This window comes from Trachurus japonicus, unplaced genomic scaffold, assembly GCF_045865225.1.
Source record: "Trachurus japonicus isolate A0001 unplaced genomic scaffold, Traja_1.0 AP029852.1".
Classification (NCBI taxonomy): domain Eukaryota; kingdom Metazoa; phylum Chordata; class Actinopteri; order Carangiformes; family Carangidae; genus Trachurus; species Trachurus japonicus.
Window position 1 is genome coordinate 1 of NW_028219985.1, and position 124499 is coordinate 124499.

General features: G+C 43.1%; 3 protein-coding genes and 2 pseudogenes across 4 annotated transcripts; 4 read left to right on the plus strand and 1 right to left on the minus strand.

Annotated features, from left to right (window-relative positions):
• Positions 1-5633: 5633 nt before the first annotated feature.
• LOC146960895 (actin-binding Rho-activating protein-like) lies at positions 5634-10438 on the plus strand. Of its 2 annotated transcripts, XR_015035348.1 has the most exons (3): positions 5634-6665; positions 8848-9939; positions 10040-10438. XR_015035348.1 is itself a non-coding variant. In XM_085771958.1 (2 exons), exons 1-2 carry the CDS (start codon positions 6030-6032, stop codon positions 9313-9315), a joined length of 1104 nt encoding a protein of 367 aa, XP_085628084.1. In that variant the 5' UTR covers positions 5634-6029; the 3' UTR covers positions 9316-10438. The 2 variants fall into 2 exon arrangements, 1 of the variants encoding a protein (XP_085628084.1); XM_085771958.1 differs by having other exon boundaries at positions 8848-10438.
• Positions 10439-22114: 11676 nt separating this feature from the next.
• LOC146960896 (regulating synaptic membrane exocytosis protein 4-like) lies at positions 22115-60212 on the minus strand. The gene is made up of 6 exons (XM_085771957.1): positions 60158-60212; positions 59699-59843; positions 56381-56493; positions 44140-44241; positions 43218-43357; positions 22115-22918 (listed from the first exon to the last, which is right to left on the minus strand). The coding sequence occupies exons 1-6, from the start codon at positions 60210-60212 to the stop codon at positions 22700-22702; spliced, it is 774 nt and encodes a 257-aa protein (XP_085628083.1). The 3' UTR covers positions 22115-22699.
• Positions 35565-41572, plus strand: LOC146960897 (zinc finger protein 862-like; annotated as a pseudogene).
• Positions 49955-51254, plus strand: LOC146960898 (uncharacterized; annotated as a pseudogene).
• Positions 60213-69860: 9648 nt separating the features above from the next.
• LOC146960899 (uncharacterized) lies at positions 69861-72347 on the plus strand. The gene is made up of 2 exons (XM_085771959.1): positions 69861-70377; positions 70423-72347. The coding sequence occupies exons 1-2, from the start codon at positions 69985-69987 to the stop codon at positions 70912-70914; spliced, it is 885 nt and encodes a 294-aa protein (XP_085628085.1). The 5' UTR covers positions 69861-69984; the 3' UTR covers positions 70915-72347.
• The last annotated feature ends 52152 nt before the right edge of the window (positions 72348-124499 follow it).

Consider the following 124499-nt stretch of genomic DNA (forward strand, 5'->3'; position numbering starts at 1 on the left):
AATTGAGCCCCATGTTAAAATAGCCGATTTTACAGCTTAAAAAAACATATTTACAGCCTGGTACATTTTATTTTTTTGGTCTCAACCGATAGTTTCTACCCCCGCACACACTCTGAGGGGGGTGAATTTTTTTAAAACTCTACCGTTTTAGAGAGCCTAAGCGGAAGCAGGAAGTAACGGTCACCATGGGACCACCATAGATATATATTTATATATCTATGGGGACCACAACTCTGAAAAACTCGCCATTCAAATGAACGGGACTGAAAGTTTTATTTCGTGATCCGTTTGAATTGTGCCATGAGAAAAAAATATGTCCTCTACCTGTTTAAAACATCACGTTTCATCCCGAGAAATCAGCAGTTTGTTGTAAAACTATTGTAAAATAAAATTTGGAAGAATCCGTAACCAGAAAGACACCAAAAGCCGCCCTTTCCCGTGTCAGTTGGTGACGTATTTTTTGTGGGACACAGATCTGTAGTCCGTGGAGCGGTCTTTACACAAAATACATTCTTCTGTTGCCGTTTTATGATAAACGGCTGATTTCTCGGCATGAAACGTGATGCGACACACATGGACGAGACGGGAACTGCCCATTGGTCCGACCTCCCATTGGTTCGACCTCCCGTTACTCCGACAAAATCAACCACAAGTCGGACCAATAGGAGGTCGAACCAATGGGTGGTCCCGTTAGTTCGAACTGTCATCGCTACTTTGTGACAAGCTCTTCCATTGATAGGAGCATGCAGCTTTCTCTCTCTCTCTCTCTCTCTCTCTCTCTCTCTCTCTCTCTCTCTCTCTCTACGCACATCACACACATACACGCGCGGCCCAGAATATCACCATATTCAGTCAGAGAGCCAGATCATGTCAGATCGCGCACAACTATCATGCTGATCAAGATGTGTAAACTGATAATCAAAGCCCCCCCTCCCAGAGTACAGAGTAAAAGAAATACACTTTTTTTTCTCTCCCCCCCTCCACTCGAGCACAGCTGAACCTGGCCGGCTTGAGCTCACTTCACGGGCGCCGCGCGAGCCTGCTGCAGCCGCCGCTGCTGCTGACAGCAGACTGAGAGAGAGAAAAAAAAGTAAATTTCGCTTTGGTTAGGTTCAGGCAATGAAGAAAGGAGTTGGTTAAGTTTAGTAAAAACTAGGGCTGTCAGAGTTAACGTGATTAACGCGATGAGATTAATTTAAAAAATTAACGCGATTAAAAAAGGCCCATTTTGTCCTCTGTCTGCTGGACTGGAGGACTGGAGTGTGGGACCTCCAGTCCAGTAGGTGGCGGTAAGGCACCTTCAAGTTGGTTGCTACACAAATATACACAGTCTAACATATATCCACAGCTCCATCCATTGATTTTTTGACGGCTTCTGTTGTCAACAAATGCACATGGCCAGGCAGAGGCGTCGCAAAGTAAAGGGCAATTTCCAGTGGATGCAATTCGTTTCAATTCTGTGTGAGTTTCATGCATCATGTGTTATGATTAGGCAGGCCTACTAGGTCTGGTCTAAAAGTTGTTTGTCTAGAGATTATAACACTTTGGAGTGTTGAAAGTCCAAAGCGCCATATATAATATTTTTAATAGAGATTAATCGCGAGTTAACTATGGAAAAAATGCGATTAATCGCGATTAGAAAAATTAATCGTTTGACAGCCCTAGTAAAAACACCAGGTAGAGGCTAGACAGGCTGGAAGCATAATGAGCCTTATATGTTATTAATACGAAGTGCTTGTTTTGCAGTTAATTATGCACATGATCCGTTTGATCCCAGAAAGGAAAAAAGGATCAATGCGCAGCCTCCGTTTCCTTTCTGATTGCGTCCGTCTGTCTGTTTGGAGTGGGAGAGAGAGACGGAGAACCCAATCCACCTGTCTGTATACCTGTCTGTAATGTAAGTTTGATTTGATATGAGTGTCAAGGTTTAATTACGGACACTAATGAGCGCGCAGCAGTGCGTAAAAGTCGTGAGTAATGACAGCTCCTCGTTGGTGAAACACAATAAACTGTACCTCTTCTTCCACGTGTGTCTTATTGACAGATGGAGCCTATATGAATAATTATATAAATGCATAGTGAACGGTAAGAATGGAGAGTTTAACTGATAGTATTATTCGGTCAAGTTCTTGTTATAGGTTAATGGTTAAACGGTTAACTATGTGCATCCCTAAAATAAATCTTTTAGGGAAAAAAGGCAAACTTGACTCCTTTATTCCACACAAAAATATGCTAATAGCTATGATATGTGTTAAAAAATGTTTATGAGTGTATTACAACAGTTCAACACAATGAAAAATATAGCTACAAAACAGCTATAGGCCTACATAAGTTTTGGCCAGTAAAAAATCTTTCTGGCCAGTAGATTTTTAAAGGTCACTAGCCAGTTGGCCAATGAGCAAAAAAGTTAAGTTTGAACCCTGATTGTAAATTTAAAAAAAGTGTTACTCTCTAACAGTTGTCCTCATTGTTATGGGCCTTACCAAAGGGTTTAGTTAGTAGACACAGTCTACAGCTACTACATACAGGCAGGGGGAGGGGCGCTGCAGACACAGCCCCCACCACACAGGATAGACGCCCATAGGTGATGATTAAGACGGATTTCATTTGTATCAGGCTAACGTTTATTTTTGGGCACAAGACCCAACCTTTAATTGGATTTTTTGCTGTAATTCTATAGGCTATTTGAATTGTAATGCATTATAGCAACACTGGGCAAGACTTATCTTAAAAACCCTGCTTTTCATCTCAATAGTGTGATGAATATTTTTTAATTTGTCAAGAAACATAGTGTTACATTGTAAAAGTGAATTACATTTACAAAATGTCCTGTATAGTCAGGTTTTTTATGAAAGAATATTACGCCACTTGACATTGGGTTGCTTCACGTCATTGACCCTAAAGCAACACCCTTCCAGCTCTGCAGGTCAGCACAAGTTCCTACATCATTCAGATCATTCAGTGGCGCACTGTTGACATTGATGTTAAATCTAAACTCTGATAAACTCTGTGGTGTGCTAACCTCAGTTCTCTCAGCTTTCCAGTGCCAGGCCTGTCTATTTCTGTTTGTTGGCTGAGCACAGTAGGCAGGGAGAGTGTGCGTGTGAAGGCAGCTGCTGGCATGTGACAAGCAATCTGAGGTGTGCACACACACACACACACACTTGCCAGAAACCTGAGCAGGTTGGTTATTTTAGTCCACAGAAGAACTGGGTGACTTTGTATGAGTGTGAGACACAGACAGGACTGAGAAGTTTTCTCAGGCCTTGTCCACACGGAGACGGAGCATCTCCCGAAATAAACACAGCATCATTTCAAGAAATATCTGCAGATCCACATAAAACGACTCAAGATGCTGTACATATGCCTGTGTAGAGTGTGTGTGGCGCTGTAACACTGCCACGCATACACACCAAAAACAGAGAAGAAGACAGAAAGCTTTCTTGCTGTATTCAAACTCCAGTCCAAATATCAGCCACAGTGTCCAGAGTAGTCCCCAGTTATTGTTGCTGTTGTGTTACATCTTGCATTGCAGCTCACGTTACAGATTAGAGTTGGTATGACATCATTGTTTCACAAAAGATCTGTTTTAGGGATCTCAAAACACTGTTTCTATGTGGATGAAGTGCCGAAACGATTAAAAAAAATAAAACCTTTGCAGTCAGCCGAGGCACTTTACAATAAAGCTCTAAAAGTATTTGACAAAAAGCAAACGAGACACCACATTTGTAACGTCCTTGACAAACACGAACTGCTGAGCTTCAACAACTTTTTTAAATGAGCCTGCCTGGTACACAAAATCTTACACAATCTGGCTCCCCCACCCTTGAAAGATTTTATAAAACGTACTGATAGCCAACCATCTGCCAAGATCACAAGAGCAGTAGTTAGAGGAGACTGTGCTATGCCCTACAGACGTACCACCTTCGGTCAGGCTGCTCTGTCCGTCATGGGTTGCAGGACATGGAATAGCCTGCCGCTCACAGTCAGAGAGTGCACCACGCATATCACCTTCAAAAAGCATTTAAAAAACTGGTTGCTATCGACCCAGACCTGCACTCACTATTAGAAATGTATAATGTATAATGTATATGATTGTGTTGATGTTGTTATTACTGTCATTGTTGCTGTGTTGTTACTATTATTATTATTATTATTATTATAGCTAACCTAGACAAAATAGCAATATGAATAATGCCATCACTATTCACAGGTTGATTATATACATTCAATATTATTATTACTTATATTATTATATACCTTTTAGTCATTTATAGCAGTGCAAGTGATCAATCTATATCCTTAGGCCTATCATTGTAACACAGCTTCTACTAGATATTACTACCAGGACTTTCTAAGCACTTTGATGATTGTAAGCACTTTATCCCCTGCCCGAGACACGGTTGCACTTTTGTACTACTATCGTACTACGGTACTGAATCTGTATTATTATTCTACTGTACTGTAAACTGAATGCTACTATTTTATAACATGCTTTTGTTTTTATTTATTGTTAGGCTACTGTATTTGTACTAGGGAACATCTATGTATGGGACAACGGATGGAAATTGGCCTGTGGCTACAATCCGGCTTGTTAACATGCACTGTCCCACCTCAAATAAATTGAATCGAATACTCCTGAACCCATATCCTCGTGGATGGCCTCTCAGTCTCAGAGTAAACCAGAATCACATGGTAAAGCTGTTGCAACATCATTCAACCACATGTCTCTATTGTTACTATACACAACTGAAAATTCCCTACAATCTTTTTGATAGCAGATGCAGACAGACAAGAAAATGTCTGGGGTCATATCTGCTTTCTACAATGCACTAAGAGAAAGGAGGGAGGAATCAGCCAGAAAAGCATAATGAGAAGCTCACAGATTCAAATAACAGATGAGGAATGTGACAATGTGAGAGAGACAAAGTGCATCCATAAACTCTCTAGTAATGGAGGAAAATCTGTGGAGTATAGTTTAATCAATTAAACATCCAAATAAAAGGCAGGCATATAGCTGCTCAAAATAATTTAGGGATATGAAATTCTAAATGCCTCTCCAGTAATATATGTTGCGCATGCACACACATGCACACACACATGCATACATAATGTTTTGGGTTATGTTTTGTCATTTCATTTGGTATTTATTCAAATAAATACCTCTGAACATTGAATTTGGCTAGTCTGTTTAATGTTGTATTTAAGTGAATATTATATCTCTACACGTCTTTTATTATTTACTAACTATGTAGTAAGTAGTAATAAGTAATTTTGGTTGTAGATATGAATTAATAATAACTTATTAACTTAATTATTTACCTACTGTAATTATAAATCAAGATTCTAATACACGGCACATACCATGAGGACAAGTTGTGTACTTGAATGAGATCTCTCTATATATTTGGATTTGTGTGTCCAGAGAGACACCTCAGAGTCTCTAAAAACACTGGGCACCTGTTCCTGGATCCCACTGGGAGAAATTCCACTCCCTGTGTGTGTGTGTGTGTGTGTGTGTGTGTGCTTATGTGGCCGCAACAAGAATGTTGACACTTGACTTTCCTGTCTCACGTGGACCCGGTGCAACATTACTTCCTTTATGACCCTTCCCTATTTAAAATCCAGAGTGGAGCCAGAGCGGATTCATTTGAGGATTAGACACATCAACTGCTCACCCACTAACCAACTGATGCTCCGGAGGATTTTGTGACAATAAAGGCCAAGGCATGTGGATTTTTGCTACCATTTGGAACCTTTGACTTTGTGAGTAAGGAGTATGTAAGATTGAAAATCAAAAGAAGCCAAATATCTGTTCATCTCAGTTTTTTCTGTACTGCTAGAAGACAACCAGATCCTGTTTTGTAGACTCAAAGACTTTGAGCTAACTTCCAAACTTTATAGCTTTTTTTTTTCATTTATGAAACTTTGTTGCCAATGTTGGGAGAAGTGACTACATTGTCTGCAGGATCTTATTAGAAATTATCTCTGAAGCTGAAAACATAGACAAGTAAAAAACCACTGTCAGGATGAGCAGTGGTGGGACAACCGCAGTTTCACCTCAGGAGCCTCAGACTCAGACTTTTAAACGGGCTGTACGGAAGATAAAATGTGCTGCTATGGTGGCAAATTTGGCCAAAAGCTGGCAGGGCTGGGCCAATGACCACTCAGGGAAGCAGGAGGCCATACCGAGTGGCTGGATGCCTGCATCTGTCGAGGAAGACAACAAAAAAGAACATGATCATGTGGTCAAACTGACTGTCACCCCACGTGTAATTGCTGCAGATACCTCCGACAACAGTGGCAGTAAAATCAGGACCTGTTCCATCACAAAGACAGTGCAGCCGAAACGCAGCGAGTGCAGCAGCAATGATGTGGTCAACGCCATTCGAGGCAAGATGGAGTCGGGTCCCGAAGAGACCAAGCCGTACTTGGACAACATGTCACCAACACGGCGGCGTCAGATGAGAGCATTGCAGAGTGCAGGAGGAGGAGATACCATCAAAGACAGAAAGCTGATGCTCCAAGAGAAGAAACAGTTGTCAAGGAGCGGCAGCGTGGAGGCAGAGGACAGCAGTCTGGAAGACGATTCGGGGCTCAGCGACAGTGAACCCAAAACTGAACAGGGTGACACCCAGTCCAAGAGGGGAGTCAACAGACCCAAGGTAGAGTGGTAATCAAAAAGAGCAGAATCAGAGGAAAAAACAAGTTTTAAGTATGAACTTGAAAGTTTGGTTGAAAGGTCTCTGGTGTTACCAAAAACAGGCTATTACTTATTATACTAGTGGGGCAGAGAAGCACAATAATTGTGCATTTTAATGACTAAAGCATGAAACTTTCAGCATTTCATCTACATACCCCAAGGTTTAATTTCAGACGTGGAACCACTATGGTGGCTGACCTTTAGGGGTCTTAAGGGGTCTTTTCCCACATTATTCTCCATTGGAAACCTATGAAAATCTGGGAAGTAAATCATTGCTAATACATTTCTTCACCATTGTGTTTAGGAAGGTGTGTAATATCATGTAATAAAATGTTGAAATTCAACTCCAGTGGGAAACCCCCTAAAAAACTACTCAAAGTTGGGGTACCCGTAACCAGATTTTGCGAAAATTCCGAAATGTTAAATTTGACCTTAAGTATCTTGTGAGGACATTAGTTTTACACCCAAAACCCTCCTTGGTGGAAGAAAAACAGCCACACCCACTTTTCCTGTTCATCGGAACCCCCACCACCCCCAATAGAATGTATTACAGAGAAGCCATTCCTTAGCATGGCGGAGGTTGTGTCACATATTACTACTAAATACTCAATAATATAACTTATATTCTAGCCTTTTTTCTTGTAGGACATTATACGGACCCTCCAGGATTTTGTTTCATGCTTTAGTCATTAAAACGCACAATTCCTTCCATATATGAGTTTCTCTGCCCCACTATATCCCTGAGAATGATGTTGCTGTGACCAAACAAACCAAAACAAAATGGAGAGGTTATTGGATTCATACACATAAAGTCATGATACTCAAATTTTTCTGTAACCAGATAAATGTCAATTAGGTTTTGGAAGGTCTTTAGGAAAGTCTTGACTTTACATAGAACATTCCAGAGAGATCTAATGACGGAGAGGGGGAGGGTCTCTCCTTCTGCTTGCGTCTTCTTAGAAGAGAGGGTGAGAAAAGACATTAAACAAGGGGAGACGGGAGATATTGATGACACAAGGAGAACGATGAGAGGAGGAGGAGATGAAATCAATTAGATAGACAGGGTAAGATGAGAAGCAGGAAACTTTTTTTTAAATTAGTTTCACAAAAATAGACAGAAAATCTTTCCCTGACTCCTTACAGTTGTAAAATGGATCAAATTGCACTAAAACGTAGAGGGTTGTTACTGTACATTATTCTGCAACCAAAACAGCACACACGCCTCGCCAATGTCGGCCTCAGAATGGTGAGTCAGCCACTTATTTGTAACGTCTGACAAGCATCAGCCAGCATTTTTAACATGCTGATCCAAAGAGAGACTATTATCGAATGTAAGAGCTTGATTCTTGATTGTCAAACTATGAGAAATCACAGTTGTCAAGCAATAATAATGCTTCACAACTGCGATTTTTCATAGTTTGACACACGCCACATCATGACAGCTGTACTTTCACATAGACCAGATAGATAGATAGATAGATAGATAGATAGATAGATAGATAGATAGATAGATAGATAGATAGATAGATAGATAGATAGATAGATAGATAGATAGATAGATAGATAGATACTTTATTGTCCCCCTGGGGGGAAATTTGGCTTGGGCACAATGCCGCCAGACCCATCAACCACATACAAAAATACACATAAAAACATAAGAAACGCCATAGAGAGCGCACAATAAGATTTACAAAGAACACAATGGATCGTAAAAAATCCTAAAACAACAACAACAACAAAAAAAAAACATATAGGCTACTGTCTTTACCCTTGTCATGTCATGCACCCCCTAGCAGCATACTACACAGTTTGGGAATCCCTGATCTATGGTATGAAAAACCAAACTGAGGTCCAGTAAGAGGAATACAGATATGGAGTCCATAGAAAGCAGAGGATCACTTTCTACTTGACTACTGTCTGACTGGAACAGTTCAAAAAGATTGTTCCAAGATAGGTGAGGCAAGGGCTCATGACACACAACCGTTTACAGTATAGAGAAAAAAGGGAAGGCATGAGACCCTGGACTTTTCTTTCCTCGTATCTTTCTTTTAAACACCACAATGTGAGTTTGTAACACCGTTTTATATAAAATATGCACAATCCGATTGATTTTAACCTCTTTATATTGTATCATGTCTCCCCAGATTAAGATTGCCACTATGGGCGACATCAAAAGCCGCTGGCAGCAGTGGTCCAATCAGCACATGGAGGGCCAGAAGCTTAACCCCTTCAGTGAGGAGTTTGACCATGATTATGCCATGGCTCAGCGCCTCCGCAAGGGTGACTCTGGTTACGGTCGACCCAAAGATGGTTCCAAGACAGCTGAGAGGGGAGACCGTGCCCACAAACACATCCACAGGGAGATGGAAGAGATGGTATGGATTATTAAAGACATGGGTTTCAAGGACAAGGAGGGAAGGACTATCATTAGCTTTGGCCGCCTCTTTGACCGTTATGTCAAGATTTCAGATAAGGTGGTGGGTATCCTGCTGCGCTGCCGCAAACACAAGATGGTGGACTTTGAAGGGGAGATGCTGTGGAAAGGACAGGATGATGATGTAATCATTACAGTAAAAGAAGAAGAGGAAAATGGTGACACCTACAAATCATAAGCAGAACCACTTGAAATGCTAAACACAATGTTTACAAGGCCTGCACAATATAAGGACATTTTGCAATATGCAATGACTGTTGTGACAATGATATGAGTTGCACTTGTAATATAAATTGTAATATAGGTATGCATTTACAGTTTTGCTGGGTGAAGAACACAAAGGTCAGTATTAGTCACCTCCATCCTACTGTCTTAATAGCCTCCATTAAAAAAAACTATACAGTTGAATTTTTAATGATAATCACACACATACTACAAAACTTTAAGGAGAGACAGTGAAAGGGTTAGAGACAGTTGTTCTTGCAGTCTTCTGTTCATCTGCAAGTGATTGTTCATGTTGGTGTATCAAGCACAGATCAAAATTACTATAAGTAGCAGAACATCATTCTGTACTGACAGGGAAATTAGAGGTGTAGCACTGTTGCTGTACACCAGTGGAGCAAGGCAAGCAATGGTTGTAAAAAAAAAAAAAAGAAAGAAAGAAAGAAAAAAAGAAAAAATAATTCTCTCCTACATCTGATTTAAACAGTCATCTCATAAGGGATCTGATATTGTCTCTTGTAAGTGCTGCCCTCTGTTGGCCAAACTTTGCTACTGTCTTGGAAAGCTAGCTTGACGACCAGTCCCTACTCCACTTTTGTCATTTATGTAGGCGTGACCATGTCTCATTACTGTAACAAGGACTGCATGGGGCAAGTCAAGCGGAGGGGAGAACAGTTTAGTTTGGAGGTATGCACATGCACATTATGGACAGTTGTGGGATTTGTGACAGGTAACTGCCCATGGCTATAACCATAGCTGATATAAATCTTGATCAGTGAGCCTACCTGCCCATTTCTCTGTTTTGTGCCATTTTAATTGTCCTCTATCTGTTCTGTCAATTACAAATATTGTTACTGTTACTGCATAACAAATCTACCTGCGAGTATAAATAAAGTGAATCTGAACCTGGTAGCTACAGATGCGTATGCTTGGTCAAGAGATGTATGAAATGGTCCATTTTCCCCAGGTCAGACACATGCAAAATTGGGTGATTCTTCAGTTAGGGGAGTTTTTCTGTCTCCAGGGTGACTTCTCAAAAAAAAAAAAAAAAAAAAAAAAAACTCTCACAAAGACAAACACAGGGGAATGACAGACACTAGAGGGAGGGGGAAAACACCAGAGAACATTGGGAAACTGAGGCACAAAACCAAAACCCCAACAATCTGTGACTGTGAGAAAGAAAAAAAGTGCAGGCACTCAGCAATAAAATCAAGTTGAGCTGTGAATCCTTAGCTCTGTGCAGTGCTCCTCCAGGCCTGCAGGAGGCCCCGACAGGAGCAGTCTAGAAGCACCATCAGGGTCTTGAAGAAATTCTACTTCTGAAATAATCAGAGCCAATAGACAGACTATTTGACCATTAACAAGATAAAAATATAACAATCTAACATAAACCATGGATTCCTAAATGGAGACCAAAGTAGTCCAACTCAATGTGCAGACAAAACCCCCCAAAATAATTCAACTGAATATAAAGATGTATAAGCATAATATTGAAAACCATATGAAGATGTCTAATCATTACACAACAAAAAATATATTTATCACAAAAAGGATAAGAGGTCAAAGTCTTCATTGAGGCCAGGAAAACTGGTGGCCTTCAGGGCATGAATCCAGTAGGCCTCTCTCTGTTTGAGGCGTTTGACTTTGTCCTCACCCCTTGCATCAACACTAATAACCTCAATACCTGACACTTGTAGAGATGAATCGTGTGTTGTGCTTCCATATAATGTTTGGCCATCAGATAATTCAAATTCCGTGTTCGAATGGCATATCTATGTTCTGCCACTCTGTCCCTCAGTCTTCTTTTAGTGAGGCCTATATAGAAACAGCCACAGATACATTCAAGTCGGTACACAACATGAGTAGTGTTACAATTTATGAAACCGGAAATAGAATACATTTTGTTGTAAACACATCTCTAAAAGTGTCGGTTTTAACCATATTTTCACAGCATTTACAGTTACCACAACGAAAGTTGCCCTTTGGTCGACACAGCCAGGTGTCTGGTTTGTGAGCAGGAAGATAACTCCTTACTAATTTATCCTTGATGGTGGGGGCCCTTCTAAAACTGATACCCGGACGTTCAGGGAATACGTTCTAATCTGTGCCTGTGGTTGGAGCATACACATGAATAACATTTATATTTATATTTATTAGAGAAACAAAACATTTTAATCCTTTCAAACTCTTCTTTGATTTTTAAACTGTGATCTGCCATTACATTCTCCACACCAAGAGAAACTGAATTAAAACTGTAAATAAAACTCCAACTCCAATAGTGCTGCTTTTATGGCTAAAATAACCCTGTTCATTCCATTTCTTCCTCCAGTCCCCTTCATTGTCCACAGGTCTGTGGGTCTCCTGGATAGAAGTGACATCAAGTCTTTTAACATTGATCCAACTAAAGTCAGGAACACATCGGCCCGACCATCGGGCGTCGGAGACAGTCGTGGAGAGTCGGACGACGTCGGGTACGCGGTGGTGTGTTTCACTGCTTCCTTTCTCCCGACTGTGTCCAACGAGAGGCGACGTAGTCATCGGATAAAGGCCGTCAGCCATCGGCTCGCGTCAGGTGGGCCTTAAAAATACAGGCTCTTTTGACAACATTGCTCCATTTACATTTGATGTGCCAATTAAAACAGAGAACAAAAACAGGCTGAGAGAAAACAAAAAGGCAAACCTAGTCAGCTTTAACAGTCTGTTTTTTTGCACACTAAAAATCTATTGGTCTGCCCAGGAGTTCACTCACCATACAGCCCCTCCATCTGAAGGACAAACTTACCACCATGCAGGTTGACCCACCCCTCATGACCCGGATCACCTTACTGGCAGTCCTCAATTTGTCAGGCTGGGGTCCATAACATCAGACATGGTGACCATTTTTAGAAAAAGGCTCCTATGTTCCCCGCTTTTCCCCAAAAGGACCCGGGGAACATGCAGTTTTTGTACCCAACTACCCATACCTTGAAGTGGAGTTGTGAGTGACTTGGCATATTTTTGCCTATTTTTGAGTGAGAAGTTGAGTTGTGACTTTGAGTGAGAAGTGGAATTGTCCCATGGTAAGTAGAGAGTGTCCATCGACTGGCAATAGCGGGGAACATATGACCCTTTTTCTGAAAAAGGGTCCTATGTTCCCCAGTATGTATTGCGACCGGGGAACATAGGACCCATTTGGGGAAAAACAGGGAACATAGGACCCTTTTATGTTCCCCGATCGGGGAACATAGGTACGCTCCCCAGAGAACTACCCAGTGTAAAAAAAAAACCCAAACACACCCCTTTTCCACTAAAAAAGATCACGATATTTAAACCCATGTGCCAGATCACAACATAAACAAATACCTTAACGGGAATGAAATCAGAAACAGCTGTGCGTAGAGGACGCCAAGCATCTCTCTTTTTCTTTTGCGTTGCGCCACAAAATTAGAGCCCACTGTCACATGCTCCAAGCATGCACTCAGAGAGAGAGAGAGAGAGAGAGAGAGAGAGAGAGAAATATATGTCACTCTCACAAAAGGCAGAAAAATTATGGTTTGAAAATAGAGCCAGACATCAGGCATCTCATGATGGAGGTAAACTATTTAATTGATTGCTGTAACAGAATAACAAAATTTTGCATTTACTTAACAATATTTCAAAGAATTTCCAAACTGATTTGAGTATTTTCTGGCGACATTGAGATCCTTTAAGCAGCAACATACAACAGTAGAAAGCAGATGGGCCTCCACAGCATAAAGCTCTATTGACAGTAGCTTATGCTAAGCCCCAAATCATGAAATGCATTGGGAATTTGATATAAAAAGAAAATACTTTAGCTAATTCTTAAAATGTAGATGCTCTCTCTGCTGCTGACAGCAGAAAACTGTGTGTAGCTGATCAAAAGAGGTGTAGCTACATTTTTAGTTCATGTTTTATAAATTTGCATTAGTGAAATAAAAACTGATTTTCCAATTGGGCCTGTAATCTCCTGACAGGAAAGGCCAAACCAAAAATTCCTGGTAACATCACAGGCCTCAGGAAAATTCCGAACAAACTATGGGGCACATTGGATTGGTTCAGAAATATGTTTTGCCATCTTAAGACAACAGGAAATACTGTTAACACATTATTATTATTATTATTATTATTATTGTTATTATTATTATTATGTGTGGATACATTTCAGGGACAATCATGGTACCTTTCTTTCACAGTTAAATCTTATTAGCTTAATACATAAAGCTGCCTAATACAACACATTTACCATCACTGTCACTGGGGGTTTTCTGAGTAGGATGAATCTATTTAATGTTGAATAAAACCCTAAAGCCAGTGGAGGTGGAAAAGGACCCCCTATAGATCTTTATTAAATTTCGAAGAGATGGCTTGACTGTGCTTGTTTTTTGCTATATGAAACCACACTGGACCACCATGTACATTTAAACATCAGAAAGAGCCAGACTCTGTTTTTTCAAAGTTTAGAAAAGAATACTTTTTAAGAAACAGAGTAGAGTGTCAGAATATCTATCTTTTTGTCTCACTCAGTTTACTCAATGACACCCACATCAGGGTATCAGAAATTCATTAAGAACATGGATAAGGATAATCATTTCCACAGATGACACTTGAATCACTGTCAGAATATTATGACATTTCTGAGTCTTTAGCCCTGACAGAATGTGTATCGTGTGTTTAAGGCCTCTACTTACATTAAGATTCAGAGTGACATCCATATGGCAGGCACAGGCAAAATAAGGGGTGGGTTATGAGGAGACTGCATTAAATCCAGCATGTTATCACACAATATCACTGTTGTTTAAGCTACCCTGAATGCACTGCTTTATGGGTCACTGAAAATAAAATTTAATGGCTTGTGTAAATGTTGTTATTTCATTGGTCCTCTTGTGAGAAATCAGCCCTAAAGTATGTTTGGGTTTTGGCACAAAAGAACACAAACAGACACATGCCTTAGGTTATAGCTACAGTATAGAAAACTAAAAATGACATAGGCTAAGTCAATAATGACATAATGATACAGAAAAAAAAAAAAAAAAAAAGAAGCTACATTTCTGCTTGTATTCATTTAACTATATCTGTGTCTGTATGCTCATTAGGTAGGCAGTCTTAACATCAATCTAAAGCTGGATTGGTTAGCTGCATGGGCAAACCAGACAGAGGGAAATTATTACAACATGCCACAAGCTAGCTGGCAAACTGGTAGACTCTATCCGGGTATTTAGTGTGACCTCCCTTGGTACCAAGCACATCTTGAACCTGTCTGTAGGCCTACTTTTCAGATGAAATGGTCCCATCAAATTTGGACAATATCACCAACGCTGCTGGCAGAAATGCAGCCTCAAAACAGGACAGACCCTCCACCATGTTTTACTAAGGGGCCACAAGCACTCATTCTTCCATCTCTTTCCAACTCTTCTTCTCACATATAATCAATGATTGGACCAAAAAATTCAAAACTTTAATTCATCACTTCATGAAGAGGGTTTCTAAGTCAGCTTGCAATGAGGTAAACTCATACAACATAATGCTTAAGTGTGTCTTGGGAAAACAAATACAGATGTTTACAGGTGTTAGCAATTCCACTGGTAAGGTTTCCATTCCATTTAGGTTTAAGAGAGCCAGGTTCCTGCTATTGCTCAAGTATATGGGGAGGATACACTAAATACTTGCCACTTTAGCCTGTAGACAATGGCGCAAAATAGTGGGTATGCACTATACATGGTGGGACGCTGCACTAGAGGGGGTGCCAAAGCGATGGGGGGGAAATTATTTCAAGTAGGCATTTTCTATATTTAGCAGCTTTTGTGCATATGTAAATGATATGATCAATAACAGAGGCACATTTCTGATTAGGATATATGAAGAATGATAAATGATAAATGAAGAAAGTTGTTTGTGGTTATTTTATTGTTCAGACAATTAGCAAATTTTTAACTAGATGGTGAATCAAAAAATAAAACAGGTCAGTTATAGAACTTGGGAGTAATATAATGTCTTCATTCCGATATAACCCTACAGTGGTGTTGTGATGTATCTGATAAGTCTGATCAGATGCAGCGTCCAGTCAATAACTTGACATCTAATAAGGATATCATTTAAAACTAAAATGTAATGTTTTTTACATGTGGTTTGAGTGCTATAGTTTTGAAACCTTATAAGTTTGCAGTTTGACAATGTATCCTTTTTTAATGATCAGTGAGATGATGTAAGTGTTCGTGGGTGGATAGATGGGAAATGAACAGTCCTTGTTGCTGCTCTATACAGAGTCCGGCCATGTCGTTGAACAGATGTTTTACCCTCCAGCTGCATGGCGGGTCACGTTACTAAAACTATCAATGGTCCCCCTGACTGCTTCTCTCTGATATCTCTGAACAGTTTTTCCAGAAATATGCTGATATTTACTTTGAAACCGATGCCAATATTGCTGAAAACTCCACATTTCTTATGCTAGGAGCATGGCTGGGAGTGATGCAGGCATGATGGACATAGCAATTTGGAACTGCCACTGGACCAGCCTGATGTCAATCTTGTATTCTGGTTGTTGATTGGTAAGGGAGGATGTCCATTTTATGTGTCTTGGCCAATCATAGATTAGTATGAAAAAAAAATGCATTGAGTCAATGGGAGGAGATCCCGCCCCCGGAGAACAGAAGCCCCCGTCCTCCTCTACCCCAACCTTCTCTGCTTCTATGGACCAGCCTCCACTGAAAACTACTCACACTAGCAAAGGCAATATTGCATGTAAAAATAAATAAATACAGATGAGAAGTGAGGCTCTCTGCCCTCAACCTAGCATCTCTTGGCTGAAAACCAACCGGGGGGGCAACCACCATTCTGACATCCCACCAGTCCGACATAGGCCTCTAATTGTCAAAACAATACAATTCTTGCCTCCTGTGGTTGGAATGACGATATATATATATATATTTTTAAAAACATTTAAACATCCTGCCTTTCTGACAATTCATTTAATAGCGTATTTTTTTCCCAAAAAATGTTTGCACTGGTTGGGCTTAGGCAATGAAGAAAGGAGTTGGTTAAGTTCAGTAAAAAGAGCAGGTAGAGGCTAGGCAGGCCAAATAGATAGAGTCCAGATAAGTAGGAGGTAGTCACCTGTTGAGTAACGCGCATTTCCTTAAATATATTAAAGCCTGGAATGTGATGGGATGTCGGAATGACAGTATGTAACCAAACAAACTTTGTACAGTAGGAGCCATGCAATATTTCCCATACCAGCCGGCTGCCAGCCGACTCCCATCCAGCTCCCAGTCAGGTCCCAGCTGGCTGGAGTGACCCCCTCCTTCTCCTGGACGTGTTTATTTTTTTTACTGTAACTCCACCCATTCATTGAATTACAGAGTATGACCAGGAGATGGCGCTTCTCTCACAAAATACACATTGCCCACAGCCATTCTGATGTTATATGAATTTCTCGAGACACCCCTTTCAATTCGTTTAATGTTATTTTTTGTGTTTATCAGCAGACTTGGCGTGCTCAACTCCACGTATGAACAGGTAAATCGGGTGCCAGTCCAAAAAATTCAAAGTAAAAAAAGGTTGTGACAGCGAGCAGTTTTTATGAATTAAAAAGTGTTTAACTTAAAGTGAGTGCTGTCACAACCTTTTTTTACTTTGAATTTTTTGTGTTTAGGCAGGCTTAATTTGCATAGAATCATTTTTGGCAACCAGAAAAACAATGTTTGACCTGGCGCTTATTTGGGATGGACATTTCATATAAAAAATATTTTGCTACACCCGGCGGCAAATTGAGACTCGGCCATTGTTTGAAGTTTTACGGTAGTTCCCCTTTAATAGTGTTATCATCAGGCTCTCTTTGGGTGTTGTCTGCTGCTTAATATCTTCAATACATGAGTGCAAAAATTCATGGGATAGGTTAGGCCTATCTTCAGACGCAGCTTCTGAGAGATGAGAGGCCTGAATCGAGACACAACTACAAAAAATTAGGTTGTTTGGATGTTCTGACATGGGGAAAATAAAATTAACAGTATATGATTATAAAATGTAAAATGATGTGTGTAGTAGTTGTCGCTTCATGTAATCATGAATAAAAAAAAAATTCAGGTATTTTAAATGAGAATTAACATATTGTTTTACTAATTGCCACAAAGTATTTAGAGGTCCACACAGTATGAAGGTAGTTGTCCATGTAGGCCTATTCTTTGATTATAAAGCAGGTCTAAGTTCTATATTAATATTGTGTAAGTATCAAAGCCTCAGTCCACAAAGAAATGCACACAGCCTGTAATCACAAACTGAGACTTAAAACTAGCCGTCAGGACTTACAGTGGATACTAGTTTCATTTGGACGGATTCACACGAGATTCTCACGTGAGTCACGGGAGAGTCATGCGTCTTTTTAGTGGAGGAGTAATTGTGTTTTCACCAGAAGCTGCAATGTGCCCAAACAACCACCAGGTGGCATCTGTGAGCAGGAGGACGCCTCCATAGAGTGCCGAAGCGGAAGCAGGAAGTAACGGCGCCATGGGTCCTCAACTCGGAAAAAGTCTCCATACAAGTGAACGGGAGTTTTATTTCGTGATCCGATTGAATTGTGTCATGAGAAAAAAATATGACCTCTACCTGTTTAAAACATCAAGTTTCATGCCGAGAAATCAGCAGTTTATCGTAAAATGGCAACGGAAGAATGTATTTTGTGTGACAACCGCTCTAGGACTACAGATCTGGTGCCCCACAAAAAATACGTCACCAACTGACACGGGAAAGGGCGGCATTTGGTATGTGACGTCACCTACTGGTTACGGATTCTTCGGAATTTTATTTTACAATAGTTTTACAACAAACTGCTGATTTCTTGGCATGAAACGTGATGTTTTAAACAGGTAGAGGTCATATTTTTTCTCATGGCACAATTCAATCGGATCACGAAATAAAACTTTGACTCCCGTTCATTTACATGGAGACTTTTTCCGACTTGAGGATCCATGGTGCCGTTACTTCCTGCTTCCGCTTAGGCTCTCTATAAGACAGCAACAGGGAGCAGTTAACAGTGAACTGTATGCTAGTTTGTGAGGTCCCAACAAAGTCAGTCACTAAGCCTCGCCCAGTAAACCCACCACGTAACCACGAGTGTTTACCTGAAATCTGCTATTTATCTGGTATTTTTATTTGATCACGCAGAATGCTACAGTTAGAAAAGGCTGAGTCTTCTCTTTTCTAATTCACCAACCTCTCACTATTTGCATTCCAGGGAGAGGCCTGAGAGAGAAGATTAAAAACTACAGTGAGGTTGTTTTTATTTCGTAAAACCGTCTTTTTATGGACATGGATATCCTGTCATGCATTAAATATGGGACATTTGATGACTCTCGACAGATCTCACGGCTTCTCTTGAAATTTTCTGAGAAATGATTGGATGTTTGTTGGATTATTGCTTTACAGAATGTGGATAATTTGCTTGAAAATAGACAATAGTATTAATATCCCTGCAACTCTGCTACTTAAAAAACAGAGGCAATTTTCTTTTAGAGTAAAATTACCCCAAATTCTTGGTTAAATTATTTTTCCTACACATTAAAAACAAGTTTGTATTTGTATTTGAAGAAATACAAAGAAGAATATTATTAATTTTTTTTTTTAATTAGTTTTAGCATTTTTTGTCTGGAAAGCAAATAAAAGCCCCAAATGAAACTGTAAGTAAAAGTTTGAACCAAACTGTAAAACTGTTTCTCCAGCTGTGTTTCATCTCTTCTCTCTGTGTAGCATTCAGCTCATGCTAAGTCTTATCAAGGTGTCTGCTAATCAGTCAGAGGGCTTACTCATGCAGATGCTACCAGCTAATGCTACATTCTCATGGGAACTAGCAAGGGTATCTCATCCCTTTTACACAAGTCAGCTACATCATTTGAGATGAACTATGGCTCACTCCAAAAGACACTAAGAGTTGTAATATTTACACATAAAAAGACATTATGAAACATAAAGTTCCCAAATGAAACACATAAACTGTTCTTCAATAAACTATAAACATCTCTACATTGTGTTCCCTATTAAAGTCATCCTATTTGTGTTTGTTTCCTTCTCTGAATCCTAAAGTCAGTCTGCCCACCGACTTGCTAAAGCATGGTTAATCACCAGGTGCTTCTTCTGTCAGTGGTTAGCGCTGCAATCTAGAATTAAAAGTGACACCACAGTGCACAGCTACTGTCAACATGGTGTGAGTGGTTGTTTCTGTTCCTCCTTCACATGCTGTGAGGTGACAAAGGCAAGAGAAGACACTAGTTGGCAGAAATTGGCACAATAGAATCTTGTCTCAGATAACCCTTAGCCAAAGTTTTGGGAAAGAAGGCCAGGAGGAATCTCAAATATCTCGAAGTCTGAGCTTGGTCAGTACTGTTGGTCAGTGCTACAGCACAGGTGTAGGCTACAATCTGGTCCTCCTGCTCCCCACAAGCTGCATAATCAGGTGAAGTATGGAAACTGAGCTGAACTCACATGTTCAGATCCCCTTTAGACCAGGAAGGTTCCTGCCTGCTGTACCTAAAATGGATCCCGAGCAGGTTGCTATATAAACAAATGTGGCATGCATAAAATCCAGTTTAGATCGGCAGTAACACCTGACAAGTTTCCTTGATGGATGTAACCTGGAACCACCTCCTGAGGAGATGAAGACTTCACACTGAGCTCAATGGGTCTCATTCATGAAACGTGAGCTAGGGTTGTGCCGATTGGCGATCCCATCGTCTATCGCCGATTGAGAGGACGATCGGCGATTTTACACACATGCTACTTTTTTATTGATCCAATGCGCTTGATCCAATCTGTTTTGTTTTAATGAAGCCGCTTCTCTGGCTGCTTCCAACAGATACTCTGTCAAATGACTGTTTCACCAATCAAATGCAGTCACTGGCGGAGCCAGGTAGTCATATGACCGCACACAAAATCTCTGCAATCTCAAATTCGAGGAAAGAACACACGTTTAGCTGGTGTTGTGGCTGTGACTAGGCTGCTGACGCCAGCCCTGTTATGTCACAGCCTCCCGTGGCTGCTGTAGCTCTGCAGTTATGCGTTTTTTTGTTTCTATGTTTCATATCGAACTATTCTGGCTTTACTAAGGGGCTGTCCACACGAACCCGGGTATTTTTGAAACCGTGTGTTTCTCTACACGGTTTGGCCTTTCGTCCACACGTAACCGCAGTTGTGGGCTCCTGAAACCGGAGTTTTTTGTAACCGGAGTCCAGGGTGAACTTTTTCGAAAACTCCGGTTTCAGCTTCATGTGTGGACAGGAAAACCGGACATTTTTCATAAATCCCCACCCCCCCAGTTACTGTTGCTAGCACGTCAAGCTTCTCGACACTGACCCATGGATCATCATGCGCTGACCGCTCAGACGCTGAGTGGACTATTATGGCTACTGTGAATATCAATAATCACTAAACATGCGGACACTAATACAAAATCGCATGGTCACCATATGTAAACATAATGTTGATATGGAGTAAATAGGCTTTTATAAAATTGTAAATTGCGGTCACTTCCCCACTGTTTTGCTTCCTCCCGTCCTGTAGCCTACATTTGTTTTCAATGAAGCCTTTCAGAATCAATCAGTGGATCGATGGATTATCGTTACGATGTGTGTATTTGTGTATTTTCGTATCTGTCATAAACAAGAGATTACGGGCGGGGTGTGTTAGTATAGCGCGGACTCTCGGTGCCAGTCAGTTTGAGCCTCCACTCTCTCTGTACAAGTTACAGCTGCTATCCTGTTAGGAGTGATATCGCCACCTACTGCTTTGGAATGCACATGACATTGTTTGAGACGGATTTGCGGTCTCATGTGGACGGAGTTATTGTTTATCACACCGGTGGTGTGGACGCAATTTTTTTTTTAACCGGGGTCCATAAAAGTTTGGTTTCAAAAATATCTGTGTTCGTGTGGACTAGGCCTAATAAGATACTTAATTCACTACATCTGTTATTTCCCTCCATGACTTTGATTTACCTGTCTCAGTCAAACAACTAGTAACAGAAGAGAATTAAATATTTTTTCTGGACTCCACTTCACCCAAAATGACTTCGATCCTCTCTCTCTCTCTCTCTCTCTTTCTCTACCTCTTTTCTTGTTTGCATCATGGCCGCAGGTGAACAGGATGCACCTATCTCCTTATATGGTGGTCAGGATCTCCTTATATGGCTATTCATGGGTGGAGATCTATGCTAATTGCTGATCACTGGGAGCGTGCTGTTAATCTACGATGGGTTTGGCATTCATGATCTTACACACGTGTTTACAATCAATCCGGAGTAGAGTTTTAGTAGCGTGAGCTTTTATGTGCAAATCTACACACAGATATACTAATGTTTCATGAATGAGACCCATTGTGTCTAACCACATTAGCTGTAAATACCAATCGAGAAACCACTGGCTAAAAAAGTTGTAGGTTGGCTGCAGGTTTTCATTGCAACCAATCACAGCACTAGCTGAATCAATGTATAAGCTCCTCCCACAAAAACATACAAAAATAGGCTGACACCCTGATTGATTGCAATAAAAAATGTTTTCAGCAATCAAGCCTAATGGTGTGTGATCTTAAGGAACACAGAACCTGCTTTTACAGCATCACCATAGGAACCAACCTAGACATGTTAGCAGACCTCTGCATCACCGTGAATGTAAAGATTGAGATCTTTCTAGGAAGATTTACATTCATGTCACATGGACTTACTGCTACTGAGGAGGCCAAAGATACTGAAGAGGTTCAACTCAGAGTGTCAGAGTTTGAAATGTTCTTTCGTCCTCATTCCTCTATAAATCCACCCACACCTGGAGGCCAGTGTCTTAGGCAACCTGTGAACAGTCTCATCTTCTCATCTGACACTGGACAGGACACGGTGTGATCCATTCAGTCCCCTCGAGACAACAACGTAATAGAGAATGTGAGGAAGTCACATAAGTATAGGTGAGCCTGCACTGTACTGTAGTCCCAGCAGGACGTGATCAATGATAACAGCTGAACCCTCCTTTTGAAGTGTTCTGATTAGGGAGGGTTTGTGTCTCATTGAGATATGAAGAAAGCATAATGTTCCTTTGAGTGTGAGGGAAAGTTGGCTTCAGCAACAAATGTGTCTCCCATGAGTGCTTGGGAAAAACAGTCTGATGGAATATTGAAAGACACTGTATATTTCCAATGAGTGCCAGAACTAACGACTGATTTGTAAAATTATGTCCCAATCAGGAAAGTGATTCATTTGCCAGTGTGGTTGGGCCTGTCAAAGTGCGGCACTGTGCTGTGCCGGGGTGTATTAAGACAGACGTCAACTAAAATCTTTGTCACGACAACAGATGTGAAATTTTGCTTGAGTCTTAGGACCGCTCACAGCAGGGCCCGATGGTACTCTCCAGGGACATCTGGGACGAGTGGCGGATCAGCGGCGCCATTGTTGGGTCCACCATGGAGGAGGGAGGGAAGAGCTTGTACCAACTAATCACCATCGTGCTGAGGTCTAACTCCTCCAGTAGGATTCGAGCCACACCCATGAAGCATTTGCGGTCCATCCGTCCATAGTTGCCCCAAACAATCACCTATGGGAGAGACAGATTTTTTTTATAACATGTGTAACACTTCACATTAGTTTTATGCATTAATGGGTAATCCGCCTACAGCTGAACACCGCCTCTCTCAAAGAGAGAGCAGTCCGACACCAAATTAAAACCATGATGCCTGTCTCTGCTTTTCCTGCGCTGCAGAAGACATGTTAGTAGTGTAAATTATCATCAAAATTCATATTTCCATTTTTTGCTGTCCTCCGGCACCAACACAAAGGGCAGTGGGAGTGTGTGTGTGAAGCACGTAAGTTAAAAAGAAGTGGTCATTTCATCTCAAATGAAAGCAGGCATTTACTACATAAAATGGATTTACGTAGTAACTGAATACAGAAGTGTGCGGGGGAGGCTGATAAAGACACATTTCCAACTAGCTAACAGGAGATTACGGTGTCTACGTGCAGGAGAAAGAACCACTCAGAGGAATATCTCACTTCAACTCACTTTACTGGAAGACGGCAGCAAACACAGGTGAGTTACATTCAAGGCGAGCGATAACAACACAGGGCTGTACTAACTGCAACTCCCTGACCACAACACAGGAAGTCTGTCACTAACACGCAGTTCCGGCAGAGGTCCAATGTCATAACTACATCACAAACAATAACCAATATCTGTTTAATAAGAGAATAATAATAACATTGTCAGCGTTACACTACTCAGAACACACAAATATACAATACTCAGAACACACAAATACATGCTAACAAATATATTTTATTTTCCCCACAAAAACAATGTACACAGTGTATATCCCAACCAACACAAAGTTGCACATACAGTGGTCTATATACAAAACAACAGAAGCATTTACTGTATACAGTTACACGAAGTATGCTGCATGTTTGGGTCTGGCCACAGCACCACATTCACATCAGCAATGTTTTCCCTGGCCAAGCAGCGGGGGAAATATCGCCTAGCATGGTGAATCCAGCCATGAAAAGCATCAACTGCTGTATCTCCACATGTGTCTTCCATAGCTTGGAGAAGGGTACATGCGTTTGTGGATTTCGGTCATACACTTCCCATCTCCAGGCAGAAAAAGATTCCACAATAGGATTGAGGAATGGAGAACATGGAGGGAGGTAAACAACTAAAAAGTGTGGGTGGGCAGTGAACCAGTTACAAACCGGAGCAGCCTGGTGGAAACTGACGTTGTCCCAAATGACAACGTACCTGAGCTGCTCTGGGCTGTCTATCTGATCTGGTGGAACGAGTGTGTAAAATATGACTGGGTGTGGGAATAGACTGGTTCCAGATTATGGTAGATCAACGCAATGAGTTGTTGTCTGAAACAATGCCACAAACACAGAGGGTCCAGTTCATCTTATTTATTGTTTCGCTGGTTAATTCTGATGAAAAGGAAAATGAAAGAACAGCAAGATTAGTCCACACAACTCAAATATTCAGATAAGTTAAAGCAGAAGTAAGTGATATATTTGTGTTAATATAAGTCTTAAATAGTTATATCTTCCGACAGCAATCACTTACATAGAGTGTTTGGACTGAAACACGGGTCTGTCAGTCACTCTGCTCTGCTCTGAGCCGAGGAGAAAACATTTATCGTATCCTACAGTTTTTATCCAATGAGGAGAGAGAACGGCATGCAGGGCTGTGTGTGCAGCCAAGGAACGCCGTGAATGTGGCGACGTAGGGACGAGGACTGCTATGGTGCGTTCAAGGAAACTCGTATTTTTCCGACCGTGAAGTGGTACCAGTTCGATCTGGTACGAGTTCACCGGTCGGAAGTTACGAGTGGCCGTTATAGTGACTTTCACAGGTAAAACAGGTCGGAAAAACACGAGTGGGTTGCCTGAAACGCTACAAAGTCGTAAGTTGTGACTTGAAGCTGTAATTTACGATTTCAAAAGCCTGCCTGGAACGCAGCATTAGCGGAAACGACCGGACCACTTACTTCTGCTTTAACAACTATTCAAAGTGTACTTAATCTTGGTAAACATAACTCAAACTTAATAAAGAGTAGAAGGTAGCAACAATATTCTTCAATTAACTATAGAGTGCCGAAGCGGAAGCAGGAAGTAACAGCCCCATGGGTCCTCGACTCGGAAAAAGTCTCCATGTAAATCAGGGGTGCTCACACTTTTTCAGCCTGAGAGCTACTTTTAAAGTGACCAAGTCAAAATGATCTACCAATTTTTGGTCGTCTAGTTGGTCGGACTATGCGGCGGGGGGGGTCTCCATGTAAATCAGGGGTGCTCACACTTTTTCAGCCTGAGAGATACTTTTAAAGTGACCAAGTCAAAATGATCTACCAATTTTTGGTCGTCCAGTTGGTCGGACTATGCGGCGGGGGGGGGGTTGGCGGCGGCAGCTGCATTTACCGTGCGCCCCTGTCTGTATGTGAACCTGTGTCTGTCTATGTGCGGGCAGAGATGAGAGATGGTGTTTTTTTTAATAATCATGCTAGCGTTTCACCATCTCTCATCTGTCAGCTGTCAGCCTCTCAACCTGCCGCCTCTCTCGCTTGCGGGCGCACCGCACGTAAACACACGTGAGGAGAAAAAAAACAAAACTTTTTTTTTTTTTCTGTTAGTGGGAAACACTGATCAAGCTGTGCGTACGCACAACTCTGCGCAATATTCCATTGATAAATCACACCGGACCCAAGAATGGTGCAGACATGAACACACCTCATATTCCACCCCCAGAATGCCTCAGCACAACCATATGGTCAGCACGTGCATAATTAAGTAGCCATGTGCGCTCTGTGGAGCGGCAACAAATTAACAACAAAGACAACGGGCGGAGAGCTTGATTCACCCGGAATGATGCTTCGGCGGACCTGCCCTCGCTTTTGAGGTCGGTTCTTTTACAGTCTATGGGTCGGTTGTGAGAAAAATGCCTGCTGTCCAGACAACTGTGTTTTTAATTTTTTTTTTTTTTTTTTTGTTCTTCATCACGCGATCGACCCAAATGACGTAATGAGCACCCCTGATGTAAATGAACGGGAGTCAAAGTTTTATTTGTGATCCGATTGAATTGTGCCATGAGAAAAAAATATGACCTCTACCTGTTTAAAACATCACGTTTCATGCAGAGAAATCAGCAGTTTGTTGTAAAACTATTGTAAAATAAAATTCAGAAGAATCCATAACCAGAAAGCCTACAAGTCGCGTAGGTGACGTCACACACCAAACGCCGCCCTTTCCCGTGTCAGTTGGTGACATATTTTTTGTGGGACACCAGATCTGTAGTCTGTAGAGCGTTGTCACACAAAATACATTCTTCTGTTGCCGTTTTACGATAAACTGCTGATTTCTTGGCAGAGGTAGAGGACATATTTTTTTCTCATGGCACAATTCAAACGGATCACTAAATAAAACTTGGACTCCCGTTCATTTGTATGGAGACCTTTTTCGAATTGAGGACCCATGGCGCCGTTACTTCCTGCTTGCGCTTCGGCACTCTATAACATAAACAAAGAGTGTGTGGAACTTAAATGAATAACTCACATCAACTCTGCAGCTCAACAGTCATGGGGTGAGGGAGGATGAGGACTCTGCAGCAGCTGCTTTGTTCTCCAGAGCAGAAAGGGCCACAGGTGAGCTACAGCTACCTGCCTACATCAACTTCTGAGCTCCGCCCTCAGTGATGTGAGGGGAAGGAGGAGGATGGAAGGAGCTGAGGTGGAAGGAGGGATGTGGAAGGAGGTGGGGATTTTCTACAGAGTGTGTTGTGTAGGGTGTCCAGGAATGTGCTCACATGAGCGGTGTTGTAGAGTCCAAGGGTAGCATGGTGATGTATGACGCCGTGGTGGGTAATCGCTGCACACATTGTGATGTTCCCTCCACGCTGGCCAGGGACTTGGCACGCTGGCTGATGATATTCCTTCCCCTCCTTCTTCTATTTGTGAGGTTGAATCCAACCTCATCAATAAATATGAACTGGTGCTCCACTGCAGCCACCTCCAGCTCAAGGACTCTGTGAAACAAACATGACAATATGAGAAATAGACATGGCGTGGTCACTATTGTGAAGCACAATCATTATGATTGTGAAATATGTATAATTTAGTGTTGAGAGTATAAATCAATTGTTGGATTGTATAGGACTTACTTGCACATAGTTATATCGCAGTTCTTTGACTCTTTCTGAATTGTGTTCAAATGGCATCCTGTAGACCTGCTTCATTCTCAGATTATTTCTGCGCAAGACACAGTCCAGTGTTGATAAGCTTTCCCTATCAATATTTTGAAATCTCATTGTTTTCTTTTCTTTTTTTTTTCTTTGTATTTGCCGTCATGTTATGGTGTTATTTTCTAGGACCATGTTCATGATTTCAGTTTCCTGTTCAGGAGACAGAAGACGTTCCTGACCACCTTGTGTAATCTTTCAGTTCTGCAATACAAATAGTAAAATACTGTAAATACTGTGTAGGAATACAAAGTAGGAATTCATTTACCAAATACTTGAAACATACTTTATTTTACAGTCCTACAGAACAGTCCAGGGGCTATACTGTACTCCTGTACTCATTGAGTACTGTATTGATATGCAGTACCGCAATTTTCTAGTGAGAGTAGATTTCTTACCTATTCTCATTTCCGAAAGTCCGGATGATGGATGCTACAGTGTACCTGCTCAACTTTGGCTGTAGGGGAGAGTGGGGTAATTTGTGCCATGGGGCAAGTAGTTCCACCCCTGTTATCTAGAAACCCATAGAAGAAGTTGGTCATGTGACCACATATTTTTGAAGGGGCATCCATTTCACTCATCCTATCAAGAAGGGAGACACATGGCTTGAGAGGAAAGCACATTTATGTTCAAAAAACAAGTTTTTGCCCTCCAAAGTAAAATTTCTATGATCAAGGTTTTTTGATTGCCATGTTTGAACAATTATAGATAACTTTGAAAACAGTTCACACATGTTTTAGTGCTTTATTAAGCTACACCATGAGTCAGTAGAGTTAGCATGATGCCAGCTCAAAACAGCTGGGGAATCCTTTTTTCTCAAAATGCTGGGCTTGGGGTAATTTGTGCCAAAGGGCCTGGGTTAAGTTGTGCCAGTGGCAGTGCTGTCTGTGTATAGGAGAAACATGGCAGTGGGCACGGATTTGCTTGAAACTTAACATGTGTGATGAGGGACCGCCCCTGAACACACCTGCCCAGTCTGGTTGTGCTCGTAGCCTGGTGGATGAACAAAACATTGCGTTTCTTTGCGTCACAGCCCCCAGCGTGGCTCAGGCCTCCGCAACTGCATGGGGACAAGCGAGGGCCCGATCATCGCCGCTTCTGGCTTTAATTTTGTATTGAATGTCTTGCTTTTATATAGCATTAACATTTGTGAGATTAAAATGATCTGTTTTACTTCAATTATCAATGGCACAATTTACCCCAGTGTATTCTCTCTAATGGCACAACTTACCCCGCACCGGGGGCAAGTTGTGCCAGAATTTATTTTTTTTTCTAAAGCTATATTTCTGAAACGGTTGATTTAAGATTCAAAGTGATTGTTCCCAGGGATGCACAACATCCTAAACTATATGTACATATATTAGTTGGGGGCATTATTATAATCCCCTTGCTTTAAAGGCAGTTTAAGTAAAAATTGGCACTACTTACCACGGCTCCCCTACTCCTTGCCCAGCCTCCCTCATTGTTAGACCATGGTTGACCACATGGTCAGCCAAAGTGGCTCGGATTTCATCAGAGATTACAGTCCTTGGCCTTCCTCGTCCTCATCCTCGTCCTTGTCCTCCCCATCCTCCTCCTCTCACTCTCACTCCACTGGCTCTGCCTCTGTTTCCAGAGTTGGCATCCATTGCTCCGAAACAGAAGAGCTCGCCTGTTGCCCTTTTATGCTGATTGCTAATTGTAAAACTGTGACAGGTGTTTTCCCATATAATGAGTCAGTATGCATAGAAGGACAATTAACTTCAGAAGTTTGTATGATACTGTGTTCCTTGTGAAAACAAGAGACTTCATTCATGAAAATTGTACCAAATGCAGAGAATTGTGTAGTGTTTTAGAACTGCAATTTGAATGTAAAGCAGGATTTGTGCTTGTAGTTTAGCAGAATTGGTTCAGGGGGTTGGTGCCTGAGTTACATGTTGTGGTAATTGCGTCTCAAGCACCAGTATTTGTGTGTAAACAATTGAGAAAAACTTAATATTGACTTGTTGGCCGTAGCTTAACTTTACTGAGAACGTCAGGTGAAGACATAATATTGTATACATGCCAGCCCAAGTCTCTCAATCAAAACAGTAGTATAATATATCACAGTATGTGATGTTGGATTTCATTTACATTGGAAGTCGGAACTTGGAGCTTGGAACAACATCACCTAAGCCCAGTTGAAAAACCAACTCCAACTCCAAACCAACTAATTGCTCTAATTGCAAACGGGATGCGTCGCACAAACGGGGTGTGTCCAGGCGCACTTTGCAAGTACAGTATTTCCCACCTCTGTCCCTCCTACCGGTGCAAGTGGAAAAGAGGGAGGAGAGAATGTGTGAGTGGGTTTTACAGATGTAGCCACCTAGAAGTTCCCCCTGGTCCCTGGTGGGACCACTGTGGGACCGTGGCGGGTCCGTGACGGGCTCCCGCTTGGCCCGTGGCGATAATTTAATCCCCCGCGATGACGTAGCGAACGCAGCCACGACTGTTACCGCCCCTCTGCAGCCCGTGTGAAAATCAGCTGCAGTACTCATTTGTCCACGGGGAGGAGCAGTGATTTTGACCCGAGTTAATCTGTCAATCACTTTTCCTCCTCCTTTCTTTTTTCCCTCAGATGAATTGCTATAATTGCCTCCAAAACAGGCGATCTATAAGTAGCTTAAAAGATAAATAAACACCGACAGAGCACAAATAAAAATGTATATCACTCGCAGTTTACCTGTCTACAGAATTTGCATTCTAGTAAATGTTTGACTTGTGGTGGTTTTAATGTTAACACTGAAGCATACGGTGCGCAAATTAACCCTAACCAATAAATAAACAACATGCCAACGTGTCTGTGAATATACACGCATGAGACTGTTTGTGTAAAATTAAAGCGTGGTCCTAAGTGACCGCCCTTATATTCAAACAAGAGGAAAGAGAAATAATTATGAGGTTCATAAATTAAAACACCATGATTGTGCGTCGTGCGCCCTCGCCATGGCACAGCTGAGACTTAACATACTTGATGTTTTTTGTTTGTTTGTGTGAAACCTGTAATATAAACAGTTATTTACAAGCCCCTCTTTCAGTTTTTGCCAGTCGGCAACCATGAAATCTGCTGTGCATCTCTGGCTTGCTCATTCACTCCCAATCCGCAAATAAATAAATAAATTTCTAGTGACCACAGCGCGTCACGTCTCAGAACCACGGGCTACATTTGTGTATTTATTAGGGCTGTGCAAGTTGCTTTATGGCAACTCATTAAACTATTAACGCCGACATTTATTTTATTGCGCATTAATGCATGTTGCTCACATGCTTTTATTTTGTAAAAGTCTGTTGCTGGCTGCTGCGGTGTAGGGATCAGAGTCGCCGGACACCGTAAACATGCGCTGTGCACCTCTGTAAAATTCTCAATAAAATTTCATGAATGAGTGTATTTTTCACCACATAATACTAATATCCCTCCCCCTGCGCTATGCTGACCTGACACGTCTAGAGTGGTTGACAGCTCTCTCTCTCTTTTTTTTTTTTCACTTTTAATGATAAAGTCACGTCAAACCAGCCATTCCCATTAGGAGAGCCAAATGCCTGACACGCGATCTACTGGCACTGACGCACCTGTCTTAATATGGAACTCAACATGACAGCGAAGGTGCGCTCTGCTCTTATTTCCATCTCACCCCACACACGTCGACCTGTGTCTTGTGAAGACGTACAGCGCGATGGGGAGAGAGAGAGAGAGAGAGAGAGAGAGAGAGAGACCATACAGTAGACCAGCTGATCCGCCGGTCCACTGAGTGGTATAAGCACGTTAGTCAGATAATCAGGGCCGTTGCTAGGAATTCTGGGGCCCCTGAAAGAATACTAAAGTGGGCCCCTGACTTTTCCACTTTTTTTCTTAGACTACATATGTATGATCATTTTTTATTTAGCCTACTTTGTTTTGATGCTAATGCAGCATTACTATGAGTATTAGTCAGGGTCTTATGCAGAATAATTCAGTCATACAAAGATTAGACTAGGTGCAGCAGGTGTCTTCAACTTTGTGAAGTTGTGATATCAAATCGGAATGGGGTTTATAGGGGGATTGACAGTATAGGCTAGTGCTATAACTAGTAAATTATAGTGAAAAATCAATATATTTAATTTATAAATTTAATCCAGAGGAAGTACAGAGTTAAATGAAATTCCAGCACTGACTCCATATGCAAAATTACAACATTTTTTGTAAGATAGATAATAATGTAAGATAATCATGAAAATAAAAATGTTTAAAGCAGGACCTTCTAAGGAAACACCTGCTCATTTTCTAATCAATTCATAGTCAAAGCGGTGGGGGATGCTTGGAGATGGTAATGCTCTGGAGCAGGTGTGAATGTTCTGGGGTTTGGAGTGTGCTGTTGCTCAGGAGAGAGTCTGGTCCAGCTAGCCTTCCAACATAACCTCCCCTCCCCCGGTCCTCCTTCAAAGTTGAACAGCCAGCTCCATTGCAGGCTCTGTGCGATTTGTGTGACAATGGGTGACCAATAGGTGGCCCATTAGGGCAAACAAAAGATTGAGCAATGATAATGCTAATTCGCTGGTCGAAGGCATGCACTGAATACCTGCAACTGCAAACATCTTAAAAAGGCTTTCATCACTCCCTTAGTTTTTTCCTATTTAAATGTAGAGTCACAGTAAATAAATTGTGATAAAAAAATTGACAGTAGGTATTATTAGCTACAACAATTTATTTCCAGATAAAACAGTGGCCAGCGCATCTCCAGTAGCTAGGTCTGTTATAATTTCACTTCTTAAATCAAACATGTACTCGTGGTTCTATGAATTATGTGAATTTCCACTCACCACCAGCGGCGACACTTTAAATGCCGCCTCTGGCGATATGTACTGTTCTGTGAGAGAAGCGCCATCTCCTGGTCATGTCATGTATTTCATTGAATGGGTGGAGTTCCAGTAAAAACTAGTCACACCCAGGAAAAGGAGGGGGTCACTCCAGCTGCTGGGACTCTCATGGGAACAGCATGGGAACAGCATGGCAGCCACATGGCAGGGGAACTTCTATGTGGCTCCCACTGTAACACAGCTGACTCAGATCAAATGAGCTCTTCTCCTTAACTTTAAATGTGCTGCAGGCGAGGCGCACTGCAATTTTTAGGGCCAGAGCGCTGATGAAGTCGGATGGAGGACCCTCTTGAAATCGTACTGTTTATTAGGGCACCGGGCACTATTGTTATTGTGTGGATTTTTTCCTAATACTTTTTATTATTTTTCATCTTCCGGATGAATTTCGATTCACTACTAGTCCTAGACAAATTATATATCAAAACGTAATTTGCGTAAGTCGCAAAAAACTGCGCAAAATTTTGCATTGAAGTCAATGGGATGGGCGGAAAAAAAATAGCTAAAAAGAACGATCATTGGACTTTTTCAAACGTCTACTGGTCAGGCATACTTTCACCTAGAGACTTAATTTAAACTTTAAACAGTAGACACAAGTCTTGTGTATTCCACGTTTTAATAGGTCATATAGTTTTTGATCAATCCCTGATCAATGACCATGATCATTTTTGGAGAAATTTTGAGATTATAATGGGTGTGTATTGCATGGAATGTTCGTGTCAGAGTGCGTGACATCATCAGTTAGAGTGGGAAAGAGCCCAGAAAGATTCCAGAATTTTTCTCCTGGACACAATTGACCCTTTGTTGGCCTTCTGATTGGTCTGCTGTTCCACCAATCAGAGCGCTTCTCCCCATGTCACGTGTTGCGCAACATTCTAAGGTTGGACAACTCTGGCATGAAACCCTATGAAACGAGATAGGTAGACAGCAAGTTTTTCGGCAAAAACTACTTTATAATTTTTCAATATGGTTAAAATGTGTGCCTGGGGTTCCTGCAATAGCAACTCACGATATCTGGAACGTATTCCCAGAGTTATTTTTATCCCATTCCCCAAACACAAGACATCAATACTTAGCCTATGTAGGCTACTGTATATTATTTAACCTTCTGTTATGTATTTAGTTGAGCTTAATAATAGGGTTTGGGGGTGGTCCACTAGGGGGAGCTATAGGCATAGGTCAGGGGTTAATTGCATAGGTTTGTTTGTTGTTGTTGTGCAGTCCTCATGAGAAGTGAGCCTGTTTTTCTGTACTGAAGTGCTATTGAAGCTCATTCATTCTCCAGTCCACTCTCTGGTCGTGTTCATAGACAGAGAAGATCTAATACCTTCAAAATTATCTAGCAAACGTAACATTACCGCTGCTAATGTCTTTTGAACTTTGTGAAGTTTTACGAGGAAAAACGGGAGATCGGCGGAGATTAAGCGTTAGCTTGTAGCTAACGTTAGCTAGCGTCGTTAGCTACTAGCTAGTGAGTGACCAAAACAATAGTTTTTCCCCATTTTTCGGAAAAGTCAGGTAATGCCCGTTCAATCGCTATTGAGCCACGTCTGTCCTCTATCATGGACACTATTTTTCTGATGTATAAGTTAATTCAAATTTTCCTTACAAGCAATTTAAATCTGCCTAATTTTCAATGGTTTCCAATGGGAGTTAACCCTTCCGTGACCATTGTTTGTCCAACCTATCAACAGTAACCGTGGGGGGCGGGGCCTTGACAAAGGGTCAATTTACACTCTACACACATGATTTTTTTCCAAATTTGTAGACAAACTTGTTCTGTCTCTCACATGCTTAAAATATCCGAGAGACTTACAGTATTTGAATTGGCAGCCTCTAAGTGTGGCCACATCTGTCTCTGTCTCAGTTTCTGCAAAATATTTACTGTAGAAACACCAAATTGTACAAAATTGTTCAGGAAGTCCTTGTGACACTCTCGGTCTTTTCTGATATGAGCTACCGTTTTGTCAGAATAAGCCTAAATGTGAGACCAGTGCAGAGGCAGAAAATCACTCTTTTTCTTGACGTTTCTGTCTGCCTCAGTCTGGGGGGCCTGTCGTCATTGGCAACCGCCTCAAGTTGCCGTGGTAACCTCTGAGCCTCAGGCCAGAGCTCGTTAAGGTTTATAAACAATCCACCTGGCGCTCGTTAAAATGTTTATAAACACAGACACAGCAGACTGACACAGGATGCAGCTCATAACATGTGTCAAGTCAGTCACACACACACACACACACACACACACACACACACACACACACACACACACACACACACACACACACACACACACACACACACACACACACACACACACACACACACACACACACAGAGACTCTAGAACCAGCTCTTGAAGCTGTTCTCAGATCAGATTGTGCCTCATTTACACAAACAGGTTTCATACAGTTCTCAGGTCAGACTTTATTCCTCCTGTTGCTCCCTGTTGTACTTAATTGACTTCTCTCTCAAAGCAATGTGCTTATTATGGGCTGCTTTTTAAAAAACTTTTATACCATTGCTTCAGGCACCTTCATCGGGTTTAGTTCAAGTCACTGTCAAACACAACTAATTATTTGTTGTTTGTTGTAGTGTTTGTGATTAACTGTGTTGTGCTTTGCAACTGTACAGCACTTTGGTCAACTGAGGTTGTTTTAAATGTGAACAAGGTGTGGAGAGAGAGGATGGGACGGCAGGTGGAGGGAAGACTGAAAAACACCGCACATCTGGATGGGACCCAGATTGGGGTGCAGACCCCAAGTACAAGGCTTGGCTGTACAAAACGGATTTAGGTGAGTTTCTAATAATAACCTTACAATTAGGGCTGTTACATTAGTTTGCAGCTAGATGAAAAAATTATCCCTATATGTCAGTGTGTGTGCTTTTGACATTGATGTGCGCGCTTGTCTGTTTCTCTGCACTCTGCCGGATGATTTTACACTTTTCATTCAAGTAAGATAACGTAGCTGCCACATGTGTTTATTTTCATCAGACCTACATTTATCTTCCGAAATGAAGCTATCCAGCCCGTGTTTAATCTCCAAAAAGCTGCAGGTAAATTAATCATCTCGTGTGCTTCTACCGGTATGACGGTGAAGTTTTGACCGCAGATCAGCTCAGCAGACCCGGGCTGGGCTGCTCCGCCGCTCCGCTACAGGTGCGGCTGGTCTGGACTTCTCCCACTACGTCGGAGCAAATGTGCAAACAAGCGTTATTTGGATAAACTGGCGGCATAACGGGGAACTAAACGGCTACTTTCTCATAAGTAAAAGCTTTAAGATCTGATGTTACCGGCGCTATAGCGGAATTTAAAACAGAGTTACGGCGGTTTCCAGTTAGCCATAGCGAGGGGAGGTTCGCTTCCTGTTTATAAAATACAAGCGCAAATTCTATCCTTATGGTTAAAAGACAATTTATTTTTGTGAAAATTACCAGAAGTGAGTTACTTACTACGGCTGGCTTGGATAACAGCTGTTATTATTATGTTATGTAAGCCAGTTTATATGACCCTTGCAAGATAGCAAATCAGCTGGCCTTGTATTGATGGCTAAATTTTTAAATAAATATAAATATTTTATATTTTATATTTTATATTTCAGGAATGTTCTGTAGGATCTGCCGGACTCACAAAAAATCTGCGAAGAGGGGTACCCAGACACGGCCATTCATTGAGGCCCCATGTGTGTCATACAGGAAGGACAAGCTGGACAGACACGCAGCATCCGAGACACACAGAGAGGCCTTGAAACGGCATGTTGAGCTAATGAAAGGTAGCCTATGATTTACATGTATAATTATTATATTATATTATATATTTATTATTGTTATTTTTGTAAAGCAGTTTTTAAATGTTTAAAAATTTTAACATATCCATTCCAGGCAACACTGTTGTTGCTGCCTTTGATCCATTGGTGTCCCTGGAACATGAGGCTGTAATAGGCGGTTTCAAATGCCTATATTGGCTGGTTAAACATGAAATCGCCCATCATACCAACTATTCGGCCCTGCTTGATCTGGCCCAGCTGCTTGGTTGCCAGTATTTTGAGAAGTTGAAGGCAAGTATTTTGAACAGCATACTACTTTGCTGGTTTGCATGTCCAGAATGGTAGATGGTTCATCTTAGGGGTAACTTTAACTATGATTTTAATCAACACCTCTCCTTTGAGTGTCTCCCTTTCCTTGAATTGTTGTGAATTGCTTTGTCATGTTTGCATGCTTTTCAGATTGGCCAGAACACCAATTATAGATCGCACAGGATCATAGATGACATGCTGGATATACTTGCAGCTGTCATTGAGAGGCCTATCCTGCAGGCGATTAGGACTTCCCAAGCAGTTGGACTGGAACTCGATGAAAGCACAGATGTCTCTGTACTTAGGCAGCTTGACATCCATGTCAGGTATGTAAATGTTTAAGCAGAATATTGTTGGAAATCTACTGGAATCTACATATTGAATGTTTATTTTCTTTATTAATGTATTGTGTGGTAGATATCTGGACCAAGAGGGCAAACTCTGCTGTCACTTCCTTGCCCTGGTGCTTATTCAGGATGGCAAGGCGGACAGCATTGTAGGCGCTGTTAGAGAGGTGGTGGAAAAGAAGGAGATCCCTCCACACCTCATCTGTGGTCTTGGGACTGACTGTGCTGCAGTGATGACAGGTAGCTAAGTGATTATCAATATCTAAGGAGGCTCACCTCTCCCTGCCATCATAATAATTTTTTTTACTCCTTATAGGCCGAATAAACGGAGTGGCCAAGCAGCTGTCTGAGATCTGGCCATCGGCTGGCACTGGCGTGCAAAGACGCTGCTGACAAGGTCCCATACATGAAGACCTTCAAGGAGCACCTGCAGCAGCTGCATTTGTACTTCCGCAATAGTGCAAACCGCTCTGCGGCTTTGTCAGCTGCTGCAGCTGTGCTTGGCATCACTGACTTGAAAGTCAAGGTGAGAAATGTGAATGATCTCCTATCTAGTCTGTTTGCATATTATTCACTGTATCAGTTAACTTAATCAGTTAAACTGTTCTCTATTTCATTGTCAAGGAGGTGAAGGACACCAGATGGCTCTCACAGCACCTAGCCATTCAGAACCTGCAGAAGAACATCAGTGCAGTACTGAATGTACTGGCAGAGGAAGTGGAAGTGAGGAAATGTGCTGCGGCCAAAGGCCTCTACTCCTTTCTCGCCACGTACCGGTTCATTGCTTACACCTATCACGCCTGTCCAAAATCTTTCAGAAGGAAGATTTGAACTTCCTGGCGATCAAGGAGCAGGTAAATTCTGTGCTATTTTCAATAGCAAATATATCTTTAATTGTAACACGTTCTGATTTTAAAATATGATTTGAAATGTTTCAGGTTCCAGTCACACTGGCCATCATCGGCAACATCAGAGATGCTGGTGATCAGCAAGCACCAGGGTCACATTTGTCCAGGCTCAACCAAAGCCTGGACGACCCAGCTGGCTTGGGTCAGTTCTCGATCTCTGTGGAACAGGAGAGGGGCAGAAGGGGCCAACCAGAGGATGGGGACAGGGAGCACTTCTGGAGGAGGTTCCGCTCAGAGGTAAAAATAATCTATATCACACACATGAGAAAATTATGTTATACTGCACGGCTGTGATTCTGTTGTAGGTATGAGTATGCAGGCCATACATTAAAAGCGCTGGTGATGTTTTTCTGTTTAAATTTTTTGATTCCTTCCTGCTTTATCAGGTGATAGACCCCTACCTGAATGGGCTCATTTGTGGGTTGGAGGGGCGGTTCCCTAACCTGGAGGTCTTTGGATCATTCAGTGCTCTCGGCCCACAGGCAGCAACATCACCTGACCAGGACCCTGGCAGAACACTTCCCCTCGGTGGATGCCAGCATTGCAGTGGAGGAGTGGATGTCCTTCAGAGAACATGTGGTCTCTGGTGCACTCAAGGTATCACATCAAGTTATTTTTTTATTAGGCTTGTTCTTTCAGCTTGGGTCCACAAACATGAAACCACATGTTGTAATCTTATGCCTTGCCTTATGATTTCAGGATAAGACACAGCTGGGCATCATGAATGACATGAATGAGGAGTTTGGAGTGTTGTACCCCAACCTGTGCAAGCTGGCTGCAATAGCACTGACTGTACCCCTCAGCAGTGTGAACTGCGAGAGGGATTTCTCCACCATGAACAGAGTAAGAATCCTTTACTTTCTGACTACTACTAAATTTAAAAACAAACAACTCATTATGTAAAATTAAGTTTAGTTTATTTAGGACAGTGTGCACTTACATTGATTGTTTGCCAAAATAAATTTGTAATGTCTTTTTCATCTGCTGCTTGCAGGTGAAGACAGACCTCTGCAACAGACTGCAGGGGGAGCATCTTGAGGTGTGCATGAGGATTTCAATCAGTGGCCCATCAGTGCAAGAGTTCCCCTACGAGGAGGCTCTCAAAATCTTTTTCAGAAAGCCAAGGAAAATCAAGTGCTCTGACCACAGCTGCACAATGTGCCATTAAGCCTGGCCCAGTCCAGCCCAAGCAGGCCCTTCCCGGGGCGCTCCGTGGCGTGCGACCCACTACAGCTGCACCGCAGATTTTTTGTTTTTACTATGTTTTAAGTGTTGTTATAGTGTGCTTCAGTGTTGTGCGTGAGAGGATTCAAGTGCGGGATCAAGATGTGGATTATGGGATCGTTAGTGCATCTTTTTGCACTCGCTTCTATTTTGACGCTTGTCTGTAGCGTCTGTCACGGGGGGAAACTCGCTGTCCAGCATGGTAGCCGGATTGCTATCAACAGGGAGCTTCTCCTGTCACTCCGAGCTGCAGGGAAGGGTGAGATCCCGACTACCATCCCGCCGGAGATTTTTGCCCCTCGTACGCACCAGCCAGTGCGGCCACAGCGGAGGAAAAGAGGGAGAAGAGGTGGAATTAAGCGCAGAGTAAAAAAGCTCTGCCTGGATGACAGACGCCGGCTGCCCCCCCTACCCTCTATCTTCTTATCGAACGCACAGTCCCTGAGGCGGAATATTGATGAGTTGGAAAGTCTGGTAAAATACAGACGGGAAATGAGGGAATGTTGCCTGCTTGGAGTCACGGAGACGTGGCTGAACGAGAGCGACCTGGACAGTGAGCTGGCGCTCACCGGCTTCGGCTGTCCCATCAGACTGGACCGCTCCAAGGACGTGACCGGGAAGAGCCGCGGAGGGGGCGTCTGCTTTTATGTTAATGAGAGGTTCTGTAAAACGATACATGTGCGGGAGAGAATATGCACCCCCGACATCGAGTTACTCTCTATTTCTCTACGCCCCTTCTATCTCCCACGTGAGTTCCCTCAACTGTTCTTCACACTGATCTATATTCATCCCCGTGCCAATGCCACTGCAGCCATCCAGGTGATTTCGGACCTGTCACACAAGCTGGATTCCATCTGCAGTGAGGCTCCCAAATTCTTTTTAGGGGATTTAAATCATGTCCGTCTAGATAGGCCCTTGAGGTCATATGAACAATACGTGACCTGTCCAACCACTCAGAAGAACACCACACTTGACCTGTGCTATGGGAATGTTAAAAATGGCTATAAATCCATTCTCATGCCTGGGTTGGGGGCCTCTTACCATAACAGTATTTTCTTAATTCCAGTTTATGAGCCATGCATCAGACGTCTGGAGAGAGTGACTAAGACTGTGAAAATGTGGTCAGAGGACAGCATCTCCTCCCTCCAAGCTTGTTTTGAATGTACTGACTGGCAATGCTTTACTGATGGATGTGGTGACAATATGGATGAACTCATTGATACAGTTTCTTCCTATGTCACTTTTTGTGAGGACACACATATTCCAAGGAAAACTGTTGTTGTTTTTCCAAATAACAAACCCTGGGTAACCAAAGACTTAAAAACAACAATTAATAGGAAGAAAAAGATCTTCTTTTCAGGTGACCCTCAGGACAGAAAGGCTGCATCCAGAGATGTAAGGACTGAAATAGCCAAGGCCAAAAGGAAATACAGGAATAAAATAGAGAACCAATATGTAAACGGTGATCTTAGGTCAGCCTGGCAGGGCATCAAATCCATGGCAGCAATTAATCATTGTAATGAGAGCAAGCAGTCTATAAGAATAAATGGAATTGATAATGACAGTCTGCCTGATACTTTCAATGCTTTCTTTTCACGTTTTGAAAGGTCTGACCTAACTCCCGATCTTTCCAGGTTAAGGAACTCCCTGATACCTCAAAATGATATAATGATATCTCAAGATGAAGTCATGGTTCTATTTAAGAAAACCAAAAAGAGTAAAGCTCCAGGTCCTGACAATATTTGCGGTCGCACACTGCACCACTGCGCAGAGCAACTTAGTGGTGTTTTTACTCATCTTTTTCAGAAGTGTGTTGACACATGCACTCTCCCTTCAATTTGGAAATGTTCCACAATTATTCCCATTCCCAAAGTTAAAAACCCCCGGGAATTACAAGCATTCAGACCTGTGGCCCTCACTTCTCTCGTGGTGAAAAATTTTGAGAAAATTTTGAAAAATGAGGTTCTTTCTCTTGTGGTAGACAGACTTGATCCTTTTCAGTTTGCCTACCAAAGAAATAAGGGAGTGGACGATGCTAAGCTTTTTATTCTCGATAACATATACAAACACCTGGAGAAACCCAAATCCCATGTCAGGCTTTTATTTGCCGACTTTTCTTCGGCTTTTAATAAGATGCTACCACATATTTTAATCGAGAGACTAGCGTCTTATTTTAATTTGCCTGATCATCTTTTAACCTTGCTTTTAAATTTTTTAACTAACAGGACACAGCGGGTTTTAGTCAACGGGGTCCTGTCCAAAACTCTGATCTCTAACACTGGCTCACCACAAGGATGTGTCCTTTCCCCATTACTTTTTATTCTATACACTGATAGCTGTAGGTGCCTTAAAGCAGACAGCTTCCTTGTTAAATTTTCAGATGATACGGCTCTGTTGTCACTTCTTCAAGGCACAGAGTCAGATCACGGTTGTGCTCTTCCTGATTTTGTTAAGTGGTGTGACGACAGCTTTCTTGACCTTAATGTTTCAAAAACTAAGGAATTAGTTATTGATTTCAGGAAACACAAGGCAAACACCACTGTAAGCACGATCCATGGGGAGGATGTAGAAATTGTTGATTCATACAAATATCTGGGTACTCTGTTTGACTCCCAGCTTAAATTTGACATCAACACCAATTCAGTGGTCAAAAGGGCTCAACAGAGGATTCATTTATTGAGGAGAATCAGTTCCTTCGGGGTCTCAAATTCTATTTTATGTACTGTGTACTCTTCATATATTGAGAGCCTCCTCACTTTCTCTTTCGTCTGCTGGTTTAACAGTCTGGCAGTGAAGGACAGGAACTGTTTAAATAACATTGTGAAAGTCTGCTCGAAAATTATTGGCACCCAACTTACTGACTTGAACTCCCTTTGGGAAAGACGGGTCTCACAAATGGCAGCATGCATCATTAATAATCAGAATCATGTTCTGGCCTGTGAGTTCATCTTGATGCCGTCAGGGCGACGCTACACGCAGCCTCTTAGGAAGACCAATCGCTATTCAAGGTCTTTTGTGCCCTCGGCCATTAGTTTGTTGAATGCTCAGCTGGCTTGAAGCTGTAGTTTTTAGTTTTTAGTACTGTTGTTGACAATGTGTTTTTTACGTATATTGCTCTTTCATGTATTTATTACATTTTTGTATTTTATCTTACTTGATCTCAAACTTGCAAATTTGCACTGTCCTTGCACTTCCTCCTCAATTGTATGTATGCCTGTGTATGTGATTATGGTGTGGCGGTCAGTTGTAGAAACAGAATTGCCCTATGGGATAAATAAAGTAATCTCAACTCAACTCTCAACTCAACTCAACCCTTCCCAGCCTCTACCTAACCTGTCCCGTCCAGCTCAGCCCCGCACAGCCCCGCACAGGCCAGACCTTCAATGAAGTGTTTGAGTGTTTCTGTTTTGTTAATGTTGTTCTGTTGTGTCTTAATTAAATTAAATTGTTCTATTCATTACCTTGGGGTTTGAGGAGTCACTGAATGTAAATTTTCAATGTAAAACATTTTCAGCCGGAGCGCCACGGTGACTTTTCACAGACGGCCCCTCGACCTGAGCCGACAGCTCTGGTGAGTTTCCGTGGTTTCCTACCGTCTGCCACTGAACGTAAAAACATGGCGACATGACATGGCAGCCACCACCGAGCTTGCCCGCTCGATGTGTATGAATGATATGAACGCCAAATTCAGAGCTTACCGGAACACCTACGTTTGTTGATGGGGGGGATTACTGATTAATGAAAAACATACTTTTGAACTAAATAATTGATTTTCTTGAATAGATAACAGGAGAAGTTACACAATGTCCCTTTAAGTTCTTGTGAATGAAGGCCTAACTCTCAAAGCCCATCTGAGCAGTTTCTGAGCTGCTACATACTTGCTACAGTTCTCAAAGACCCGACCCGGTCCGATCCGCAGGTGTTGAAGCCTGGATCCCATGCATTAATTCTCAGGTTACACCCTGCCTTTCCGAAAATAGACTTCCATTCTTCATAATAGCGGGGTTTCCTATTTTTTCTAAAGACCCTGCTATTCCGAAAAGGCTGTTGGGGAAAACCCTACATTCCGAAACCCCCCCACTCCGGATCAGTCAGAAAGGAAACAGAGCCTGCACATTGATCCTTTTTTCCTTTTTGGCGTCAAACGGATCATGTGCATAATTAACTGCAAAACAAGCAAATACTTCATATTAATAAAACGCTCATTATGCTTCTAGCCTGTCTAGCCTCTACCTGGTCTTTTTACTAAACTTAACTAACTCCTTTCTTCATTGCCTAAACCCAACCAAAGCGAAATAGCACGTCGAAGTAGCGACAAGCTACAACGCAGAGTGTAAACAACGTCAGCTGGTTCAGCACCACGGACGGGGGGGCGGGGGGGTTTGGAACAGTGGTGTTTTGGGCGGACGTTCGGAACAGTGGTGTTTCGGAGTGGGGGGGTTTTGGAACAGCGGTGTGTCGGAATGGAGGTGTTCCCCAGACCTGGCTCATTTTGTCAAATGGTTTTTTTCTCCATGTACTTGAATAAAACTGGACTTCTTTTTGCAACAACTGATGTTGACTGATTAGATAGTATGTCTGTCAGTTTCCAGACTCCTTTTTTAAGCAAGGCTATGGTCAGGACTCATGTCAGCAGGATCGCTCTCAAAAATTCTTGGTTATCTTGGTTGTGAATCAGGTGGACAGTGATCATGTATCTTACCTGTACCACTTTCCCCTGAGGACTTTCCGAGAAGATCAGGACCTGGTTGAAGAGAGGATCCAGACTCTTCCTCACTGACTTAGTCTTCTTTTTGGCCACACAGACGCCATGCTCCAGTAGGTAAACTTTGATGTAGGCAGCTAGAATGACAGCAGATAGAACAGTTAGACCTGGACCCAATGTGGACCCAGCATAGAACATAGATCAGGCATACCATTATGACCACTGAGAGGTGAAGGGAATAACACTGAATAACACTTCATCATGGCACCTGTAAGTGGGTGGGATATATTAGGCAGCAAGTGAACATGTTGTCCTCAAAGTTGATGTGTTAGAGCTAGACCTGTTTGATTAATTAATAGTATTAAATCGTAATCGGATTATTTAGTAAGGACAATGTTAAAAACGTGAAAATCATAGAAACGATTTTTTACTTTAACCCTGTTTATGTATCAGGGCTGCACTGTGTTGCCGTAGTGACTTTCGCCTCCCTCCTCCCATCATGCTTTTCCCACACGCTGTAAACAAGAATGTACGAGTTCGTTAAGGCCAGCGAGAATTTTGTTGCCAAAAAAACCAGTGGCCCTTCTCTACTACACAGTTATAGCTCTACTCAGCTCGACTCAACTCGACTCGGTTTAGGTCCTTGTCCATTACAGCTGAGTTCTTCAATGTGGGCAGGGTCTTCATATCACAGCAGCTACGGCCTCGTCATCTCTTTTTTCGATCCTCTCGTCAGCTCCAAACTCACTCATTTGCACCTCAATTACGGGCCACAGTGTGGTTTTCCACACAGCAGTCATTTTACTGTCTTTACTTCACTTTACAGAATAACAACAGTCCCAGTACAGATCAGTGTTCGCTACTGCGAACATAGTTTTTACTCTTTTAACACTTTAGCAGATGGTAGTTACAGACAGACCTGGGGGTCCCTTTGATCCTGGTTTCATGATGAGTCCTCTGGCTTGAATGACTTCCACCTCCAGACCTCCATTTCTCTCCAGTAGACCAATCTCTACATCACCTAAACAGAAGAGAGCAGTTGCACTTCAACCATGAGGATGAAAGGGGTGAATGTGTGTGCCATAGGCGTTTATATGGTCATTGGTTACTGTAAAAACATTGCTTGAAATAACATAAATCAAAGTTTTTTTTCACTTTGATGGAAAATGTCCAAAACAGGCTATGAGAGACCGGAGCGGCCTCCCCACATAAAGGGGATCAGGGCAAGCGAGATTTAGGTGATAGAGGTTGGAAAACAGAGCCAGCGAAGCTTCAGGTGCCAACACTTTTTATTTTACAAAAAATCAATAATCAAAACACCCTCTAAGGGGAAAAACAGGCACAAAAATGACCCTAGCCTCACACCAGGCTAGAACCGACGACCTCATAGGCTCCCACCAGGCTAGAGCACCTTAACTCAGAGCTCCCCGGAAGCCAAATACCACTCCCTTAAATACAGCTGTGAGTTAACTCAGTTGGGACAAACCATTACTGCCGGGGCAAACCAAAAACTACAATGGTCCATCAATCACATCATTAACATCAATATACACCAGAATAAACAATACATAATATCTTTTAACCTTGCACAATGTTTCACATACACACACAATACCTGTGCAACATGATCACATAAAACCATATAATATGAAAAGAAAAACACCCCTGAGCACCATGGGACGCGCCCCCCTTGTCCCCGCGCTCGATAAAGACCGCCCCTGCAGCGGCGCGCGCTTCCGCAGAGGAGCAGTGGAGCCCGACCGGGAGTGCAGGTGAATGTAGGTGCGTGTAAGTGAATGTATGCAGGATCAGAGTCTAAACCAGTGAACAGATGAAGAGCGGGACGAGTAGTGGGTACCTCACTACACGCCAGGATGATAAAAGGAGTGTAAACTGTCTCAGGTGACTTGTGGGTGTGGTGAGTGTGAGCCACGGCGCACCGCGTTCCCGACGCCGGTGCGCGGCTCACGCCACACACGTTAAAGCAGAACTATGCAGGATTTCGGCTGTAATTATTGTGGCTCATAGACACTGTGATGGTAAAGTGACCTATTATGAGGTGAATGGGGTCTAGGCCAATGCGCCAACCCCCCCCCACTGGCTGAAAACCGCAATTGCAAGATCAGTCGTCCGTCTCGGTGTCACAAACCTCGTCAATGGATAGAACTATCGCGAGTAACTGCCTTACGGCAGTACGAGATAAGAACGCAGATGACGTCATGCATGTCATGAATCGTGATTGGTTTGAGTTTGGAAAGTCGGAGGAAACCATGGAAACATGAAATGTTTGTACTGATGAAGTTCGGCTTGTGGCTAACACGGAGCTAATGCTAACACGGACACACACACACCATGGATCTTTTATAAGATAATGGCTGTTTTCGAAACCGCATACTACCGTACTGCCTACTACATACTGCGTTAGTATGTACTCAGTGGCGGCTGGTCAATAGAGGGCGCTCGGGCGCCGCCCCCCCGATGAAAAGTGAATTTTAATGATTATTATTTTTTCCGAAATAATAATTTAAAATTAATATTTTTTTCTTATTGTACCTGTGAATGTGATAGGAATTCTTAAAATCGAGCTGTATATAAAATAAAACCATTATTTAGAGGCTAATTTGCCTACAGGTTCATTTACTGTCTCTGTTATATCTATCGCTCTGTGTCTGGGGCGCTGGAGAAGTCGCCCGAGCAGTGTACCGGCTCAGCCAATCAGTGACTGTTGCTAAGTAAAAAATATACGGAGCAACAGGTAATTTAGCCAATCAGCGTCGTCGGATTTTATGCCTTTGGGGCGCAGAAAATATCGCCCCAAACCAAACATTTTGGTCTCCCGTGGCAACCAGAAATCGAGGGGGAAATTAACCGAGGAGCTGTCCTCGGTAGCAGGATGGCTGCGGAGTTTGCATCAGTTTCAAATTCTGTTTCCCGTATAATTTACTTTTTTTTTTTAAAAAACAGTGAGGACAGATACCACACGGACTGTTACTGGAGTTAGAGACCTATTTATCTGAACGGATTATAAAACATGAACTCTCAAGGGACACATGAACGGTGCTGTCAGCTAACGTTAGCCAAGCTAGGCAGGACTAGCAGCAGAGCTCCACAGCTGGATGAAAAACACAGTTTCACGGTGAGGAAATACAACCAACAGGTGGATAAAACTCTGTGGGCCGGTGGCGGGAGGCTGTTATGATGTGACAGGAGGCCGCGTAGTGTGTGAGAGGAGCACCGGAGGACCGGAGCACCGTTAACCGGCACGTCAGAGACTGCTCTCTCTTGATGCTCGGAGACAACTTTTGGACTACATGCTGTTGGTTCGTCCGCGGTGCGTTCACAGCTCGTCCAAGAGCGTTTTTATTAGTTCATCCAGCTTCTGGGACACTGGACTGGACACTGTTATTCCTGAGTGACACCAGGGGAAACTACTCACCCAGGCTGTGACAGGACGTCTGTGATGCGGAGCATCAGGCAGCAGCGCACTGTTCAATATGTTTACAGGTGTGACCAGTACGTTCACAGTTAGACTCGTCATCAAACCTGATAATGCAGCAGTTAAGTTAACATCTCACATCAGCAAGGTCAGACCAAACTTAATCACGTTATGCTCACTTTGTCTATAGTTAACATTAATCACTGCTGTAGGTTACATCATACACATGCCTTTTAATAACAATATTTTTGTATTAAGAGTATTTGCTAATTAAAATATTTCACGTCCACTGTGTGCCACCAGTGAAAGACTACTGTTTGTTCATTGTCATTATCTGTCAAACTGCTGATTTATGAAGGCAAATAAATAATTAATGTTTATCCCTAAAAATGGGTTTGGGGTTCTTTTATCAAGATGGTCACCAAAAACTTCAGGGACGAACAGCCCCACCTAGAATATTTTTCACCAGCCGCCACTGTATGTACTGTATACTGCATACTGAATGTGGGATTCAGTATGCTACTTCAGCAGACCGACGCCGTTATCATCGCAGTATGCAGTATTCTGGAGTTTCCCAGAATGCATTTCACGGCAACCGGTAGCGGTAGCTGTAAAACAGGCTAAAAGCTGTTTTATTTCCCGCTCTAGCGCTGTAATTATGTAACTTTATAAAGTTTTAATATTTTTTCATGCGAGAAAGTAACTGTTAAGATCCCAAATATACGGCCAGTTTATCCAAATGACGGCTGTTTAAAAGTTTGCTCCGATGTTTTTCGGAGAAGTGAAGCTCCGCAGCGACCGGGACATCACAGAGGCAGCAGCCCAGCTCCTGACGTGCTCGGCCAGCCAGCACCACGACGTCATTCTGGAGGAGAAAACGGTCGCTAACTAACTTACCCGCAGGTTTTTAGAGGTTTACCACCGGCTGGTTAAATTATTTTTAGGAGATAAATGTTGGTCTCATTGATGAAATCTCAATTGTGGCAGTAGCATTAGTTTGTTTGAATGTAAAGTGAAGCTTCTTGTGTGTAAGCAGCGCTGCCTCGGGGCTCTGGAACCTAACGTTACGTACAGAAATCACCACATTTACAAAAAATAAATAAATATTTTACAATGAACCGATCAGTCTGCATTAAGTTTTATTTTATTAAACTATAGTTACGGTCAGTGTTGTATAGTAACGAAGTAAAAATACTTCACTACTGTACTTAAGTATATTTTGGGATACTTTGTACTTTTCTGGAGTTGATTTTTTTTTTACAACTTTCACTTTTACTTCACTATATTTCCGAGCTTAATTGCATACTTTTACTCCGATATATTTTCAAAGTCCCATTTCGTTACTCGTTACAAAAAAAAAAAAAAAAAAAAAAAAATGAAACAAAACAAAGAAATAAAAGGAAACAGTGTTTTGGCTCCGCCCCACCCTCACTGTCTGACGCAGCGAAGTTAGTGCATGCCCGGGCTTGTTGGCAATTGCCTTTGCTTAGCCTACGACATTGACAACACCTGCGAGTCTCGCAGTCAACAATGGAAGAAGAGGAGACGCCAGACACAGCGACAGCGACAACGTCGACTACAAATGAAGGGGAACCACAACCCGACGAGCACCCGTGGCCTTATTGAGCCGTTTGTTTTCATTTTCCGATGTCAGGGATTCATCGTACCGGATGAAGTGCCTGCTATGCCTTCCAAGAAATGTGGAGATCCTATCATACAGGAACTCTCCGTCCAACCTGAAGAAACATATTGAGGTAAGTGGGTTTCATGAAGTTTATGCAGTCCAGTATGTATATGATGGACATTACATGGACTTATGTGGAATTCTGAGCATAACCTGAAGGAATTAACTTCGTGTGCGGCAGCGTTTCGTTTCCACATGGCTGTAGCAGGCTAGCCTTTTGGATCTAGGGAAGGAAGAAGCGTGCTATAGGCCAAGTGAAACGATAGCGATAGGCATGCATGTTAAAAACAAAACATTTAACGTGTACTACTTCTACATTTTGCGTATTAGCGTATTATTTATCCATTTGTCTTTGTCGTCCAGTGCGACCTGTCCCGCCAGCGTGTGTGTGTGTGTGTGTGTCTGTGTGTGTGTTTAATTGAACCGGCAAGTTCTAGTTTAAACTTTCGTTGTAAATCCCAGATGCGTCAAACAACTTATACCGTGTCAATTATCTTAATTGTACAGCCGCAGTAATTTTAAACAAAATAATACTATGATTTTATTTATTTTAAACTTTAAAGCCATTAGCCCCCCCCCCCCCTCTTTGTAACTGGGTGAGGCAATTTGTTTCCAGGTTGACATTTAATTTCATTTTCTTGTCTGTTTTAGAGAAAGCATCCGCACCATCTTCAAAAATATGTTGAGTTGACCACAGCAAAACGAAAAAGGGCCAGTGGACCACCCACCCCCAGCAGCAAGCAGACCACATTAACCCAGACCGTGTCCATGACCCCTCAGAAGACCGTTGACAAGGCCATTGTGAATTATGTTGTACATGGGCTTCGACCTTTCTCAATAGTTGAGCAGGAACCCTTCAGAGAATTTGTCAGTGACCTCGTCCCTAATGCCAAAATGATGTCCCGGGTGACTCTCACCTCCAAGATTGAAGATGTCTTCAACAAAATGAAAGCAGCTCTGATTGAGGCAATGAAGGGGGTCGAATACATCGCTACTACTACTGACTGTTGGTCAGTCAGAAGGCGAGGGTTCATTGGGGTTACGGCACACTGGATTGACCCGGAGAATCTCGAGCGATGTTCAGCAGCCTTGGCGTGCCGGCAGCTGAGAGGATCCCACACGTTCGACCGATTGGCCAATGCTTTGAATGACATTCATGCAGAATTTGATATTAGAGGCAAGATAGTGCGAACAACCACTGACAACGGTTCAAATTTTCTGAAGGCCTTTCGTGTGTTTGGGGAAGACGAAAACAACAATGAAGAAGTTGCTGAAGAGTCTGCACAGTCTGAAGAGGAAGGGGATGGAGCAGATGAGGAGGAAGATGTGGAGTACATTGACACAGCAGCTCTTCTGAATGAAGATGATGGGTTCGAATTTCAGCTACTGAGACACCAACGCTGTGCATGCCATCTCCTGAATCTTATCGCCAGTGAAGATTCCTCTACTGCAACCTCCAGCGACGCATACAAGAAGCTGCACCATGCAACATTTGGAAAGTGTTATGGCCTATGGAACAAATGTGGAAGATCCACACTTGCAGCTGAGCTGATTGAAGATGTCTGTTCCCTTCAGCTTCTAAGACCAAATAAAACGAGGTGGAATTCCTTGTTCATGGCCGTTGAACGCCTGCTCAGGAGAAGGGAGAAGCAGCGTTGAGAGCCATTGCCACTGACCTGAAGGTCCCAATGTAAGTAGGCCGAAGATTTAAAAATGATGAGATAAAAGTGGAATGACTGCTCCATATAATAGAGGTTTAATGCATCACAGACGCTGTTCACTTCCTATCATGCATAATTTTTTGTGTGTGTTTGTGTGTGCGCAGGTTCAACCCAGCCGAACTCGCATTTCTGACAGAATATGCTGCTGTAATGAGCCCTGTCGCCCAGGCAACCAACATATTGCAAGCAGAAACCAAGGCACAAATGGGGTGGCTGCTTCCTACAATTCAACTGCTGCAGGTCAAACTCGAGAAGGTGAAGTTGCAGCTGAAGTACTGCAAGCCTCTTGTTGATGCTTTACAGTCTGGAATTCAGAACCGCTTCGGGCACATGTTCATGGATGCCGAGCTGGTTGCAGCTGCAATTCTTCTTCCAAAATTCCGGACGACATGGACGAAGGATGATGCTACCATTAAAATGGGTAAGGCATACATATACTGTACTTAAGTTTGTCTATGCTTTGACAGTTAGTATCAACATATTGGGTTTGCATATTGGTTGGTGCATGAAAAGGAACATGGGGAGAGAATCAAATGCTTTAATGTTTCACTTGTTTAGGCAGAGATGACATGGTAGAGTTGCATTAATAAGTGCTATAACTAGGGCTCTAAATTAACACCCGCCGACCGGCCAAATTCTGGTAAATTCAGTTTGGCTGGTAGAAAATGAAGCTTAGTAGCCACTTTCACTGGTAGTGAGTGGATGTCTGACTAGTGCAATTAACATCAACGAGCCAAATTTAGCTAGTGATGAGAAGTTGACTTATATCCCTGGGTATAACCCTTCTTTGTTTTTACATTTCAGGAATCAATTACATCAAGCAGCATATCGAGGATCCCTCTATGCAGCCAGGTGATGTGATCAGGTCGAGTTCATCAGACGAGGATGACTTCTTCTCTTCTCTGCAAGCATCATCAAAGACCCAAGATGGCGTCAAGCAATTTGATGCCTACCTCTCCTGCTCCGCTGACTACATGGACCTGCTTAAGTCCTTTCCTTCTGTCTGCAAGTTGTCTGTCAAACTCAACACGCCCCTCCCAGCGTCGGCAGCATGCGAAAGGCTCTTCAGCATAGCAGGCCTTGTTTTCAGCCCACGAAGAGTACGGCTAAATTCTAGGCATTTTGAAAGCCAGCTGCTTTTGAAGATGAACAAAAAGTTTTACAGTTTCAAGTGATCATGGGGTTATGAGCAAGGACGCCCTCAAATAAGGTTTAAGTTGAAGAGGGAGAAAAGTAAAGGCCAAGGGCAAAGGTGTGTGGGGGTTGGGATGAGGGGCTTGACTTTGCAAAAGTTGGTTCTATGTAAAATGTTAAGATTTTGGCTCAAAAGTGCAAGAAGGGTAGCAATAGTGTTTTCTGTGACCTCATTTCCAGCACTTTTTTAAGAGTTTACAGGGGGTTTCAAACTGATCTCCTCTCTTCTGCCAATTTGTGTTTTGTTAAAATAATGCCAATTGGTTTTGTGTACCTCTAGTTTTAAAGTGCAGTAATGGCAGCTTTTCCTTGCTTGGTGATTCGCCTCACTTTCAATGCTGACTTTTTTTTATTTTTAAAAGGTTTACAAAAAGGGCTTTCAAACTGGACTCCTTCACAGGCCAGATAAGCTTCAGTTTTCTCCCTATTTGACTTGTATTGATGTGATGCCATTGGTCATGTTTGTAGAAGGAAAAAAAAAATCTGCACTTGCCACCTTTCTATTAATGGTGTGATTCGCACTGTTGTGCAATGTTCTGGGCTGACATGTGAGAAATGGTTTACACGGATCAACTGGTCCTAACTGGTAGCCTCATAGTGTACTTGACCAAGTAAATCATAATAAAAAAAAAAGGAACTTCAGACTGCCTTTGCTTGTTATTTACTTTTACTTGTACTTTTAATTACATTACTTGAGTACATTTATTTTTACAGTACTTGTAATACTTAAGTGCAAGAAATTTCAGATACTTTAAGACTTTAACTCAAGTAATATTTCAGTCAGTGACTTTGACTTTTACCAAAGTCATTTTTTGGAGAGCTACCGATACTTTTATTTGAGTGTGATTGTTAAGTACTTTATACAACACTGGTTACGGTACACGGCTACACTACCGTCTTTGGTTACGGTTAGACGTCAGGGGTGCATTGCATTGTGGGATACAGTACGCAATGTAGACTGGTCAGATGCATACTGGATATATTTTCCTAATCAGTACGACATCCGGGAACTTTTCGCATACTGCAGATTTTGCTTTTGTTCTGCATACTACATACTACAGAGTTTGTTTGTTTTTTTACAACAGTGACATGTGCCTCCCAGAACTGTGGGGGAGCTCCGGAGAGGAAAAAAAAAGAGAAACCAACGAAGGAGCGAGCTATTTCCGGCCGACTTGCATAGTTCTGCTTTAAAGGTTGGGTCTGGAGTTTTGTGCCCAAAAATAAACATTAGACTTGTACAAATGAAATCCGTCTTAGGGCGCACTCACACTAGGGCCAGTTGTTCCGTACCGTGCTGAAGCCCGAATGCCCCCCCTCCCCTGTCCCCCGCTGGCCCCCACTCACACTGCCTCAAACCCAAGCGTGCTCAAGCACGGTTGCCTCCGACACATACGTCATCACGTTGATATACCAACACGGCGGATGCGCTCTGACTGCAGAAAGAACGGCGCTTTGACCGGTTGTCATGGTTATCTTGAAGTTTAATCAAAGCGACGTTAACTAGCTATGTTTACTGCGCAACGTAATTGTTAAGTGACTGTTGTTTACATGCAGCTGCAGACACGTGGTGGAGAACGAGCCCGCAGCGCATTACGTGTGCGCATTCCTGGCCAAGCGTTCCTGTGTTCAAGCACACCTCTCCCAACCGTGCCGGGCCAGGGAAGTGTACCGTGCTTAGGCACGGAACACTTGCACTCACACCAGCAATAGAATCCGGACTTTAGGGGGCAAACGTGCTTGGGCACGGTACGATTGCCTAGTGTGAGTGCACCCTTAATCATCACCTATGGGATTCTAGTCCTGTGTGGTGGGGTGTGTGCCTGCAGCGCCTCCTCCCCCTGCCTGTATTTTGGTCTTTTGCTCTGTTTTGTTCAGGTTTTGTTATGCACGTGGACGTTTCTGGGTGGAGTGAGAGAGTCGCGAGAGAGCATAGATATCTATGGCGAGGGTGTCAGTGTTTTCTCTCCAGCCAATGACGGAGCTTAGGTGAAGCTACGTGCAGTAAAGTAGGAGGTCTCAGGCCTGCTAGCCGTATTAGCTGTCTGATGCTATTGAGTCTCTCTCTCTCAGCAGCAGCAGTCAGGACAACAAAGTAAAATAAATACAGTCTGAGTGAGGCAATGGAGCCACGGACCGATTCCCAACCGTCACCGACACTGGTAACAAGTATTAGGGCCTGTGATGGCCACAGCCGTGGCCACACAGCCATGACAACGGTAGCCCACTGCACCTACATTCACATTATACACTATACTATTTTGTTTCTATATTTATGTTAACCATATTTTGTTTATACATTCTATAAGTTGGTTTAACGCTTAAGTATTGAAATAACTCACACAGGTTTGGTTGCATACAATACTTTATTATTTGACAATACATTAGTTCCATTTGAGCACACATATTTAGTTAGCTTTTGTTCTTGTTTCTAATCTCTTGTGTTCTTTTGAGTTACCGGTGCTGTTGGTGCTGCTGGTGCTGCTGGGATCCTCCAGATAAAAGGATCCGCCCCCACACGCTCGGCCATTTTATAAGAGGCAGCACTAATTGGGCTAACCCAAGGGCTGGTGCACCATGGGGGGAAGTTTAGTGGTTTAGTTATGTTTATTATTTTCCTTAGACCATTAGTAATTTCAGTTTGTTTGGTTATGCATAGATTGTGTTTATTCTAATACGTTACCTTTCCTAAGTTGTTTTGTTTGTGAAGTAGCTGTGGTCTTTTGTGTTTAGGATTTAAGTTAACCAGTGTGCGAAATACCCATCAATATTCGGGGGGGTCCCTAACTCGCGATTGTTGCGCAATACCGTTTTTTTTCTTCTTTTTATAAAGTAGGACTATAACATTACAATAAGCCAAGAAAATTAGCCTACAGCCTAAAAAGGAGAGGCAAAGTTGTGCAATACAATGCAGAAAGTAATTGATAATAAATAGACGATAATTCAATAAATAAAAGACAATAATTGGCACCACACTGGCGCACTTGAACAATGAATAAATGCCAGGTATAGGAGACTGGCGCGATCAGGGCGATGCAGAAACGAATAGACAATAAATAAAATACAACAATTAAAATGAATGAAAGACACCAAACTCGAATAACAACCAACTGTATAAATCTGGAGATCAGAGACTGGCGTGCAATTATGTGCACGAGATCCTCAGCCTGCAACTATGACCAATCATGTAACCTTATCAGGTTACAAATACGTTTAAACACAGCATTGAACACATCCACAAATCACATTCGTATAACGGGCCATCATGAAAATTGAAAAAGCACAGACAAATAGCTCACAACAGGCGCCTGGCCAAACAACACCACTGGGGGTTCAGGCCATAGTATGCTGAAGCAGGCTAGCCTCTTACCTCAAGTTATTTTCCTGCCTTAATGTCAAGCCAAGGGTTGCGGTATTTCCATTACCCCACCTGCTTAGGTGTAAAAAAAAAAAAAAGCGGCCAATCACCAGTGCTAGCAGCAGGGGCTGCGGCTACGTCTTCAGAGCATTCGGCCTCAACTTCACTTTCTTCAGCAGAGGGTGGAGAGGAACGGGATCCTCTGTTCTGATAGCGAGTGGGCTCGACTCTTGCCTGGGCTGGCGCACATGGCTAATTTGCATAATGCGCAGGTTCAGCTTAATGTTAAACGAATAAATGTTTTGAATTATGAATACTGGACATGGTGATCTTAAACACATTTAATTGACCACAATAAAATTATTATATTATATTATATTATTTATTTTTTGACAAGATTGAGACCCCCCTCAGATTTTGCTTTTGAGTCTTTCAGGGGGTCTCAAGGGGTTAATCGGGGGGGTCCGACCCCCCCAAACCCCCCCATATTTCGCACTATGAAGTTAACCCCTCTTTTGTTAGTATGGGCTGACCACCCCAGTATATAAGTTCTCCCTTGTGTTCATTAGGGAGGTCTGTTTAATTCTGTTCTGTTTTGTCTTCTGTTAGTTTCAGTTGATTTTTGCACAGTTTTGTTAATTTGACCTCTTTTATGGGCCCAGACCTTATGTTCATTTGAGTAATTTTGTTTTCTGTACATGTTGGGTAAATAAAAAAACCCTTTTTTTAAAAAAAGTTACTATCTGTTGTCCTCATTGCAACCGACTCGGTCCCTCACAGGGCCTTTGTAGTGAGCTAGCTCGATGCTAACTTCGGCTAGCGCTAGCGGTTAGCATCCGCTGCTAACACCCGCTTCTTAGTTCACCACAACGGCATAAAAACATACACGGAGGCTCCCGGTGTTGGCGAATGGTCGGCTATCGGCCCATGGCTCCAGCGTTTTTTTCAGATTGTATTTCCTTTCCTTTGTGGTCCTGACAACGGCTGCTGTCAGGAGCAGGAGGCTATACAGCTTAGCCCGAGAGGAGGGGCTGAGTTTCAGTGTTTTGTTTACAAACTGCAACAAACAAAACTCCAGACCCTACCTTTAACAAAGCATGGCCACGCCACACAATGGCATTGACCGGAGGAGGCTGTGAGAAGGGGGGGGGTGCTCACCACAGGCCAAGCCAGGCCAGGCCCGGCCCAGGGATGACCAGGACCAAATGAAGTCCAGAACAAATAATTGCGTCATATTCTGTCAGAGTACTACCTAACGAGTCTAATCCCCTGACGGCCGACACTCCCCGTCCCGACTGTCCATGTCGAATCGGGCCCGATGAGGCGTGACAGCTTCCGCTCGTTCCCGAGGGAGCTGAACACACCAAACAGACGCCTATGTCGTCCGAGGGGAGCATACATCAGTCCGACTGCCCAAAAGTCCGACGGCTCATTTCTCCGACTACACATTCTACAGTGTTAAGGTTAGGTTAGGGTAAGGTTAAGGGTTAGGGCTACTTAAGTCGGAGAAATGGGAGGTCAGACTAATGGACGCAAAAATAAAGAAATGTTTGGTCGGAGAAATGGGTAGTCGGACAGACAGACGTCCGACTCTCCCAGTCGGGCTGGTGTGTTCCTGGCTTAACTCCAAACTTACCTTTTTTCTCAGGTTTCTTATTAAATCCATTGGTGCACATTGCAATATTTTGGACAGCACTTATGTTTTTATTTTTACATGTTCTGTAGGGTACACTCAACAGATTGTAAAAAGTCGTGTGTTAGATATCTCACCCATGGATGTGGTTGCCAGCGTCTGTCGGCCAACAAACTGGGCGGGTCCCATCCCATCCAGGAAGTCACTGAACTGGGCATCAGATGCCAGACACATGCCGCTGTAGTTCAAACTGTAGGAAGCAGACAGAGAGGGGGTTAATTTAAAGCAGATCAGACAGAGATAAAAAAAAAAAAAAAGGAGACTGGAGGAAGCAGGAGAAGAGACAATAGTAAATGGTTAATAGGATTTGACCTTGATGATGACCCCCATTGTGTGGGTGTGGTCACCAGAGATAACATGTACTGTACATGTATGCCATCAAAAAAACAAAAGACAAAACAGTGTCTGAAAGGATCATATTAACTGGGAGTCAAACACGTGTGTGTGTGTGTGTGTGTGTGTGTGTGTGTGCATGCATGCTGGCATGCACGTTCAGTGGTTGTGCTCTAGTAATACTGATATCATAGGAGCTAAAGCATGTGACTAGGAGTGCCTTCTTTCACCAGCGCAGTATAGCTAAAATTAGGAATATCCTCTCTCAGAGTGATGCTGAGAAACTGGTCCATGTATTTATCCCTTGTAGGCTGAACTACTGAAACTCTCTTGTCAGGATGTCTAAAAAAACTCTAAAGAGTCTCCAGCTGGTCCTGAACGTTGCAGCGAGGTATTGACAGGAGTTAGTAAGAGCACATCTCTCCCATCTCTCCCATTTTAGCCCTTCAGGATGTATGGAACCATACTTCCTGTTGGGGTTTATTTCTCCAAACTATACATTATCCCACTTATTACACGGTTTACGAGTAAAATAATTAATTTGAAACATAATGTTGATCAAAATACGACGTTCATCAATTTTTAATTGCATCATTTAACGAATCTGCAAGACTGGTCACGGCCACTGTTTTGCTGAGCCTCCTCCCGGTCGTGCATTTGACGCCTTTGATAATCAATCAGTGGATGGATTACCATACACGTGTTATTAAGATGTGTGTATTGTGTGTAGTCGTATCTGTCATAAACAAGAGATTAACTTTACTGTTTACGGGGTGCGTTTGTGTCACGGTGCCACCGAGACGAGAGGAGAGCTGTGACACCGGGTCAGACGCTCTGATCAGCAGGTTTGGTTTCCAGCCACGATGTGGAAGGAGCCTCCACTCTCCTTGTAACAAGTTCCAAGTCATTATCTAACATCACAATTAGTCCGAAGCTGTTTAATGACGGTAAAAAAGGAAACATAAGGTAAATATCCTACTTGGTTTCTCTTTTCTATGCTGCGCTGATCAGAGCGACGTCCCTAGAAACGGTCTGTTATACTTGACGACGGTCATTATACAGAAATAACAGGCCGCAGAACGCAGCGACGGACCAGTCAGAGAGCAGCATTCAATAGAGCCGGGTAATAATAAAAAATTATTACACGGATATTGTATTTTGGAAATGTGTGTCTGTGTTTAGTTACACTGTGTGATTTTGAGCATGAAATTAACTGTTTTGGGAATTGTGTGTTTTAGGTGTGATGTGTGTGAATAGTTTTGAAAAAGTGTTTTAAGTGAACTGAAAAACGGGTCATAGCGATCGTAAAAAACTGTAATACCCTCCCTACTGGGTACAGTATTTATTAGTGAACCGAGGGTGTTGTAATGATATTATGTATTGCCCTTTGAGACAAACTGTTTGTAAAAATGGGCTATAAAAATGAAATAGCCTTGCCTTCTACTACATACATGCATTGATTGACATGCTAATTAAACTATAGCCTACAGTAGTCCTTCCTGCCATCGCTGAACTCTTTCTCTACCTATTGTAGGTCACACACACACACACACCTATTCTCTCTCCACCATTTGCACCCCGTGCACATCACTGCCACCAACTCTGTAGGTGATGTCGACCAAGAGAGTCAGATAAACAATAATAATAATAAATAAATTAGTGTTATTTGCTTTGCTATGTATCTCTCTTTATCTCTGTCATAAACCAGAGCTACATGGAAATGTACCACACTAAATAAATACAGTTTACAATTATATATTAACTTTAATTGAACAGTGTTTATTTAAACTGACAGTGATGATGATGTTACTGTTCATCATCAGCTTAGAATAACTCAAGAAGACTCTGTGACGATAACTGGAAAAAAAAAAAAAAACTAAACCTATGATGATAACCATTGTTGTATAAGTTATCAGGACGGTCAGTGTTAGGTTTAGTCAAACCAGATAACTACTGTAAGATAGGGATGGGCGTATCGATGCTGTGGTATCGATATATTGATACTCACATGCTACTTATTTGGCATCGATTTCCTTAAGACACTAACAAAATAAGAACTGGGGGTGCATGCATAACTTTCAGCTGTTTTAGATAGCGTACTTCATTTACTATGTGCCGAGACACCCCTCTCCCTGGCGGCGTATTGTGCTGGCCCGTGTCATGTGACAAGAAACCTGAGACATGATTGGTTGAGCGTAACTGTGCAATTCAGCCGACAGTGTTGCCAACTTGGTGACTTTCTTGCAAAATCTGGCGACTTTCCAAACCCTCTTGGCGACTTTTGTTTTGTCAAAAACAACTAGTGACAAATCTAGCGACTTTTTCCGGTGTTGTTACAAATGTTTCTGGTTTGAAGAGTCCGACGTTAAAGCTGTCGTGAGCCCATATGGGATCAAATAAGGGTCACCCGCCCCCGTTCCAAAGCGCTCTGAGTCTGCAAAAGGGCCAAGTATATCCTTTGCCAGCATAGGCAGTGGGTGAGCCTGACATTTGGGGAGGCTATATGGGGGCTTATCATGTATTGATTTTCACCCTGTTTCATTGTAAACAAATGCACACATGGCCAGACGGACTGTTACAGCAGAAAAGTGACTTAATAGTTTAATTATTAACCACTGTCTTACCTTGAAGAGATTTTTTTCCCGTGGCTATGCTACATTTTTACCTTATCGGTATCGATGAAAAAGCAAGAAAAAGTATCATTATCGTATCGAATCCCAAAAGATACTGTAAGAGGTGTCCCTGGTTAAACAGGAACACAGGGACACCTTTTTTCTTAAGAACATTTACACTGTCGATATGAAATCATCATCAACTGAATCGGTGAGACTCAGACACAGCTCGGGGATGTGACTACTGATACTGGAGTGGGACTGGTCGACTCGGTCACATGCACATTTCCCCCCTGTGGCATCAAAAAGAAGATCTTTCAAAAAAAAAAAGAAAAAAAAAAAAAAAAACTTGCTAACTTGCTTAGTAGTACAGGTCTCAGGTCTTCAAGTTTCAGAACCAGACTTAGTTGTGTCTGTGTAAAAGGAGGCAGACCAATCCCTGATACTCACTTTCCCTCAGATCCATAGCTGTTCATGCTGTCCTCTATGGACTCATGGCTGGCCTGACGGACAGTCCGACTGGGCATCTCCACAGCCAGACCTGTTTCGGTACTCCTCTGGATGCCCCCCTTCAGCTTTTTGCCCTCAGTGTCCACTGCAGGGAGACATACACACAGGCATCCTATCAACAGTGCGTTCATGTCTGTAGAGGACTACTGTCTGGATCTATGGTGAGATCATAATGACACTAATATCCTACTACTGTCTTTTATAAATTAGTTCAGTTGAAACTGATTTCAGTAGAGAAGTAAAAACATGTAACAAATACGACGAGTCACATGCCTGTCCCACTGTCCTGGAGATATCTTGGCCAATCGCAGCTGTGTTTTGTTGACATGGAGAATAAACAAGAGAATATCATCAAAAAAAAAAAAAAAAAAACCTGTACAGTGGATGTGCTTCTTCTACACTCCCACACTTCCATCACAGACTGCAGCGTATCTTTCACTCTGCTATCTGCCATGGCTCCACAACATACACACCTTTAGGACCCTGAGGGACAACAGACTGAAACGAGATTGGGAGTCCCACTGTAGACAAAAATTCTTTAAGTCACTCCCCCATTACAGGAAAATGAAGTCCACCTGGACCAAAACATCACACAATCAGTTCACAAAAAATAAAAACAAACTTCATCTTTCATGTGATTGACTTATTTGAACTTTAAGGTTCACCAGTGATCAGAAGGGGGGATATTCACTGAAGCAGGTGGATACAACTGTCGTTTGTCGACCGTTTGGGTTTACATTAAAATTACAGCTCATCAAAAATGACATTTTATTGCAGGTAGAGGAATTACTGGATCGCCTGCAATTTGCATATAGGGCTGGTAGAGGTGTGGAGGACGCTACTGTCACACTGTCTTTATCGTCACCTTGAGGAATCAAACCTCAGGCTAGGCTGTTGTTTATAGATTTTTCTTCTGCTTTTCTCCTCAAGGATTCTGTCTCTCCCCTTTATTATACATAGTACTGTACACTAATGATTGTCGCAGCAACTACGCTAATAGTCACATTATTAAATTTGCTGACGACTCTGTCATCGTGAGTCTTCTTGAAGAGGATCAGCTACTTCATGGGCCCATCATAAATGATTTTGTATCATGGTGTGATGAATCCTTTCTCCAAATGAATGTGTCTAAGACAAAGGACATGATGATCAGTTTTAGGAAGTCTAAACATTGTCCTGTTTTAACTAGCATTAAAGGTGCAGAGATTGAGCTGGTGGACAGTTATAAATATTTGGGAGTGGTCGTTGACAATAAATTGTGTTTTGACGCTCACGTTGCCTCCACAACAAAGAAAGTACAGCAACGGCTCTATTTTCTTTCTGAGAAAAATGTATTCTTTTAACGTTTGTTCTGAGATGATGACCCTCTTTTATAGAAGCTTCATTGAATCTGTTCTTATGTTCTGTGTGGTTGCCTCGTATGGAAACCTGACTCTGGCCAACAAAAACAGGCTTGCCAACCTTGTTACAGTGGCCAGTAAGGTTACAGGGAGGAGTCAAATGCAGCTTACTGATATGTACAGCAGGCAAGTTATCAGGAAGGCTTCTTTGATTCTGGAGTGTGTAAATCAAAGAGATTTAAGGTTTCCATTCAGTTGCTAAACAGTAGATAATTAATTGCATGTATATACAGACTGTTCACGGCTGTTGTAACCTGCCCGTTGCATTTGCACTTTAGGCCCCATGCTGTTTATCATTTATTTGTTTGTACATTATTGGCACTTTGTAATCATATTTTATCTTGCAGTAGGCCCTTTTAATCTGCCCATGATATGTTACATGTTATCTGGTGTTGTCTATTTGTGTATGTGTTTGAATGTGTGGATCTTCCTGGCTGCACATCAATTTTTCCCGTTTGGGACAAATAAAGACACTTTGACTTTGACTTTGACTCAGTCCGTGACTTTTCCTAAAATTGCCATAGAGGCTACAGTATGTGTTTGATGGTTTCTGAAGCTTACAACTGATTAAAATGAAACAAACTTGATTTCTGAGCATTTATTGGACGGCCAATATGAATATGCATGTAAGCAGCGGTTAGAGCTGCAGCGGTTAGAGCTGTGGTCACAGCAATTATTACAATGTTTTCATTCCATGTTTTTCTCTCATCTATTTTTTTCTCACTTGTAATGTTTTCATATTATCACATTTATTATTTATTATTTAGGCTATGTGAATCAGGTGCGAGTAAGCGAGAGAAAGGGAGGAGACACTGGGCGTGTGCCGGCAAAAACTGAAACGGGCTGGTTAGAAATGAAAAGAGAACATCACAGAATACAGGATATGTCCAGGAGACTCCTCGGGACGTCAGGGAGGGACGGATCAGATGGTGGCTCAGGTAGTGATGAGTTAACTGTCACTGTCAGCTGCACATCTGTCAGCTGCAACCTGTCAGCAGCTGTGCTCCATGCAGACATTTCTCAAACTTTATTTTGTAGGCAAAGGACAGAATAGATCATGATTGTGTTGGATATAAAATGTCATATAGTCACCCTCAGGGCTTGACGCTTAGCATTTTCCCTGGTAGCACGTGTGCTACTAAGTTGAAAAATCTAGTAGCACACAAATAATTTTAGTAGCACACAAATAATTTTAAATAATAACGTGATATGAGGTCAATGAGGAGGCATTTATAAGCAAAACAGTTCAATTCATAGCTTTTTAACAGGGATGCCAACGGGTCAGGACCAAAAAAGATCTTAGAGCGGTGACACTCACCATTAACATAATACATGTGCATTTAAATACATTATAATATCATGGAAAAGTCAATTTCCAGTAGTTCAAATCAAACAGCCCCAACCAAGTATTGAGTGCATATAGATGGACAACATTTCTATATTAAAAATGCTTTAAAGAAAAGAGAAAAAAAAGGTCCTTTGTAGTATTTACATTTTTGGGAATACTTAATTTCAGGTCTTCATATAGGCTACAGTATATAATGTGTTAGTTAGTTTCACTTTTTGAATTGAATTAGTGACATAGGCCTTAATAAACTCTTCCATGATATTCTAATGCACCTGTACATTGGAAATGAGTGATAGCCTACAGTATATACTGCATAGCCTACATCTTGACAGCTCTACCTTACTTTACTTTTTTGTATAATCCCAACAGAACTGTCCAGTGATGTTCAGCCTTGTGTGTTTACATTTGTCTGACCCGATTATTCAAGTCAGTGGTCCTGAAATGTGTGTTTCTCTTCTACACATTCTACATCGCGGACGCGACGTCTTTTCACATGCAGTACGGGCTTCCTTTCAAACGGGGCCGAGCTCCTTGGGAAACACCTGCCTGTAGAGAACCGCGGCGCACAGCTCCACGGACATGCACGGAATAAAAAAACAACAACATCGCCGTCACACCGAGTGCTCGCGGCTACGGCGCTGCTTTGGGTTGTGAGCATATGAATGAGTTCGCTTTACACTACGTGTACGGACGCACTGCCCGCGGAGGCGGAGCGGGGCCTTCGCGGGGGCTTGGCTGGCCACACAGGGAGCGGACAGCGCCAGATGTGCGACCGGGCAGACCGGTTGACATGTGCGCCGATCTGAAACTGCCTCCGCTCAGGGCGCTGCGCTTCGGTTTGGTTCCGCGTGCAGTCTCTTTTTTTTCTGCTGAGGCTGCATTCAAGTGCACATCCGGCCACAACCACTAAACGTTCGCAACACATCATAAAACATTTATTGAACGGTAAAATTCGGTAGTCGCACACGTGCTACTAATTGCATTTCACAATTCGCATTGATCTGTTTTTTACTCGCATTTGTGACGAGGGGCTCGCACTGTCGAGCCCTGGTCACCCTTATTGATTATAGACTAATAACGGGTCTCTGTGGGTGTGTAAGCTACGTCATTGCAAAAATAAAAATCCAGTGCACAGCGACATCGACTCTTGACATTAGTGTGTGTGAAATTGCTCCAATGCCTTAAATCTTTGGGCCGGATCTACTAAGGTCCCAGATAGCGGGCGCTAAATTGTTTGCGCCCGCTAAAATATTGCGTGTTTGGTTAGTGCACGCAAAACAGGTTATCTACTAAGAGTAACCGCTAAATGAAAACACATGCAAACTGCAGTATTCAAATGAGGGTTTTGCGCGTGGTAATCGTTTCCGCCATGGAGAGTGTGGACAGAGAGCTGGATGGACGAAGGGACAGAATGACATTTGATCCGATGCATACAATGACAGCATGTGTGTGTTCATCTCTGTCGCGCTCTGTTTAGATTAATAAACACAAATCGCTACAGGGCCCAACTCGTCATATAGTGACGAACAGGCAGCAGCTGCAGCGACAATCACACACCTGTAATGTGTGTGTGTGTGTGCCGCCCATGATCCAGTGGATTAATAAAGAACTCAGGTGGGACACACGGATCTAAACGCTCTGACCACTGACCAGAGGGATCAAAGACGGGTGAAGGCAGTGGTGACGTCTCTCAGTCCCGGTTGGAGCTGAGCAGCCAGGTACTGGAGAGGAGAGGAGAGGAGAGGAGCGCACTGCAGGACAGACGTGCGTAACGGCGCGTAAAGGACTTTTAACACGGCTGAAAAACTGTTACAGAATTAGAATTACCCAGACGTGAGGAAATGCAGAGATGTAAGATCATGGGGCTCTAGTAGGCATCAAATCAATAAACGCATACGTTTTCACAAAGTTGTATCAGTTAGTACATGGTTTTCAGACGTGGTAAATAAAGACGCAAAAACAGCCACCGCAATCTCTTCCTGGTTTGGTAAATCACATTGCGTGCGCTAAATACATCTATTTGCATCTACTCCTCCCAGTATTTTGCGCGTTCTGGCAGAAACACCCATATTTACATATTCATCAAGGCAAACACGCTAAATGGATTGCACGTGCTATTTTGCCCGTTTGAGAGACGCAAGTTAGTAGGTTAGTAGATCAGGTTCCACATGTGTTTGCACGTGCAATCACGTTTGCACACGTTTTAATACACACAAACCTTTAGTAGATCTGGCCCTTTGTGCGTAATCACACAACCTGATATGCCCTGACACACAATGGGACCTGCTGTACAGACCATTGGTCTTTCTTACCTATAATCCTGGTTATTTTCTAAAAGCATTGAGCAAAGAAATGTCTTTTTTTCTACCCCAGTGGCAGCTGCAGCAGGCTCGCGCCTGGGTGAAGTGGGCTCAAGCTGGGTTCAGCAGTGCTCGAGCGGAGCAGGGGAGAGAACAAAAAGTGTTTCTTTTGCTGTGTGGGAGATCCCACAATGGAGTGGGGGAGAAAGCAAGTGGGACAGATCTGCCCAGTCCCTGAGCAGCAGGCCGCGGATCGGCTCCGCTCCGAGTAGTAGCCTACTTTGTCTGTCACCCAGTTCAGCACCCTGGACAGCTGCAGAGTGGTGATTCGGGGGGAGGTTCGGAAACAGCGGTGTTTCGGAGTGAGGGGGTTTCAGAACAGCGGCGTTTCGGAATGGAGGTGTTTCTGAGGCGTTTTCGGAATGGAGGGCTGTCCCCGACCATGATCTTAACCCTCATTCAATTTCTTATGGTAAAAGAGACATTTCAAAATAATAACTGTCTAGAGTAATGTATGATTCTCACTCACTAGATGATACTTATTTAGAGACTGTCGGGAATAACGCTTAGGCCTACCTGTAAGTAAGATTTACTCAACAATTTAAATAATAAAACACCATTCAATGACAGAACACAGGATATCAGGTTTTGAAAATGTATTAAGATATGTAGAGGAAAAAAACATTCAAACATTTTGTTTTGAAAAGAGAGAGGAAAAGAAAAGAGAAAAGGCCCGGGTAAATATTTTTGTTTAGTCATAGTTGTTCAACCTGACTGCACTACTTTGTTTCGTTGGCGCGCTTTAGTTGGAGCTCATGATGGTTTTCTGTATAGACTGTGAGTACCTCTGTGTGTCACAGTTGCCAAGTCCGCTTATTATAAGCGACTTTGGGCTTGTTTTTCTGTGAAGTCGCTTCTAAATATTGGTAATTGCGGGTTGTGGGTTTTTTGGACTTGTTGTTAAAGTGTAGTTGCTTATTTAGGCTTGCTTCCAGCTCCATGAGTTGTCAAGCAGATATTTTCAATACGCTATTTAAATGCAGGATAGTTTGTCTTCTTGCTGGATCTGTCAACCCGGTTCCCTCTGCCCCTCCCTTTCCCCCACACGTTGCCAAGGTGACAACAGAGGTTTTTCCCCCCACCCCACAGTTAATAAAGAAGAGCTCAAACAGGAAGTTGTTGGCCTTGTTTTTTGGACAGGACAATAAAAGTTTTTTGTAGATAATCCAAAAGACATGTAAAGGAGCAAACACACAAGTATACGATAAGACCATGTGACACAAGTTGTAATACTAATGCAGTCTATTCCATAAGGGGGCTCTGTGTCTGGCTTTCTCAGACAAAAAGACGATATTTTAAGTGACTGTTCTAATTCAGTATTTGTTTCCTGTGTTACAGATCCTCTTCCATACTGTGTCTCTCTGCACAGATGGTTTCAGTCACCTTAATGGAGATGAGACTCTTTTAGAAAGTCTGGCGAGCGTGCACACACACACACACACACACGCACACACACACACACACACACACACACACACACAGCTCTGCAGTTATTAAAGAGCGACCTAGAACTATTCTATTTCCATCGTCCTCATGTGGGTTGGGGCTCTGGCAGATCTGGGTCACTTCCCCAACTGGTTTCATGTGATTAGGTACCTACTGTGTTCCTCACTGTCATTCATCTGCACACTGCTGTCAGTACAACACCACACAAAGGTCAGCAAAGGTCAGCACAACTATAATTCAGATGGAATGATTTGCTGCTCTTCAGTATGATGATATCTTGATGCAGTATTATTCCCTCCTGTACTATGTTAAACCTTTTGAAACAAACTGTTTGTCTCAAAGGTCTTCGAGTAGCTGTTTTTTTTTTAACGGTTCATGCAAACTGGTGTCTGAGTCTCTAACAGATTTGTGTCCTGTGTGATTGTTGGGTCATTTTTCATCCAATCGGATTGATTCACGATACCTGTCAAAGTCACACCCCTGGCAGCGGAGACGCGCCTGTCACTCAAACAGCTACAGACGCGCCGGCGTGCATACGGAGCAGACAGACAACTACAACAACAAGACAGGAGACAATGGCGGTTTCTGTGGTATATTGATGTGTTGATGAAAAGAAGGGATCACTGCCAACACGTCTTCACTTGTAAAACAAAAAAGGAGTTTATTAACATAAACTCCTTTTATTAGTTTATGTTAATAAACTCCTTTTTTTTTGAAGAAGAACAGTGTTCAAAAAATGCAGAATCCTGGAGCATCTCTGGTGCAAATGTGAGATAAATTCCAGTAATATACAGTAAATATTCTCAATACTTCAATATCTAACTGTCATTAAGTGCACTTTGATGTGCAGATGTGCATATGCTCAGAACTACAATGATGCTATGAAAACAAAACACATCAGCATCGGTATAATCTGGCAAAATTGAGCCACTACATAGAAAGAGAGGGAAGTGTCCTCCATTTACACAAAAAAATAAATAAGCAACCACTTTCAAAGCATTCAATATTTATTTAACAACACAAATATTATATTGTATTGAATTGATAGAGCCATCACAGACAAGTCCACAGACAAGACACTCCATAATCTACTAGAATCAAGTAACATTTTGGTTCTGAGCTCATTTTAAACAGAAATTAACTTGTCACCCCAGAATTCAACAGGACTATCAAGTTATAGTGCAATCAGTGGCGTTTTTACATGTAAAAAAGTGGTGGGGCACCGCCATTTCATAGAAAGCTGCATACCAGAAAAACCATGTGTTTTCTATTGTTAGTGATGTGTTCATCAGGGATCCATGCACTGTAGCAATCACACAAGCCTAAATGAAGAATATAAGCTAAAATTCCACATCATAAGGTGACAAAACCAAACTCAGAGCAAATGAGAGAACAAGGAGGGAGCAGCAAAGAGCTCAATACTGAAGGCCACAACGGAGACACACACACACGACTGTTAGGGATCAGATCCATTCTATGACAAGTTGGGCCGTAAAGTATACCCCCGCAGCCCCCGCAAACGGGCGGGGGCAGGTTTCCACCGAATCAACGGTCTTTTTTTTTTTTTTTACACCGCAACATATGGTTCACGTCATGATAACTTCTGTATTTTGGCCATTCAAGCTTCAACAGTCCATTGTTTGTTATTTCAAGAGACTTTTGGTTAAGTAACCATGGATAGCTCCTAGGCAGGATTGTTCTGCTGTGTTGTCGCCGCCGTCTCTGTTTCTGTACGGTGAGCTGCACGGGCGGACAGTTTAATTTATAAGCGAGAGATAACCAGATATTTTGCTTATGCCCTCACTGCCCTGGGCCCTTCAGAGGTCGTGGGCCCCTGGGCAATTGCCCAATTGCCCATATGGTTAATCCGGCCTTGCGTTTACTTCTAAGCAAAACATATCGATGAAGCAGAGTACTAATTCACACTTTGCTTCAGTTCCAAAAAAAGGGCACACATAAAAAGAAGAACATAGTACATGGTGATGATATAAGATAATAGAGCAAGAAAGTTAAGGTGGATAATACACTACATTTCAAAAGAAAATTTGGTTGTTTCTTTACGAAATAATCCTTTCACGAGGCGTTCGCTGAAAGAAGAAAGGATAAAGGAGCTTGGACCGGAGCAACCTGACTTAAAAATCCAGCAGCAGGCAAGTGACTGTGGACGGAGTTACACTCGAGGCTTCTCCCATCTGTGTTATGCCAAACACAGTTGGCTAGCTGGATGTTAAGTTAGCCATGCTAATTTATCTTTATTTTTTTTAGCACCAGCCGCCATTGCTCCTGTAATGTACCAGAGCACAGTGTCACACTGGTTGATACACGCCACATCAAGTCAAGTCAAGTCAAGTCAAGTAATTTTATTTGTCCCAGCTTGGGCAATTTGTTTGCAGTAGGTGTAGAAAAATTAAAAAACATTACTATACATGCAATCGTCACACATACAACAGATCACAGCTATCACATAAACAACAACAGGCAGTTCAAGTGAGTGTCAGCCACAGTGAGGATCACCAACATCAACATCATCATCATCATCATCATCATCATCATCATCATCATCATCATCATCATCATCATCATCATCATCATCACCACCATCATCACAACATCATCGACCCTGTTCCAACAGGTTGAGTATCCTAATAGAGGAGGGGATGAATGAATGTTTGTACCTGTTCTTCTTCACCTTCGGGGCACATAAACGCACACCAGATGGAAGCCAGACATACTCAGGGCTAAGAGGATGGCTACTATCCAGACAGATACTCCTGGCTTTCCTCTGTACTTGAGTATTAAACAGACAATTCAAATCGACAAACCGAACCCCCACAATTTTACCAGCAGCCTTCACGATGCCCTGCAGGGCATTTTTCTGCTTTGTACCAAGGTTGCCATACCAGCAAATTATAGAAAAGGAAACAACAGATTCAATAAAAGATCTATAGAACAGAGTCATCAAAGTCTTGTCCACGTGAAATTTGGCTAATTTTCTTAAGCAGAAAAGACGCTGCTGACCTTTCTTACACAGCGCTTCTGAATTGAGGTCAAATTTCAATTTATTATCAAACATGGTGCCAAGATACTTGTAGCTACTAACTACTTCCACTACTTGGCCATTTATGACACTGCTCTGGGGGACAGCTGGAGCATCCTGTCGGAAGTCAACACACATATCTTTGGTCTTAGCAACATTTAGTTCAAGGAAAGCATCTTTACACCAGGAAACAAAATCATTTACAATAGGACCATGACTGACCTCTGTGTCTTCAAGAAGACTCACAATCACTGAATCATCTGCAAATTTGATGATGTGTCTATTTACATGGTGGCTGCGACAATCATCAGTGTATAAAATATACAAGAGAGGGGAAAGAACGCAGCCCTGACCCCCTAGGTCAGATCCACGTGACGGGCTGCGTGACTTACGGTGAGCGTGTTACGTCATTTCCTGCCTGTACCTGCTGCACTGTTGCTGTGTTGTGTTAGACTTTCTCAATCCTCCGTCTAGTGTTCTGCTAATTTAATCACTTTAAGCACCAGTGTGCACCACGTTTTGCTACATTAACACAACTTTCTGTCACTTAAGTCCTTAACAGGACTCTCTTTGTATTTCTCCATTCAACTTGTTGTATTTGCCACAGGTCCGCTAGTTAGCTTAACATACTAGCTATGGCTTCCCCTCCCTCCTCTGTCTCCTTCTCCTGCTCTGAGTGTCAGATGTTTAGCTACTCCTCTGCCTCCTTTAGTGGTAATGGTATGTGTAATAAGTGTAGCTTGTTTGTAGCTCTGGAGGCGAGGCTCAGCGAGTTAGAGTCCCGGCTCCGCACCATGGAGGCTAGTCCAGCTATAGTAGCTTCACAGTCCAGCTTAGCCGGTGCAGAGCCACCTAGCCTAGCCGCCGCTAGCAGTTCCCTCCCAGCCCCCGTGCAGCCGGGAACTAGTCAGTCCGGCTGGGTGACAACAAACCGAGGGAAACATAGACGCAATAAGCCCGTGTTGGCCCACCAACCCCTTCACGTCTCCAACAGCTTTTCCCCACTCAGCGACACACCCGCTGAGAACGTAACTCAACATGTCGACTCTGTTGCTCACAGCCCCGCTGTGAAGTCGGCATTAGTCATTGGCAGCTCCATTTTACGGTACGTGAAGGTAGAGAAACCAGCGAGCATAAAGTGCATCCCAGGGGCCAGAGCGGGCGACGTTGAGGCTAATCTGAAGCTGCTGGCATGTAAACGTAAGGTTAAATACAGTAAGATTGTAATCCATGTCGGCGGTAATGACACCCGGCTTCGCCAGTCGGAGTTAACTAAGGTTAATATGGCTTCGGTGTGCAACTTTGCAAAGACAATGTCGGACTCCGTAATTTTCTCTGGCCCGCTGCCCAACCTAGTGAGTGACGATATGTTTAGTCGCATGCGTTCATTCCATCGCTGGATGTCTAGGTGGTGCTTAGATAACGACGTGGCTTACATAGATAACTGGACCTCCTTCTGGGGAAAGACTGGTCTGATTGGGAGAGATGGCGTCCATCCTACTCTGGATGGCGCATCCCTCCTATCTAGGAATATAGGGAACTTTATTAGCCGTGCTAATCCCTGACAAGCACCCAGAGTTCAGACCAGCAGGCAGAGCCGCAGTTTAACACGCCCCTCTGCTGGGTCCCTCTTGTTGTCACCCACCCAGCCTATAGAAACTGTGTCTGCCTCGAGGCTGTCTAAGCCTAAACCCCAATCTAGAGGAGTTGTTTATAGCAACTTAGTTAAAATCAAAACCACTGCTCCAGCAAGCCAAACTAATAGAACTATTAAATGTGGTTTGCTCAACATTCGTTCTCTCCCATCCAAGTCTCTCCTAGTGAATGACTTAATTACAAGTCACCATATTGACATATTAACACTCACTGAGACCTGGTTGCAGCAAGATGAATATGTTAGTTTGAATGAATCTACCCCTCCTAGTTACATTAACTGTCATGTGCCTCGTAACACAGGCCGAGGAGGAGGAGTGGCTGCTATTTATCAGTCAAATCTGATTATCAACCCTAGACATAATAGTTCATATAATACATTTGAAAGCCTTACTGTCAGCCTCTCTCACCCAGACTGGAAAGCAGAAAAACCACTCTTACTTGCTGTAGTGTATCGTCCTCCTGCACCTTATTCTGAGTTTCTAGAAGAATTCCCTGACTTTCTGTCAAATTTAGCAATGAGCTCAGACAAAGTCATTATAGTAGGTGACTTTAACATTCATGTGGACGTCGATGATGATTGTCTGGCTACTGCATTCAAGTCACTTTTGGATTCAGTCGGCTTCTCTCAGAGGGTAAACAAACCCACTCACACTTTTAATCATATCCTTGACTTAGTACTTACTTATGGAATAGAAGCTGACCATGTCACAGTTCTTCCTCAGAACCCCGTCTTGTCTGACCATTCTTTAATAACATTTGAATTTACTTTAACAAATTATATCCTACCTGGGAAAAAATCCCGCTACAGTAGATGTCTATCTGACACTGCTGTTTCTAGATTTAAAGAGCTTATTCCAGCAGAGCTTGCTGCCACATCCTGTAACCATATTATGGGCAGTGATGCTGACTTCACCACATTCTGTAACCATACTATGGGCAGTTATGCTGGTTTCACCCCCACACAGGTGGACTATCTTGTGGATAGCACTGCAGCAGCACTCCTTGGAACACTTGATGCTGTAGCTCCCCTCAAAAAGAAAGTTATCAATCAGAAAAGAATAGCTCCCTGGTACAGCCCAAACTTGCGCGCTTTGAAACAGAAGACCAGACAGCTGGAAAGGAAAACACATTCCAGCCAACATGAGGAAGACCGTCAAGCCTGGAAGGATAGTTTATTAATATATAAAAAAGAACTCCGTAATGCTAGAAGCAATTACTATTCATCTCTAATAGAAAAGAATAAGAACAACCCCAGGTTCCTTTTCAACACTGTGGCCAGGCTGACCAAGAACCATAGTGTTGTTGAGCCATCCATCCCTCCAACTCTCAGCAGCAACGACTTCCTAACTTTCTTTACCGAAAAGACAGTTAATATTAGAACAAAAATTGCTAGTAATGGCCCACAGATTACGATACCCATAGAAGCACCTCCCAGACTTGGTACACACTTGGACAGCTTCTCTCCCATCGACCTATCAGACTTAACTTCTGCAATTACTTCTTCCAAGTCAGCCACATGTCTGCTGGATCCAGTTCCGACAAGACTACTTAAGGATGTCTTCCCCTTAATTAACATTTCTTTTCTGAACCAAATCAATCTTTCCTTAGCCACAGGCTACGTGCCACAGGCCTTCAAGGTGGCTGTCATTAACCCTTTACTTAAAAAACCTTCTCTTGACCCAGATGTCCTTGCCAACTATCGGCCTATATCCAACCTTCCTTACATCTCTAAGATCCTTGAGAAGATTGTCCTGGAGCAGCTACATGAACATCTGCACAGCAACGTGCTCTTTGAAGCTTTCCAATCTGGATTCAGAGAACACCATAGCACTGAAACAGCACTTGTCAAAGTCTCTAATGATCTTCTTATAGCTTCAGACAGAGGTCTCGTCTCTGTTCTTGTACTTTTGGACCTCAGTGCTGCATTCGACACCATCGACCACAGCATCCTGCTGCAGAGACTAGATCATGAAATAGGGATTAAAGGAACTGCCCTAAAATGGTTTAAGTCATACTTATCTGACAGGTTTCAATTTGTTAATGTTAATAACGACCACTCAGAGTATAGCAGAGTTACATATGGTGTACCGCAGGGTTCAGTCTTAGGGCCAATCCTCTTCATTCTTTACATGCTCCCATTAGGTGGCATCATCCGGAAGCACTCAATCAATTTTCACTGTTATGCGGATGATACGCAACTCTACTTGTCCATGGAGCCAGATGACAGAAGCCGCCTCATCAATCTGCAAGACTGTCTGAAAGACATTAGATCCTGGATGTCCTCTAACTTCTTGCTACTGAATTCAGATAAAACTGAGGTCATCGTGTTTGGACCTAAACATCTCAGGGACACGTTCTCCAATCAGATCGCTACTCTAGATGGCATCACCCTGACCCCGAGTACAACCGCGAGGAACCTTGGAGTCATTTTTGACCAGGACCTTTCCTTTAACTCCCACATAAAGCACGTGACTAGGACCGCCTTCTTCCATCTGCGCAGTATCACTAAGATTAGGAATATCCTCTCCCAGAGTGATGCTGAGAAACTGGTGCATGCATTTATCACTTCTAGGCTAGACTACTGCAACTCTCTCCTGTCAGGATGTCCGAAAAACTCTCTAAAGAGTCTCCAGCTGGTCCAGAATGCCGCAGCGAGGGTTTTGACAGGAGTTAGGAAGAGAGAGCACATCTCTCCCACCTTAGCTTCTCTCCACTGGCTTCCTGTAGGATTTAGAATAGACTTCAAAATCCTTCTGCTGACTTATAAGGCTCTTAATGATAAAGCTCCAACCTATCTGAAAGAACTAATCATTCCTTACTGTCCTACCAGAGCACTCCGCTCCCAGAATGCAGGTCTGTTAGTGACTCCCAGTATCTCTAAAAACAGACTGGGAGGTAGAGCCTTCAGTTACCGGGCTCCTTTACTGTGGAACCAGCTCTCTCCATGGGTCAAAGAGGCAGACACTCTAACTACATTTAAGTCTAGACTTAAGACCTTCCTTTATGACAGAGCTTTTAGTTAGGGCTGGTTCAGGTAGCTCTGAACCATTTTATAGCTACGCTGCTATAGGCTTAGACTGCTGGGGACACATCTGGTTACACAGAGCCCTCTCCTCCTCTTCTCTTCTCTTCTCTCCTCTCCTCTTCTCTCCTCTCCTCTCCTCTCCTCAGTATATTTTTGAACTGTCATTTTCTGCTGTACTTTGTAGTTTGGCCTTGGTGTCTCGCACTCTCTCTGTGTTTCCTCAGATCCACCGGAGCTCCATCTCTCTGCACCAGCCGCCGCCTGCATCGCCCCCCCCTCCCTCCCCTTCCCCTGCTGTTAGACCGGCCTCCCCTTCCTTCCCATGGACCAATCTGCCACCCAGCCCTCCCATCGAGCTGGCCAGCTCTCCCGGCCCCCCCCCCCCCCCCCAAAATCAAGCACCCATCCCACAAGGCCCAGATCTACACCAAAATTGTCAATCAGCTTCTCTACCAACACATGTGGCTGAATCGTGTTGAAGGCCGAGGAAAAATCGACAAACAGTAGCCTGGCGTGGGTCTTATTGTTTTCTAGATGTTTCAGTACATGGTTCAACAAGGTGAGTGAAGCATCCTGAACACCCCTCTTGGCCCTATAGGCAAACTGAAGAGGGTCTAAAAGGAGCTCTGTCCTAGCTAAGAGCTCCTTTTTGATCAGTAACTCAAAAGATTTCATAATTAAAGAAGTTAAGGCCACGGGTCTGAAGTCATTTAAAACCTTGGGGTGAGTACCTTTAGCCACAGGCACTACCATGGACTGTTTCCACAATCGGTGGTCTCGTCGGACTGGACAGCCACAAATGGTGCCTGTGATATTTCCTCAGCCACTTTTTGTTCGTACACAGAAAACATACAGTCAAGCAACTCATTTTGGCTAGTCTTGGACGTGTACTTGGCAACCTGTGTGTTTTAAAAGTGATCAGCTAACTGGCTGTCTAAAAAAGACTTTTCCCACCATCCAGTTTAACGCTGTTCCTGATGTGACTTGTGCTGCATTCATGTTTCCTCATTTTGTCAGACAAATGTTTTAAATCCACAATTCTGTTAGGGGTTCCCTTGTGTCTCTCCCTCCCCCACCCTTCTGTGTCGTGTCCTGTCTGTCTCACCTCAGTCCCTCCTCACGGCTGCAGCTCATCACCATCAACAGGTGAAAGGCTGTTGTGACACTTTCGTGGTAACAGCTCGGACCTTTTTTTTCGGTACCGTGAAACTTTGCCCTCGGCACGTTGTGTGGAGTCCTGTCTGGACCGACGCGGCTACAGTCGAGCTCGCAGTCCGTTTATGTGAACGCAGGTCCAGCTGCTCGGTGTGCGCCACAGCGGTGGTGCGCGTTTAGACCATAATACATCCATGGTTTGGACCAGAGAAAAAACAAACGTGTTACAAAACAGAGCTGAAAAATTAAACAATGAGTCAGTTTTGCACCAGTCTGTGGAAACAGCCTGAAAGTGAATGAATGAGAACAACAGTTGTATGATTAAACTACTGGAAGATAAAAGTAATGACTACATGACTTTCCGTTTGTATTGAGGCATATTTACCATTTTAACCCTGTTTTAATTCATTGTTAGACCACAGTGAAGCTTAAATACAAGTTTGATGTGAAACAGTTATTTATTTATTAAATAAAGTAGCCTAATGAATTCAGAAGCACTTTTTTTCTTCTTCTTAAATTGTGGTATCAAATAAGTGTTGACAATCGTGGAAATTAGTATCGGTATAAGTAAGCTCCAGCCTCGATGGCGAGACTGCAGGAATTGGCTGGGATATGTTCTTTTTCGTTATTATGGGGATCGATGCCTGACATTGTCCTGGGCCAGTGGTTAGAATGGTGGGGCCAGTGCACCGTCTTATAATGTTACAGAAAACCTGCATGTTTTTTCTCCTTATGTCATACACTAAAGAACTTGTTATTCTTATCACCAAACGAAGCTGCTCTCTCTCTGACAGCTGATTTTGGGAGGAGAGACGCCCACTTGTTTATATCTGATATGCTCCGCCACTGGCTCCATCTAGTGGCCGAATTAAGAATTTGGATTTGCGTTAATGCTCCGCTCGTGAGTCCAGCCGCATCGAGTCCATGCTGCTGGCACGAACGAAGCAGCTCAGAAAACAACTTTGATCTGATTCACCGGCGTAGCGGTCCCTCTCTCCATTCACTCTCTAGCTCTCTCGACCACAGCTGCAAATTAAGTAGCTTAGCCTATAGGCCTATAAACAGTGCCACTATCCATTGCAGCTAAACGTGGAATTATCCCAAAATCTTTTGAGCTGTATTTCAGTACTGTGCTTCCACCTAGTGGCTACAGTTACCACTTACATTTCACGCGATGCGTGAATCTTGCTCCCCTCGAGTGAAACGGAAACCTCATCAGCAACGAAGACAGGAGGGCAGAGTACCTCACTCCCAGGTAAGCCAGGGAATTTGGTAATTTGAAGCAAGACCCCAGCTTATGGTCAACCATCCTGTGGTCTGATGAGACCAAGTTGGAGTTATTTGGCCATATTGGGGGCGGCAGTGGCTCAGGTGGTAGAGCGGGTCGTCCAATGATCAGAGGGTTGGCGGTTCGAATCCCGCTCTGTCCCGGTTGCTGTTGAGTGTCCTTGGGCAAGACACCTTATCCACCTTGCTCCGTCGTGGTTCGCGCCTTGCATGGCAGCTTCCGCCATCAGTGTGTGAATGTGTGTGTGAATGGGTGAATGTGATGTATGTACTGTAAAGCGCTTTGGGTATCGTTCAGATGGAAAAGCGCTAGGCTATATAAAATACAGACCATTTACCATATGGATGCTAAATTTGCCAAAGAACACTGTGCCAAGTACGTGGGGATGTTTCTCTTCCAGTGGCACAACCTAGTCAAGGTGCAAGGTGCAAGGAATAATGAAAAAGGAAGATTACATCAGGATCCTTGATGAATATGTAAAGGAATCTGCTGAGAAACTCCAGCTTGGCCACAACTGGATGTACCAGCAAGACAATGATCCTAAACATACTGCCAAGGTCATGAAGAAATGGTTCAAGGACAATGATGTCAACGTCCTAGAATGGTCAAGTCAGAGTCCTGACCTGAATCCCATTGAGAACTTGTGGCATTACTTGAAGACCAGAGTGATGGCTAGGGAACCGACCAACCTGACCCAGCTTGAGGCTTTCGCAAAGGAAGAGTGGGCAAACATCCCACAGGACACATGCAGGAAGCTTGTGGACACATACGAGAATCGTCTCAAAGCAGTCATAAAAAACAAAGGCTATGCTATTGACTATTAAAGAAAGATATGGACTAGGGTATGAATAATTTTGAACATGGCATTTTTGGGAATCCATGAATTAAATACCCCTGAAATTAAGAATTTCTTGAGTTGTGCGTTGTTGTCATTTTTTCACTTGTTGTTCACGTATTACTCAGACAAACTTGAAAAAATGCAGTCATTTCATTATAAAAAGAGAAAATCACAAAAATTAGCAAGGGTATGAATAATTTTGAGGACGACATATGGTTATAATGTGATTGTGTCTTCATAACATGCTGTAGGCCAGGAGTGGACTGACCATTGAGGGCGCTATTATTTATATGCCTGTTTGTTAAAAAAAAAAAAATTCCACTTGTTTCTGTTAGCTGTCAAAAAATCTTAAGAGAAAAGTTAACAGCGAAAACAGGATCTTTCATGATGAATGGACAGAGAACTATGCCTTCATCCTCCCCAGTTTTATTAATGCAAAGCCCACATGCCTGATCTGTAACGAGGGTGTCTCTGCATGCAAAGAGTACAATATTACGCCGGGATTCCACTGGATGCGGAACGATTACGAAACGGGTCCGCTACGGAACGGCTGCGTACTCCGACTCCGTCAACTCACACCGGTTCCGTCCGTGATGTTGATTGTTGCGGCTCCGCCGCACAGCGGGAACACGTGATCTCGTGATAAAGCGGGTTGTAGTTTCCATAAAGTGAACCACAAAATCAAAAACAATTAATTTAATCCAGAGGAGGAGTAGAGAAACAACTTGGTGCTGACCTGACTTGATTTTACAATCACTATCTCCTGCTCCATGGTGTAAACGGGGTGAAATGATGTCTGAAAACCTCTGAGCTGCTGACTTCAGGCCGGTCGCTGCCCATTACAACGTTTTCAAGGTGTAAAGCTGTAAACATGGTGTATTTTATTTTGAAAATTAACCGGGTGTTTTATTTTGTATTTTGCCCGCGATTTCCTGTCATACACGACCTGCTCTGTGCTGATTGATGCGCCGTGCTCCGGCGTCCGGCAAAAATAGAAGCTCTGCGTATCTTTTGCGAGGGCTGCCGGATGCCGGTGCCGTTCCGGACCCACGACGCAGCGGACCCGGAGTCGGTGGACGCTGCCACGGTGATTATAATTAATACGTAACGGCTCCGCCGCCGTACCGGAGCGGATCTGCAGCCGTTCCGCATCCAGTGGAATTTAGGCGTTAGACGGCACCACGAAGCGAAGCATGCTAATTTCAAGGTTGCGATCCCTCAGAAGACACAGGCACGAAAGCTTAAAATCGAAGCCCTGAAAGGTGCTTATGCACACAGCAATAGGATCCTGGTGCGAGGCCTCACATCCCAACGGAAGGTAACTAGTGCATCTCTGAAGGCATCCTGGGTGCTCGCAAAGCACAACTAGCCATTTCAGGGGTCGACAATATAAATGGCCCAGTGGCCCGGACGTACTTTCAAAACTGCCAGGGCCACCAGAACGCTCTAAGCACTGGCCCGGTGGGGCCAGTGAAAAATATGCCTTGAAAAAAATTTTTTGGTTAATAAAAACAACAAAAAATTCACATGGTGTTGTCTTTTGCAATGATATCTGTGAAACTGTCTTGGTTATTACCGCGAACACGAGTGTGTGTGTGACTCCGTCGATCAAAGACAGCCAGCTGTCCCTGGGACGTAAACACACCACCTGCACAGCTCGCACTTTCCCGCGTACAGGTGCCGCTCCGCTCGCAAACTGCTGCAGACTGTTGACAGGGAGTTTCTCACTGTTCCCGACATCAATAATGTTTCTAAAACCGCCAGCACCCGGCCAAACGCCGGGCAAAAAACAAAAAGAAAAGAAGAGAAAGACACCGGAGGAGTTGAAAGAGAGTGAGAGGGATTATGAACAAAAGAAAAGGGCAAGAAAGTTCCAGCCTCAGTGGCGCGACCGCTGGAATTGGCTTGGATATGATGAGGAAAAAAATGAAGTCTATTGTGAACTATGCCGGTCAATGCCCACGTATGCAGACAAGTAAGTTACAGAAAAGTTGTATGAACAATTAGCTATTATTTTTTATTAGCCTATTATTAACTCATGAGTGCCGCAAAACAATAACAGAAGCCCCGTGCCGTTCACAGCCTCTTGCCGCGCTATGTGATGGGCTCTCGGCCGAAGCAGGTCAGAAACACCGGCCCCACCGGTAGTCGTCTGAAAGTAGGCTAGCCTCTAACTTCATGAACTCAGCTCAAACAGAACCGGTGCTTCAGCACAGTGACGCTTTGATAAACACCGGATCCGCGCTGGTATCCTCCTGTATTTCATCCAGCCGCTATCGGAGCTTCATTTAAAAACAACAACAAAAAAAACACTTGTTGCGATGAAGCGGAGAACAGCGGAGTTTCCTCTGCTGCGGCTGACATGTGGTCAAGACGCTACAGACCTGTCACAGTCACAGGTGCATTTAATTTTCATAGGACTTCAACCTCAGAGCTCTCTGTCCTCAGACTGTCCTGACGTGTCCCCTGTACATCACACAGGGACAATATGCTTGGTTACTGAGTTTTATTGTTTTCATAGGTAGGCTACAGTTAAATACAGTTTATCACCATAGTGGCAGGAAAGATCATTTCATCTATAGCTATGTACCAAATATTGTGTTGGTCAAGAACATTTAAAAAATTAAAATTAACACAGTGTTGCTGAATGAATGAATGAATGTAGCCTATTTCGAATATAATAAAAATAAAAACAAAAAGCTGAATACAAACAAAGAACAGTGTCCTAAAAGGAGTAGGTAGAATAAAAAACTAATACCCTTTTATTACTTATCTTGATATCCCAATTTATTTATAACAGCTTGCAAAAAGCGAGTTATGATAAAACTTCCTGATCGTGAGTTGTCATGAGTTTTTGATCGTCATCTATTTCAGTTCTGTTGGTCGTAGAGTTCCAAATTCACACATATGGTGTGTTAGTGTCTATTTTCATAATTTAAATTTACAAAAAAGAAAGAAAAAAAAGAGGAAAATTATGTTTGTGGCACTCAACGAGTTAATAACTTGGAATTATTATGATACAGCATAGACTCTATGTAAAATAATATTATTTTAATATTCTAATGATAACTTGCTTTACAGAAATTATAGTAGCTAGTTTTTATTTATGATGTATGTAGGCAGGAGATGTGAGTCGTGAGTTTGTTTTTTTCTTGTTTATTTGAGGAGTTCTCCACTCTACAAGGGCCAAGGGGGTCGATTCCTGGGCCAGTGGTCACAATGGTGGGGCCAGTGATCTTCAAAATCTGGGCCAGTGGCAAATTTGCCTTATTGTCTACCCCTGCATTTACTGACGCAGAGGTCTTCAAGGAGATGATGGTGACAGTTTTGGAGGAACTTGATACCAACAAGTCGATGGATGATGTGATCGGGTCAGTGAAACAGATGTTGCTCTCTGCGAAGTTTCAGTTTAATTGCTCCTGTTTTGCGTTAGTTGTTTCTGTCTCCGCATCGCCATGGCAGCGATGAATGGGAGCGGATGTAAGGCACACGTGGATTAATCAGCCGCAATTTTTTTCCACAGACAGCGTCAGATGGCTACTCAAACATGCACCGAGAAGTTTATTTACTTCAAGCAAGCCGACATGTTTGTAAAACTAGATCTAATTCAAAGTCTCCCGGAGTCTCGCGTGAGACCCAAGTTGACGTGCTTGGTGTGTTTACGTGCAGTCGGAAGCTCCCGTTTGTGTCATAAACACAGGAATATCGGGGACAGCTCTCCATTCCGACACACCGCTGTTCCGAAACCCCGCTCGAGCGAGGCTGAACCCGGCTTGAGCCAAGTTCACGGGCGCAAGCCTGCTGCAGCCGCTGCCACTCCTGCTGACAGCAGACTGAGGGAGAAAAAAATTTGCTTTGGTTGGGTTTAGGCAACGAAGAAAGGAGTTAGTTAAGTTTAGTAAAAAGCCCAGGTAGAGGCTAGACAGGCCAGCATAATGATCGTTATATGTCATTAAGTGCTTGTTTTGCAGTTAATTATGCACATGATCCATTTGATCCTAAAAAGACCTTTAGACTTTAGACATTTATTGTCCCTCTAGGGAAATTCTTTTTCACATGACCATTTACATTTCGTTTCACCAGACACATACAAACACACACAGATTACAACACATTGCCACACATTTTTACACTCTGGCCAGGTTATCTTGGCTTCTTGTTAAGGGTCGCTATGACGGCAGGTATTAGGCCTCTGCCGAAGCGAGCCCTTCTGCACCTCAGTGCCCTGTATCTTCGTCCTGAGGGGAGGGGGATGAGGTAGGTGTTGAGTGGATGTGTGATGTCCCGTTCTATTGAGATAGAGATGCGTGTGATGGACCTGTTGTGTAAATCTGATTTCTGTTTGGTGTGGGGAGCCCAATTATTTTGGAAGCTGTGGTGGTTATGCGTGTGAGTTTGGCTTTGTTTTTGACAGATAACATGTTATAGAAGCAGATGGAACAGTATGTGAGAACTGATTGGACCATGCTTTGATACAACAACAGAAGGATGTGGGGGGCGACAAAGAGTGCTTTCAATTTACGGATGGCTGACAGTCTCTGATGGCTTCTTTTCTGGATGTCACTGGTGTGCTGGTTGAAGGTGAGTTGATTGTCCAATGTGACCCCGAGATATTTAAAACTGTCTATTATTTCCACTGTTTTGCTGTTGATGAGGATGGGGTGCTGAGGTGAGGGGGGGCTGATTACCAGTTCTTTTGTTTTGGTGAAGGAAAAAAGGATTACTTTGCATTACAGTACATGCAATCAGGGGCGTCTCTAGGATTTTGACACATCCGGGGCTTAGCCCGGAAGAGTGACACATAATTTTTAGGCATAGAGACATTCTCCATCATTGGTGAAAAAGGTGAAAACGATGCAATCCACAGATCATCAAATGAATGACCCATTTTGAATTTAGTTCTATGTACTGACATTTGCTAGCTACGTAACAACACATTGTGTTTCCATTTAACACATTAGCAGCTACAGTAAAAGAGGCAGGCTGTGCGGGATCCCTGTCTGCTAACTAGCTGCTATCATGCATGAAAAAGAAAATAAACAAGATGGTTCGATGTTATAGCACATTAACTTCAGCAACTTTCCCCTCTAGAAGAAGCCCAAACTTAGAAATTTCTAGGTACACAATTCTCACACCCTACAATTGCATTTACAGATGCCAATAATTACAGATTGCTTTTTTTCTCATGTAATATCAACCAGAGCAATATCAACTAGCTGCTAGCTAGCTAACGTTAGCTACTACCCTCTTGTAGTTCCAGCTGCAACACTCTTTTCGAAATTATACATTTTTACATAATTTTTACAAAATATCCTTTTTGATTGCTGACCACCTTTGGGGGAAAACATGGAAATCTTTTTTGTGGCATCTTGATACACTTTAGCTGCTACTAGCTACCAAAAGACAGCTGCAGCTTGCTGTTGTCAAACCTGCCTGCTGTCAGGTATTTGTTGTCAAGTTAAATGCGCCGCTGTTTTGGGTGAATGACGTCAAGTGCGACCTGGAGGTGTTAACCACTTGTGTGCCAAAGCCAAATAGTGGCTTTTTAAAAATATAATTAATTGTTACTCAAACCTGTCCAAAAACACTGTTTTATCGAAGCATCAACATAAGATAACCGTAGTTTGAGGATGTGATCTTAAAAAAAAAAAAAAAAAATATATATATATTTTTTTTTTTTGAAAATTAATATTCGGGGCTAATTAAAAAACATCCGGGGCTTTAGCCCCGAATGTTTTAGCCTAGGGACGCCACTGCATGCAATATTGGTAGATTGCATGTACTGCTCTTGTATGTTTCTATGTGCTGTCTCTGCATGATTGTACTGATGCCTACCTGTTCTATCCTATCCCTAGTGATTCTTTTTAATCATTGTGTTGTAATATACTGTTGTTGTTGTTGGTATTGTTGTTGTTGTCTTTTTTAGGTTGCCCATTGTCATCTGGCCGGGGACTACAGCAGAATATTAGCCATGCTGGCTAAAGCTGCCCTTTTTACTGTCATTTGATGCAGTTGATTAATTGGGACTGTCCACACACAATAAACTAATAAAAAATAAATAAATAAAATACTTCATATTAATGACATATAACGCCCATTATGCTTCTGGCCTTTTTCTTTTTCTCCCTCAGTCAGTTGTCAGCAGGAGCAGCAGCTGTGTGGGCTCAAACCGGGTTCAGCCGCGCTGGAGAGAAAAAAAGTAGTTATTTCTTTTACTCAGTGGAGATCTCCCACAACGGAGTGGGGGAGAAAGCAAGTAAGACAGATCTGTCCAGTCCCTGAGCAGCGCACATTTCACAGACAAGAGTGTAAACCAGGGTTTCCGTTGTCCGGTAATTACCGGACTTTGGCCGGTAAAATCTGCCGAAGTCCGGAATTTTCTAACCCCGCCGGTCAAAATGTCCGGTGAAAATATTCCCTCCGAGTCCGAGCACAATTTGAATTTTATTTTAAAAAAAAACGAAATCGGAGATTTCAGCGACATCTACTCTGAGAGAGGCTTCACTCTGCAGAATCACATCAAAACAGCACAAGTCGCCTGGCGGAGAGCAAAGTCTCAAGAGTGATGCGCATTTCAAGCTGTGCGGAGACACTGCACACATTAGATTATTAGAACAGCTGCAGCACATTTCACACACGCAAAAATGCGTAAAAAGTAAAAGAAAAAAAGAGAACTTGTCAAGGGATTTTTTTTCATTTTGTTTGTAGAGTTATTATTGCAAAGCAGCGGACTTTTTTATTATTATTAGCCCATGTCAAGTTGCCAGCACGCCGCGTTATTATGAAATGAGCCAGTCCAAGTTGTGTTTTATGTTTGCAAATTATTGTATCTGAGAATAGGCCTTCAGCTGCTTTATGTTCTTTATGTAGGCTATGAGCGCAGGCTTGTGCAATATTTATTTTAGAATTTACGTGGTCATTTAACGGCATTAACAGTAAATTACGTCCGCCATGAATAGATTTTTCGACCAGCGCAGCATCGTTCCGTTCAGTCACCTCCGCATAGCGCTCTTTCTCCGTCGTCGACTCACACCTCACACAGAGCAGCGCACATGCATGACAGTCGTGCCCGGCATAGGCGCCGATTCCGTGGGTGCCCCGGGGCACGAGCACCCACTGACCAGGTTGAGCACCCTGGGGGAGCACGTCACCAGATGCGCATTTCTCCGTGCCGCGCCTCAGCCCCTCAGCTGTGTGCCGTGTATCATGTGTAGCCCATATATGTGTAGCCTGTGTGAATGTGTGTATTAATCTCTCGCGCGCTCTGTGATGAATAAACACAAATCGTGGCAGAGCGCGAGCCTGGCACAGAGGTGCGCGCCCTGGCGCATCTGGCACAATCAGTTAATGACACCGAAAGGAGGCTATTTCGCGTCCGACGTCCATGTTAAGCACATCTTATTGATATTGTAGCGTCCGACCCGACGTAACAACAACATAACACAAACTTATCTGACAGCTCTCACTTCCTCCTCTGCTCCTCCTCACTCACTCACCTACACACACTCACCCCGGCCCCTCAGCTTCTCATCCAACCTACCTGGCCCGTACCAGACACATTCACAGTCAGTCAGAAATCACGGAACTTAAACACCATAACAACAACATTACTGCGGGGTTGCTACAATATTTTCAGTTGTGCGGTCGGCTATTATTTATTAATAATGACCGGAATTTCAAACATTTGTCCGGTAAATTGAAAACCTGCCGGTCACGTTGTCCAGTGACATTTTTTTCTAGCGGAAACGCTGGTGTAAACAACGTCACCCGGTTAAGCACCATGGACAGCTGGACAGATCACAGACAGAGCCAGCCCAAGGCATAAGGAAATTAAGCACCTGCTCAGGGCACCATGGCCCCCACTTTCTGTGTAACTTCTGTCGATCCCTTGAGAAATCCTGTCTATTTACAAAACCCCCTAATTGTTGTGGTTGCACTTTAAGTCGTTTCACTTTGGTGTTGCAGTTTGTTTAAAACCAAAAATAAATTATGACATGTTTACAGCAAATGCATTGGCTATTGGTTTATTTTGTTACTTTTAGTAGGCCCATGACATTTAGTGCTAGGCCAATATCACTTCCAATATTAAGTGTAAATCAACCCCAGGCTGCACTTTTGGCTTAATTTGATATCATTTCAGATTAAAAATCATATGGCTAAAAACATTCCAGGCTAGGATGATGATCCGTAACAACAGATACACGTGCAGGCAAGCCTATGCGATTCATACCACATCCCATCGCGATGGCAGAACCCGGTCATTTGGTGCCTTCAGCTGCTGGAGGCCTTAAGTTTCAGTCGAATTGCATCAAACTACTTGCGGTCCTTCATCACCTCTGCTGTGAGGTCTGGAAAGATGCTGATGCACATTTTAACCCCAGCGAGAGTTGTCTCCAAGTCGTCAAACCTTGCGTTAATAGAGTTTTCCATCCGTCTAATGGCCCCCAGGATGGGCGACGGAGAGGCATCCTCCTGTGGTGCGTCTCTCTGAGCATGTTCAGGGCTGGTCTAGCCAGGTGAGCTAGCATTAGCAAGCTCGGTCAGTGGATTGTCTTCAATCTCTGAAGGAGACTCGAATGTTGTCGAATGAGTCGATTTCTTAGCCTTGACCATTCTTTGAGGTTTTATAAATTAATTTCACCGTCAAAAAGTGCAAAAAAGGAGTGTTAAATACTTATAAGTTGGAGTGGAGGAGCTGATGAAAAACACAACTTACAACATTGCTGGCTCTCTAGCACCCCACCCTGTTGTTACAACCTCACTGTCAGTGTGTTGGCCAGTGGAATTGGCTGAATGGGAGCAGCTATTTCTGTATCCATATGCTTTCATTAATGTTTCTCTGTTGGGAGACAGACTAGTGAGTCCTGGCTCTCTGATCATTACATCACAACTTTTCAGTGCCATATCACAGCAGGATCTCTGCATCACATGCTGTGAACCACATTCAGCACGTTATTTTGGTAGGGAATTTAACTCAGAAAACAGACTGAAAAAGTATTTTGATTGTTACAACTGTGGTGAGGCTCGTCTGTAAAGGCAGCATACAGGGCCCTAGGTTCGTGACGAGGCACAAGGTGGCGCAGCCGGCGCAGTGCAAGTTTCGACCAGCACAGCCCGGCGCACGGCCAGTTTGGCAGATAGGTAGACTGTGGTGTACTGAGATGGGTGTGGCGGCGCAGGGGGAGGTGTCAGATTCAGCTTGGCACAGTAGAAGTTTCGTGCCAAAAAGTCGCGCCGAGCTCCAACCTGGTCTACTCTCGGCGCACGGCAAGCCAACCGGTGCAGTGGTAGATTGGCTGACCGGCGCGAAGTGCGCACACGTCACCAAGACCAGATTTAGATGCAATAAATAATCACAACAAACACTATTTAATGCAACTAATTAGGGGTGTAACGGTACATGTATTCGTATTGAACCGTTTCGGTACGGAGTGCTCGGTTCGGGAGGCGTACCGAACGAGTTTCCACACGGACATATTAAGTAGAGGACCGCACGTTGTGGAGCACAGGAGCATGCTGCAGCCGTACGTTGTAGCGGACGTCATGGCTAATGCTAATGCCGCCAGCGCTTGCAATAAGCCAGAGCTTGAGGACCCTCCCGCGGCATTAAGGTCTCCCGTTTGGGAACACTTCGGCTTCCCGGTGAAATATAAACAGGGACAAAGAGAGGTTGATAAAACCAAAGCGGTTTGCCGACATTGTTCATCTGAGATCGGGTATGTTTCTGGCAACACGTCAAACCTGTTAACTCATTTGAAACGGCACCACCCCCACGTGAACATCGCTACAACGAAGAGAAAGACGTGCGTAGTACAAACACAGCTCCCCACCGCATTTAAACAGCCTCTCCCTGGTGAGTCAGATCGGGCTAAAGCAATAACAAATGCCGTTGGTGTTTTTATAGCTGCAGATTTAAGACCCGATTCAGTGGTAGAGAACGCTGGCTTCAAACACATGATAAAGGTAATTGAGCCCCGATATCAATTACCTTCTCGCCCACATTTCAGCCAGAAAATCATACCGGGCCTTTATGAAAAAACAAAATCTGCTGTTACCCAAGATCTGTCCTCTGCATCTGCCATTGCACTCACAACAGATGGATGGACATCCAGAGCTACAGAGAGTTACATAACTGTGACTGCCCATCACATCACCATCGCCATGGTCTGCAAACTCGGCCCATTTATGAACAACACACCAGCACAAATCTAGCAGAGGGACTTAAGGGGACTGTGTTGGAGTGGAAGCTCGAGAGGCCAGGAACAACAATTACTGTCACAACAGACAATGCAAGGAACATTGTTAATGCAGTAAAAGAAGCTGGTCTGGGCCCCCAAATTGGATGTTTCGCTCACACAATAAATTTAGCTTCACAAACAGCAACAGGACTCAACCAGGTGTCCAGAGTGCTAGGTAGAGTGAGAAGGATTGTCTCTTTTTTTCACCGCAGCTCAACAGCTGCACACATACTTGAAAGCAAACAGGAGATGCTCAGTATACCAAAACACACCCTTATCCAGGATGTCCCCACTCGCTGGAATTCCAGTCACGACATGCTGGAGAGGTACCTGGAGCAACAACCTGCCGTGTACTCGGCCCTGACAGAAAAAGCAATCAAGAAAAACAAAGATATAACCACACTGTCTGACCAGGATGTGAGGATGGCAGAGGAGATAGTTGAGGTCCTTAAACCACTCAAAACCATCACTACACTGATAAGCACTGAAGCCACACTGTAGGTTTTCTAACGAAGTCCCACCGGAGCTTATGGCTGACTCGTGTTGTCCAAAACAGAAAAAAGTGCGTCCTCCACGACAGCAGGTGTTACAGGTTTATTCGCCAAAATACAAAAAATAAAAGCTTACATTTTCCACGGGCTTTTAACGATAGGCTACCTGTCCACTCACACTTCAAACACGTCTTCAATACGATCTCAACACGGTCAGAAAAACCGTGGGCTCCTCAGGCTATTCTGTCTTCCACACTGCTTCACTTCCTAAAACACCGTGCCGAAGCTACTTTCTTAAAGACACAGGCGCCTATTTTTATCTGTATCACCACAGTTATTGTAAACATCAAAAATGAATTATTTAACAATTATGAAATTCAAAGTTTATACTTAATAATGTACTGAAATGATTATGAACTGTTTTATCAGTCACACGGCACCTACATTACCGGCCCCTAATTGTTCTGATAATGTAACTCTGAACAATTACCACAATTTCTGAAACATTCAATTTTTAAACATGAAAAGACTGCCTTTAATAGGCATATGAAATGTCCACTGTTTTTTCTATTAACTTCAAACAAGGATACAAAGTCCATTAGCAGCCAATCTTTGTCTTCATCAGCTGTAGTAGAAAAAGATAGAATGATAGAAAAAGAGGAGAGAGAAAGAAAGAGAAAGAGCCAGAGGTTACCAGCACTTGGCTCAACGTGGGAGCTCAGTCTTTACCACTGGCCCATTCAGATTCCACAAGCAGACATATCTTTGTAATGGGTCTGTCCAAGATGTTAGTCTTTGTTTTTATCCGCACTCTGCGAACAAGACCCTTCTTGTCAGGAACAGTCTCGATGATCTTTCCCATAATCCACGAATTTCTCGGCGCACAGTCATCCACGAGAAGAACTACGTCTCCTTCTGTGAAGTTTCGGGAAGCTGTGGCCCAGCGCTGGCGCTCCTGGAGTTGAGGCAGGTATTCTTTGATCCACCTCTTCCAAAACAGGTTGGACACATATTGTACCTGTCTCCATTTACGCCGCACGTAGAGGTCGTTATTGTTGAACAATCCTGGAGGCAAGTTTGGTTTCGTTTTCAAAAGTAGAAGATGATTAGGCGTCAGCGCCTCCAAATCGTTTGGGTCATTGGACGCCTTTGTGATAGGTCGGCTATTAATGATTGACTCTGCCTCGCACAACACTGTGTGGAGGCTTTCTTCATCCATGAGTTGTTCTTTCGCAGTGGAGTTCAGCACCTTCCTTATTGACCTTATGAGCCGCTCCCATGTGCCTCCATGATGCGACGCGGCCGGAGGGTTGAACGTCCACTTGACTTTGTGTTGATGAAACAGGTGTTGAAACTCGGAGGAATTCCAGTCAGCAATGGACTCCTTCAACTCGCGGTTCGCACCAATGAAATTCGTCCCATTATCTGAGCGAATCTCTTCCACTTGACCTCGCCGTGCTATAAATCGCCGGAGTGCGTTTATGCACGAATCAGTGTCCAATGAGGAGGCGAGCTCAATATGCACTGCGCGCACAGCTAGGCAAGTGAATATAACTCCATACCTTTTTTAAGATACTTCTCCCCCGTTTCACTTCTAATGGTCCGAAATAGTCCACTCCTACCCTCGTGAAGGGTGGATCATCTGGTATCACTCGTTGCAGTGGAAGGTCAGCCATTAGTTGTCTCCCAGCTTTACCATGTAAGCGACGACACGTCACACACCTTCCACATATCTTTCTGATAGCCGTGTTGGCATTCGTCATCCAAAACTTCAGACGCAACTCAGACAGCATGTGGTTGCGCCCTGCATGCCCAGTTTCTTTATGAATTTGTTGAAGAACCAAATCCGAAATGTGAAAGTCTCTGGACAGAATGATTGGTTGCTTATTACTCACTGGCATGGCTGCCCGACTCAGCCTTCCACCAACTCGCAGCACGCCGTCCTGAACTACGGGGTTCAGCTTGTACAAGGGGCTGCTGTGCTTCACATTTTGTCTTTTGTTCAGAGCTGCGATCTCTTCTGAGAATTTCTCCTTCTGACAGAATTGGATAATGTGAAGCTCCGCCTTTTCCAGGTCTTCCACTGAAATGTGTGTGCTCTTGTAGCTTTCTTTAAAGGAGTTCATCTGACTTTTGATCAGCTGCTGACTACTGTCCAAGCATGCTTCCTCACTGGCTGCACACAGCTCTTTCCTCCTTTGACAGAGACTCCACAGCAAATCTTTAAGCTTCAAGAACCACGCCACAGTCCGTTTCAACTTCATCCAAGATGAGAAGTAGTGGATCAGTTTCTTAAATGGAGTTACACTTTCCTCCACACCTATGATGTTAACTGTAACTCTTTTGATCTCAGGATCATCCAGATCAATTGCTGCATCGCTCAACGGACTCTTTGGCCAGCACTCAACTGGACTGCAGAGGAACTCTGGACCTGAAATCCAACTCACGTTCTTCATGAAGTCACTCACCTTTTGCCCTCTAGAGGCGCAGTCAGCTGGATTTTTGTCGGTGCCAACATGTCTCCATTGTTCCACATCAGAGCCTTTCAAAATGGCGGACACTCTGTTTGCCACAAACGTTCTGTAACGTGTTGTCTCATTTTGCAGATACTTTAGTACTACTGTACTATCAGTCCAAAATATTGATTGTGCAAGGTCAAGTTGCAACTCTCTTCTCAGGACCCCATCCATTTTCACTGCCACCGTAGCAGCGGTCAGTTCCATCCGTGGAATGGTGGGCGACCTGAGAGGCGCCACTCTGGACTTGCCCATCAAGAACGCACAATGCATTTTGTTACTTGAGTTACGCATGAGGAGGTAACTGACTGATCCATATGCATACTCGCTTGCATCGGCGAAGTGATGCAATTGTGCAAACTCACAATCTTCAAATCCTTCAGGCTTCAGACATCTGGGAAAACTGAAGTGCTCTAAATCAGTAAGACTGGCTAACCAGTCGCACCACCTCTTTTTGATGTGCTCAGGTAAGTCGTCATCCCATCCGATCTTCAACCTGCACAACTCTTGAAGAATAGTCTTTGCTGGCAAAACCACGGGTGCTAGCACGCCCAGTGGATCGTATACTGATCCGACGACTGAGAGAAATCCTCTTCTCGTGAATGGACGGTCCCTGATGGTGATTTTAAACTTAAATGTGTCGGACTCTACACACCAGTTGAGACCCAGGGCCCTCTCCATAGGAAGTTCATCCTGATCGAGATCCAAGGTTTTCATCTCTTTCGCCAATTCAGACTTTGGGATGGAGTCGAGCACCTTCCGACGGTTGCTCACCCATTTGGTGAGACGAAAGCCTCCATGGCCACAGATTTTCATAAGGTCTTGGCACATCGTTATGGCTTCATCTTCTGTAGCGACAGACTTGAGGCAGTCGTCTACATAAAAATTCTGTAGGACTGTCTGTACAACCTCAGCTCTAAACTGTTGACTCTGATCTTCAGCGCACTTCTTCAGTGCAAAACTGGCACAGCTGGGCGAAGAAGTGGCTCCAAACAGGTGCACAGTCATCTTGTGTTCAGCCAGAGCTTGATTGTAATCTCCACCTGGCCACCATAGAAACCTCAGCAAATCGGAGTCATCTTCAGCCACTTTAACCTGGTGGAACATTGCTTCGACGTCCGCCATGATCGCGACAGGTTCTTGTCTGAATCTGATGACGACTCCGATCAGACTGCTGGTTAAATCAGGGCCTTGTAAGAGTTGGTCATTTAGCGACGTTCCCTGATAGGAAGCTGCGCAGTCGAACACAACTCTCAGTTTCTGCTTCACAGGGTGATATACAGCTGTGTGCGGGATGTACCACACTTTACCTTCTTTTGGCTTCTGATCTTCCCCAGACAATTGGACGGCGTAGCCCTTCTGGAGGATATCGTCCATGAAATCTGTGTATTCTTTGTGAAAGCAGTCATTCCTGATAAATTTCCGCTTTAAATTCTGTGCTCGCTGCTCAGCCATTATGCGGTTATTTGGCAAGTTGACCATTCTGTTTTTCACAGGCAAACATATGACGTAGTGGCCGTCAACCAGTGTAGTGGACTCCATGACCATGTCCATGAACTGGTGATCCTCTTTAGACATTTCCACTTCATCATGTTTTCCTCCCTCTGGGAAATCCATCTGAAACTGTTGAAGCCACAGGTTCTCCAAACTGGCCACAGAGATGCGGTTTGCCATAGTCTTGGTAGGTTTCCTTTTATCTGTCCAACTGCAGCTTTCCCTTAAAGGCCCGTTCACAGTCCAGCCGAGCTTGGTTCTTATTGCATATGGTCCATTACCAACGCTGCTCACTACCTCCCACGGCTCCATAGCTTTTGGCACGTTTGCTCCGATGAGCAATCCGATGTCAGCTTCGATCTGAGGCAGTTGTATTTCTTTAAGGTATGGCCACCTTTCAAGATCCTTCTGTTGTGGTATGTTTTCTTTTCCTACAGGTATTGTCTTATGAGTGAAAGCATCTGGAAGATCAATAAACTCATCACTTGACAAACTACTAACCTCCAGACCGGATACCACGTAAGTACTGACAGGTTTCTCTTCATTCATGGTTCTTAGCAGCATGTCTGTCTTTCGTCCACTAATCTTCAAATTGTTCATCAGTGCCTCGGTACAAAACGTGGCAGAGCTGCCCGGGTCCAGGAAGGCGTACGTCCGCACTATCTCACTTCCAAACTTGGACTTGACTTGGACAGGAACTATTGCGAGCGTGCAGTCGTCCTCCCCGGCCCCAGTCAGCTCATGACCCTCAGACTGAGCGCAGACGAATGCACTTAAGACTGTCTGACCGTCACTGTCATTTTTCCTTTTTTCTGCATCAGCAACAACATCTTTTTTCTTGATGTGAAGAAGAGTGGGATGTGTTAAAGAACACACCTCACAGCTTGCTTTTGCTTTGCATAGTTTACTCATGTGTCCTTGCTTGAGACAGCTGAAACAAAGTCCCTTGCTTCTCAAGAATTCCAGTTTTTCTTTATGAGTCTTGCCTTTAAGTTTGTAACAAGTCTCCATGACATGTTCACCTTTACAGAAGAGACATGACAGTGACGATGGCGAAACAGGCGCAGAGTGTTCCAGTTGCTCTGCAGCCCTCTGTTCCAGCTTTACAGCGCTTGTGGTGAAAGACCTCCTGATTATGCCTCTTCTCTGTTCTTTGTTATTGCTTTGTTTAGGTGTCGTTGTTTTAGCTGCCATGTTATCCTTGATGTCACCAAAGACTGGGTGAAGAGCAACTTTGGCCTGTTTGTGAATAAAGTCTGCCAAATCCTTAAACTTGACTCTTCTATCACATTCCTCTTGTATGCGACACACAACACCTCTCCACCTTTCACGCAGCTTGAATGGAAGCTTTGCAACTATAGCCTTCAAGTTCGCAACATTGTCCAGTTCTTCCATATAACTCACCTCAGTCATGGTGTTACAGCATGCTGTCAGGAAGAGTGAGAAGGCGTTCAGAGCCTCTGCATCCTCTGGCTTGATAGGTGTCCAGTCCAACACTTTGTTCATGTAGGCTACAGCGATTTTATAATTGTTTCCAAAATGTTCTTTTAGTAGCTGTTTGGCCCGTTGGTAGCCTGCATCGGGCTTCATGTGAAGGCAACTCTTTATCAGCTCCTTTGGCTGTCCATCAGTGAACTGCTCCAAGTAGTAGAGACGATCTTTAAAGCTTTCAGTGCGGGATTCTACGCCATGCTCGAAGGCTCTCACAAATGAATTGTAATCCAGAGGATCTCCGCTGAAAGTAGGGATGTCTAATGGAGGCAGTGTCAACATTCTCTGTTGTTTGACCATTAGCTCTGTTATGTTGTTCTGTCTTGACATAACACTACAGAGAGTCTCCATGGTGTGATCACCTGTTATAAACTCACCACTGGACTGTCGTGATGTGGTAAATTCAGGTTGCAGTGGCCTGAACTCTCCATTTCCGTTCCTCATGTTGCTAACTGGATTTTGACTCACAGGTAATGGTAAGTATCCAGACTCCATAGTCAGTCCACCTCCTGCGCTTACATGTGACAGGCGTTCATTTTCATAATTTTCCAAGACTTTGAGTTTAGCATCGGAGGCCGCAAGGGCAGTTTGCAGATCCAAAGCTTCTCTTTTAGCTTTTAGCTCAGCTTCTTGACGTTCGAGATCTTGCTTTTGTTGAAGAGCTGCAGCCTTTGCCAGCAAGGAAGCTCTCTCCACTTCAGCTTTGAGGCGCGCTGAGGAAGCAGTGGACACCTTGCTCCCAACAGCTGAACCACGCTGTCTGCTCCTACTGCTTTTAGCAGCTGACGCCAACGATACACTATCCCCTGGCTGTATGCTTGCATCACATTCTTTAGCTTGTTTAGCTCGATCATCAGCTGCCTTTATCCATGTCTCCACATCTTGCATAAATCCACGATTGTGCATTAATTTAGGCTCAAACCATGAACTCTGATCCTTTTCTTGTTCTTCTTCACACAACAGTCTTGCTAAAGCACCATTTGTCTTGCACCATTCCTCTAGCGAGTCTTGAAATTCCAAACGTAATTTCTGCTTGACTGTGTTTACATTAGCATCATCTTCCATTAGCCGCTCGATCTCGTTAGCTTGGCTAGTTAGATGGCCCAGTTTAGCTTTCCTGGTTTGAGTTAATCTATGCACTTTTTCGGCGACAGCCCTCTCTGTCATTTTCGTTTCCCTCTTTCCACAAGCTAGCTCCTCATAGCATATTCCATCCATATTGTCCACTTGAAAAGAATTAACAACATCAGCTTGCTAGCTTACCGTCGTTCTCTTTTTCCTTTCTTTTTTTTTTTTTTGCAGGTCCACGTCGGCTCAAAAATCAATAATCCACACAGCCTTTCATCAACGAGCTCTCACTGTTACGTTGCCCACTGAAGCAGTCCACAGTTTCCACGAGTCTTGTCCTTTCCTGAACTTTCCACGGAGAAGACTTGGGTTTTTCTGACTAAAATGTAGGTTTTCTAACGAAGTCCCACCGGAGCTTATGGCTGACTCGTGTTGTCCAAAACAGAAAAAAGTGCGTCCTCCACGACAGCAGGTGTTACAGGTTTATTCGCCAAAATACAAAAAATAAAAGCTTACATTTTCCACGGGCTTTTAACGATAGGCTACCTGTCCACTCACACTTCAAACACGTCTTCAATACGATCTCAACACGGTCAGAAAAACCGTGGGCTCCTCAGGCTATTCTGTCTTCCACACTGCTTCACTTCCTAAAACACCGTGCCGAAGCTACTTTCTTAAAGACACAGGCGCCTATTTTTATCTGTATCACCACAGTTATTGTAAACATCAAAAATGAATTATTTAACAATTATGAAATTCAAAGTTTATACTTAATAATGTACTGAAATGATTATGAACTGTTTTATCAGTCACACGGCACCTACACACACCTTCAGCATCTATGATCCTGCCCCTCAAAACCACAGTGCTGAAATCTATGGAACCCAGTGAAGAAACAAATGTACTGCCCTAGACCCCAGGTTCAAGGCCCTACCTCATGTGGATGATGCCTGTCGTGAGAGAATCTACAACAGCCTCATCACAGAGATTGTGTCAATGGAAGAAAAGGTATTATAATAATTTTTGTTTGTAGAAAATGTCTTTTTTAATTTGAAACAGAGACACTGGTGTTAATAGTACTCATTATAACATTCATACATTTTTTATCATTTTATTTTGCAGAGTGAGGAGGCCACAGGGACTTCAGCAGCCAGTTCATCCTCAGGAGCAGGACACTCAGGGGCACCTGAATCATCTCCACCTGTCAAGAAGTCTGCAATGACTGAACAGTTCGGTACACTCTTCAAGACTCAGGTGGGAGACAAGCCTACTTTACAGCTGGTGAAAGAAGAGGTTACCTCATACAAGGCAGTCAACTGCATTCCACTGGATTCTGACCCACTTCTGTGGTGGAAAACCAATGAGGCCATCTTTCCTCTTACTGCTAAGTTAGCCAGACACTATACCTCGCCATACCTGCTACCTCCGTGCCCAGCGAGAGGGTATTTTCCACAGCTGGAGACATTGTAACTGCAAGCAGGTCTGCTCTTTCTGCAGATAATGTTGATAAGCTGATTTTTCTAGCAAAAAACATGAAGATTGAGTGAAAGTCATCAGGGCTAAAGATTGGGGGGGGGGGGTATAAATTAATCTGAGAAACTTGAAACTGTTTAGTGTTGCAATTGTTCATTGTTGCACATTAGATGGAGAAAAGATTTGTTTTTAAAGAAACAGTCTGAGCCTTATTCATGTTATTTAATCTGAGCAACAACTTGAAACTTTTCAGTGTTGCAACTGTTCAATTTTGCACATCAGATGGAGAAAATATTTTTTTTAAGAAAAAGTCTGAGCCAATGTTATTTATTTTTATTTTGTTTTTCAAAATATCTACATTTCAGAATATTGTATTAATATTTTTGAGCAGAATTCTAGCTTTGTATAGGCTAATGTTCCTATTGTTAAAAGCACAAAAGTGTGTAATAAACAACTAGCACATTTATATTTTGCATTTTGTTTTCTTACTGTACCGAAAATGAACCGAACCGTGACCTCAAAACCGAGGTACGTACCGAACCGAGATTTTTGTGTACCGTTACACCCCTACAACTAATGGAATCAACACGTGAATTTATATCTATATAGATTGTCCCGTCACATTAGTAAAGTGATTATTCGGCCGCTCTGAGCTCGGACCTCCTGGACCAAAACACCTATTTTTCTCCTGGGAGAGGTTCGGCCTCTGGCGTCGCTGTCTCCTCTGTCCATGTTGAAGTATAAAATGACAAAATTGCAGTGCACATCACCCACGGCGCAGTTAAAGGTGAGGAGAGGAGCTCATTTGATTGGTGAAGATCTGAATCGGCTGTGTTAATCCCACTTCACGCCTTTCTCTCCTCCCTCTTTGCCGTTTGTGCCGGTATGAGGGACGAGGGGAGTGCCTGCGCTGGCCTGCACCGTGCACCAAACTTGCAAAATACGCTTGGACACACCCTGTTGGCGCGGCAAAGCTGCGCTGTGCCTAGACTGCGCCTGATCTACAAAACTAGGGCCCACCGAATTGATGTTGAGAGCTGTCAGTGTAGTGCACAGACAACAGCTTGGTCACAGACCCCTCAAAAATCATAGAGTTGATCATCAACTTAAAGCAGAAGTCAGCGGAATTTTTGTGTTAATATAAGTCTTAAATAGTTATATCTTCCGACAGCAATCACTTAGAGTGTTTGGTCTGAAACACGGGTCTGTCAGTCACTCTGCTCTGCTGTAAGCCGAGGAGAAAACTTTCCTTGTATCCTACAAGCTTTATCCAATGAGGAGAGAGAATGGCATAAAAGGGCGGTCCTCTCTGTGTGTGCAGCCAAGGGATGCGCGTGAATGTGGTGACGTAGGGACGAGGGCGGGGACTGCTAACTCCATCGGCTGACAAGAAGTTAGCCAAAACAACCGGATCGCTTACTTCTGCTTTAACAATAGTACAGCCAGAGTATTTGCATTAAAAATATTTTTTTTCAGACTGCAAATCATGTTTATGTTTTGAATTTACGTGTTGGCATGTTGCGCCACCTAGCCCTCTCTCCCAGTCACGGCGGCGTCAGTGGCATTTCAGCCTCCGGTCTGCTTCCACTGAGCTGTTGCTACGGCTGGGAGAAAAAACGAGATCGCTGTGTTTTGAATTTGACTGCAGTAACCGTTTTTGGCCACATTCTTACATATGGCACCTTTAAGAAGAAAAAAGGCTGATCCACATCCTCTGTACATCAGTGGAGACAGTGTAATCAGTGGCGTCATTTGGGTATGGCGGTGTATGGCACTCGCCATACCTTGACTTTGGTAGAAAATGTTCGGAGCACTGGTACTTATAGATTTTAACCCCTGGTGTACCGGGACTTTATACGCGGCGTACCGGGACGGCGTACTGTGTCCTGTTGTAATTCTCTCTGACCGATTCGCGATAGTGTTGCCTCTTTCTCACTGAACACCATGCTGTTGCTCCTGCTCCTCTCCTCTCTCTCTGTCTCACTGAGGGGCGGGGCTGCCTCGCGCCGTGTCTGTGAGAGCGCGTGTACGAGTGCACGTCGCTGCATCATAGATGTAACTCTGACTGTATAACTCCATATGCAGCAGACGTGAATGTGGAGCGACTAAACCTTTGTGAGTTATAAAGCCATCAACATGACTTCCCAGTGGTGCCTGCTAACAACTTAGCCCACCACTTATTCCACATGCTTAAATATGAGCAGGGGTGGAAAGAGTACCAAAAAAATCTACTCAAGTAAAAGTACAGTTACCTTAATGAAATTTTACTCAAGTAAAAGTAAAAGTACTGGTGTAAAAATCTACTCAAGTAAAAGTAAAAAGTAGTTCATTTAAAATTTACTCAGAGTAAAAGTTACTTAGTTACTTTTTTATTTTTTTTTTGGGGGGGGGGGGTATAATGGCCAGAGATTGGCCTCACATTCTCCGTGCATGTCTCTGTGTTTCAAATGTGTCCCTTCTCCATCGATACACTGGTCTCATCATCTTTTAGCTCCTGTGGCACCAACTTGATTCTGACCTTCTGACACTGCAGTTGTCCAGAGCTAATCAGATGGACAGTTACAGTTACTGGCACTAAGGTTGTCACGATCATGATCATGATACTAACATTTTCAACTCAATATCGATATTAAGGAAAATATTCGATACTCAATACCATTTTCAATACGGATAAAAAAAGAAAAGAAAAATCTCTCTCTCCCTCTTTCACTCACACACACCTGTTTTTTTACTGTCTTTCCTGTCTGCTCTCAAGGAGGAGGAGGAGGAGGGGGGGGGGGGGGGTATTTTACTGTAGGTTCTCTCTCTCTTGCCTCTTTACTGTAACTGCTCTGAAGCAGTGGGCTGCTTGTCTGTTCTTTTGAGCATGGCCATGGATCTGACTGGGCTCCTACATTTAACTCAACGGACTGCCGGTCCGGCCTTCAGCCCCGGTGTGTCTGGCACGGTCACCATAAACGTAGCTGAATAGATGGACATGCCTGATAACGTTGTCTTTAATCATTAACGTCAGCTTTTAACCGCTAGCTGTGGCTAATGGCTAATATAAGACGACAACATAGCGACGAGCCCTGTTATGCACAAACTCACGTAGCAGTGAGGGGGAGAGAGGTGTGTACCTGCCTGCATAGATGACCTGCCTGCTGCTGTGTGCGTCTGTGAAGGGGGAGAAATCGAGGCGGCAGCGGCGTAGCTACTTTTGACAACCCACACAGAGTTATATATTTTTTACTTTGTAACTTAAGCTATTTAAAATGTAACTAAGTAAATTTCTTCCAACAATATGTACTCAAGTAAAAGTAAAAGTACTGATTTTAAAAATTACTCAAAAAAGTACAAGTACACAAAAAAGCTACTTAATTACAGTAACTTGAGTAAATGTAACTAGTTACTTTCCACCCCTGAATATGAGTCATATTTCAGTGCTTGTTTGGCTAAAACTAGCTACTTGCACAGTAAAATGAAAGCTCTTATTTGAGAAACACTGTGAAGCTGCTGCAGTCATCTTGTTAAGAACAGGCTAATGACAGCTGTCTGAGTGTGGAGGCTGTTTATCTTGTCACAAATCACAAAAACTTCTAATTGAGACAAACAAGTCCCAAGCAGGCCTGTCTAACATTAGGCTACTTGAATGTAGTGAATCACAGCAGCAACAGGAGGAATCACTCATTCACCTTAGTTGTTGTGAAAATTTTAATTTGTTTCCAGATTAAATTTATTCTGCCTTTGCTGTTAAACTTTACTGTTCTTACTGTAGAAAGATGTGGCCTACTGTAGATTAGCAGTGAATAAACTCATGTTGGCAATAATTTGTTGACACAAAAGAAATGGCAATTTACAAATGGATTTTAACAAGAAAATACTTGTTAAAAATCTTTGTAGAAGGTGAGTCAGGGTTCCCACGTGTCCTGGAAAAACCTGGAAAATGGTTATCCAGTCATGGAAAACACATGGAAATTGAGAAAAAGTGTCAAAGGTCCTGGAAAAGCTTGAGTTGTCCTGGGAAATTATTTATCACACATCAGCTACCAGAGCTCTGTTTGACTTTTTCAGACCCACTAATGATTTATTTTCCAAAGATAAATAAGTTATATGAACCCTTGTGTGGGATATTGTGCGTATCATCCAATCCATAGTGATAATTGAGAAAGCTTCGTGATTTTGCTCTCAAATCACACCAGATTGCTGCATTTCAATTTACAATGCGCACAAATTTTCCGCCGGGGGGCTCTACCCCCCGGACCACCCGGGGAGGGGTTGGTCCTTGCCATACCTTGTCTAAAACTGAAATGACGCCACTGAGTGTAATATGTGGAATTTGCAATATATTTTGAGTATCTGTGTATTGAAAAGTGCAATAATATTTAAGTGTGTGTGTGTGTGTGTGTGTGTGTGTGTGTGTGCGTGTGTGTGTGTGTGTACGGAGATGGGGGGAAAAAATTGATGGGTGAAAAAAAGCAAAAAGGATGAAGCTTCTCGAGATCTCGCAAAAGTTTCTCGAGATCAAAAAAGTTTTCTCTATCGCGTATGAACTGTAAACACGTCTCTAACGGCACTAAAAGCATCATTCCTTTAAGCACTTTATCCTTATACTTTATATTTATGTTTTCTGAGTTGTTGAATTATATGAATTATTCTGTGAGTAGTTGAACTATATAAAATATTTTGTGACATCACAAAGTCACAGAAGTCCTGACAGCTGGTTTTAAGGCTCAGTTTCTGAATACAGGCTGTGTGCATTTCTCTGTGGACTGAAGCTTTAATTATTTAATATAAAACCTATATCTGCTTCATAATCACACTACACATGGACATCTACCTTTATGCTGCCTGGAGCTTTAGTAGAAACATCTACCTATACTGTATGGATCTTTTAAACATAATGTTAAAACATCACTCACTGTTCCTGAAGCTGTACTACTTCTTTGCTGCCTTATTGCTCGGTATTGGCAATGAACACCTGCCCCTGCCTCCCCCTTTTCATCTTCCCCCTCGAATAGACCTCATTTCTTGGTTGTCCATTTTTACTCCTGACTTTTCTAGGTCGCCATTACAGCTCAGATATACACCAGAGACTCCTCTCTTTGTCTCCTTGTCCTGCCCTCTGTCTCTACAGCTCATGCCTGTGTTTATCTCTGCCTCATTCTTTATTTATTTATTATAAAGGATCCCCAATAACTGATGCCAATGGCACAAGCTAGTCTTCCTGGGGTCCGAAGAACCTTACATCGAAAAGAGAAAAAACAGATCATATTTTCAATATCACATAAGTCAAATAGACATCTTAATACGTCATGTTTGCACATGCTGTGAAATCATACATTTTACACCTTATATTTGATTGCATTTAAACAAGTTGGTAGTGTAATGGTAAATTTGAATATTCCTTTGTTTTAATCACTTGAGATTAGGCCTGGGACGATAATCAATAAATCAATTAATCGCACGATAAATGAAAATGAACTCGATAGTTTTTCCGGCCTCGATATATCGCCATGTGCATGCGCACGTATTTGTTTTCCTGGTCTCTTGCCTCCAACCAGGCTGGATGACAAGAGGCTTCACTCTGTGTATCGGTCTCAGCACCTGGGCCGTTTGTTTCATAGCAGAATGAAAGGAGTGAACCCTCTTTTCAGTCATCCAGGATCTTTGTTTCCCAGAATGCATTTCGCAGCAACCGGCAGCGCTAGCTGTAAAGCTAAGCAGCTAAAAGCCATTTTACTGTAATTCTTGCTGCCGCGCTGTTAACACGTCACTTTTTAAAGTTTTTTTTTTTTTGTGAAGAACTTTTTTTTTTTATTGAAGCATAGCGAATACAGCAACATCCGTACAATTTTTTTTTTTTTTGAGACATAATACCCCCCTCCCACCTCCCACCCCCCTGGCAGCATCCCTCCCTCCCCGGTCTCCCCTGGACGAGTCAAACATCATCAAGTGTCAACAATACATTGTAGTAAGTGGTGTCCCTCTTGTTCACAACCCAAGAAGTTTATCCTTTATCTGTGCAGCTGCACCTAACCACATCTCCAAAGTGGAGGCTTTAGCATTATTAATCCGTGCCGTAGACAACTCAAGTAACACTATATCGTGGAAATAAATCAACCATTTCCTAGTACTAAGATCATGAGGTGGTAGCCATCTTTGCACTAGGAGTTTTTTAGCAGCTGTGAGGCCGCTCAGCAATAGTTTACGTTGTTTCTCACTTATATGTATTTGAGCATCATCATTAAGGAGAAGTAAGATTGGATTGCATGTTATAGTAGTACCTAGTAATTCAGACAAGACTTTGGACACCCGGCCCCAAAAGGCCTGAACAGAGGGACATTCCCACATCATGTGTTTATAACATCCTATTGCGTTAAGTTGGCACATGGTACAGCTTGGACTTGGTATCAGTTTCATGCGAAACCTAGTGACAGGTGTATAATAGAGTCTGTGACACACTTTGAAGTGAATGAGTTGGTGATTTGGATTTTTGGAAGCTTGAAAAATGTTCTCCCATACATTGTTCCAGGAAATGTCGTCATCCTTCTGACCAAAGTCTCTCAGCCATGCTCTGATCATCGGTAGAGTCTCTTGTTGTCCGGACAGTTTGGAGTAGACTTTCGAAACAAAGCCCCTGCAGGGAATGGAATTTATCCAATTTATCAGAGGATGTATGGGAAGTTTAGCCCTCAGTGGCACACCATGTGCCTTAAGTGCCGATCTTATTTGCAAATAATAAAAAAAAGAAGAGTCCTGCAGATCAAAGCGGTCCTTCAAATCCTGATAGCTAAGCATGCCATTTCCATCATACAGGTCCCCGACAACATTAATACCTTTCAAAGACCATGGTTTAAAGTCCAGTGGCTTATTTCCAATCTGTACATTCACGTTGTGCCACAGAGGGGCATCACTGTGCCACTTTAAGTTCCCCTTCAGTTCTCTCTCAACTATCCTAAAATTTTTTATTGTGTTGGCAATAATGGGGCCATAGTGCAGCCTACAGTATTTATCTTTTATGCCAGAAAATAAAATGTCCTCCAATCTCCTCGGGTGAACTAGGTTTTTCTCTAAAGATTTCCATGAGACACATGAGCGACCGTCAAGCCAAGCCATGACAGGACGTAGCTGGAAGGATTGGTGGTATACTTTGAAATTTGGGAGGGCGAGCCCGCCCTGATCTTTGGGTCTCTGTAGAACAGAAAGCTTAAGTTTTGGATGGCCATTATTCCAAATATATCCACGTAACAATTTATCAATTTTACCCAGTAGTCTGGAGAGGGAGAAAGTGGAATCATATTACTCAAGAAATTAACGCGAGACAAGACATTAATTTTAACTACAGATATACGCGTCTGCAATGAGGCAGGTAGCCTGGTCCAGTTAGCAAGATCACGTTCAACTTCCTTAAGAATTCTTTCATAGTTGCTCTTCACTATTTTCTGGATGGAGGGGTGTATCTGTATACCCAAGTATGTAATTTGAGTTACTATAGGAATCCGGCTTGATATTTTGACTTTCTTAGCAGCTTCATTTAGCAACATCAGAGCTGATTTTGTCCAATTGATCATAAATCCTGACTGCTTTTTGAAATCCTCAAAAGCCACTAATAAAGAGTTAATAGAGTTTTCTATGTCTGTCATATAAATAAGGACGTCGTCCGCAAAGGCCGACAGGGTATGAGAAGTCTGTCTGATTCGGATAGGGGACATGACCGAATTTTGCCGAAGGTGCTGCGTAAACGGTTCGAGGGATAGAATGAACAGGCTCGGGGAGAGGCCACAGCCCTGTCTCGTACCGCGGAAAATAGGAAAGGGTCTGGAGTTCAATCCGTTTGTGTTGACCATAGCCGAGGGGTTTGCATACAGAATTTGTATCATCTTAATAAAAGCTTCACCTAGTTGAAATTTTCGCAGTACCGCCCACAAATACTGCCACTCGACCCTGTCAAGTGACAGAATAGCACACGGTGCCTGAAGCTGTTTAGATTCTTCTATTATATGCATTAAACGCCTAATGTTATCCGCAGCAAGACGGCCCTTCATGAACCCAGTTTGGTCGATGTGAATTAGTTTATCCATATAGCGTTCCAGGCGTAGTGCCAGCAATTTGGAGTAAATTTTTAGATCCGAATTTATCAAGAGATACAGGTCTGTAGTTAGAGCATTGTAACGGGTCCTTGCCCTTCTTTGGTAACAATGAGATTAAAGCTACATTGGTGTGTTCATGAAAGGCACCTTTTTCTAAAGCAGTCTGGATGGAGTCCAGAAGAACCGGTCCGAGGAGGTCCCAGAAATGCAAGAGCACTTCAGGCGGAATCCCATCCGGGCCTGGAGATTTCCCTCTTAACATTTTACTCAGTGCAACTTTTAATTCCTGCAAAGTTATCGGGCGGCCCAGGTCTGCTGCCTCTTCTCCCTGTAGGGTGGGCAGATCCAACCCTTCCAGAAAATTATTACACACTTCTGGGTCAAAGCTATCAGATGACGTATATAAATCCTTGTAATATGCCTGAAAGGTGTTATTTATCTCTGCTGGATTAGAAACCAGGCCTTTAGTAGGGTGGTGTATTGAATCGATGGACGCTTTTGATTCACACTGTTTTAATTTTAGGGCCAAGAGCCTGCTGGGCTTACTTCCGTTGCAATAATAATTTTGCCTAGTTCTATGTATAATGAATTCCGCTCGTTTGCGTAATAAATCATTCAGCTCTTGTCTAACGACCTGTAACTCGTCATTAATTGTGTCAGAATAGTTTTGCTTTAGAGCCCTCTCCAGGCATAAACATTTCTCCTCCAACTCCTTAATCTTAAGATTCCTAAGCTTTTTCACATGTGATGCGTATGACGTTGTAAAATCCCGGATAAAACCCTTTGTCGCCATCCACACTAACCTAGCATCATCAACGGAGCCCATATTGTCTTGGAGAAATGTGGACAGTTTAGTTCTAAATTCAGAGACAAATGCAGTGTCATTTAAAAGAGAGGTGTTGAAACGCCATCTCTGAGATTTTTTGGATTTGAAACTGAGATCAATACTGAGAACTAATGGGTTGTGATCAGCCAGTGTGGCTGGGAGAAATTTAACAGGTGTTACACAATCCTTCAAACTACGCGACAGTAGAAAATAATCAATCCTTGAAAATGATTTATGATATGCAGAGAAACAAGTGTAATCTCGACTACCGGGGTTTTGAAATCGCCAAACATCAAAAAAGTTCAAGTTGTTTATCATTGTATTCAGAGCCGTAGAGGCTGATTGCTGACTGTGTGTAAATGAGCTTGTAGATCTGTCTAAATCAAGGTTACAGACCGCATTCATGTCACCTCCTAGAACTATTTCATATTCTGTGAGTTTCAGTAATTCCTCTGTGAGGTCAGGATAGAAATTATCTTCAAAGACTGCTGGTGCATATACCGATACAAATGCAACCTTCGTATTGTAAATTGATGTGCACACATATGCTACTCTCCCACATTTATCGTTACTAGTCCCTTCAATTTTCACGGGTAAATTCCTCTTACACATAATCATTACTCCTTTTGAGCTAGACCCACTGCTGGAGGAGGATATCACCATATATTGTTTATTTTTGCATCCTTTGGACATCTCCTTGTTTTAAGTGGGATTCCTGAATTAGCACTATGTCTGCATTTGCTCGACGCATCAATTCCTGACATTTAACCCTCTTGATATTGACATTTAAGCCCCGGACATTTAGACTCAGAATAGTCAGTTTAACCATTATCAAAAATCACTGTAGTTATATTCCAGTTATACAACTTACTGTAAACCAAGTATCCAAGCATATGGTCCAGTAGGAGACCCACACCCACCCCATTGCTGCCATGCCCATACCCCAAAACCCGTGTTTCTGTGTAACTTGACCACTGCATAACGCAGCTCATTGAGACTCCAAAACTCGGTTGTATCCCACTTACAAACATAACTGACCTGGCAGGAATATAAGCAGTTGAAACATAAATGTGAGGCCCACTATTGACAGACCCAGGCTACATGAAAAATAACTGAAATTGTCCCTCTGAAACATGAACATAACTGTGTGACAGGGTCCATATTCTCTCTTAGAAACAGTAACTAGTAGTATAACCTGGGAGGGGACCAATAGCCCTCAATGTCACAATTAGTATGGGACAGGTGTCCATTGTAACCAGGACAGATCTTACGGTGAAATCCAGGTCATGAAAAACTCCTCGCCTTATCTTCAAGTGCCGGAACACTCCTGCTCCATCACTTCCCCGTGTTGATGGGCTGCCGCGCGCGTTGTCGAGACCCCATGCCGAGACCCTCGTAGAAACTCCTCTGCTTCCTCCGGAGTAGTAAAGCTGCGTTGTTCACCGCCCAGGGTGATCTTCAGAGTGGCAGGATAGATCATGAAGGATGGGATGCTCTTCTCGCGTAGATACTTCTGTACACCCACAAATGATTTCCGCCGCTGACTAGTGTGGGCACTGTAGTCAGCATAGAAACGCAGCGACTTGCCAGCATCTTGTATGGGGGCAGTCTTGGACGTCTCCCGGGCACCGTTCAGTATAGCGTTGCGGTCTCCGTGCCGAAGCAGCTTCAGTATCATGGTTTGCGGGATGCTCCCCTTCACATGCGGGCTGTAAATACGATGAGCTCTCTCTATCTCGACAACTCTGTTACCGAGCGAGGGTATCCACTTGGGAAGCATTTCTTGGAGAAAAGTGGTTGCGTTGTCACCCTCTCGACCTGCAGTGATTCCTGTGATCCGAACGTTGTTTCTCCGGTTGTGGTCCTCTAACAGCGCGAGCTTCTGTTGAAACTTCTCGAGGCCGGTGGTGTTGTCTAATATCTGGCGTTTCATGGTCCGCGTATCTGTTTGAACCCTCTCAACTTTAGTCACCAAGCCCCGAACAACATCCATATGAGCGTCTAAGTCTTTCTGAAGTTTCTTGACAGAGTCGTCCACACTCCCCACTGCCTTGTTAATAGCACGAGTGACAACTATTTCCAACTGGTCGCGCTGTTTGGCTAGGGCTAATGAGATAGCCGCTTCCATGCTAACCTCGGTAGCTGCCGAGCTGTTAGCATCCTGTTGCTTACGCTTAGCCGGGGGGATTTTGGTCGGCGAGTTAAACAATTTCTGTTGGCTTGACATCTTATATGGCTCTCACTACCAAATATAACACCGCCGAGGTCTTAGAGATCAAATTATCAGTAAAAGTGGGGATACCGAACGAGAGCTCTAGAGTCTTCCGACCATTGCGCTTGCCGGTCACGTGACCTCCCACTTTTTAAAGTTTTAATATTTTTTTATGCGAGAAAGTCACAGTTTAGATCCCCAGTCTGTGGTCAGTTTATCCACATATCGCCTGTTTTTGGAGCTAATGTGGTAGCAGCGAGCAGGAGCGGGGCTTCCCACAGTCTGCAGCCGTCTGCAGCAGCTCACGGGCCGGTCAACCTCCGTCATTGGGGGAGAAAACGACTAAGAAAACTTATCAGCAGGTTTTTAGAGGTTTACCGCCGGCTGGTTTAATACTTTTTAGGAGATAAATGCTAGTCTCATTGATGAAATCTTACATCTGTGGAAATCACATTAGTTTGTTTGAATGAAAAGTGAAGCTTCAGGTGTATAACGTTATTGGACAGAAGAGCTGCACTGCACTGTTTATTATTTTTTGTTTATTTTATTTATTTAGGATAGTAGCTATATAAGTTCTTGTCATTCCAATTACAATGGTTAAAAAAAAAATACTCATGAGAAATAAAAGTTTATCGCATTTAAAAGGGTCTACTTGCATTATTATTAAATATTATTATTATATTAGTGGTTAATTTGTTCTCAAAAAAATGTGTCAATAATATCGTTTATCGTCAATAATTTGTGGGACAATATATCGTCCAGCAAAATTTATTATCGTCCCAGGCCTACTTGAGATTAGAGATGCACCGATTGCAAAATTCTTGGCCGATACCGATTTCCGGTTCTTAAGGAGGTCTGACGTGCCAAAACTGTTTTTTCTGATACCGATTTTCTATCTAAGAAATAATTAATCATACAATAGACACCATATTTGTTTGGCTTGAGTACCCTTTCCCAAATTTAATACAACCCCTCTCCCAGGCAACATTTTGCTTATATAACTGCAATTAAAACCACAACTAGTGATAGTAGGGGTGTCAACAATAATCGATTCGGCGATGCATTGCAATGCGGGACATGCACGATTCAGCATCGATGCGGCAACGTGCCATAATCGATTATGTCACTGTTTATTTTCTGGCCTCAAATAAAGTTGTGAAGTTTCAATTACCTCCGGGGGCGTTTCCGGAGCAACGACATGCGCAGCCTGTAGCTACATGCTAAGCGGCAGCACCAGCAGTAAGTGTTGCCGCTGGCTTTCTTTTTCCTATTTTTTTTTCACCCGCGGTCGGGTTGAGAATTAATTAATTAACGCTCGTGAGTCCGGCCGTGTTGGGTCCGAGATTCAACAAGCCGGTCGGGTTTTACCGTTACTACAGGTAGTATGCCCGTTTATCACCAAGTGATGAGGTGGGGGAGTGACCATAGACTGTAAAAATAATGGACGTAGCGTCCGTGACGTCACCCATTGGTTTGGGGGAGTCTGTTTTGTGCCGCTACTACGGGGGTTTGAGCCGCGCCATGTTGGATTTTACTTGCCATATTTGGAGCGGTGCGGCTGTTGGCCGGCCAAGAACCCGCCCACTGGCCTCGTAGCAGCGGTCGCCGGACCTGTCACTCAACGGTTCTGCGCCCTAATTGGCCAGAACTTTAAACCTAATAACAGTAAAACGGTAGAGTTTAAAAAAAATTCACCCCCCTCAGAGTGTGTGCGGGGGTAGAAACTATCGGTTGAGACCAAAAAAATGAAATGTACCAGGCTGTAAATATGTTTTTTAAAGCTGTAAAATCGGCTACCGTAGATGACCAAATAATCGCCCGCGTGCAAATACGCGCCTGTGCTCTAATAGCCGCCGGGGTCCGACCTCATTTGGCAAAATAAACGCCGGTTCAATTAAACGCCCGGGCGATTAAGTGTTTACCATAGTCTTGCACAGAAAACAAAAGTTGTTTTTTTTAACAGCGCTTCACCGGCTCTCACCTCTTCTGTCAGTCAGCCCCTCCTCTCGCTCTCTCTCCCGCATGCAGGCGCACACACACACACACACACACACACAGACACACAAACACAGGCGCGCTAGACTGAGGGATATAGGGATATAGATAAATGCGCTAATGTACAGTGTTGAAATTACCGCGATCGACCCCCCCTTCCGTTATCATTCATAACACTGATCTGATCAGCTCCCTGTGTCGCGGTTACACAGACAAACTCTCTTTGTATTTATTGTCTGATGTCAATAAAGATGCGTCGGGGGAAAAAGTAGTTTTGTTCCAGTGGTGCTATGGTGACCTCTTCGTTCTTTGCATGATGGTCTGGTGCTGCTCATTGCAAAAATAAATTGTAGCCGGTTGCAAATACGCGCCTGGTTCTTATAAACGCCTGGGGTCCAAGTCGATTTAGCATATTAAACGCCCGGGCTACTAAATGGTCATCTACGGTATTTTAACATGGGGCTCAATTGGAGTTGCTCCCTTCTGGAGCCAGCCCCCAGCGACAGCCCAGGGGATTGCAGCTTTTTGAACGCGGAAGTGAGCTTCACTTCTCAGACCGACAACAGCCCCCTTGGGAGTGACTGAGCTCAGGCTGGGTGGGGGGGTCTCTGATGCAGAGAGAGAAAGACCTGCGTGCCGTGTAAAAACAACCACAACAGAAAGTGTCACGACTTCCTGTATCGGGCCCTTCAAAATAAAAGCCCCGTAGTCTTTCATAGAGTTAAGTCATTGATTTTGAGTTAAAGACACGGCTCCAAAGGTTTGTTTGTTTTTTCCTGCGACCAATCGACCAATGAAATTTTGGTCGGCTAATTTTTGGGGGCAGCCCTAGAAGTGATTTATGTTTTCTTTTTCAGGTTTGAAAATCCCATATCCAATACCTGTACCATTCAATTTTATTTTATTTTATGACATTTATGTCAAAGATACAGGAGAGTGATAATACATAGCAGCCGATAAAATCTGTTGTTCAATATTTCATGACTGATGAAAAATTTGCCGTGTTGTGTGCAGTAGAATTTTGATGCAGTGCAATGCATCGCAATGCATCGTAGAATCGAATCGAATCGAATCGTTACCTGCTGAATCGTAATCGAATCGAATCGTGAGGGCAGTGCCAATGCACACCCCTAATGATAGGCTATATGATGCTATCATAACCCCCTTTTCAAGAATAAAACATCACAAATAAGAATAGAGAAACAAGCGCTGCCCCTCAGCTCTGTGTGTGTGTTCATCTCTCGCGCTCTGTTTAGATGAATAGGCACATAACACATAACACAAATAGGCTACAAACATACACTTTGGCCTCACGTATTTGTCAGTCGCGGTGTTTTATTTTAAAAATTGTTTTATTTTGAAAATTGACCAGAGTCTCTCGTGTTTCTTTGTGTGACTTCCTGCCAAGATTGACGCGATCGCTACTGCACGATATAGACCAGACGCTCAAACGAAAATGAAAATGCCCCCACTTCTCAGCGCTTCCGCGTCCGGTGTGGCCCCGGCGTTATACAGTCACCCCCCCCCCCCCCCGTCGATCCGACCACCCTCGCCGCCAATCTAAAAAAATCCTGGAGGAAACACTGATCCTCCACGGTTTACTTTTGACTTGTGTGGCAAGGTGAAGAGGGCCCGGGTGGGGATTGAATCCACACCTCCCGGGTAATAGTCATGCGCGCTTGCCAGTCACTTCTTGGGGTCCGGACATCCCTTTGGCCAAGTAGCCAGGGCACATGATCAACTGGAGGCATAGTGACAGGAACCTCAACTGTTACATCTCTCCCCCTCTTTTCACAAGCACGTCCTTGTGCTTCCGCGCAGGCTGCCACACATTAAGAATCCATGGACCCACCCTTAGTGCTACTTGCAAGCATTACAAAGAGCGTGTTTTGGGTCGTCCTGGCACACAGTGAAATAAGTCCAAATCAGCAACATGTCTTATTCCTGAGTCTTCTGCTAGTTTTTAGCTTCGCTGCTGTTTTGCTCTGGGCGTGTTGAGTTGCTACGCACCGGGGTCAGTGTGATTGGCCGAAAACCGGAAATTACGACAGTGACCGGCCGGTCACCAATTGGGGCCTTATGAATATAAAACCGGCTTTTTTAATCGGCGGCCGATTGATCGGTGCATCTCTACTTGAGATGTCCCCACACCCTGCTTTCCCCCCAAGGTATCAGAACTCCTTTTGTTTGTTACCCATTATGTATTTTAATGTCTAGACCTTCACCCTGCAGGATGCCCCAGGTGTGAAACACACCCTCGGGGGTCTGTGCCAATACCTACAACAAGACAAAGCAGTGTTGAAAACACTGTCTGAGTAGAGGGTCGCCCCCTGCAGGAGACAAGGGAGTTTAGAACACACCTTAGGTATAAATGTTTAGTCTCCCCATTTCTCTTGGTCTTTCTTTGCAAGGAAATAAAAATCTTGTCGGCCGGCAGAAGTCTCTATTTCATTATTCACCAACAGCAAACAGCTAAAAATTTCCACGACAGTAGTAGTCTTAATATCAGTCATTAACTTAACAGGGACAAAACAGGGATAAGCTATAATACTTGCCAGACTGAATTATTGCTCAGCTGTTAAAGAGTGCATTCTTAGATGGTATTTGAATGAGGACTTGCTGTTAGATTGTCGTATATGGAGGGGGCAGTTGTTCCAAAGCTTGATGGCATGAAAGATAACTGTCATTTTCAAAGCATTAGATTTTAATGTTATTTGACCATCATCTGCTGATCTAGTGGAATGACTATGAATTTGACTACATCAGATAATTTGATTATGTAAAAACTCAGGTTTCGTGGAATAAACAGTATTACTGAAGAATGTGACTGTACTTAAAGGGATAGTTCAACATTTTGGCAAATTGGCCCATTGCCATAATCGCTATAGTCATAGCAGTAGGTTCATTACCTTTAATTGTAGGTGTAAGCTATTTTCAGTACGGCGGAGCGCAGCAGCTGGCTGCTCAGAGCTACGCTATGGAGGCTAAGGGAATTTCTTGGTTTCCCTCATTAAACTCATCAAATTCAACATCCCAAAACTCCACAGCGCTTTTTTAGACAAGTTGTGACCTGCACAACCACCATGCTATGAGATAATGACGGAACGATACGAAACGGAGCCGTTTTCGAGGTAAATACAGGGTAAATACGGAGACTGCTTGCTGAAAAACTGTCCCTGAACGCAACGCGCATCAGCGGTTTTGTATGAATTTACCTCGAAAACGGCTCCGTTTCGTATCGTTCCGTCATTATCTCATAGCGTGGTGGTTGTGCAGGTCACAACTTGTCTACAAAAGCGCTGTGGAGTTTTGGGATTTTGTATTTGATGAGTTTAATGAGGGAAACCAAGAAATTCCCTTAGCCTCCATAGCGTAGCTCTGAGCAGCCTGCTGCTGCGCTCCGCTGTACTAAAAATAGCTTACACCTACAATTAAAGGTAACGAACCTACTGCTATGACTATAGCAATTATGGCAATGGGCCAATTTGCCAAAATGTTGAACTATCCCTTTAAGGCAAGTCTTTTTTCTACTTTTAACCATCATGAGAGTTTACAATGCATACTTTCTGTGTTTATTCTTATGAGGCAGTGTAACACAAATCTGGCAGCTCTATTCTGGGCAATTTGTAGTTTATTTAGCAGACCTTTGGATGCCGAGGACCAAACAGGTGAGCAATAGTCCAGTTGATTTAAAATTAAAGATTTAACTACCTGAGCCAGAATGTGTTCAGTAACATAAGGAAGGCATAGAGATGCCATTACCCATTTTATGTATTATTGTGTCAAGGTGTTCTGACCATGACAATTGACTATCTATTGTAACACCTAATAATTTAACCTTTTCAACCTGTTCTATCCATTCACCAGACAAGTTCAGCCTCAATGTGGGTAAAGATGACAGTTTGTGACTTGATCCTAGAATAATTGATTTGGTCTTTGAAATGTTTAATACCAACTTATTTTGTTGTATCCAATCAAAGACCAAATCTAACTCAGAAGTAAGAATACTGTATAGCTCTCTGGTAGTATTTGCTGCGTAATACAGTGTAGAATCACGGTGGACGTGACCCCTGTTCTGGTGTCAGAGCATGCAGCACCCAGCTTTCCTGTTACCAGTGTCCAGCAGGAGGCCCGTTCGGTCCCTGTCTCCAGTGTCCGGTCGGAGGCCTGTCCGGCTTCTGCCTCCAGTGTTTAGCAGTTGGAGTGCTCGACCCCTATCTCCAGCGTCCAGCCGGAGGCCAGTCCGGCCCCCGCCTCCAGTGTCCAGCCGGTGGTCCGCTGAACACTGGTCACCACCATCCAGTCGGTGGTCCGCCCGGCTCCTGTCTCCAGTGTTGGGCTGTTGGAATGCTCGACTCCTGTCACCAGTGTCCAGCTGGCACACCAGCCCATCTCTGTCCCGAGACTCCAGTCAGCGGCCAGCCGCCGTCCTGGTCCCCAGTCCCATAAGTGGCATCGCCCTGCAGCCCTGCCCCCGGAGGGGACCCGCAAGCGGCATTGCCCTTCTCTCTGTGTTCTTTTGCCTGGCCTCTGGGCCAACCCCCTGACTCTTGTCTTAGTGTTATGTCCTGTTGTGGGTTCCTGGTGTCTTGTCTTGGTGTCATTTTCTTTGTGGTTGAGTTGTTTCCTGTTTTACTTTGGAATTCCTGTCTTGTTTTCCTGTGTGTTGTGGTCTGTGTCTTTGTCCTAGTTTAGTTCCTGTTTTATTTTGAAGTCCTTGTCCTGTCTTCCTGTGTGCTCCCTGCCCTTGATTACCTAATGTGTTTCACCTGTCTTGATTGCACCCTGAATCTACCGGTGCAGTCGCATCGCAAACGTTTGTATCGGTGAATCCCACCATCCTTAGTACACACACACCCTTCTCACTAACCATGTTTCCATCCAGAAGTGTTTCGAATCACTGGTAAATGCACATTAAAAGAAATGTAATGAAATAGCTGACTGTCCTATTAGCTATCAATCTACAGTAGGTTAACGTGGTGTAGGCCTATGGTCTTACAGGGGATTAAGTAAGTACCTTTACCTTACTATAATAAAGGTGATCTCCTGTTCCTCCTCAATAGAACACATTAGAGAGAAGCTATTCCTGCACAAGACAGAGGTTTTCAAAGTACTTATATTACTACTTAATAACTATCCCTAACCCTTACCCTTAATACTTAAAGGAGTCATCACCTGGTTTTTTATGTATCCAATCCCCCTTAAATTGCTTTGAATCAGTTCTTAAAACGTATTGGAAACATTTTTAAAAAACAAATTCAAACATAGAGCTTGTTCTGACACTTTTTCATACGGCAACTTTCTCTCGTGAGAGTAAGCGCGAGGTTTTGACTGGTCCGGATGTTCATTGTATTAATATGTAATGAGGCACGCATTGATTGGACGCAGGAAGGACAGAGCCGGAATGTGGCTGGCCCAGTGGGCTACATGCAGGCTGTATTGGAAACCGCATACTATGCTGCTTTCTGTCGTGTACCGTAACCATGTTATATAACGTCATAAAATAAAACAAAATGTTATCAGTTCATTGTAAAACATGTATTTATTGATGCAAATGTGGTGATTTCTGTACGTAGGCTACAGAGCCCCTCTGTGTGAAGCTTCACTTTTCATTCAAACAAACTAATACGACTGCCACAATTGTTAGATTTCATCAATGAGACCAACATTTATCTCCTAAAAAGAATTTAACCAGTCGGCGGTAAACCTCTACAAACCTGCGTGCAAGTTAATTAACAATTGTTTCCTCCGCGGGCATGACAACGTAGTTTGACCGGTTAACGAGCAGCTGCAGGCGGGTTGCTGACGAGTCACTCTCCGCTCCTCTGCCTCGCTGGAGCTTCACTTCTCCCAACGCGAAGCAAACTTCTAAGCCGTCATTTGGATAAACTAACCGCACATTGGGGATCTAAACCCCCTACTTTCTCGCATGAAAAAATATTAAAACTTAATAAATTAACGATCGTTTCCTCTGGCGGCATGACGACATCGTTCAGCCGGCTAAACGAGCGCTGCAGGCGGGTTGCTGACAGTCACTTCTCTGCTCCTCTGGTGCTCGCTGCAGCTCGCTGGCGCTTCACTTCTCCCAACGCGGAGAAAACTTCTAAACAGCCGTCATTTGGATAAACTAACCGCACATTGGGGATCTAAACCCTTACTTTCTCGCATGAAAAATTATTAAAAATTAATGAAGTGACGAAATAACAGCGCTACAGTGGGAAATAAAACAATAAGTAATGGCGGCGCGGCGGAAGTCGGGGTAGTGGAGAGATGTGTTTATGAAAGCAGTCTCCACGGTGACGTCACCGTAGGAGCAGAATCAAAATCTCGTAATTTTGCTGTGTGCAGCCTCATGAGCTACTCTCTGGCTTAAACAAAGGGCCCAAACCAAAAAACTCAGCCACTTTCAAACCCCAGGTTTTCAGGCAAGTTTCCACTGAGGTCCAACACCAGTATACATGTTTTAACAAGGATAAATGTGATTTCCAGGTGATGACTCCTTTAATATAATATAACTTATATTCTACCTTATTTATATTGTAGGACATTATAATCCAGCACACACGTCAAACTCATGTCCAAGACCTGGGTGCCAGACCCGTCCTGCGATACAATTATGGCCTGCAAGAAAAAAGGCAGGTCGTCATCTCACTGATGCACACCTCCACTCTATTATTATTCACAGCTCAGAACCTGACCCCAAACATACAGTAAATGAACTGGCAGCCAAGAAACGATACCAAGTATATAGCATGCATCTGACATGGAGAGAAAGCCAGGCTAAATATATGTTTTTAGTTTGTTATTTGTTATATGTTATTACCACTCCACCATACCACCATTCCGACATACCACTATTCCGACATGCCATCGTCCCACCGTTCCGACAAGGCTTTCAATATAAGGAAATGTGCGTTACTCAACAGGTGACTCCCTTCTACTCATCTGGACTCTCTATCTATCTGGCCTGTCAAGCTGGTCTTTTTACTAAACTTAACGAACTCCTTTCATCAATCTTATCCAAAGGCGCAAAGGAAATTATCCAGAAGATGCAGTTTGACCCAAGGGGGCAGTTGTCGGTCTGAGAAGTGAAGCTCACTTCCGCGTTCAAAAAACTGCAATCCCCTCGAATTCCTCTGGGGGCTGGTGTCAGAAGGGAGCATTCCCCATAGAGCCCCATGTTAAAATCGCCGACTTTACATCCTCAGTAAACATGTTAAAAGCCTGGTGTCAGAACGTTTTTTCGTCTCAATCGATAGTTTCTACCCCCGCACACACTCTGAGGGGGGTGAATTTTTTTTTAACTCTACCGTTTTACTGTTATAAGGTTAAAACTCTGACCAATTAGGGCGCAGAAACGTTGAGTGACAGGTCCGAGCAGCTCCGTGGACAGCTGCTTCGAGGCCAGTGGGCGGGTTCTCGGCCGGCCAATCCAACATGGCGCTGTTCAGGCCGCCATATTTGAGTCACAAAAACGACTCCCCAAAACCAATGGGTGACGTCACGGACGCTACGTCCATTCTTTTTACAGTCTATGGTTTGACCTGGTCCCGGACACAGCAGAGGATGAGCCACCAGCCAAAAAGCAAAGCACACTCACAGACCTATTCGCAGACTGGGAAGATGATGCGACCTGCGCTTCAGCGCCAAAGCCGGTCGATGATGAAATGACTGACTATCTCAGCTCCCGGCTCTTTGTCTCTGATAACCCAGACACAGAGAGCGTGCTTGACTGGTGGAAGCTCCACAAAGAGCGCTATCCAGCGCTCTCAAAGCTGGCACGTTTCATCCTGAGTATCCCCGCATCCAGTGCGCCCTCAGAGCGGGCCTTCAGTGTCTGTGGGCGCATTTCGGAGGAGAGGTGCACGGGATTAGGACCGCAGTCCATCACCAACATTCTCTTCATCCACAGCAACATGGCCAAGTGATTAATTTGTTACTGTAAATTCATTCGTTTCATTCGTTAATGTTATTTATTAGTGTTATTTGAAACACTCACTCTCGTTGTTTTTGAGTATGAGTGAGTGACTATTTCATGTTGTGTTCGCAGCTGTTTACACTTGTACATGTACACTTGGAAATGTATGAACGTAGCTTTGTCAAACGCCACTTCAGTGATCTTTTGTTCACTCGTCTGTCAGAAAAGATGAATTCTAGTATATGTGCCGTGACGAAGTTTTGATAAAACAAAATTATGTTTAAATTTATTGTGTATGGATCTGCTGATTGTGTTCTCATTATTGTTTCTTATTCAGGTCTGTCTTAGAAAAGAGACAATATCCTCAATCACTGTGTGATTATATAAAGGTAGAAAAATAAATAAAATACAGAAGAGGAGAATAGAATATGAAACAGCCCTTATTGAATTGAAAAATGAAAACAACGAAATAGGAGCGCTAGACCAGTGCGTCAAAAGACACGCAGCCCATGAGTCTCTTTTTAATAGCCTATAGAATTACGTGTTTTCTCCTGCGGGACAGGAGAAGACACAAAATCAATGCATCTCTATTATTGTGCGGGCATAAATTCTCAGAGTTTTGCAGGTGCGGGCGGGAGTGGACATGCACATTGCGGGAGCGGGCAGGAATGTAACACACACGTTGCGGGCGCGGGCGGTAATGGTCAGAAATTCAGCGGGAGCGGGCAGGAGCGGGATGAAGAAAACAGTCCCGCGCAGGGCTCTAGTGCACACTGCACACTGCACCACCATGTCAGCCGGTCTCCCATGTGTCTCCTGTGCCTCCACAATTTCATATTTTACCATCTCTGTCTGTAGATAAGATAAGATAAGATATACTTTATTGTCCCAGAGGGAAATTCATTGTGGGCAGAAGTGCAGACAGAGACTGTTTCACCATACAGCAGACATAAGACAGGATAACATGATAGACACAACAGCTACACGACAGCAACATCACAGTACAAGAACAAGCACAGAACGACAGCACCAGACATACAGTGACACACAGTAGCAGCAAGAGCACAAGGGACGGACAGCACCAATAGACAATAATAGCTATTTCACAGCTCGATATTTGCTAGAATCTACAGGAGCAGCACAAAATAAAATACATATATAAAAGTATACAAATATATTTAAGAAAAAAAAAAAATATATATATATATATATAAAAATGCAGCAGTTAGGGCAGACAATAAAAACAATGCTATAATAAAGACACCACTGTTAATAATAAAAATAAGAAAATAGTGGCAGTGACTACCTACTAACTAGGCTGGCGCAATTTATTGAGAAGAGAAATAGAAGTGGGTATAAAGGAAAGTTTAAGGCGATTGCTTTTACAGTGGGTACACTGTAAAAAACCCAATGAATGACATTTTGGGCTAACCAAAAATATATTGCTGAATCAATTTCTTGGCGTGGTATCAATTGACTGAACCTGTTAATCTATATTGGAATGATCATTCTTTGGAAATTGTTGAAAGAACTAACATATTCAAATACAGTGAACACCCACAGTTAGCTGTTGGCTCAATTAAAAGACATAAATCCAGTCAAAGAGATGCTGGCTGTCATGTGACATTTCATACGAGTGACTCGTTCAATCAATGACAAATGATTCATTAAGTGAATGAAGTCAAAACTTGTCCACAAGGCCAGTGCAAATGTGCCATTCGAGGAGCAGCATCTTCAGAGACCAGACAAGGTGAGTTTATTCACATCAAGTTGCTAAATAATAAACTCTACTTTGTTGGTAGTTGTATCTTAACTCATCATGGTCGACGTGTTCCTAGCGAACAAGTTAAACAACCGTCTTAATTAGGGTCCGGGCAGCTAAGCTGCCGGGACACTATTGTATTCCTAGGAATTCTTCTTCTTTCTTTCTTTCTTTCTTCTTCCAAGGAAGTCATACTTCCCATGGGCGAAAACTCACCAAACTTCACAGAAACATCCGACCCCATGCCAGATTCACTCAACTCCAAGGACATGTGCCCCCCCCTCCTAGGGGGGGCACAATAAGCGTTTAAATTTAAAAACTTTAAAAATTCCTACCAAACCAACGGTAGATGCTACAGTGTTGAAACTTCACCACAATGTAGCCTCAATACTGCTGAAACTTTTGTCCACTTAAACTCATTACAAATTATGAAGTCCATCACTCTGTTTTTTTCAATAACTGTAAAACTTTTAAAATGTATCTCCTCCCACAATTTTTGCTCAATTGTCACCAAACTTGCTACAGAGCATCTCCAGACCGTCCTCCACAAAACTTGTTTCTCCGATTTTTGATTAAGCAAAAATTGAGCCTACAGTGCATGAAAACGTTTGACTGTAAACAGTACTATAAACATATACCATCAAATTCTTGCTAAATACATTTTCAAACTTCCTGAAAAAAAATGAGAATATTCTGGAGTCATGGTTGATGAAGTTTGGCAAATATCAGAATTTTAATTCAAAAACTGAATTTTCTAGAACATTTTGAATTCTGCTCTCATGGGAACAACTGCAGTCAATGTGAGAGTGGAATTTATAAACATCATATTTTCTCTTATGAAGCAAAACACGTATCATTAAAAACAAATCACCAACATTTCCATGCTGTCAAGATGCAATTTATGTATTATCAGATTTTTGTTTAGATGACTGAATTATTGACATTTTGACCATTTCATCACAACAGCTGCCCGGGCACTGGCTCACCTGAGTGGATAAATGAAGCTACACAGCAGGTCTCACTACCAGCTAATTAGCTCAGCGAGTTAGGAGCTGGTTCTTGGTGTCAGAGATTGTGAGTTCGAGACCCAGCGAGGGTGAAGATGATGATGATGACAGTTCGAAATGGCAGATGTCCTCAAGCTGTTTTGCTGTCTAAATGCAATTTATGTATTAACAGATTTTTGTTTAGATAACAGAAATCTGTGTTCACAACTGCTGCCCGGACACTGACTCCCTGAGTCTATTTGAGAAGACACACACCATGTCTCACTTCCAAATAATTAGCTCACTGAGTTAAGCGCTGAACCTTCTTGGTGTCAGAGGTTGTGAGTTCAAGACCCAGCCAGGGTGATGATAACAGATCAAAATGTCAAATGTTCTCAACACGAAACACAAGACAATTGTCCTAATGGTGGCATCACAGCAAGCTTCTAAATTTAAAAATCCAAATAGCTTGGACTGGACCATGTGCGAAGGCTCCTAATATCTTAGACTCATAGTAGATGTTTGACAAATACATATCATTATTTTACCTCAAAAACGGATTTTTCTTTTTCTGCCTACACGACAGTGAATGGCTTACTCAATTTGTGAAGCCACTGTTGAATGCAATTTGTCAATTAGCTCAGTGCGATAGACAACGGTCTGGTTCCCGAGGTTGTGGGTTCAATCCTCAACTGATGCAAATTGGACATTATAAGGACAACTGTCTTGTCTTCCTATTCTCCTGTTTGTTGCTCAGAATTGCCTAAATTTGCCCAAAAGTAGCCCGGACCCGACCCATCGCTGCGCAGCAGCTATAATATTTCTTTGGCTTTGATATTCTAGCTAGTTAGCTAACATTAGCTAGCTGACAGACTGACTAGCTAATGTTAATGTTGGCTGGAGGATACCGGCCATCAGCTAAACTAACGCTTAGTTTTAATATTTTTTCATGCGAGAAAGAAATCATTTAGAGTCCCAATCTGCGGACAGTTAATCCAAATGACGCCTGTTTGGAAATTTGCTCCCACGTTTTTGGAGAAGTGAAGCTCCACCTGGGGAGCAGCCACAGAGAGTAGAGGGTCGTCAAGGAGTCAGCAGCTGGTTAATTCATGATCTCATTGAATGGTTTGTTAAATGAAAAGTGAGGCTCCAGGTCAGAAGAGCAGCGCTGCCCCGGGGCTCTGGATGTACAGAAATCATCACATTCATATCAATAAATTCATGTTTCACAATTAGCCTAACTGATTGGTCTACATTAAATTTAATCTAATCAACATACAACAGAGGGAAATTCTTTGTGACGCGCTTGTGTTTTCACTGTTTTCGCCTGCTGTAACTTAAACAATATTTTTTTTCATATGATATATGCAGGACCCACTGTGTATATTGTTTTATGATTTATTAATGTGAAACAATTTTAATGTTAGTAAATATTATCTCCCACGTGTGGCCTATCGGTGCAAGTAATAATGCAGTGTTGAACATTGTGTGATGCAATTTCCTAATTGTTCTTTCTATACAGAACACAACATTACCATGCATCGAAGATCGGTTGCAATCCAAGGCCTGCAGTACTTTCTCAAAGAACCTACACTATCATGAAGACATGTCAGGTAAATCAACATTTCAGGCATCAGGGGGAAACACTTCTGCTATAAATATCTTGAAAGATTTTAACGAGTCTTGTATGTAGCTACTTTAATTTAGACAGCTGATGTGGAGACTGCAACTGACGGAGTTAAGGTCGACATCCTGGAGTTGGTGCCAGTTCCTGCAAAGTTGCACTATTTGCATTTTTAATAAAGTTGTGTTAAAAAAACATTGCTGCTTCCATTCTGTTGATTCAGTATGTCTAGTTTTACATCCAATTAAGAATTTTATGTTGATTGCTTTAATGAACAATTGTATAGAAACTAATTCCCTAGCTATTTTTCATTGGGATGTCCAATGAAGAATTTCTAATTGAAAGTATGATAAGATAATGGATAAACTTTAATTGAGTGAATTCTTTAATGGTTGGGATAATGGATAAACTTTAATTGAGTGAATTCTTCTGATGGTTGGGCAAGCAAACAAATCAAATTGAGCCAACCAAGATTTTTTAATTGAGAGAATTACTTGAACAGAGAAATTGAGTAAATTAACAATAGCTAGGGAATTAGTTACTGAAAGATTTTACATTGGAACAGCTCTTTTTTTTTTTACAGTGTAGCTCTAAAACGTTTCTTAGAAGGTAACAGTTTGTATTCCGAGAACAACACATGAGACGGGTCCTGCAATATTCTGTTAGCCTGTCTGATTACAGAAGCCTCATAAACAGACTGCAGGGGCAGGGGCTGGTTACTTGACCCGATTACTTTCATTGCTGTTTTCACTATGTTTGCTAATCTACTTTTTGACTGTACTGTCTGCCAGCGGAGGCAACAAATCCAGTGACGTCACAGACTGTCAACCGAAAAGATGGCCATGCCCTAGCTAAAAAAAATGCAAAATTAAACTTCTTTTTTTTTATGTTTATGTGTTGGGTAGACCATTTTTAAGTACACTGGGAATCCATTTAATGAATTATGTTAAGTTGGCTGGCTGTTGCATGTCCTCTTTTAAGTAGAATTCAGACTGAAGGCAGAAACAGATGTCGCTTTACTGCTGTGTGACACGTAATTACATTTTTTTGTTAGATATTATGAGTAGGGTATATTGCTATTACTGTGCTTGACCTAGATAATGTATTATTGTCTTGGAAATGGTTCTATGAGCGTATTTGTTAGCACCTAGTGTTTCTACTAATCCACAATTATCCTTCACCAGCCTGTCTGCATTCTGGTATGGGTGACTGCAGCCTATACTGCCAGACACAACATGGAAGCACAGGCAGTGTTTTTTTTTGTTGTTGTTACGTGCAACCAGGGTTGGGAGGGTTACTTTAAAAATGTATTCCAGTACAATTACAAGTTACCTGTTAGAAAATGTAATTAGTAACTTACTCTAAGTGAAAAAAGGAATAATCCGCACACCAACAAGGAGCTCCAAAGCACTAAAAATTTATTATCACCGAAAAGGAACTTACTCTAAGTACCACAAAATTAAAGTAATGTAACGGATTACATTTAGTTACTTTTGGATTACTTTATACCAAACATGCAAATTCAGTCACGCAGCCATCACGCATCAATCCACGCAGAGGAAACAGGAAATGAAACGCACCGAGCATCCGCTAAATTTCAAAATAAAGCACAATGGATAAACTCTCGATTGTAAATCATCACTTTATCAACATTAGTGACAGCCGCCGCCCGCTGGCACAAACCACGAGTTTGGGGGGGGGGGGGGGTCACAACAAACAGGTTTGAGGGAAACAGTGGTTTGCACTTTGCACAGATAAGTCTTAAAATGTGTATTGCAACACCTTCTCATCACAATCCATGCCATCTACCTTACAGTAGCCTACACAGAACACACAAACAGCTCTTATTAAAACCCAACTCATAAGTAACAGGATCGTGATACTGGACCACTGCTCTCATTAGCTACACAACATACCGTTAACAATTAATCCACACTCAAACCGAAGCAACAATAATGTTAACTGCACTCAACAAGCTATTATTACAAGGTTTACAACAGATATGACAGACAACCTGGGGCCTCATTTATCATTGTGGATACACGTTTTTTTACACGCTCTTTCCCCCATTTTGTGCGTACGCACTTTTCTCCGCCTAATTTGGGATCTATCAAACCAAAACTTGTCGGGAGTAAGAGCAAAAATTTACGACCAGTCCGACCCTGGCGTACCGGCATTTACACGCTTTTTGAAGAACAAGAGGAATTGGCGACGCCGCTGCTGAGTCAGAGAACTGCAGTATGAGAGGGAGAGAGGAGCGCGGACACTGTTTGAAGTAGTGGTGGTGGCGATGATGAATAATATTTATTGTATTTAACAAAAATGGGTGCTGCCCAACATCATTTTAGGAAAAGTCACAGACTGGTGGACTTCAATGTTTTTTTGTTTTTTTTTAAATATATAGCTATGCACAAATGAAAATCAAAGTCTTCCAGTGAACGGAAGTTGGGGGTTAGTGGAAAGGGGTGCAAAGTACTGACTGGCAGTGGAAACCCTGCTTTAAATTATTATGACATAATCTAAAATAAGGGGCAGAATAAATATGATTATTCTTCTTTCTGTTCTGTTTCATTTAGATTTGGGAGTTTTTTGTTTTTATTGTAGCCTTTCAATGCAAGATGATGTTTCTGACTGATATTGCCGTGTTACCGTGTATCTCGCTTTCAGAGAAATTCCGCTTCTTTCTCCGCTCTCTGTCCGTCTGTTGTCTTCACCGTCTTCCACTGACGTCATTCCACACGTTTCCAGAGTGCACATGGCTACTTAATATGCACGTAACTGATTTGCATTGACCACATATGGTTGCGTGGGGCCGTTTAGGGGGCTGGGTATGAGGCGTGTTCTCATCCACGCTTTTCTCAGGTCCGGTGTGATCTATCAAGGGAAATACCGTGCAGCCGTGTGTACGCGGAGTTTGATAGATCTGAAAAGAGTGTATATTTTTTGGTCGTACGCACATTTTGCCTTTCCGTCGTACTGAAAATTTAAGAGGACTTTTACACGCTCTTTGATAAATGAGGCC

What these genes read in the sequence shown, in the direction of transcription:
- LOC146960896 (XM_085771957.1), bottom strand. Translation starts at nt 60,212, where the DNA reads ATGGCAGATAGCAGAGTGAAAGATACGCTGCAGTCTGTGATGGAAGTG. An exon ending in AGCTATGGATCTGAGGGAAA is followed by an intron (nt 56,494 to 59,698) that starts GTGAGTATCAGG and finishes TGCTTCCTACAG; the next exon opens with TTTGAACTACAGCGGCATGT. An exon ending in CTCAGGGGAAAGTGGTACAG is followed by an intron (nt 22,919 to 43,217) that starts GTAAGATACATG and finishes TCTCTCCCATAG; the next exon opens with GTGATTGTTTGGGGCAACTA.
- LOC146960899 (XM_085771959.1), top strand. Translation starts at nt 69,985, where the DNA reads ATGGCTTCCCCTCCCTCCTCTGTCTCCTTCTCCTGCTCTGAGTGTCAG. An exon ending in GCGACACACCCGCTGAGAAC is followed by an intron (nt 70,378 to 70,422) that starts GTAACTCAACAT and finishes CCCGCTGTGAAG; the next exon opens with TCGGCATTAGTCATTGGCAG.
- LOC146960895 (XM_085771958.1), top strand. Translation starts at nt 6,030, where the DNA reads ATGAGCAGTGGTGGGACAACCGCAGTTTCACCTCAGGAGCCTCAGACT. An exon ending in GGGGAGTCAACAGACCCAAG is followed by an intron (nt 6,666 to 8,847) that starts GTAGAGTGGTAA and finishes ATGTCTCCCCAG; the next exon opens with ATTAAGATTGCCACTATGGG.